This window comes from Streptopelia decaocto (assembly GCF_964273445.1).
Source record: "Streptopelia decaocto genome assembly, chromosome: 6".
NCBI classification, from domain to species: domain Eukaryota; kingdom Metazoa; phylum Chordata; class Aves; order Columbiformes; family Columbidae; genus Streptopelia; species Streptopelia decaocto.
Genome location: NC_138660.1, coordinates 33,892,338 through 34,018,931, shown reverse-complemented (window position 1 = coordinate 34,018,931; position 126,594 = coordinate 33,892,338). Strand labels below are relative to the sequence as shown.

At 44.7% G+C, this 126,594-nt stretch overlaps 1 protein-coding gene across 4 annotated transcripts; it reads left to right on the top strand.

Moving 5' to 3' along the window:
• Positions 1–7,670: 7,670 nt before the first annotated feature.
• On the top strand, positions 7,671–93,629 carry SPP2 (secreted phosphoprotein 2). Of its 4 annotated transcripts, none has more exons than XM_082055682.1 (7): positions 7,671–7,742; positions 15,555–15,679; positions 17,031–17,153; positions 18,717–18,827; positions 20,493–20,547; positions 20,916–21,026; positions 27,027–27,376. In XM_082055682.1, the coding sequence occupies exons 3-6, from the start codon at positions 17,037–17,039 to the stop codon at positions 21,014–21,016; spliced, it is 384 nt and encodes a 127-aa protein (XP_081911808.1). In that variant the 5' UTR covers positions 7,671–7,742; positions 15,555–15,679; positions 17,031–17,036; the 3' UTR covers positions 21,017–21,026; positions 27,027–27,376. The 4 variants fall into 4 exon arrangements, with proteins under 4 accessions (XP_081911808.1, XP_081911807.1, XP_081911805.1 ...); XM_082055681.1 differs by lacking the exons at positions 7,671–7,742; positions 27,027–27,376 and adding exons at positions 15,356–15,450; positions 93,543–93,629; XM_082055679.1 differs by lacking the exon at positions 7,671–7,742 and adding an exon at positions 15,356–15,450.
• The last annotated feature ends 32,965 nt before the right edge of the window (positions 93,630–126,594 follow it).

The window sequence follows — 126,594 nt, the reverse complement described above, 5'->3', positions numbered from 1 at the left end:
TTTTCTTGGATGCGGTAAACTCCAGGTCACCTAAAAAGTAGGCTGGAGAATAATGGAACTCTGGAGGCCATCTAGTCTCATCTTGCTCAGATCAAAGGTAGCTGCAGTTTGGCTGAAAAATAGGTTGCAGTTCAATAAGAACAGATGCAAATTTTACAGTTACCTGGGAATTACTGGCTACACAGGCACAAAATACAGGAAAATCTGATGAGACAGCAGCTCTGCAGAAAAGTAAATAGCTGGTGTTTTGTTGTCTGTGAGATTTGTGAATCCTTCTGCTGCTTATAGTGCAGTGAATCCTCTGTAGGGTACAACATTCAGTGTAGTATTGACCTTTGAGGAAGATGGAGTGTCTGGAACTGTAACAAGGGGAACTGAAAGTCTTAACAAAAAAGGAGTGAATGACTTACAGTTAGCTAACCTGGGAAGGAAGATACATGCTTATGATGGAGGTCATGGAAATGACTTCTTGTATATATAATTGGTGTACTGAAAGGATGGAGTCCCGTTCCAGTTTATGCCTGGTAAACTATCTAGATGGCATCTCAGTTGTGATCAAACTGGTCTGCGAGTGAGCTGTCCTGATTCTGAAGCTGAGCCTTGGCAGTCCACGCTACTAACGTCATGGTGTGAACAGAGAGGTTAATGTCTCACAGGAAGCAGATGTGTATATTATGCTGCCTCATCTGAAAGGGAGTACTTGTATTTCTGCTGACCTTCTTCAATAGGAGATGTTTGACTGGCCATTCCAGGTACTTTGCATGCAGGTTTTGCTTTTGCTTCCTGATGAGTATCTCTGCTACTCTGCTAAGACACCATGTTCTGGACGGGTGCTGCAAAGAGTTCCTGGGTCCCAAGTGTTGCACGAAACATCCAGTTTGCTGAGCTGATGTCATGAGGATGAAAGAAAAATGTTGAGGTCGGCTGGGATCTCTAAATTTTTTTCTTTTGCTCACACAGGTGTTGATTCATCAAGAATAATTTCTCTGAGCTGGCAGTAACCACCAAGCACATGGTAACTGATCCACCAGAGTCTGTGTCTCAGCAGGAATTTCTAGGATTTTTTATTTTTTTTTTTTTTAAAAACAGCTCTTTTTCCTTGTTGCAAGATGATGGTAAAACATGAAGATGACTGTTTATCTCCTGGCAGGACTCCCATATTACCCAAGCTCTCCTTTTTCCTTGTCTCTCCTGATGTTCAATGGCAGCAATTAGTCCTTGTCAGCTGCTGTTAAATAGCACTCTTAATTCCAGGAGTTCTGCTACTGCTGCCAAAATCACTTTGCTTTCCAATTTCACTCAAAGGGACCTGTTCATGAGTTTCCTTTAGCCACTAATTGCTTGTCTTAATGAATCAATCTCCCTTCCCTCTCCTTCGTGTAGCAGCTAGGTCTAGCTTATTACTTGTATGGTCTGTTTGTCAGACCTGTTGAGGTCTGTAATGCTGGTGTGCCAGAATGCAACATATTGCAGCATCATCCCCAGGAAGGACGACAGCCTTTGGTCCTACTGTGCACCCATATTTTGGACTCTACATGGACAGCGTGGACTTCTTTCCACCCTACCTGGAACTGTGCAGCAGTGCGGATGCTTCAGCTGTTACAGCCCTGCATGGGAGAGACTGAATTCATCCAGAAAGTGTTTCCAAAGGCCTTTTGTGCAGTCCTTGCTTGTTTCTTTAGTGGTAATTTGTATACTTGGAACGTTGCAATTTAACTTTTTCAAACATCTGTTTGCAGATGTTTGCATTTTGAAATGAAGAGATTGTTGGTCACCTTTCAACATTGTGATGCTACAGTGAGGTTGTTGCTTTTTCTGCTTTCTGTCCCAAATAGCAGCTGAATTTTGTGGCAATTTGTGTGATATAACTGGATGCATTACCAGCTGAAGAGAATGTCCACATAAATGACTACAAATGTCATTTATTTATCTTGCAAAGCATTGTATACATCTTCATCCCCAGTGTCTAGGAACAAGCTTCCAAGATGTTTGATTTTGAAAGTTTAGGTATTTTCCTTTTGCTGGCAGTGGTTGTCAAATCCATACACTTTGCTATGACTTGCAGCTGGTCTGAGAGCTGTCAGGCAGAATATATGGGTGCCACATGATGTCCCCAGGTGAGCAGTTAGGTGTAAAGGGAATTTCTGCTGAAGCAGAACACTCCCCAGGTGAATCACCTTCACCAGTGCAAATACAGCCATCTGCTGCCTGGCTGCAAACTAAAGCTGGTGTGTAGGCCTGCCTGTGTGCACAAGAGCGTGTTCCAGTCCACATCTGCTGTGAAACATTTGTTGGTCCAAGATAATGAAGACAAGGCCATTCTGTGCATTTTGGTGTTTGCTGCAGTACAAGGATATGAAGCACTGTTGTATGTGGGGAATGTTTCTACTTTGGGGTGCAACTGATTGAGGTGTAGCTTACTGACTGAGGAGGCCAGCACATGCATGTGTTGTTTACTGGAGGTGCTGCTGCTCTTGTCTTTGTAGCTGAAAATTGAACAGTTTCACAAGGAAAACTGTGATTGAGGGCTTATCAAAGGGTCACTTCTCTTTTTTGCTGCTTTGCATGACGTGACTTTAGTGTATGCCATGCTTTTACAGAATCTTGGGTGATACAGTGTGTGGAAATATGTTTTTTCCCATTAAAAAGTTTATAAAGGACTCAGACTTTCATTGACTTCTGTGGCAGCTTGCATCATCAATTATTGAGACAAGTTTCCTTTCTAGAAGTTATTTCTTCCTGTGTCGTTGATGTTGTATCTGCCAATGCCACCAAACTGGATGGTGAAGTGAACATGTCAGAAGGGAGAGCATGAGCAGGCTGGAAGAGCTGGGCTAGCAAGAGTAGTACGAACTTGAACAAAGACAAGTGCAAAATCCTGTACCTGGAATGACATAACCAAAGAGCCCAGTACAGGCTGGGATCTGTGTGGCTGGGGAGCAGCCTTGCTGAGAGTGATATGGGATTGTATTTTTCTCTCTTGCCTGGAGGCAAGAGTTCAGAGCTGTGAAGAAAATGGCAGCTTGCATTTGCAGAGGACCTGGGGCTTTAAGTCTGAACCTACACCTGGAAATACACTCGGAGAAGAACTCAAATGCCTGTTCTGAAAGGACCATAAGTAATTCACTCTTGCCAAGGTTTAAGTTTGTGTTTATTTTCCCAAGCAAACTACTCATTTGGGTAAATTCCTTTGGAGGAAAGGGAGTGTTTCCCCAAGGGAAGTGCATCCTAAAAAGTTTCCAGTGGGTTAGGTATAGATGTCTCTTTTGGATCTCACTATGGCTTTTCCACTCCTCCTGGTCCATTGCCGTTCAAAGGGGCAGGGGAAGGGAGAAGGCTTTTCACAGTTGTTGCTGTGAAAAGCAGACTGGGGTTCTCCCTGCAGCTACACAGACAAACTCTGAACATGCTCCATCCCAAGCACCTGCCACCAAGTCTGATGCCCACGTTTCAGCTGAGGTCTGAGCAGGAGCATCTCTCTCCAGCTGAGAGCCCCAAACAAAGGGGAGAACACAAACCCTGTCACCACAGAAGGAATCTTGCTGGGTGAAATGACTGCTTTGTTCTCAGTGAATTATTCAACATGAAATATACTGTCATGGTGGCTGGCTAACACTGAACTGACCATGTCCCAGGAGCAGCAGTGAGAGCTGTGAATTAAAAGGCCTTTACCCACCTGCCCACACACACATCTTGTCAGTAGGCTTTTTTTAATCCACAGCACTATGCATTTACCTGTTTTTTGTTGCTGTGTCCCAAGAGGTGATGGATCTATCCCGCCTTTTATTTCCTTTACATGCTAATATAAGCTGGGGATGCATTTATTTTGTCATGATAGTATAGTGCCTCATCTCTCTAGGCCTGGTGCTGCCTGTTCTGTGCAGATGGAGATGGTTGCAAACAGATGGAGAGCTAGTTGCAGTGTCTTGGTGGAAGCTACTCTGGCCCAGAGCTGGCACAGAACTGAGCTAATGGGCCATGCACTTCGGAAAGTCCTTCTCCTTATGGCACCGTCTGATCTTGATGTGTCCCTGGCTGCCGGGAAGGGTTGAGAGGTTTGGCTCCCAAAGCTTCTTGCTAACTGACCTTTTTTGTGCATCTTGGTGAGAATTAGGCAGGCATTGGTTTATTCAGCTTGGAGAAGAGGAAACTGAGAAGAGACCTAATCGTGGTTTACAGGTTTAGATTGGATGTTAGGGAAAGGTTCTTCACCCAGAGGGTTCTGGAGCACTGGAACAGGCTCCCCAGGGAGGTGTCACAGTCCTAGACTGAAGAGGGTTCAAGGAGCGACTGGCCAACGCACTCAGACACATGGTGTGAACTGTGGGGTTGTCATATGCAGGGACAGGAGTTGGACTCGATGATCCTTGTGGGTCCCTTCCAACTCAGGACATTCTATGATTTTAGGCAGCTGTTGCTGCTGCTGCGTATTAGCAGACTTGAAAATTGGGGCATCTTGAATGAGCACATCTTGGACATCCTGAAAGGAGCTGTTTGCTCTTCTCTGTTGATCTGTGAGGGTTTGTCCGGTTTCAGAATGACAGGAGGCTGCTGTGGGAATGGGAGAGGGGGTACTATGTGTACACAAGTTGGCCTTCAGACAGCCAGTCCTGTCACTCTGGGTCCCAGCAAAACCTCCTGTATGCACATGGGGTGCTGGTCAAGCCTGGGCTGTCCTGGAAACTGCGGCAGCTGAGTTTAAACTTGTATGGATGTCTACATGTCAAGTACAATGACATTCCTTTAGATACTTTTCAGGATATACTTGTCCTGCCAGGTCTCCCCAGCCTTACATATCTTGTGGTACAAGCTGTTTTCCTGTGGAAATGTCTTACATCTGTCCCCAGGGGTGGGGACCCTGATATGGGATGGAGAACCGCAGGGCAATGGATCAGACTGTACTTCTTGGTCAGGAGGGACACGTGTGCTGCTGGAGTCTGCTGCAGAAATCCCGGCATGAAAGCAGTGCCTGGATGTTGTAAATAAGCCCATCTGTGCTTCCTTATGAAGGAGGTGGCTAACATGTTTTGCCCCTGGCTGTCTCCTTTTCCATTATTAATTTGCTTTTAAACATTGGTATGATACTGTCTCAAGGCAACTTTATGTCAAGTTGTTTTCCTGTATCCCAAATATAAGTGGGTAGTAGCTCTTGCTTTATGCCATTCCTGTTATTTGTTTTATGTAGGATGTTAATGTACTTCCAATAACAATGTTGTAAAACTGTCATCTAAGAAACATGCAAATCTAATAATCTCCCTGTTGATTTATGATGTGAGTTTTTTGCTATCAGGAAATCTTTCTTGTGGAAAGGAATATTAATGAGATCATATAAAATGCCTTTTTTTTTTTTTAACAAGAATTTACTTTGCTTAAAAGATGTAATTTGCTGTTCATGGTAAATAGCTGAGGAACATTGTGTTTTATCTGCCATGTGGGCTTGGTCTGGGAGACACTAAAATGACATACAGTACAAAAATAATTGGCTCAAGAAATGAGGTATGAGTAAGAGGAGGTTGAAAGCATTCTGCTTGCCTAGGCTGGTGCCTGGTATGCAGGTATTGTGAAAAAGGATTTATGTCATTTAGAAATAAATCATGGACCATAATTAAACCTTGATTGCAATAAATTTGCTTGCTGTGAAATTTTGGATTCGTAAATACAGGATGATTTCAGCAGGAGCAAAAATGCAGAAAGAGGTTGTAAGCACGTTTGACATTTACACGTTTGACAGCTTACACATTTTTGTAGGCGCAGTATTGACTGCAGCGGAACTGCTAGAGGCGAAATGTTTCTTGGTTTCTACAGCGTGCCTCATTTGTCTGGAGTGCACCCAGTTGCTAAAATAAAGGGCTGATTTAAAATGAATAGTTTATTCATAAACTTCATCAATCTTTCCTGTTCTGCTCACAAAATAGTGAGCAAATAGTTGCTATTTCTAAGAGTTTTTGTTTGGATATTAGAAATATTTTTTTCTTTGTGTCTGGTATCGGTGTAGAATTTGAACTATTAAGCATTTGGGATGTTTAAGTGCTTGTACTTGGCTTGTGTTTGTGTGCTAGTGGGGTCCTAGTGCTTGTACTGGAGCATAAGGGTAAAACTTCATCTCTGTAAATATTTTCTGGTGGGCAAATATATATCCCATCTAAGATTGGGAACACTTGATAGGTGACCCCCACAAATGCCTTCTTCAAGGAAACGAAGTGTTCCTGCCTAGCTGGAACTGTACTTGTATAGAAGTAGCTGCTTAGGATAACTTCTGTTTTGAGAGCTGTGGCAGCATTATTACCTGAAAGGCCTTGCTTCGTACCTTTCAGAAATCTTCATCTAAAAGCAAGAAAAAACCCAAAAGCTTGCTTCAAGCCCTTAAAATGGTCAGTGAGATATCAACTGTAAAATCCACAAAACCAAAGACAACAATCCTTACCCATTATATACTTTTCTACACTCCTTTGGCTTTCTGGGGTTTGATGCACAGATACTTGAATGCCAAAACCTGCTGCTGATGACTTTGGCCAAAACCTGTTGGTGATGACTTTGCTCTTCCAGGCACTGAACCCTCAAGAGGCAGAGGAACTCCAATGCTACTAGACTGTTGAATCAGGGAGTACTTAATGCTTCAGGACCACTGCTCGTGTCACTTTTAGAGTTGGCTTATCCATGTTAATGTACATTTTTGCACTTTGTGCCAGTGCTATGTGATTGCATTTTGTTAGCATGAATGCCCTCAGGATATTTGCTCTTGTGCTTAGTACATCAGGAAAGTAATTGTATTTTTTTATATAGAGCTGACCATTGCAATCAGGTTTTTCTGCTAAATGTAGCCACTCAGGAAACAGAGGTGATATTACACAGCTGGTGGTGGATTAGAATGAATGCCAGTGTGGCCAGTTCACCCCAGCTGGCAGCTGAGCCCTTATCCAGTTACTTGATTACACTGTGCCTGGTGGGATGGGAGAGGGAATGGGAAAGGGCAAAAGCCAGAAACATATCCTAAAGAAAGAAAAATAGTGATGCAAAAGCAGTCACAACCAGCCTGGCCAGTCCCTGAGCAATGGCTACTTTGGAAAAACTCCTTCATTTTTATTGTGGAGCATGGTATCAGATGGCATGGAACAACATCCCTTTGGTCACTTCGGGTCAGCTGTCCTGGTTGTGTCCGCAGTCTCTTTTGCACTCCCAGCCCACTTGCTGTGGGGGTCAGGATGAAAAGCAGATAAGTCCTTGATGGTGTACAAGCACTGCTCAGCAATAGCTGGAACACCTGTGTGTTCCCAACACTCTGTTAGCTCCTAATCTGAAACAGAGTACTGTGCCAGCTGCTGTGAAGAATACCAACTCCATCCCAGTCAGACCCAGTGCAGCAAGTTATGATTTGGAACAGCAAGCTGTGCATTTAAATAAACTTGGCAAAATAGTTAAATACCTAGGAAGAGGCTGAAGGTGGTGAAGAATTCATTTGGAAGTGGTTGCTCAGTTTGTCTGGAAGCAGAGTTGGAGGAGGTGGTGAATGATGCTTGAAGATGCTGACAGTTGCTTGCAGGTTAACTTTTGCAAGGTTGTTGCGAAATCAAATAAAGGATTTCACAGGCTTGCTGCAAGTGTACATGGAGGAAGTAGTATTGCAGTAGCTCTATGAACCAGTCAGGATCAGTTAGCCTTGCTTTGCAGACTGGGTGCAAAAGCTGTGGTGCATGATAGGGAACCCAGATTCAGTCCCTGTTTGTGTGGTGCTGTGCCAGGAGGTGGGTTTTTAAGCTTTATGTTTGTGCATGTATGAGGGGGGTTGATGAAAAAAGTAAAACTACAAGAAGTTAAGATAGTGCTGCAAAGTCTGTCTCAGAAGAGAGGTGATTGAGCAAAGTGCCTGCTGACAAAGATCAACCGGGATCTCTTCTGGGTCCCCAGGTGGGCTAGGGGGTACAGGTGTTTATCAGCAGTGGTCCCCTTTGCTGTGAACTTGCTGTCTAGGTTTATGGTGAGCCTGTTCTGTGGCCCCTCCCTAGGACATGAGCCTGTGGCTGGCTTGGATGGTTTTTGCTTGTGCTATACTGACAGATAATGTGGAGGGCTGTGGCAGGTGCTTGGTGGCTTCACTGATAAGGTCTTTTCTGCTGTGGTTCAATCCTGGAGCTGACTTGCTCTACAAACCTACGATGAGATGCACATAAGAGGTGCAGCAGCAATTCTTCATGCCGTTTCTTTCTTTTATGTGGGTGTAGGTAGCTGCCACTGGACTGAGAAGCAGGGTTATCCTTGTTGCAGGAAGGACCAACACCCACTGGGGCCAAGTGGTCCAGGGAGTCTGTCAAAAAGGAAGATCTGAGCTGTGGGGAGCAGCTGTCCAGCACCGTCGTCTGTCTGCATCACACCACACTCTATATCTTGTCACTTTTACACAGGATTAGCACTCTGTGCTTCAGTTGGCAGCCAGGACACTTGCTCCTTGCTGGGGATAACCATCTCAGTAATGGGTGGGCAGGAGCAGGTGGCAGTGCAGGTAGAAGATGGCAGCTGGAACTGGAGTATATTCCTGCCAATAGGGAATCCCTTATTGAGCAAGACTTCTCAAAACTGAGACGTGGTCCCATGGGGAATACTTAATGTAAAAATGAACAGTACACTTTAGGCTGCTTGGGGTTCACTTTTGTAAGGAGAACATGACTAGCTGTGGATGGTCCCCTGAATAGTCTGGGTTTGGGGTGTGTCAGAGAGGAGGGAGGCTTTATCCTAGCTTTAGGCTTTAATTCATTTGGTTGTCAAGTGTGAGATTAGGTAGACTGGATTTAATGTTAAAATTGGGCTGATAATACTTTTTCTGAGAGCAGTGTGCATGGGGTCAGAGTTGATTCACCTGTGTGACCATCAGCAATTCACAGTGAAAACTGTCAGCAGATGTGTGAGACAAGTCCCTTTTGGGCTGTTTCATTTAAGCATTTGTCAGATGCCCAAGCACAGCCCTTGAATGAACTGATAAAACTAATTGCTCAAACTAATTAAATGAGTCTCACTTAATAAAAATACACCACTTTTCATCTTTTCAACAGAGAGGACACAGGTGCTCGTGCCATCTCTAATATGGGAGAGCAGGGTCTGTGTTGTTCTCAGTGCTGGGGAAAGGAGTGATTAGGACAATGCTCCAACATGAGACAAAACAGTGCCTGGAATTGCCTGTTTTGCTGCTCCTGACTAAAGTAATTATCTAAAATATATGCTGATTTAAAACTTGAGCTCATCACTGGTGGATTTATATCTAATGTCTAAAACCTTGTGTAACTGCTCAGAGACAGATAAAAATGACAGCTTTAGTATTTAAGAATCCTTGAAATTCAGTTGGACTTCTCATTTTTCTGGTTATGGATCTTAATGCCTATGGGAAATTATAAAAATGTTATAATTTTTTAATTGAAAGATTGTAACTTCAAGGAATAACTTTTTTTTATTCATGCTAAAAATTCATGTCTCTCGTTTTTCTGAACACGCTGAACCTTCTTGTGGCTTGAGCCAGAACAACCCTTTGTGTGTTCAATTACAGGGATGCTGAGTGGTGAGGTTGAAATAGCATTAAAAGGAAATGCTGGTATTGTGACTGAGTGCCAGAAAGGCTGAGCCTATTTTAGCAGTGCAAGCCACTTCCAATAAATGGCAGCATAAGGCTCACAAAGGACAGAGTGTGACACTGGTGGCTGTACTTGGCAGGTGATGGATTCAGAAGTGGGAGATGAATGTTTTGCCTGGTTTCACTGAAGATTTCAAGTTCTACCAGGGTTTGGTTTGACCGGTAGTTGAAAGCAACTTTCTCTAAGAATGCAAAAGGATATAACAGCAAAACTGAGAACATGCCCTAGGGACAGGGAGAAAATCTTTAAAATTATTAGTATGGTCAGCAAACTTAGTATATATATGTGCGTATATATACTCATAGTCCTTTCGTTTTTCAGGTAACAATATTTTGGTCTGGAGGTAATGTTTGCCTTGCATCAGCTAGAAAGTTGTGCCAGTGACCCTGTAAGAGCTATTACTGCTGACCTGGCAGGCACAGGAAATATAAATATTTAAAGATTCAAAGGCTCAAAGTAGTGAAGTGAGACCTCTGAGATTCTGCAGCAGCCTGTGATGTTTGAGAACAGTCTGTGTTATTGAGGTTTTGTTTGCTGTAATGTGTGCTTTCTGTTGCGTCACTCCCAAAGTCCACTTCCAGCAGCAGGAACTCGGTAGGTTTAGGCTGCGTTCAGTAGAGCAACATGTCCAGTGCACCTTAGAAATGTGGTGCAAAAGGGGTCAGGCATTGTCTCTGTGCTTCCCAAAACAGTTCCTTTAATCCTTGTAAAATGACGGTTAAGACATCAGTTCAAGTGTTTTTTTAGTCTTGACATAGAACAACTTGGTGAGTTGATGGCAAACCTTGCAAAGCATGGAACTTCCATGGTATGAACTGCAGACATAAGAAATGCATCTGGTTTCAAACATACTACTGTGTGTGTGGGAAGCAGAGTTGTCACTATATTCACTTTGCTTTGCTTTACCCTCCTTTTGACTACGAGATCTTCAAGTGCTTTACAGCAGAAGGCTCTGTGCAGGGTACCATCTTGTGAGAGCGGAGAAGTGGGAAAAACAAAGACTTATTTGCATCCCAGGTGGTCGAGGACTGGAGAATGTTCAGCAGCCCATGGGCAGTGTTTGCACTGGCTGTACAATTGTCTGCTGTTTCTTCAAAGGACATTTAGACAAGATCTGAAGGCATCAGAGCTGAGTGGTGTATATGAACTGTAGATCAGGTCTCAAAGCCTCTGTTAGTCTGAGCAAAATCTAGAAGTTGTTCTCCTACCTCTCTCAGCTGATGTCAAGACAAGAGTTAGTCTTCTGCCTGTGTGATGAAGTTACCCATGGAGAACTTTTAGGGAGCATTTTGGCTTTGCCAATGCCATGCGGTGAGATCAAGGAGGAAGAAACAAAAAAACTATGCACACACACACACACACACACACAAATTCAAAACAACATGGGTATTTTTGGGGTTGAGTTGGGTTTTCTTTTATCTGAAGGGACATAATTAACTTTCATCTGTCATCTGAATGTCCGGAAAACAAGGGACCAGGAATAGCTCCTCGGTGCCTGGGATGCTGTTCAGGCTGTTTTCAGAGTGCAGACATGTGATGATGCTGGATGATTTACATTTGCAATGAAAACGCATCTTGTAATTATCGAAATTTCACTCACAAAGAGAAATTATTGTTCCCTTAGTTGTCTGGGAACAGACCTGACTTGATTGCTGGAAGTGAAAGTGGCCTGAAAATAGTCATCTAACAGAAGCTTTTTAATTTCCTCTTTTCTTAAATAGCACGTATCTGTTTGCTGTGTAGGTTAAATTGGATACAACCCCTTCCCTCTGCTCCAAGGTGCTTGCCATCTGGAACTTGATTATAGTGTAGTCAAAGTTTAGTCCTTAAATTCCTTAAATCAAAAGAGTCTTTCTGTATCTCCCTGCCTCAAGTTTCAAGGAGTTTTGTGTTTTGGGGGATTTAACTATAACATTTGTCCATTCTAAAGTGATGCATTTGTATGTGTGTCCTTTTGCTTTTTCTGTCTGCTCTGCAAGCCCACTCTAAAAGCTTTCTCAGCTTCTTCAGTTTAGTTAATGAGTGTTATCCTGATCAGAGACATTGTGAGCTTCATTGCTGCCACTGCAGCCAGAAGCCTTCATAAAGCTGCAGATGAAATTTGTGACTTCTCCCTAGTGCTGCCTGGTGTGTTGGTTGTGTTCCCCTGAAAGCCCATATAATTCCCTGGGATGTGCAAGGCAGCAACACTAGGGCATCTGGCAATGGGTCAGAAACATTTATTGTCTCATTTTTCACACCTTCTGCATTTTGTTCTGCCCTGTTTTTTTGTTGGAGGCAAAGGTTTCACCTTTTGTCACTTCTCCAGGTGCTGTGGCACGGTTAACTAAAAGGGCTTGTAGCACCAAGTAATTCATGGCAGGGTCCTTATTAGCAAATGCCAGGAGCTGGTCTCTAGAGGAGGGCAAGGAGTCTTTGCTCATTCAAGAGCATGTTGTCCTCGGTTTGTGCGGCCATGCCTGTTCTTCCCTCAGCACAGATGAAACAACAACTTTCCATTGTGAATGTTTCAGTGACTGAACAGTCTCTTGGGTTCAGGAATTTGACCTCAAAAGTCTTCTGCAAACTACTGAATTTCAGGTTGAATTACAGTTACTCTTTACAAATTTAGTGGTGTTTCCTAACCTGACACTGATGAAAACCTCAACATTCCTTAGAAACCCAGAATTCAGGACACTTTGAGTCTGAAAATGTAGTGTTGGTTCCACTTGCTTAAATCTACTGAAAGCAGAGATTTCCAAAGAGTGCTTTTTTCAACCCCCTGCCCCAAAGAGAAGTAAACTGTCCTTCTCTTGTTGGTTACACCTGGACTGTTAGCACTAGGCAGGTGGTACCTGTGGAGGTGCGTTACCTGCGAGTGGGGACAATGCTGCACCCTGCTCAGACCTGCATTTTCTCTCAACAGCACATGCCTGAGGCTGTTTTCTCCACAAACTCTCACTTCTCTCCATTCCCATCCTGTCCACCCCCAGTTTCCACCTCTTCCCCAGCTCCTGTATCTGTTTGGATTGAGCATCCTCAACCCAAACACGCCTTTGACACGGTCAGCGAATGAAACCAATTTTGCTGTAACATGACTCTACTGGAGCATATAATATATCTGTGGAGAGACAGAATAAATATTTACCAAGTTAATTACAGACTTAATGAGCCAGGATTCAGAGAGGTGAAATAGCAAACATTGCCATTCTCTGGATGCTGCAAAGCAAAGCCAGATCTCCAGAGAGGAACCTTCATTTCATTAATTTATTTTATTCATTTCATAAATTTATTTTTGAGCCCCTCTCAGCATTACTATTAATACAATCCTGCTGGCAGACTTTCCTAGTAGCTACTGTAAGACTGAAGTCTTTAAATGCTGCAATTGGTTCAATAGTTAAAGTTACTGTTGGACTGGACACAGTGCTGTGGCTTGGCAGTTAGGAAGCACTTTTACAAATTTAGGTTCCAGTGGAATATTAACAGGTCCCGGCATACAGGAGGCAGATGGTTCCTTTTCTAGGAATGAAGTCAAAAGCTAAATGTTGTCCAGACTACTGCAGCAAGTTGGTGGTGAAGTGTACTGGAAAACAGTAAGGACCTTGGAGCTCCAAATGCCAAGTTCTTTCCATTCAAGTGGTTTGAGTGGTCTTGTTTTTTGTGCTTCATTACCGCAGCAGCAGCATGATTGATTGCAGAGAAACCACAGTGTGTTGGGAGACTTCCTTCTTCATCTGAGGCAGCATGGTCCTGTCTCTGCTTGCAGAAAAGTTGGTGGTAGTGCAACAGATGCTGTTCTTGAGAATCTCTAGCTCAGTTTAAATCCCATGCATTGTGGTGCTCTGGTGTGGTAGCAGGCACAGAAGAATATTAGCAACCTTCCTATGGTGCGGACAGTAGTTAAGGAGAAATAGGAAGAAAGAATGGCAGACCCTGCTGCAGATGAGTGTGTCCAAGAGCCAGGAGAGAGTGTCTTCAGCTGCGGTGAACAAGCAGAATGGACGTACAGAAGAAGCTCTGGCTTTTGACTGGGCAAAGCTTCAACTGGTGTTTTGGATCATGTTCCCAATGCTGGAATCTAAGTTGGCTGGTAAAAAATGCCCACCCCTTTCTGGAATATGCACCCACATCCACCTCTCTGAGCAGCTGTTGGGTGGGATGGCACACACGTGGTGCGGCACTAGCCAGTAATGTGGCCCTGGCAAGATTCCTCCTTGGTGCTGTCTCTGCTTGTCCTCACCAGGCACGGGTTGTTCCTGGCACAGTCTCTCTCTGCTCATGTGCAGTTCTACCAACTGGCACACAAACTCTTTCCTGGGGAGTACTGTGGCTCCAGAGGTTCCTGTTGTTGGATCTTGCAGTAACAACAGGGAATTAATCCAGTGACCATTAAGGTCCAGACTTGGGCCGTTGCTTCTGTTGTGTCTTAGAATTGCATTGCCTTGATGGGGTTTTGCCCTGAAGTCCTTTCAGTGTGAGTGATACTTACCCAGCTCCATCTGTCAGCCAAGGGCTCAGATACCCCTGGTGTGTGATCAGCTGCTGTTCTGCAGTCTGACAACCTAACAACCAAAAGCAACTTTATCCTCTTCCTTATCAAATATAAGCCCTGGTATTTTACATGCTCCCCTGTCTTTCTTTGAGTGCTTGTCACTTGAGAAGTTTTAAAAATGACCCCGTGCCACATAATTCAAGTGGAGCTGTGATTTGAAGGTTAACGGAGGAATTTCACACATGGAATCTTAAAAATGAATATGGTCAGACACACCTCTGCTTTGTGAACAGTCAGCAACGGGTGAACTTGTTTGAAGGCAGCAGTTTATTTCCCAACTCTCATAGACATCCTTTATGCCCTTAAAACCCAGGTGCTTCTCTGAATGTTACTAGAAGTGTTTCAGTGGTTCTGTTGTGGGGTAGTTGTGTGTTCTACCACATTGTGTGTTGGAGAGGGTATGGGGAACACCCAGCCCTGTTGCAACCTGGCTCCAGTTAGTTGAGTGCTGAGGTGTCGGATCTAGCTCATCCTTGTAATTGCTTATGGTGTTTTCCATACTGAAGTCAGGCTGTACTTTTTCAAAAAGCCCATTACTTTCTGTGCTGAAACTGGAGCCTGAGTTTCAAGGGGATCTGACAGGGCAAATCAAATGTCCACAGATGCTTTTTTGTTTGGGTAACTGGGCTCAGGCTTGGTAAGAGTCAAAGCAATGTGGGATCTCCCAGGAGCGTGCAAGACCAACAGACTTGGGGTGTCCTAAGGGTCTGCTGTGTGTCTTCTGCCTGGGAGGCTTCTCTTGGGTGCTTTGGCTTCTGGAGTGGTGGTGTCAGACAGTTCTGTGTGGGTGGGCTCCCATTTTGTGCTGAGGAATTCTCCAGTTGTTGAAGAACATCAGCTTGTAAATGCTTCCACTTGCTGCCGAGACACAAAGGCATTGGGTCTGGTGTTATGGAAAGAGTTGTCTCAGCAGCTTTAAATGGGTAACTAATGGCTGAAAGTGAACAAAGTAACTAGATTCTGCCTTTGGCTATGGAGGTATCAGGAATTCGATGCTTCCTTGTAGATGCAGTCCTGGGAAAACGGCACTGTGTTCCATTTCTTATCAGAACACTACTGCTAAATGGAGAAGAGCTGACAGCAAATATTTACTATCAGATCAATTATGTTTAAAGTGCAGTGTCTGTAGCAGAGCTTGGGCACAGAAAGGTCAGGTGTAGGATCAAGGCTGTATTTATATAAAGACAGAGGAATATGTACTGGAAAACCTTGCTTAGAAAGGGAAAAGACCAGAGGAATTTGAAAGTCACACTATGAGGATCTTAATTTTTGTCCTCACACTGAGCGTTTTCTCGTGTTCAGGTAAGTTGCTCAGGATGGAACCACATCTTCTTCCTTACAGTGGTTGAGGGAGGGAAAGTCCAACACTGCAATGAACTTCTAATGGAACTATGCGTCTGTCTCAGGGTTTCCAGTGTATGACTATGAACTACCTGTCACAGAAGAGGCTCTCAATGCTTCCATTGCAAAGATCAATTCTCAGTCCTGGGGGACAAACCTGTATGGTGTCGTCAGGAGCCATGTCACAAGAGTAAGTGTGCAGATAATGGAGATCCTTTAGCTGAAATGTGCTTTGCTGTGGTGGAAAACTCTGTCCTCCCAACCCTGGACACCCATATTTAGTTGGAGTTTTCTGAACTGTTTGGAAGAGGGTGGGTTTGAGGTATTATCTGAAGCTATGGCTTTAGGAACCCAGATATTCTTTGTATGTTGTTTTGTAGCTAAAAATACTTCAGGAGTTTAAATTTTCCACCCTTAGAGTGGAAAGCTTTCAGGGATGTCTTGTAAGATTTTGGTTAAAACTGGTGGTTTTAAATACTTCTAGCTAACTGCTTTGCTTTTGGCATAAAGTAACCTGGTTCCTTTGAAGGTCTCAGCTGAATATTTGTACTGCAAATTAAATGCCACCACACACAAATTTCTCCAATCTGTTTTTACATCATCTGTCTCTACACAGCAATTCTGATATAAATCTGCTACTGTCTAAATTCAGGCAGGAACCCCTTATCTGGCTTTAAATTGTGCTGCTAAGAATTAGGTTGGATACCCAGAGTTAAGGAGCTGAAGCTTCCAAATTTGAAGTTAGCATGTTCCTGAACATCCTCAGAGCCATTGTGTTTCTATAGATAGCATGTATTGAATCTTCTGCAAGAAGACATGACAGTATGACTTTTGGATTAATCTAGTTTAGAAAAAAAAGGTTAAAAGCACTGGGCGTTTTGTTTGGGTTTTTTCTTGTTTATTTTACTTGTTTTGGGGTTTTTTTTGAGTCTCCTATCTCAAGATAAAACATTGATTGGACTGTTAGAATGAGAAAAGAAAATCATAATGTGTCAACAAAAGCCACTGAACTCTCTGAAGCCTGAAGTGATGTGTGCATGCTGCCTATTGAAGCACCTGAGCTGACAAAGAACAACTCTATAAACTGCATTAATGCAATTGCTTGCAGTTGTGTGATTTCCTTGCCAAGTCATGTATTTGCAATAGACTTCCCAGCAGTCTATATATCCAAAGCTGAGCAGTTAGCACCATGGTTCCCACAGAAGGGATGGTAGCATGCAGGGGTAATGCAATGCTTATCTATCTTTGACAGCCGCTGCCCCCCAGTTGGCTCTGAGCAGTAGCAGGATCCCACAATGGCTGTGGGGTGTCAAGTGAAACCCCTGTGGAAAACTGTGCTGCTGTTACCAAACTGGCCTAAGAGTAACTCCTGAGCACAATAAAATAGCCTTTCTCACATGAAGTAATTCACTCAAAATTGGGCACTGACCCATAATGCCCTTATGTCATCTTTCTTCTTGACAAAGCATCAAGGTTGTTATGTAGCAGGTGCAGAAGTGACAGAGACTAATTACCTGTTGGGTTGACTTTCCTTTTACCAGGTTGACATGTGGAACAGCAATGTTTATAAACTAGAGCTGCAGTTCAGCGTTCGTGAAACTGTGTGCACAAAAGCTTCAGGAAGAGACCCGTTCACTTGTGACTTTAAAATTGGGCCTTTTGTGGTAAGTGTGTGAGTGTGATCCCCTTGCTCCATGCAGGATGTTTTCAGGATATATCGAAACAGTACTGTTACTGAAGAATGACTGGCTTTCTAAAAACAAAAACAAACATAAGCTGCAGCATGGGGTGGTTGTTGGGTGGGAAGGTTCAGTGCTGGGAAACTCTTCTGCCTGGTCAGTGGGGGATACAGGAGCTGCTCTGAGCTGAAAAGGAGACGTGTGTCTTGGAGCAACGTGCAGTGAAAGTGTCTACGTGCTTTAGGGCCAAATCCTGGGAGGAAAGTATACCTTCTTTTCTAAGCGGAAAGGGTAGAAAAATGGACCTTTTATATGCTTTTGCCTATTATGTATCTAGGCCCTATATAGAGGCTATACGTAGTGCAGAGTCCCACTCTGTGCTGAGTGCTGATCTTCAGATTTCTCAGGTCTCTTTTCAGCCTGAGATAACACAGATCGGGCTCTTGATACAGCTCTTGCTGCACTCTGATGACCAGGCTTGGTGAAAATACATGAACTTTTAATCTGGACTTTTCTGTTCACACTTATTTTTGCCAAAACCTGGCTCCCATTGCAAGCTGCTGAGCGGTTGTGTCCTGTTTGCATGAATCTTACGAAGCGTTTGGAGGAACTCTTTGAATCCCTGTGTGCAATGACGCCATACTATGTGTCATACTTCTGCAGAGATTATCGCTGCATCTTTTTGCTGCTCCAAGCTGAGCTCTTCTCACATCTTTTTTTCCTATGTGAATGGCTGCCGAACTTATCTGTCCTTCCCAGACATAGTCTTTAGGGATGAGGAGGGCTTCTGGGAAGGCACTGGACAGAAGGGGCAAAGGCTTTCCTCATAGCTTGCTAGTGATGCTACTACCTCAGGAGGTAGTTTACCCCATGAAGAGGGGGGTTAAATGTATCTTTGGGTATCACTACTCTTGAGCTAAGCAGCTTGTGTGTGTGTGCGTGTGTGTGTGTAGATGGGACAACATAGGATAGATGGTGGTTGCTCTTTTTTTCTTCAAAGACACATGGGTTGGCTACTGTGAAGTTATCACTGGGTCCTAAACACACACCATCTCTCCTCTTTTGTTCTTGGGACAATATGGTATGAAAGATAGTGTGGGGATGTCTGTTTTCTAAACTTGGGTGGCAGGTTTTGCTGGAGCTTCTGTCGAATTGTGGACACAACTTTTTTAAAGGTAGTTTAACTTTTAGAGCTGGAGATGCCATCAGCATAGCCTTGCACAGCTCTTCTGTTTGTGATTGTTAATGCCAGAGCCGTGAGAAGGATTCAGAGATTTTCTTCTGCCTCAAGCAAGCTTGAGACTTCATACAGCTCATTTGCAATTGTGGAGCAATAACTTCTGTGTAGTTGTATGCTGCCAGAATATATTGGTCTGGCTTTAGCCTGCTCCAATAATTTGTTGGATGATAGTCTTGCTTAAGTTGCTTCCTTTTGTAATTGATTTTTAAAATCCCTGTACAGATTCCCTTCCCCTGGTGAAACTCCCATGAGATGGTTTGCACTGTAGCTTTGTTCTATAAGATTTGCTCTATTTTGATCTGTTACAGACAACTGCTTTCTGCAGAAGTGTTGTGGATGTTTCTGGTGAGCTGATCTCGAACGTTATTGTGCAATGCCATCGTGGCACATTCAGCTCTGAATCAATGAGCAGTGAAGAGGTAAGGAAGGGGAAAACTGACTTCTGCTGCCTGGAGGAGTGAAAATTCTGCTCATGCTCTTGTAAGGAGAAGTCAGGTGTATATGTGTGCACTACAACTCCTGTTGCAGTTGGAGGTTTTCATCAAAAAACTGAATGTGGTTTAAAATCCAGCTGTCTCCTGTAATGCCTCTGCTTTCCATCAGCTGAGAGGTTTGACTTTGCTCAATGGATGCCTGGGGAGAGTGTGAGTCTCTGCGGCAGTCTGGCACATTCACCAGCTCCAACAGTCTGTCTTTATTAATGTATAGACTATGTGCCTGGAGAACAGTGACTAGCACATATATAGACAGAAACAAATAGTGATGGTTTTCTCTCTGTTACCAAACCCAGCCCTCAGCTGAGCATGTCATCACAGGATAGCTGAAGAACATTTGCTTTACTGAGATTTGTGTTCCCTTTTTGAACTCTTACTTGGTTATTAAGGTGTAATTAAACACTGACCCAACCTGTGAATTCCTGCTGTTTTTAAATCATGCCAGTGTCCACTTTTTCCATTAACTGACACTTGAACCTGAGTGCCTACATTTACAGCACAGATCTATGGTAGGTGTTGTGCTTGAGGATTTTATGTAGGGAACAAAGATAATTTCACAAGCAAAGTGCCAGAGGATACGGACAGCTTTTATTTTTGGAAGATGCAAGGGAATAAATTAATAGCTTGAAGCAAATATGATTCTGTGTCACCTTCTCTTGATTTGAATTGCCAAATTAGCTTGTAATTATTATTATTTTGCTGTTGTTCAGAATCTCTATTCAGAGCTAGCTAGTGAATGCACCACAGGAATTCTTGATTTGCAGAGCAGAAAGTCTCCATGTGAAGTACTGAAATATGTAAGGTAGCCTTGGACATTCAGTCTGTCCTCTGTGGGTGAAGCATAACTCTTGTTTAATAGGGTACTCAGTATAAACACTTGCTTTTACAAGCAGAGATCTTCCTGCAAGTTGTCTTTAACCATCACTTAAAATTCAGTACTGCTGCCAATATTCCTGCTGGGGAATGTATTTCCTGCAATGTTAAGAAGGAATAAATGCCAAAGGGAATTTTATGTGCCATAATTGCACATGGAAAGGGAAGTATTTCTTTCTGCAGAGGGCTGCAGCAAGTGCACTGCAGGTCTTGCTCTAGAGCTGTAACTCAGTTCAAGGCACCCCAGCCTGGCTGAGATGGTGTGGTGGACCTGTGATGGATGGTGTTGGTGTAGCTCCTGTCATGCTGGTGGCATTTGGATAGGAGAAGGAACTGTGATTGAATAAGGCTGGGATAATCTTACTGGGATAGACACCAACAAAGGAAGAGTATAGAGAGCTTTTACAATAGTAATTTGGGATAGATGAGTCTAAGAGGTACCCTGTGTGACAGCAACAGGCTCTGTTCTCCTGACTGTATCTGTACTACAGGGAGGTCAGATAAGGTAGGAAGTACAAAGGATGTTGACCTACCTGCAACTGCAGACTTTCTTTAGCAACGTCACTGCTTTGCAATAGTATCAGCAGTAATCTTGTTTTCAGATAAATTAAAAATGAAGCTTGGAATTACTTCAATGATCACATAGTACCTGAGGAAATGAAGGAGCAGCTGGCTTCTTGACAGATGAGCTTTTTAAAGAAACATTTTTAATTACAGATGATGCGTATGCCGATAATGAACCCCAACAGAAGAGGCAGCAGTCACAGGGAAGGTAAGACATTTCTGCCATGCTGACTGTCCTGTCACATGTTGGTTTGCCTTTTGGATCATCTGTTTGGGCCATCTGAAGATCATCTCTTGGAGGGAGACCAGCAGTTTGCTCAGGTCATGGCGAGCTGCTTTTTCCTGTGCAGAGGGGTGTCCCATTGAGGAAGCGGTGAGGGCATTGGGCTGCTAAGTTAGGGCCGTGCTGAGGTTTGAGTACTATATGTATGCATTTTCTGGATTGACAGATTTTTGCTTTCATAACCAGTACTTATGTGTATCCTTGAGATTGTCCTGATGATGTGCAGGATGCCGAATGAACACGTGTTTGAAAGCCTATAAGACTTGTGTATGTCTCCGTGTTCTTTTTTTTAGATGATGTATTTGCTCCTGAAGCCTTCCCTTCAAGTGGAAGAGGTGGCAGCCGTGGAGGCTGGCATAAACCCAACTATTTCAGGTCTGACAAGATAGAATAATATGGTTTGGGTGAGTACAATTAGAAGTGTGGCTTTTATGCATCCTAGGTCTGCAGGTTTTGTGGCAGAGTGGGAAAGTGACTGATCAGGATGAAGGAACTTTTGGGAATGTACTTCTTGGCTGTGAGTGTGTTAAAAACCATTTTATTCCAGACATTTGTAGGACTTGCTTATGGTGAGTTTCAGTGACCCAGAATACAAACAGCACTATCAGCACCTGTGACAAAAGTTGATGGGGGAGTGGCAGTCTCTGGTGCCTACAGGATGGCCCACAGAACAAGGGTCTGACCAGTTGTCAGGGCAGCAGAAGACATTTTTGATTTTCCTCTTGTTGCTTCACTCCTAGGAAGACACCCCAGCTATAGAGCTCACAGCTTTCACTCACTCTCAGGTGGTCTGTCCCATATGCTCAGGCAAACACCAGTGTCCTGGTGTGCAGGTAGTATGAACAGTGTGCAAGAAAATCAATTTGCTGTGCTGAGTTTGGCAAACAGCTCAAGCCTTTAGGTACAGTTCTGTGTTTTTGCCTCCATCTCTTTTGGCTAGGAGACTCAAGTTTCTGTCTTAAGGTTTCATGGGTCCTCTGGACCTTACCCAAACTGGTTGCCCTTAGCAGGGATGTCTCACTTGACTGTGGGATATGGAACCTGCCCTGGCTGTGTATGGGCAGAGACGCAGATGAGTTGTTTGGTACCTAGTTCTGCCCCAGTCCTTCAGCAACTTACCTGCTATTTTTGCACCGGTGCTCTCCTTGCACCCACAGTTTGTTGTATCTATTTATACTGCAAACTCTTGGAGGAATGGTCATGTCTTTGTGCTGAATCTAATGCAACTAAGGCTGCACAGTTTATCAAACAAAAAAATGAATGTGGTAGAAAAGTATCTGGGAAAACCAAGATGCAGTACTTAGGGCAAGTGTTTTTTGCAGAGAAGCTATGAAAGAGGTGTTTGGAGCTCAGTTAATGGGAATGATAATGAAAGGTGCTCAAGATTCATTGGAGCTGGTAAGGCCTATCCTATAGACACCAACTTTGCTCACCTACTTCTGAGGCTCCATGTGGCGGCAGCTGTAACTGCTGTTGATATTTTACCTGCTATCTCACGGAGTTAATCTAAAGGGAAGTGTTTTTGTAAGAGTTGTAGCAATGCAGAACAGCGATCACTCTTTGGCATGCTTAACATTTTTAAAGTAGTTGGGAAAGGAAGAGGAAATGACTTTCAATGTGATTGTAAAGGTTTCGTGCGATCACTTGGGTGCATATTGTTAGCAGGTCTCAGTCCCCGTAGAGGGTGCCAGAACTGAATGCTCCATGTGTGGAGCTCAGAGTAGGCCTGCTGCATTGGAAACAGGACAGTTTTAGATGTAATTTAGCACTGATGACTCACCAGAAACTAACACATGTTACTCATAAGTGGATCTGTGGTAAACCTGCCTGTGCTGAGGGAGACATATCCCCTACTCGCCTAGAAACTAGATATGAAAGGAAAAGCCAGTTGTTCTGCTAGGTCAGGTCTGTCATTGTAAAAGTGATTTCATTAAATTCATATGTTATTTTAGTTTATCCGTGAACCAGCCTTTCCTATTACAGGACTCTCTAACTTTTCTACATGTCTTTGAACTTCCTTGAGCGTGTTGCAGTGGCGTTCTGGTGCGCGCTCTGTGTCATTCTGGGTAGCTTTAATCCAGTCTGGAAAGGCTGAGGCTTACGGAAGAGTAGCATAAGGTTGACTTTCTGTTCCACAGAACATAGGAACAAATTTTGTAAGTGCCTAACTGTGGTCTGCTTCTGAAAAATCAGTCTTTGGCTGGGTAAATATGAGCTGAACCTTCTTCAGCCTGTCTTCCAGAAGAGTTGTGGAGAAGGAGGTTTATGAGCTTGAAATGAGCAGACATCCTTTTCTTTGCATTTGGAAAATACCAAGTATATGAAATTAATTATTAGACTCTCAAGAGGAGCTGTCCTCATTAAGAAGCAATCAAACGTTTTGTGTTCCTGGATCTAATGCCTAACAAATCTCAATCTGCAAGCTGAAAATCATCTTGAATGAGAATATGAAACAAATGGAAATAAATTTATGGTTCTTGAAATCCTGTGCAGTTTGAATTTTAATACTTTGTGCTTGCTATTGAAGTTAGGTTGTGTCATTTGCAGAACTGTGTTTCATACCAGTGTCCTAGGTTTTGGACATCTCAGAGGCAGATACATCAGGAGATTAAGGGATATTTTTCAAAACTCCTTGTTTTTCCTGATTTTATTGATTTGACTTATTAGCTGCAAAGTCTGGAGAGAAGTCGTCTTAATTTCATTTGTATCTAGAATTAGAGGGTTTCATCAGTTGGTTTAATTTGGAGCCACATGTATCCAAATTATTTCATGTATTTGAGGCCAGCGAAGGTTATTCATGACTCTTTTTTCCTGGTGTTTTGGGACCTGTGTGATCATGGCTGGCACTATTACAAGCCATATTGTGATGCAGTGTTTAGGTCATGAGAAATATCTGCTGTGTTTTGAGATGGCAGTAGCTCAGATGGCTTGGCTTAGCTTAGCTGAGAATATATTGGGGGAGTCTGGGGCAATAGCAATTTAATAACAGAAGATTTTCATCTCTTACTCAAAGATCCTGCTGTTGACAGACAAAGCTAGACAAGTTCAGGTGAGAAATGAAATGTGCTGTTGTGTGTTGTGGTTTGAGGTTGGTTGTGTTTATTTTTTTTACGCAACAGTATGGGTAACTGACTGCAAAAATTACTAAGACACATGGCTGATGGGTTTTTTATGCTGGATTTCGTGTTTTCTGAATTAGATCTTATCTTTTGGGCTGGAGGAATAATTTCAGGGAAATTCTGTGCCTGACTCCATGTAAGAAGCTAGGTTAAATTATATCACTGGTGCTTTCTGGCTGTTCTTATTTGTTAAACAAGCTAAATATTCAGGAGGGGGGGAAAAAAAAAATCAGTGCAATTGTTATATAAGGAAGAACTTTTTCAAGGCTGCAGTCTTCAGACCCACCTGTCTGCTGATGCCTGCAGGAGTTGGCAAACTGCATATGAAAGAACCACATCAATGATTAATGAGCTTACTTCAGTGACAAGTCCTAATCAGATCTACTGGATTTATTTCCTAGTGCATCTCTGGAACTGGAGAGACTGTAAAATTCACATGGCATGCTGTGGACCAGCCTTTCCAACAAATAGGTCACGCACAGGAGTGAGTGACAGCAAGAGAGCCAGCTGCTGTACAACAGCTGATCACTGGTTAACAACCTTACTATGTGACAAGTGTTAAGGTCACTAGTTAGCTTGGCCTCCCAGGGATGTGCAGAGCTTGTTGGAGCTCCATCAGTTCACCACAGTGTTGGCAAAGGGCATATCAGTGATGCAGTCAGTCCCCTGTTTGGAAGTCTTGGGGAGGAGGGACTCCTGCACTGAATGGATGCAGTTTGGCACACACACACACAATAGGAAAGGCTTTTTGAGCATTCACAGGTATGTAGAATTATGGGTTCCCTTAAACTGGAATCTGCTTAATGGTCTTCGTGGCTCTGAATTGCAAAGAGAAGACTAAAATTGTCTTCAACTCACCTAACACCTCGAATCCCAGACAGCAAAAGAAAAGGGCCCCAGCGCTCTCTTCTTCCAAAATCAACTGCCTAAGGCAGTTGTCTTTTGTGCAGGGTGGAGTCCGACCTATGACTTATGTCTGGAGTCTCACCAGCAGTGCTTCATTTCCTTGAACAGGAAAATTAGGAAGAAAGTTCCTGTCTTTGCTTGCAATATACATGTAGATTGTGAATACTGATTTTCCTCTTACTGTCATTAATCACACGAGGAAAGTGTTTTTTTTAACAGACGATCAGATTCCTTCTGCCTCAAGCCAATGGGGCTATAATTTCCTCCTTGAGTTTTCTGCATTTTATTAAATTGGTTCGCTGGCGGAGCTCTCACCTGGTATAACTCACTGCTGGCAGGAATGCGGTGATAGCAGCTGATTAGCAGCCTTGCAGAAGCAGAAATTAATAGACTAGCATCATTGAATATTAGGGTTTGGTGTGGGTGGTGTGGGTGTTTTTTTTTTTTTGTTTTGTTTTTTTTTTTTTTTTTTGTTGGTTTTTTTTTTCAGTAAAGGAATAACTGGCAACATTTGGCCTCTCCTCATGCCCAAGAAATCCAGGATCCAACCTTCAGAGTGAAATGGATGCTTGTTTGTCTGTTTTCTAGAAAAATAATAATGGATCTGGGTGCGTATAGCCCTCCTGGGGCATGGAAAGAAGAGCTTTTAATCCCCAGTGACCTCATTAAGAAGCTGTTTGATTTTAGTTCCAGTTTTGTATTCTTATGGCTTCATGTATTCTGCCTTTGTGGGTTTTTTTTTTATTCCTCTCTATTCACCCACTCTGTTTTCTCTGGTTCTCAGAAAGCAGCTTATTGCTTCCTGGGGGAAAAGAGAAAAAAAAAATGAAGCATCAGAGGGAAGGAAAATCCCTGCAGAATGGGATCTGTTGCATAGTGCATGAGCTCTGCATTGGATCAGCTTTGAGAGCAAGAGCAATTTATCGCTTAGGCAACGTGGGGGAAATGACAGGCTACACTTACATTCCTCCTGCCTTGGAGTCTGTCTGTGATGTAAGTCCTTGGTGTCACCTGGCACCTGTGATGCTGTAGCATAAAAGACAGCAGCATGCTTTCATCTGTTCAGAGGTGAAGGACTGAAATGGAGGCAGACCCAGGCAGAACCATTCTTGATGCTCAGGTCAGATCGGGGTGCAGGGATGAAGCAAAGGTGTTACAGCAGAGAGGAGAATCACTGTGACAGTCTCTTGTTGCTATTTTGAACAGCAGTGATTTTTGCCTTACCCTTTGTCCACCTATTTTAGTTCTGTTCTGAAGGATTAGACCGACTGCTGCACTGAGGAAATTGTTCCTGCTTCTGAAGGATGCAGAGTTAGGATGATTCCTTAGGCTTCGCTAGGTCTTCAAGGCCTGATTGCAAACCCCTTAATCTAATTGCTGGAGAAAAATAACAGGACTTGGCTGGAGGAACAGAAAGGTCTCTCAACTGTCTCTTCCAGCTTACTGCACCAAGTTGCATTTTGCAAACACTGGAAAAGAACTTGTCAGAACATGCAGGTTGGGAGGGACCTCTGGAAGCCCAGCCCCCGCTCAGAATGGGACCGTGTTCATGAGGCTCTATAGCTGAGGTTTGAATATCCCAGGATATTGAACCCTCATCCTCTCTGGACTCCAGGTTCAGTGTTGAAGCACCCTTGGGGGAAGAGTTTTCCTTAAACTGAACTGGAATTTCCCATGTTCCCACTTGCTCCTGTTTTGTTTCTTGTCACTTGGACCCCAGTGCAAGGCTGGGCAGGGCAAGACCCAAGTGCTCCAGGACAAGCCCCTCTCGGGGGGTCTCTGTGTCTATCACTACCACATGTGTGGACACTCCTTTCTGGCATGAGTCTATCCCTGTAATTTTACTAAGAAAATTGTCTTACAGAAAAATGTCAGGTTGCCATGGTGACAAACTTGCTGAGGATACAGTGTAGGCTACAGACTGCTGTAGAAGCAGTCACATGTCCTTTAGAAAAAACATATCTCATATTTCCTCTGCATATTTTAGCTCTTAATTCAGATACATTTCTCTGAAGACCATACAACAGCTAATAGTCTCAATCATCTCTGCTTTTGAGACTTTATAGTATGCATGGTTTTGTGGCCAGTGTTACTTACTTCACTGTTAATTTTCCTAGCAGTCTGATTCTCTTCCTTTTTTCCTTTGTTTTACATGAATTAGTAATTGACATGACATTTGTGCACGTGTGAAGTGTTTTGCATAGGCAGGTTTCTTTTCACAGATTCCTCACGGTGAAATTCTGACACTAAATAAATGAATAAGCAACTCAGTCAAAATCAATACTTTTTTTTCCAAGGTCACGGATGTTTGGTTCTGTGAAGCATGGGACGAATTTTGAGCTATGATATTTCTCCCCCCTCCCTTTTCTTTTGAAGTAGACTGGAGAATGAGAAGAATCAAGAATCAGAGATCCAGCATGCAAAGAGAGAACCTGATGCCATTTCCTTTTATTTTCTATGAAAAACTATTCTGTATTGAAGTGACAGTCTTTCTCTAAACTTTCTGAAGTAACATCAAATGGCCATTGGATGAGCTCGTGAGATGTCAACTGCATGCACTTGTCAGTGGATAGCTGCCTTCTGATGGGTTAGAGCTCACTGGGAGGGCTGTCTCAGACATCCAGCCTTAACTGTGTCCAGTACATGTTGTACCATCACATCATGATGCTATTAAAGGATCATTATTCCATCTGTTTGTTCTGCAGTTGCTTGTAACTTTCTGTAACGCTTGTAGCTAATTATTGATTCATTCAAAGTAATAAAGGCACTTAATTTCTTTTTCTCTGGGGTGCAGCAGCTGTGGGCAAGATGTCTTGCTACAAACCCAAGGGTGTGAATTTTAGCCCATGGGCAATCTGGCTTTAAGGGGTACTTGACCACTAATGTGGGGCGCTGAGGGAAGCTAATGACAGTGGTTGTCAGGTACTGACAGCTTATGCAATAAGTCCCACTTGGAAAACACCTTTGTGTTCTCCTGGGAAAGAAGTCTTTCCACAACTCGTGGACTGCAATGGAAAGAAAACAAGTGAGGAGTTCGCACTTTTGGGACCAAATGTGTTTTCTTGCCATCTTTGTCTTTCCTTCCCTGTTTCAAGCTCCATTTTTCTGGGATGGGAGGGAAGAGGCTTGGAGGGGAGGTGCCTGTTGCCTGAGCAGTTGCAATCCAGATAGGTGTTTTCTATCATGCTCGGGATGGATTTGTGTCAAACTGGATCAAAATAACAGGTTAGTTTTCTGAGATAGAAACAGTCAAATTAGTTAGATATCTGGTGGAACACAGTGCCATTTGGTGCTGAAGAAATCCTTAAAACTTGCAGACTTGTCTCCTTTAGGAAGAATCATCAACTGGGTTTTAAGATCTACTTCCATCCCGGTTCACTCTCATCACACAGTACACTGGCTTGGTTTGCAGTTCTGCTGCTGCGCTCCCTGGTACTGAATTGTTTTTCTCAGTAAGTGGCAGTCATGGGAGCTTCAGAATTGTTGGCGCTCTATCAGTTATGCTACTGTCCCTCCTTTCAAAAGCAACTGATTTTTCTTTCTAAAGCAACTCCCCAGTTCCCTTGATGACTACCCATAGGAGCAGCAGGGAGTAGAAATGAGCAGAAGGTGCTGGTAAGGTATAGAGGTCCAGCTCAGGAAGAGCTGCTTTACCTTCTCATGATCATTTTTCTCTGCCTATGCCAACAGGATTGGGAACATCACACTTTCCTTTGTTGTGTATGTACAGCTCTTGGAACCCAGCGTACTTGCAGAATGTTTCTCTGCTGCTGTAGGGGAATTTTTACTGAGCAACTTCTTTGTAAAAGAGGTGATCTCACACCTTTGTGCTCATTTTAGCCTGAACCATGACTCTGGTGGAAAGAAACAGTTCAGCTGCTTCCTGAAAATCCTGAGCTCAAGTGATTGTGGACTTTGTCTTCCCATGTAGATACATATGTTTTCCTGTCCTAGATAAAGACAAGAGTGAGCAGAAGAGCTTCCTGAGCTGTTCCTCCAAGATTATACTTTGTCTCCTGGAAGGGATGAGGTGGACTGACACTTGAGCCAGCTCCAGTTGTGCTTGTACTCTTACTATGACACTCTTGCTTTTCCCAGTTCCCAACAGCCAGTTTTGTTGGCCTACAAGTGTATTTTGCTGGTTGAGAATAGTGGCAGGCCTCTGCATTGGTGGAATTGGAAGAGAACGTGTTTGCTACAAAATCCTTGTATTGTGGCTCTGTATGTCCAGCAAAAGAGACAGAAGAATCAAATGAGTTTGACACTGGATCTTTCAAGACCTGGAGTTAGAAAACTTGTCTTTGAGCTAAGGGAGGGCCAACTGCAGCTGGAAAGATGAACAGTGCCTGTCCCTTGCTCTGTCAGGTGCCATGTGTTTGAGGAAATAACCATTTGTAAGCAAATGAGAGCAGAACACTACTTCACGAAGCTACTTTCAGCGTCATTACTTCATCTGCCCTCTGTGGACAGAAGCTCAGTGGCAAGGATCTGTCCCTGCAGAGATTTCCATCACTTATGGGATATACTGTCAGTACATTGTCACTGGCAATATGTGGACATTTAGATTATTATATATTCACTGTTATTGTCTGAGCTAAAAAAAAAAAAACAAACAAAAAAAAAAAAAAACAAAACCAAAAAAAACTTACTACTGTTAAAGAATGAAAACTGGGGTTGCTTTTGATCTCCAGATATGCCCCTTGTGTAGAAAATGTCTTCTTTTATCTTAGTATTGCTGACACAGATATCTGAAGAGAAGGAACTTCTCAGAAGGTTGGACTTTGCAGTGATGTCCCTTGGGAAAGAGGGCAGGAGCTTGTTCAAGCACCATTGTAACGTGTGCATGGGCTGTAATATCTCCTTTTGATAGGCATAATAAAAGGAATGAAAGGCCATCCTTTTCCAGCATATGTGGGACACCTATATGCTAATCATATCTGCATTTCTCTACAAGAAAACAAAGCAAATGCTTTCCTTCCCACTTTCCTCCCAGCAAAATGGATTACAGGTCCTTTAAGCTCCTTGCTTCACGTATGGAAATGCCTTCACACCTAGAAGCTGATGTGGCATCTGCTGTGCAGATGTTTATCTGGCACCAGGGAGTAATATTTTCTTTGTCCACATTACTCAAATCTTTCGTGGTCTCAAACCGCTGACTAAAGCACTTGTTGCTCCAACATACCAATGATAGTTGCTACGGATGTTCCCTTCCAACTCTCATGTCTGAGAGTTTGGCTTGAAATTCTACAACCATATCCAACAGCAAAGCTCTCCTCGTTGGAACTGAAGCCTGAAATCCTACCATGGTCCTGAGTCTGTTTGTATTCAGCCACGTCCTCACACTTCTGGACTCCCAGCCCCCAAGAACACTGGAAGGTTCCAGAACTGCCTCCCTCAGAGGGAGCAAGCTGAAATGGAGAACATCAGCCCCTTTTTGCACTCCTACAACAAGAAGTATTTTGACTCATTGTCCATTTATGTGCTCTGTTCTCCATGGCCATCCTCCCCAAGCCATGAGTTACAGTAGCTTTGCTAAGTGAGAATCACAGGTTAGGTAAGGTGAGATAGCAGCTTTCTTCTTTGTTCTGGGAGACTGGTATTCTGTGTTTAGCACAGAAAGGAGGAAGGTTCCAAATAGCAAGATGCAAAGTACACCAAGGAGGCGGGCTCTATGTAAGTGGACCACTAGTTTTTTTTGTTGGATTTTGCTTGGAGAGTGAGGATTTATGCAGCAGCTGGGGTGGGGAGAGCTTTCCATGTACTGCTTAAAGACACTATTTGCAGTGAAAGCAATATGCAGAGCAGAAATTATCTTCTTGTAGACTTTGAGATTGTTCAGAATCTCTGAGATGGCAGAAAAATGTCTGAAGGGAAAGAGCAAAACCATGAGATATTACACTGGGATTTGCTGCATAATGGGAATTTGTGGCAGTTTGTTTGAGCCTTGCCTCACCAGAAGGTAAAAATGTAGTCACTCCTTCAGCACAGAGCATCTGCAGTAGTTGTAGGATGGGGAAAGAAGTGAGGACTTACATTGACTTGAGCTTTTCTCCCCTCCCAAATACATTTGAAGTAGCTTTGCTTAATTTGCTTGGAATGCTAAACTTGAAGTCACAAGAAATCTTACCTTTTGGTCTGAGAATCACAGAATAATTTGGGGAATGAGTAGGAGCATTTCATTTCCCAGACCCTCTCTGCTCAGAGATAATTGCTGCATATAGTGACTGATACGGGTGTGGTTTGTGCCTCTGTGGGAAGTGTGTTGGTAGCCCCAGAGCTCACAGGGGCTAGCTAGAAAGGGGTGGAATTACTAGATACAAAGAGAGGCTCAGTGCTATGTGAAATTTGTGTGAGAAATTTCTCAAAGGGCAGAGATCATCTCGAGTGAAAGTGGGATGGAGCCTCACCCGTGTTAGAAAGGAGGTTATTGCTCATCCTGAAGGAATGTGGAGATTTCTTGGCATACACTGTACTGTCAGCAACCTAATCTCAGGTGGGTGACAAACCGGACTGACCCCTGGATGATCTCTCTGAAATGAAGGATAGACCTTAATTGCCAAACCTATGTCCTGATTCAGAGCAGTGAGATGCTGGGATCAGGACCTGAGCGTTTTCCAGTCTTTACTGTAGAAAATGCAGTTGTCAGTATATCTGCAAGTGTGAGTTCAGCACGGAGGCTTGGGATGGTTTAAGGAGATGCAGCTGTGCTACGGATGGAGGACATCCCTCATGGTAGAAATTGGTCTGCAGCTAATGCTGAGCATCAGCATTACTGCTAAGAGTGTTTGTGAGCGTGTCTACCTGCTTCTGCTCTTGCCTCCCACTGGTGGTGATGCCCACTAGGTGTCAGAATTGAATAAATGCAAAGGCTGCCAAAGGGGAGACAGGATCCCAGTTTTCAAATAGTTCTGGGTTGGTGGTTTCTGTTTTGTTTTGTTTTTTTCTGTTCTGATATCTGGCCTGCTGTGAGATAAAATGACTTTTGGGGAAAGAGGATCTGTTTAAATGGTGAAGAGAACAGGGGAGGACGAGGAGAAATGACTGAGACAAAAAGTCTTGGCACAGTTGGAGTGCTTGTTTTGCATGTGGGAGCCCAGAGCCTAAATTCTGCTCTGGGCACAAAAATGCTTTTGCTTTTTATTTCTGAGGACAGTAGATTTTGCTCTGTCTTGCATGACAAACTTATTCTTTTTGATAAAATGGCTTTTAATCAAATTTCCCAGCCATCCTTTGCCTTGGAGTACAGGCTGTAAGGTGCCTTTGGTAAGAGGAAAGCTGGAGAAATGCTGCTTGCACAGAGGGTTTGATTTTTATAGTTGAAGTTTTCTACCTATTCCCCTCACCCCTGCTTCTAGCTTCTGTCTTGCCTCTTATTCAAGAGATCAGCTTATCCACTGCAGCTGATTAATGCTGGGAAGGGTATCTTAATGGCTCCAAAGATTAAGTGCACTAATTAATGCCTGCACAGCCAGCAAGAAATTTGCTGCTCTGACACCTCACAGCTGCCACTGCATTTTCTTCTTTCAGATTTTCTGGTGGCTTTAAAATTCTCTTATTTTCCTTTTCCCAGGGCAAATTGTTGCCTCAGTCTCAGGGTGTAGTGGGGACTCTGTAGGAAACAGTACCAGCAAGTTGTGGGAACCTCAGACCAGTTTTCTTGAGTGAGTGTCTGTGCATACTGCTGGTGGGATTTGGTGGTTCATGTGAAGACCCAAGAAGGTCTCCCAGCTGGCTCTTAGCCAAGGAGACGTGTTCTTGTAGTTTTCTTCCAGTAGCATTGGTGGGAAAAGCTTATTCTCCTTTATGATGTTATTACATGCCTAGCTTTGTCAAGGGTGGCTCAAAACATCTCCCAGGGAAGGAAGAACTACATCGAGTGACTTGTTGAATGTGCTTGTCCCTACCTTAGCTGGTTCTTCTTTTCCCAGAATATATTTCCTTCCCACTTACCTTTGGGTTTTCTTCATGCTGTCTGTGTCTTCCGTTCTTGGTGAAACAACAACTTAAGACTCTAGTCTTGGCTTTGTTACTACTTCTGACTGAGCTGTATGTTGGAATCTTTAGCAGCTGCAGCCAAATGAAATGCTTTTCCTAGCATGAGGAAGAAGCAAAACAGGAGTCAGTCCTTTACGGAGAAGCTGTGATGCTAACAGTGTTGGGAGAACGCTTTTATTTTTTTTCCTCAGGTTGTTGGTCTAGTCCTGTTTGATTCCTCAAGCACTAAAATGCTTGGGGGGCTATCAGATCCATTGATCATGGAGTACCTAGACACGTGTCCCTCTCCATCTTCCAAATACTGCTTGTTTTTCAGAGTTTGGTACTGAAGCCAGATCTATCTGTGCATATCTGCCTTGATTGTCAACATATGTGGCACTTGTGGCAAAGACCAGCAAGAGATTTCTTCTGCAGCTTCGATCCAGGTAGCATTGGATGCCTGGTAGCTCTCTTGGCAATCTTCCACTTGGCACATGCTTCCGACAAGGTGGTGATGAACGTGTCTATGGGCACTGCTTGTTGTCTGTGAGCAGTAGGGAGTCTGTGCTAGAAAACCACTGTTAGACCAGTGCTAGGAAGGGAAGATTCAAACATGGGTTTTAACTCTTTCGAGGAAGTCAGGCTACTGGAAGTGGATGTTCATTGCAGATTAAGTTGGAGGAAGGTGAAACTGGAACAAATAGGGAGTAAGAAGGAAACTGGGATTTCTCATTGGCCTCCAGAGACTAAATTGGTTTAGGGCTTTAGCTATCTGCGAGACTTGGATTTGAAGATGGAGACCACCAGGAAAACCACAGGGCCTGGCGGGATCCCAGGGATTACAGGCTGTGATTAATGAGAACTTAAAAAGAATCTTATGTGCTTTTGAAGGCTGAATCTTTTTCTGAGCAGTAGGGATATGCTGCTTCTGGCTGAGCCTCCTGATCTGGAATGAATAATGAAGAAAAAAATAACAGCTTCTGAAATTGAAGGCTATTGATTTAAATGGCGGGGGGGGGGGAAGCCCATAATCTCATCAAAAATAGGTACTATGTAGAGGATTGGGGGACAGAAATCTGGAAATTAAAGCAGTAAGCCTTGTGTCCATACCAAGCATGTAAATTGAAATGATCTTGAAAGTATCTCTGGAGTATAGCGATGTAGTGGAGTCCTGCCAGTACTGTTTCTGCAGAACAAAGCTCAGAAGTGTTTGGGATGCATGAGGAAGGTAAGGCCTGATCTAGACTTCCAAATATCTTCCGACACGTCATCTTAAAGAGAATAATGAAGTAATGAAATAGGTATGATAGAAGGGGAAGAAGTGTCACAGCTCTGAAACAAAACTACAGAGTAAGTGGGTGACACTTGGCAAGTGCAGCTGGAGCAGGGCTTGTTGTAGTAGACAACCCCTGAGACTGCAGTGAATAGTATTGTTCATACCCTTACAAACATTGTGCTTCTAGAAAAAAGCTATGTGACACCTGTGGGTTACTGGGATGGGACAGCAAAAGCCCAACCATTTCTTTCTGTGTGTGTTTTAAAGATATTTGATTCTCTTTCATATAATATTTAAGTACTGAAGGCAGTCTTGTTCAACAGTGAGGCATGGTTTGACAGGTACTTTGTACAATCTAGAGGGGAGGAAAATCAAAACAAAAAACCCCACACCAGACAAAACCGAACCACAGAAAACCCTGGGACAGTCTCTGATATTTGGGCTACTAAGGAATATCTTTTTATACCATTTCTGCTTAGTGGAATGGTCTTGCAGAGTATTTTGAGGGGATGAAGCACTGACTATAGGAAATGCTAAAAATGAGTGCAAGAGCCTTTGACTTGTTGGTTTTCTAAGCTAGTTAAAAACTGTTTTTTTTTTCTTAAAATTTCATGCAAACATTTTATCATCTTGGAAGGAACTAGAGTAAATACTTGTCCATGGAATTGTTTCAGCTTCTTGACCTCCTGAATGGTTTTGAAGGATTTGTGGGTCCTGGTGTTGAATTTTCTTGGACAGGCAGTATCAAAAGATAACCCAGGCCCCACACCATCTTTCCTACCAGAAAGAAAATATTCCATATAGATGAGGTTATTGCGTCAAGAACAACTGTCACAAGAACAGGAGCAGCAATCAAAACCTGCCTCTTTCAAAGGGATGGAGTAGCGGATCTGTGCATCTGCAGCATGTTCAGTGAACCAAAACACAGCTTTTTCTCTGGAAAACTTACGTGCCAAAGCCTGCACGTATACCTACTGAAGTGAGGGTGTCTGGAGAAAGACAAGAAGTGAATGGTTAGGTGCTGTTGCTGGTCTCCCTTGGTTTAAAGAGTAACACAGATTTAGTTCTTTTACTGAAAGTGGATGGAACTGAAGTCTGAAAGTGAAATATTAAGCCTTGGCTTTCTGCCCCAAGTACATGACTGCATCTTCTTTAAAATGAGTATTCATTATGACTATTTCATAATTAAATGACTTTCATTGCTATCTGCTGTTGCACAACAGGCTACGTTTTGATGCTTCTGAATTTCTCGTCCCTCTCTGGCTGATACAACTCTGCAAAAAGTTGCCAATAATATATAGATTTGCTAAAAATCCTATTTTTAGGAGAACTTACTATTTATTGAAAACGTTGCATGGTCCCACTGTGAACAAAAGCACAGATACTCACCATGGTGCTCATGCCTGTCATCGACATTTGTGGTGTTGGCTTGGCTGGAGAAGAGCAACTTGGAGCAGGGGGTTGTAGTTCCACAGGGACACACTGGTAGGCTGGAGTCTGACAGGGTTTGAATGTGAATGCTGCTGGTGATGCAGGAGACTCCATCTGTTTTGTATTTGTACCCATGCTCTGATGATGCTTTGCCCTTGCAGGGTCTTCAAACGCCAATGTGCCCAACAGCCTGGCTTGTAGTATCGGAGTGTGATCTGAGCAGAAAAAGGCACTGCAAGACTCAAGTCTAGGGTAGACTGGAGTCTGGCCTAGGAATTGCAAGACTTAGGCCTAGACTCTTTGTCTAGGGTATTTGGTGCCAGTGGGTCAAGTTCTACTACTAATTTAAGGATAAGGCATCTGTGAGACCTGCGTTAGTGTTTTTCTTCCAACCTTGAGCACTCTTGGATCTGTGACCATTTATGCAGCTCTGGTATGTGCAGCGGTGGAGAGAAATGGGCTTGTTCCATCCAGGAGCTGTCAGAGCCAAGAGTCTATTTGGCACAGGAGCAGGTTCCTTGTGCTTGTACCTCCTCTCTCCTTCCAGAGAGAATGAGAAACAGAAATGATCCATGTTTACATAGAAGAGCTGCTTTTCTGTTCACAACTAATGGGAGGCATGAGGGCTTTCTTTGTCTAAATGTATGATTTGCCAAGAGTGGGAAATTTTAGCAGCCCATGGCATATGGCAGAGCTCAGTAAATGCAAAGCTGGAAGTCTTGTAAGCACTTTCTTATGTCCTTCTCCTAATGTCTTATCTTTTACCTGCTGTTCCTGTGAGTGCATGAAGTGACTGCTGTGCTGCTGGTTTCTTGAAAATGCACCTCCCCAGCTCCTAATGTATTAAAAAAGTATTGCAGCTACTCATTATAGAGTTGGTAAATGATGTTGCGAATGGCTGAGCCCAGTGTGGGGCAATACTCTTTGCCGGTTTCCTTTGCACTCATCCCATATAACGTAACCAAGAGGACACACTGGTGCATGAAAATACAGTGAACAAATGCTTTGCAATTGTTAGAGACCTGTAGATACTTGCTAGCATGGAGCACTGCCCAGTTTGAGGTTACTACTCCTTTGAGTCCGCTTTAAGAGTAGAATTAAACAAACCAACCACCATCTGGTTCCAAGACACTGAGTTTAGCAAAACTAACAATAAAAGTTTGACTCCCCCCTCTCCCCCCCCCTCTCATCCTGCTCTTCACTGATCAGGAACAGTTCAACTGTGCAAGAAAAATGAGAGTCAAAAACATGAAAGGAGGGGAGACAAGGCAGCTCTGAAACTAGGTTAGAGATGAAACGAGCCTGAAATTTGACAGCTGCAGGCAAGGCTGGGTGGCCCCAGGGAAATGGTTCGAAATGATTGATGAAATAAATGATTAATGAGATGGTGTGATTAGCCTATCTCGGGATTGCATTACTGTTTGGATCCCAAAGACAGAAACTGAGAGGAGCCATGTGGATGTGAATGATGTAGAGGAAAGAGTGCAAGAGCAGCATCTTCCAGAAGGCAAGCAGATCCCTCAAAGTAAACTCACGTTTGCTTTATTCCACCCCATAGGGTCTAACATATGCACCCTGCTACTACCTTGTTCAGGTAGTACTCATCATTTGGTGTCAGGATTTACCATCACAGCTATTCTTTCTCTGTTCAGGCAGCTCAGAAAGAAGGTATTTCCATTTTATGCATTGGTGTTTGCTCTTACCTTTGCTGCCACTCACTGAACACCTGAGCAGAGCGGGGTTTTTGGTGTATATTTTGTCTCCTGGGCTTCCAAACCCCTTCTGGATAGGGACAATAGTAACCTTGGGGGTTCAGATCTTGTTCTGATCTTTCCTGGCAGATACTTATTTCAGGAAAGCAGAATGTTGGTGTGAGTTGTTCAAATAACAGCTAATCTGTCATGCTGATAGTAGTGTCAGTGTAGTCTAAATAAGAGATTGATCTGTGTTTACACTCCCTGCCAACTTCTTAGAGAGGAAAGATTTTAGAGCTTGGAGACTGGCTTGTGGGAACCCGTTGCATCTGCCATTAGATTAAGAGATTCAGACTTTAGAATGATGTAACTATGCCCTCAAGGGTTTTTGTTTGTTTTGTTGGGGGTTTTTGTTTTGTTTTGCTGGAGTTTTGTTGGTTTGGCTTGTTGTTGTTGTTGTTTCAAGGTGGTTGTTATTTATTTATTCCAGCTAAAAACAAGAATTACATCATTGTTGCTCAGGTCCAAATGTTTACAGTGCAAAATACTGCCAAACTCTTGGTCATTGGGAGCTAGCTTGAAGAACCAGTCTCTTTGGGCCCATCAGGTGACTTCTTTATTTCCAGAACTGCAGACATATGCATGGCTAGCAAGTTCTAACAAGTGGCTACCTCCTGCTGTACAAGCTTATAGGAAAAGCAGCACCAGGAAGACGCCATTTCTCCCAGAAACTGCAGCACCTTCTGGCTATTTAACGCTGACTGGCTGGGATGGCTGGAGACTAAACATGCATGTGCCTGGACACACATGCATATATGTAGATATAGATATAAATGTGATTATCTTTAATGTCTAGAAGATCTTCTTTGCCCCCCTTTGCTCTGCAGTTCTTCAGCTGCTGTTGATTAGGAGGGCACTGTATGGAAACCATACAGTATAGAAATGCCAGATTTCTTCAACTTTTCTGACATGAGTGACTTTTCAGCACAGCCTGGTACTTGAGGTGGTGTTCTGGTTAATGCAGGTCTGGGCTATATTCCTGCTTTTGCTGCTAAATAAAGAGGCAGCTGCCTTTGCAGCCCTCTATTGTGTCTAAGAGCTTCACAGTGAAAAACAGCTCTGTATGAAGGTAATTTAGTTCCCCAAGGGCAATAAAATTACATGGGCTGGATTGTCAAAGGACTGAAAGTTAGATTTTTAAGAAGTCTCAAATGTAGTCCTGGGTATCTGTGCTGTAGAAATGGGGTATGCTCAGTCTTTGATAACTGTGTGGGTAAAGAGCTCATAGTCTTGGTTACTTGCTAGGATGGATGTAAGCTCTGGTCTGACTTGGAGAAAGGTTAAGGAAAAATCCCTCTATTCCTGTGTGTCTGTCCTTTGCTAATTCTTTTCTTCTTAACAGCAAGAATGTGTTTTGGGGAGTGCATGCTTTTTCAAAGGCTTGGATGGGACTCTTGGTCTGGGTGACATCACTGTTTAAGTGCTGAGGTGGATTTCTGGTGCTTGTTCATTTGGTGAGCACAAAGTCATGAGCCAGTGAATTTGGCTGACCTTCTGCAAGGCGTTGACGTCAGGAGATAAGGACCTCTTATGAAACCGCTGAGGGGTTACACAAGAGCCGTCGCCTTTTCTTCTCCTGCTGATAACAAGACTGTTTGGGTGGCTCCTTTACAAAACTTTGTGGGACTTTTGTGAACAATTACCCATAATGGTTTGTCTCTGAGGAAACTTGCTCTGACTCCTGCCATGAGCCTGGTTTGTGTTATGGTTAAACACCAGTGGGGCACTGCGGCTATGCCTCTTTTTGGCAGAACATCAAGAGGCACACATCCAAATTTCAAGTTTTTTTCCATGTACACAATCTAAATCTTTTTTTAAAGGAAGGGATTAAAACAAGGAAGCAGAAATGAGACCTCCATGTGATTACTCCATGTACTCTGTGCTGTCCTTGATGACATAGAGGAGTTGTGTGACTTCTCTTGGTCCTCAGGAAAGGCAGACCTTGCAGCCTGTCCTCTGCTGCAATAGTGTCCCTTGCTGAATTAACCAGGTAATTGCCTTTAACTGAAAACTCCAGGGCATGGAAAGCTACCAAGTGACATGTCATCAAGACCAACCATCTAATTTTGGATTGCTGCTGAGTAGGCTGGAAAGCCCTTGATACCAAAGATCTCTAAGATGTGTTATTGTCATGAGAGATAGAGAAAAAAGAGCTGTACAGATGCCAAGTGCACTGGTGTCTTCTTGCATGGTACTGGTAGAGATTTTGTGACACAAGGAAACCATTGTGTCTTCTTACAGGACTGCTTTCCTGTAAGGTCTTGGGACCTGAGAAGCCTTAGGAAAAATATCATAGCCCAGTTTCTTCTGCAACCATTCCCTGGCTTCTGCAAGGTCACATATTGCAGGATCACTGGGGATGCTGGGAATACAGAGGGCAACACTCAGCCGCTCTTTGTGCCCTGTCCTCCTTTCCTTTGACTGGATATGACATGCCCATCTTGGAGCACTGGGAATCCTGACAGTTGCTGAATTCAGTTTCAGAAGCCAGACTGTATTTGCAATTTGAGGTTTCTTTGAGTAAAGTGAAGGATGAAAGAAAATATATATTTTCTAAAAGCTAGGATATAAGAAGAAAATGGTGCAGAACAACATAAAATGGCATGTTGAAAAAGACTAAGAGAGTGGTTTCATCAGCTGCTTGTTCTCACAATAACCATACACCTTTTTTATCCAAAAAAAATAAAAGCTTTTCCAAGTGAAAGGTGTCTTCAGAGCAGCATGCTGCACCTTGTTTTCTCTTGGTTTAAGTGAAAGACAGTGATGACTGCTCCCCTCAAAGTGGCAGTGAACAAGCCAGTTCTGCTGTCTGCAGATTCCCAGGTAAAAGGCATTGTGCAAATGTCAGGAGAGTATCTTAAGACTTGAAAAATCAGCTGTCATTCCTTTCACCTTAAAGTGAAATAATGTGCAGGTGGTAGGGAGAGGATAGGACAGACAAACACTGAACTCCAAGCCAAAAATAGGTCCACCTCTGAAAGCATTGTTCTGATCAAGAGGTCCCTTTCTCTCCACATGTGATGAGTTGACCTTGGCCAACTGCCAGACCCTCTCCTGGATGTTCTTGCACTGCTTCTCCTTGTCAGAACAGAGGGAGAAAATAAGATGGAAAAGCTCATGGGTCAAGATAAAGACAGGCAGATCATTTACCAGTTACTGTCATGAGCAGAATAGACTTGCCTTGGGAGAAATGAATTTAATTTTTTGCCAATTAAAATAGATTTGGTTAGTGAGAAACAAAGGCAAAAATGAAAACAACACCTTCTCCCCACCTGCCTTTCCCCAAGCTCAACTTCACTCCTTCATTCCTGACTCCTCTACCTGCCCTGTTCCCCTAGGGATTGGGGATGGTTGTGGTCAACCCATAACAGCTCCTTTCTGCCACTCCTTCCTCCTCACACTCTTTTACTGCTCCAGTGTCAGTCCTTCCCATGGGCTGCCATTCTTCACGATAAGCTTCTCTCTATGTGAGCTTTCCACGGGCTTCAATTCTTTCAGGAAATATCCAGCTGCTCCAGCATGGGGTCCTCCGTGGGCTGCAGTGGACATCATCTCCACCATGGTCCTCTCCATGGTCTGCAGAGAAATACCTGCTCCTCTGTGGTTTCTCCATGGGCTGTACCTCTTCTGCCTCCTTATTCTCTGGCCCTGGTGTTCACATACCTTTTTTCCCTCACTCGTCACTGCTTTCTGATGCTTTTTGCCCATTCTTAAATATGTTATCCCAGAAGCACCACCAGCTTTGCCGATGGGCTCAGCTGTGTCTAGCAGTGGGTAAAGTGCCTTGCAACGTACACCCAGTGCACCATATCTGCAATAATAGCTTTGATGCAAGATTCCCCCTTGCACTAGCATCAGTGGTGGCCTTACTGCAATGTTTTTGCACATCAGCCTCTGTTGCTTTGTTGATCAAGGCAATGTGCTTCTGTGATTTCATTCTCTGCACCCAGTGCCTGCTGGGTAGTGGGCAGGGGCTGTAGAGCAGCTATGATGGTAGAGAATAATGGTCTGAGACATGAGAAATCTAGACTGTGGGCAAATTAATTTGTCCTTGGGACTTTCATTTCTAAGTCTAATGCAGGCAACAACATTGATCTTCTCTTGTAAAATATTTGGGGTTCAGTTGATAGCTGTCCTAATTGAAAGTGTAGTCAGACTGCCAAGTTATTTAAAATTCCTACTTCTCTGCTCATTCAGGCCTTGTAATGTAGTGTTCAATAAATCCTTTACAACACTGAGAAGTAAAGACAGTTTAATAGGTTGTCACTTCAGGTTTATGTTGTTTTAGCATTTGCATAACCGCATTCATGATTTTGGCACTTAACCCAAAGCCACAGCAGAAGTTGTAGCTTCTTGGCTCACCCAGTGACAGAAAGCAGGGTTGGGGGTAGATTGCAAGGGTTGATTTTCCTGTGGGGTGGGCAGGAATGTTCTCCATGCTGGTAAAAATAGGCTGCTTTTCGTTCAGCCAGGCTAGTGCAGCTGAAGGAAACTCAAGCCTGCGGTCCTCCCACTTCTCTTCTTTCCTGGCAGCTACTATGGGAGTAACAGATGCTTATGGGCCTTAGCTGTATGAGCTGCTGCTTCAGTCCGGGGAGCTGAGATCTTCTTCCAGAACAGAAAAATCTGGGCCAAATTCATCATCTGTGTCAAAAACCCCCATGTCACATCATACCAAGTTGAGCTGGATGGCTCATTGAACAAAACCTCTAAGCCTCTGGAACTTGCCAGTACTTCAGCTGGATATCTGGTATAAAGAACCTTTTTACTCTCCTCCCACTTTTTTTTTCCTTGATGAACCATCAGCCATGTTTTCTCAGGAAAATGTGTTTTAAGAGCACAGTCTGCAATATCTTGGATACGGACCTAGCTTTTTGTTTGGAAGGACTTTTTGGATATGTCAGTCAGAACTGGCAGAGATTCCTTTTCCAAAAGATTTGTAAACATCTAGAGTAACCACAGTGCCCGATTTAAAATCGGAAAATGCACAGAGTAAAAACCAGATGTGTGCAATACAAGATGCACACTCCAAGCATCTCATATTGCACAAAGGCTTCAAAAGCATATTAGTTAGCAGAAAAAAAATGATTTGTAATTACTTTTTGATGGTGTCTGGGTGAGACAGTAGAGTGCTCAGTTTGACTGCTGAAATAACAGGGAGTAGAATACCAGGAAAATGCTGGAGGCAAGATGAATGGAGTTTTCAAAGCCAGAGTCCAAAAGATGCTGAACTCCAAACAGTGATGCAAGTTTGGTTCTGTCTCACAGAACTTGAGATGGTTTCTGCCTGCCAGAAGATGATGAAAAATAATCTTTGTTATGGAATGGATGTTAAGCTCCTGTTTATGCAGATTTTCTCACCTGTAGTTGTCCTAATATCACCTTTATAATCTAGTTTCTAAATCTTAGCTAAGAAACTTCTTCCCTAAACCCCTGACTTACCTGGCTGTGAGGTTTAGAAGTATATAGTGCTGTTTCCCCTGTCTCTGTTTGGCTGCATTGCTATTGATGTATCTGGCTTTATCTACATTGTTCTAAAATCCACAGCAAGCATTTTAATTTGGTCTGTCAATGTGAATGTATAGGTACTTTTCTTACTGTAAGGCAGATTCCTTAAACTCTTCTAGTTCCTAGCTTGTTTCTAGGAAACAGCAGGTGTCCAGTTAGAAAACCACCACCACTAGAGCCCATTTGCAATCTTGTTTTCTTCACAATTTTCCCACCTTTGAAAAATCTTTTGGAGAGCTCTTTTAAAATCAGTTCTATTTTTGGAGACACTTTAGCTTCATCTTGACCTCAAAATATCTGACTGAGTCAATATCAGATTCGATATTCTTCAGGTTTCTTTTTTTTTTTCCCATACAGAAACTTGACACTTCTACTTTGTACCAGTTGTGATGAAGGAGATTTCTTAGGATTCCTGTAGGAACATGCTCCCTTGTTAATGTGTTAGGAGGGTGGTAACAGCTGCTGTGAACTGGCAGTGCCCTTGGTGGCCCCTGGAGTTCAGACAGCAAGGGCAGAGCGAGACAAGAGAAGGTGAAGGTAGCAGCTGGAGGAATGTGGAGAATTAAAACAAATGGAAGATACCTTTCAGTCTTGCCAAATGTAAATGAATGCTCTGTATCACTGGCATCCAGCTGAAAAAGAAGAAATGAATGAGCTAATGAGATGCTGAAATTAATGTGGCATGCAAGGATGGCACTGAGCAGGGTTGGGAAGCAGGTGAAAGTTGAAGTGAGGTGACAGTTTCAGAAACAGCTCCCACCTTATCTTCTGAGCATGCTTGCAAAGTGTTTGCTGAATTAGAGAGGGTTGAAGTCTGTATCCTGTCTTGCATGTGTGTGTTTGCTGCTGTTTGTGTTCTCCAATTTTAAATTATTCAGGCTGAATGGAGCAGCAGTTTGTCAAACAAGGAGCCTGTTAGAGAGCAAGACCTGTGCTTGAAAGGAGGCAGAGGGACAGGACTGGTGGAGCTGTGGTGGGTCCTTAAAACTGCTTTGATCTGAACCTTGATAAAGAGACATGGGGTGGAAATGTGAAGGTCCAAGGCTGTCCACATCCTTGCCTCAGTCTTTCCCCATTCTTTCCCCTGCAGCAGTCAATGTTCCACAGCAGGAACAACTGCTGCTGCAGTGCTGTCACTCCTGCCTATCCAAAAATGATTCCTGTTTCATTACCCTGAGAATGACTTACATAGATGTTAAAATTTAACCCATGGCTCAGAAACTTGAGAAGTAGACAAGCCTAAATGTGTATTTTTCACTTTCTCTGCGTTCATCAGTGTTAAAAGCTGAACATTCACTGCTTCAAAGCAGAAGTTTTGTTGATTGCTTGAGTCAGAAGTGGAGAAAAAGAACCTCTCTTGCCCTCATGCTTCCTTAACTATCAATGACAGGCTGTAATTGTGACAGCGCGAACATCGGTGTCTGCTACTGCACTGTCAACCAGAGCTGCTAGGAGTCACTTTCTCCAATATTTAGTTATTTCCAGGCTGTAGCATGAGAAAGGGTTTGATGTGCTTACAGGAGCTGGGCCATGCATAGGGTGTCTCTAGCCTTCAGCAGGACCGGCTGACCTTGGTTGCATGTGGGTGTGGGATGTGGCTTTGGGGATGCTGTGGAAGCCCTGTGTGTGGAAAACTGGCACTTACCATCTCAGTGAGGGTTGGTGGCAGAGGGCAGTAAGCTTCAGTTGCTGGTCTCCAACTGCGCAGTGATAGCTTCTCTTATTTCTAGCCTTTTCACACCAAATGTATGGTCTTGGATCTGACCTTCTGCCCTCAGAAGTTTCCTGCAGTAGTTAACTTTCTCCAAAACCTTCATAGCATTACCAGTCTGTTTAAACAGTCATTACATCTTAGACTTTTGGGGGTAGATGACAGAGGCTGCTGTAAATGGTGTGACTTCAGTAAACAGCTGGGACAGAGTTGGACTCAATGCAGACATACCACTAGAGCTATCAAGTATACAGGTTGTCTGTTTTCAGCAACCTTCAGGATTTTTCTGCCCCAAGATAAATTTTTTATATTGTAGTATGAATCAATTGTGTCTTTAAAAAAGCAAGCAAACCCACAAAATCTGAGTCATTGCTCTTTGACTTCAGTCATCCCTTGCTGAGGCCAATACGAGTGGCTGTCTAATGGGGCAAAACGTCTCTTGCATCTACCCACTGCCCTAATAGGAGTGGTAGGGGAAATTACTCAGCCAGGGCTCCATATGCTTATGGCAGGAGCCTTTCTGTAAAGTGTTGAGATCATATGGAGAGTGACCATGCATACATAAGTTTCTGGTAATTCCTGTTTCACCCTTTAATTAGCTCTGTTTCCGGAAGTGTTTTCATCAGTTAGTTATGTACCAGTTAAAATTTACCTCTGCAAAACGAAACTTGTTTCCCTGTATATCAGCCAAGAAATGCTAGGACTTCTGCATGCAAGTCAGTAATGCCATTGTGATGGTAGAGATGCTGGTTCCCATGGACAAACAAACCAAACACCATCCTGTGCTGACATTGTTGGTTTGTGTCTGACTGTGAAAAATGAGTCAAGCCAAGCTCCAGCAAGCTGTAATACCTATCATTACTGTTATCTGGAAATGGTGTTGAGGAGTGACTGTCAAATATCCTGTTACACTTGCAGTCCCAGTCCACTTCAGCCTTCTGAAAGCAAATTACTTCGTGTCCCACGTAAACTCTCTATTTTGGGTTATGTCACCGCAGGCTGGTTTTCCAGTAAGTCACAGAAAAGTAGAGAAAAAGCTGCCCTGAAGTTTTACACTTCAAGCTTGATGGGTAGTTCCAAAATCAGGGTCAGCTTTACTGCCTGTCACTTTTCAGCCAAGGTGATGAAATGCACTTGGACAGGGATTTTGAAAGCTTTCTTTGCAGCAGTGATTGTGGGAACTTGGATTGTGCGGCACCCAAATGCCAAGCAACCTACAAGGAATTTTGAAATCATCTTTGATATGCATGGGTTCCTTCTACATGAAAGGTTGTAAAATCTGCCAGAGACATCAGCTCTTTTTTAGATTAAGCTTGCTTTGCGAAGCTGCTGTGCCTTTCTTCAAGGCAGTGGAGTTTTTGCAAGAACTTGGCAAGCAGGCAGGATGCTGTATGCTCTTGTCACCTCATGTAGGCTCTAACAAATGTCAGTGGGAGTCTCGTGCTTAGAGGCACAGATCCCTGAAGAGCATTATACAAAGTCAACTCATGGTCCATGATCCTTTCCTATCTAGGAAAAGCACTCACTGAGTAGAAACCTCTGGACTACATGCCTAACTTCAGATTTCACCACAGCTTTTGGCAAGATTTCTGAACAGCCTTATTCTTCATTTCATTCAATATTGAGACCTTTGTCACCTGCAGTTGCCTTCTAGTGTGGTATCTTGCAAATGGTTGGAAGATGTTTTGTATGTCTTGATGTTTTGCCAGACAGCAAACAGGGTTTTTATACAGTTTGCAGCAGGTTCCTGAGGGACATCACTAAGGAAGGAGCACAATTCGGCATCCCTGGCACTCTTTGTGTCCTTTCAATTTAATTTAGCACCAAAATGATATTGTTTCCTGAGGACCTAGGTAGGATGAGACTAATCTGGCCACCTACCTGTGTACCTGGAGAATGGCCCCTCTGTAATGCAGGTAGCTGGAGATGTTTTTCCACTTACCAAATGATTGTTTTATGTTCTGACTTGCTACTCAAATTATAGATTTATATTAAGTACACTACTTTTTAAGTATTAGCAGCAATATCTAATTGTATTGTAAGATAATTATTTTACCCAATAACAAAATACTTTCCAGGAACTCTTAACTTTTAAATCAGCGCTAGCTTGCCCCTGGTTTTCCTGCTGCTTTCTTTCAAACTTGACAGCTATCAGTGGCTTTGTAGAGGCTTTTTCTCATGAATGTTTGTTGTCACGCTTCTGTGGTGATTGCTTCTCTGAGCTAATACAACTGAGAGTGTTCCCCAAAGGTCTTACCCAGACGGTTCATGCAGCTTAGACCCCATGGCTATTTCAAATTTACATAAGCTATTGCTGTACTCCTGGACTATTTATTTCCCACTCAACTGTCTGTTTTGTGGTGGATTTTTTTTTTATTTGTTCTCTTTTTATTTATTTTGGGAGTTATGAAATTTTCACTGGAAAAGTGCAAGTGGAGAGCATAGCTAAATCTTAATTCTGCCCTTCACTGTCTTGATATATGGGCTTGAACAAGTAATCTAACCTGTCTCGGTTTGAAGCTGTGTCAACAAATTGAAAAACCCTAATAGCAAGCACTGTAATTAAAAAAATGTGTTCTGGGAGATTTTCAGGATGCTTCCTAAATTTTAACAGCAATGCCAGTGGGATGTATGGTACCTTGTAGGAATAACTGCAACAAATCCTAGATGGGAAATTAGAGGCATGACCTTTGTAATGCTACCAAAATAGCAATAGGGAGCATTGCTGAGAGCTGCCTGTGAGAGAGGATCCAACGCATGTCAGCTCCTTGCTGCAAGCTGACAGCTCAGCTCCATCCATGTCCCCCTTTCTGTGCTGCTTTCTTCAGTGTCCCACCTGATGGTAACTCTGCTGAGCTTTCTTTCCTCCAGCATAGAGAAGCTGCCATAAGGACATATTTAGCTTATTTTTTAAAACACTAGGAAGAAGATTTTTTTTTTTTGAGGCACCTTTCCTATATCTTCCAGTGATGCAGCTTACACCATGGAAATTGAAATGCAAACGTGGAGCTTCATCAAGCTTCTGAAGTGTGAGGGACATCTGTTGTTAGTGCCATGGGCAGGCTCAGGAATAGACAGTGCTGCTGACAGCAGACAGGAGAAGATCTGTCTGGACAGCGTTAATCACAGGCTTTGGCAGGCTGGGTATTTGAAGCCAAGCACAGATGGCTGCCCGTTCTGCAGCCGCTCCCTTCAAGAACAAACTTGCCATTATTTGTAGCGTGGTGGTATTTTGTGAATTTATCTCATTTTAGCACATTTTATGTCTTGTGCTTTCGCCAGGTAGGGATGCTGTAGTTCTCCTCTACAGTGACACTGAGCTGGCAGCTCAAATTTGATTCCCCACTGTGCTTCTCTCCTATGTTGATGCAGGATGTGTGTCCTTGTGTCTGGTATCTCATGCTATTTTAATGTCTTTTATTTGAAAGGGCTCTGCTTAAGAAGAGAAATAGATCTCTCTCAAGTTGAGTAATACTACTTTATCTCCTTTCATCCCAATCAAAATATCACTGTGAGGAAATATAATGTAGATTGTCAATGAAAATATTCTTTAACAGCTTTGCATCTGGAAATTATCCTAGGAATACCATTGTTCATTGATAATTGATTAACAGAAACTCTTTACATAGTCATTAACATACCTGACTGAGGTCTTGCTAATAATCAGCTCTGTTAATGCTTTCATCAGGGTAACAAAGGAAGGAAGTCAAATCTCGCAGCACATTTTCAGTGTCTTTGTGGAACAGAAATGTAACCGTGAAGGTCATCATCTCAGTTGCTTAATCCAGATGGTGCTATCACATCAGCAAGGCACCTAGAGCTCTGCTGGTGTTAAAACCCTCAGTGGACAATGAAGATCTCAGCCAGCTCCTCCAGGACTCCCACATCATTGTCATCCCGGACAGTTCTAATTCACCAGCACTAGTTGGGATAACAATATCCTTTATTACTTCCAAGTTGGAAGTAGTTTGTTTTAGTCCAACAGCTGCTATTTGAATATAGAGACATAATTTATTGATCTCTCTGTGATAAGCAATTTATACTGGGTGCAGGTGCCCAGGATCTGGTGGGGGCTGCAATGGGGGCTCTGTGGAGGTCCCAGCTGTCTCCAATGGACCCAGCAGGGGCACAGCTGAGCCCATCAGCCACAGGTGAGGCACTTCTGGGAAAATGCTATTTAAGCAAGTGCGAACACACCAGAGAGCAGTAAGGAACAAAAAGCAGAGAGTTACTGGTCTGGAAAGTTGGTATTATTAACAGCACTGTCTGTGTAAGGAGCTAGCTATTAGTGGGATAGTTTTAGTGGAGGATTTCAAAGTGCTGGCTAAACTAGACGACAGCTTGTTCAAATAAAATTACCCAAGAACTATGGGTGTTCGTAAGCTCAGTGCTTGGATGTTCACAAAGTACCTGATGTAAAGATCCTGTTCTGTTGAGGACAATCCTTTTTTTCGCTATCAAAATGCTGATCTACTGTAAAGGTAAATCTGTGTGTGTGTGCATGTAAAATGTAATTAAGCAGAGAGTGTTTGATTGCTGATTAAAATCAGTGACTATGAATAACTCTAATGTTAAATACTGCCTGAGCCTGGCAGAGTTGGTGGTTGATGTTCTCTGTTAGTTCAGTGCTTAAACAAGAGCCTTAAGAGTGAGAATAATGTTGTGTTTGAATGGTGGCTAACTCACTATCCATAGCACGGCACTGAGGATAGGGTGCTATTACATATAATCCTTATGTCAAAGCTGAGTTGTGGCAGAATAACAGAAACTATTCCTCCTGCTTCCAGTCTGGGAAGGCATGCACTTTTCACCAAATTATGCCCTTCGGTGCTTGTTGCAGTGATTACTCCAACAGGATGGTTAAGGAATCTCAAGGATTCCCCCAGCATTGTGGTGGTTCAAATAGGTGGCATCTACTGGAAAACTAAGGTTATTTTGTAGCATGATATTTTTTTTTCATTCAAAAGCATAACTTTTGCAGGTAATTATACTGTGCTAGCAGAACAAATTTTCAGTGAGCAGCTGATAAACTTCATAATTAATGAACTTTGGCTACCACAATGCTGATTCTGTTCAAAACAAGCTTGTGTTCCCCACTTGCTTTTCTAAATACTAATGGATCTGCCATTAGTGGAATCAAATGTCATTTAGATGTATATAGCCTAGGGGAAAAGCACGTTCTTCAGCTGTTCAGTACCTATACCAGTCTGTTTTCGGGGATATGTTGATTTTGGCCTTCTGGGCATAAAGTAGTAAGAAGAAAAACTTTCTCTTCTGTTTAAAATGCTATCTGTAGAGCAAGACAAATTTATGTCAGGTGAATACCTAAAGCATGAAATGGACAGAAATGCCTATGTGAGCTGGCTGTCTTCTTCAATATCAGCATCTCCTTCCCATTGCGTTCCTCTCTCTTGGGGGAAATATCTACAGACCTTGCTGTAGCTTGCCTGGAGGCATCTCCTTCCCAGTCAGACAGCAGTGCAAGTGGTGGGCTGGGAGGGTTAGAAAGGCTTTGAACTCCCTATGGAAAAGGGTGAGTGTAGTTCTGAGGAACCTTCACCATAAGAGCCTTGGCGGAGATACCCACAGAAATAGCGGGCTCTTGACCTGAAGAGGGAAAGCCAAGTGGTGCAACAAACAGCACAGAGTAGGAAACACTTTTTTTTTTTTTTTTTTTTTTTTAATGTGGAATCAGCAGCAGAGGACATCACTCATCCTTCTTCAGCTGGTGTCTTGCATTGAGTGCCTTGGTAACTGAAGCTGATAACTCAAGGACAGAATCTTCCCTGGTTTCATGGGCTTTCTTTGGCATTTCTAGCTCAGGAACTTCTCCTGTTTGAGGTTGACCAAATAATCAGACCATAATACAGAAAAACCGACAAGTTTCAGACAGTGGTAGCAATGAGCCCTGTTTTGTTTTGTCAGTGACAACAATCAAAGAAGTGGCTGGAGGTGGTGGTTGTGTTGCTTTTAAGCAGTAGTAGCTAGTCCTGCAAAGTACCTGGGAGACGATTTGTATTTGTATTAATGTACATTCCCTGTTGCCATGATGCTGTGTTGCCACCACCTTACTTTGTCCACACCAACAGCCATGAAAAAACTTCTGAACAGGGAAAGAGGGATTTTAAATTGAATCTGTGAACGCTCTGCTGTTCAAGTCTCTTTACAGGCAGACTGACATTCTGGAATGGCATTCTCTCAGCTAGCAGACACTTGCCAGAAACTTGGGTAAACTCCTTGTACTGTCTTTTCTGAGGAGATACCCATTCAGCATCTTGCAAAAGGCAAACTTGGACATTGGTGTGAAGCTCATGAGTCTATGGAGAGCTCTGTGTTACTGATTCACCCTGTCAATTTTGGCTTTCCCTTGTCTGGCTCATACTTGTAGAGCAAATAAAAAAATGTCTGGACTTTGAAATGACAACAAGGAAGGCTTGGGGTGTATGTTGGCAGAGCAGACAGGACCATATGAGGTTGCACAGACATCGGGCAGTTCTGTGCAAACTTGGAGGGTGACACTAACAGTAACTTGAGCCATTAAGGTAATTAATGTGAAATTATTTTTGATAGGACTTTCTTCCTCCTGTCTTCACTCAAAGATTAAGGATGAACTCTGTCTACAGGTGCTTGCTTTTCACGAACCAAGAGGTATCTGCAAGTTGAAGTCACCTGCCCTATTTCTTACAGTACAGAAGGAGTATTGTTCTGACCAGTGGGAGAATGGGAGGCTGTGTTCATGGGACACTGGGAGAAGAAAACAAAAGATGCTTTCTGAGTCTGGAGTCTGTTGTTTTGGGGTGCTTAGTTGGGTTTGTTTTTCTTTTGCTAGTACTAGTGGCACAGCTCACTGAAATGACAGGGCTAGCAAGGAAAACCTTGAGCCTTATCAAACTTAAGGCTGCCAGAAGAACTGATGTGACAAGTGAGTCCCCCTTGCAGACAGTGCCTTGGTAGAGGGTTGTTTCTTTGCAGGCAGGTTCAGAGATCTGAGTGCATTTGGAGGATGAGCAGTGGAGCTGATTTTTTGCTGCTGGGAACTCTGTAAGTCTATAACAAAAGGGCTGTCCAGGCTTTGGCTCTCTGGATTGTTCAGGTTGGCATCAGTGGATAAATTGTTTGCAGAAATCTGCAGAACATTGTAAATTAGCCCTGGATGCTCAGGTGACCATGAGAATATCCATGAAACCACCAAAGCTGAGGAAACGTAAGCTGGGAATGTTTAATTCGTAAAAATGAAGGAGACCTCTACAGCCAGCTCAAGTAGGGTCAAGAATCGCAGTGTGATCAGATGCTCACATCGGTCAAACCAGAGCAGGATTTTTAATCTTCAAACCAACCTTCAGATTAGCTCTGCCCTGGCAGAGATGCTGTAATTTATTATTTTTCATCTAGTTGAGTGAGATGGTTGCCTTAAGTGTGACAAGAACATATCACCCAGGGACCTATCAGGGAGGGCAAGAGCATTTTCCCTGCTTTCGGATCTTGGAGACTGTGTCTAGTAGGAAATTAATGTGTGTCTAAGGTGGCTCAATTTTTTCTACTAAAAACTACTTCACTTCTTCCTTACTATATCTGCTGCAAATGTTTAACTTCGGCCTGCTGCCGATCCTGTTGGTAAGAGAAGCTGCCTATGCAATATTGTGGAACTGTGTTAGGAGACAAATTCAGGTGCTGGGACATGTCCTGTGTGGGTGTACATGCCAACCTATGTCATAAGATATACATGGTCACTTAAATGCTCTAACTTCTATTTATCAGTGGGTCAAGATGGGGTCAGGACAGAGACCCATCTCATGGGTTGTGGGGGGTCCTGGGGGCTTCTGAGGTGCCATAGGAAAGGGGCGACAGACCAGAAGCTGCCCGTTGAAAATAGGAAATCCAGCTCTGGATGGGAACAGAAGTAGAAAAGTAACACTGATTCATGATTCAGTGAGATTTTTAGCGGGGGGGGGGGGGCGGTGTCTGTTTGTTTTTTTGAGACTTTCCCATCCTTTTTGGGATGAGAAAACCCATGGGTCTGAAGCTCTCAAGAAGCATTATTCCTATCCAACTGCTTTATTATTATATATATCTATATATTTAAAACCCCTATTCACCTGCTTTTTTAGCTTTAAACAATCTTTTGGGTGGAGTGTGCAGTGTGGGTATGAGCGCCTGGTGCCTCCCACAGATTTTCACATGTTGGCAAAGGATTTAATATTTCTTTAGTATCCCAGTCCCTTTATAGTCTAATACAGTTTGCAGAGCATGAAAGAAAACCTAGCTCCATAGCAGGATTCAAAGGGAAAATAATTAATCCTGGTATGTTTCAAATAATTAAAATACGCGGTTATTTAGTGATCTATCAAGGGGTATGAGAGAATAATATGACACTGTCCTATTTGTTTTAAAGCTCGAGTTTGAGCTCTCTAGTAGAAAATGATAACCTATGAATTAATCACAAGAAAGTTAACTGTATCTAGGTCAAATCCACACGTGAACATCCACAAAACTTTTGCTTCATTCATTCATTCAGCTTTTTCATTATTATCTTTAATTTCTGGTGCCTTGAGGGAAGAAAAAACCTTTGATTTTTTTTTTTTTTTTTTTTTTTAAAAGGAGAGCTTTTCCAGTTTCCCTTTAACTTCTCCTCCCTGCCTCATTTTTAAAGTAGAAAGCTTTTTCCTTTAAAAGGGGGAAAAAAAAAAAGAGGTTTGTTTTATGTGTGTGTTTTTCACTGAAGGTTGCTCAAATTCAACCAGTCCTATTGTGGCTGTAAAGGAGCCGTAAAATTTCATTACTGCTTTTCCACAGAAACCAATTCAAGTGTCCAAGGCTTAGTCTTGTGGTTTAAAGACCTCTCTCTAGAACTGCTGTGTGCCTCTTTTGTATCCCTGTGCGGCTGCCAGGACCAGTTCACATTTACTGAGTATTTCTTCTGGGACTGAAACCAATTAAAACTCTGACAAATTAGAGTTTCTGCTTTTTGGGTTAGCTCTAAATCTTGGCTTGATGTTTGTGAGCATCCTACTTTGCAGGTTACCATGAGCTTGGATGGACTCTTATATTGATTTTTACAGAGGCTGAAGAAGAGGGAGCTCTGTTGCCATCTCATATTCTGTTTCTAGCTGAAGATCTGAAATCTAAAGGGCGGTTGTGTTTTTGGTTTCTTTTGTGTGTTTTTTTGTGTGCTGTGGGTTGGTTTTTTTTGGCTGTGTTCTTGCCTTTTTTTGTCTTCCTATGGTAGATACTGCTAAAGCATCATCTTTTGCCCATGCTTCCCTGGTGAGGACCAGCCTCAGGGCTCTGTTCCAGAGACTGAAATACTGGGCTACAATTAGTCTTACGTTTTCTCCAGAGAGATTTTTGTTTTTAAACTGGATTCCTATGTCAGTAAATGAAACTGTTATTTGCACGAAAAAATGTAATTTGTTTTGTTGAGTATTTGCACTTTTTTCCTCTCTGAACTCCTTTCCTCTTTCTCTGACATCTGCAGCTGGTTTCTAGTCAGCCCTTGGTGATCGGGGGTCTGTAAATGCATTTTAATTCCTGCCTTCCCTTCACCAGCTACAATGCCGGCACAGCAATTCTCCGAGCCTGTCTGCACCAGGGAGCAGAGTACTGAGGTACAAATGAAAAGAGCAGGATTGAAGGCACAGAACAGGTACAAAGAAATCATATTCCACTCGTATACTAGTGATCGCTCTTGTTAATAGCCCTTCAAAGAGCTTTAAAGCGACCATAAAAATAAGAAACAAAGCATCCAGTTTTAGGTCCTCTTCTTCCTTTTTATGTTAAAGCTCTTAACATCATATTCCTTTGAAAAATGTAACATCTCTTTAAGTTTGAGGCACTGGGAATACAATAGTTTCCATAAATCTTTTACCTTTAGAGGACATGCAGACAGAAAACTGGAGTTTGAGAGAGTGTGAGAATATTTTAAGGCATTCTCTTGGCAAATGATGTCTGGGATGTGCCAAGGCAGGGCAGTGAATTCTCGGACTCATGAAGCTGGGGCAAGACTCAGCACACACCACTTCTTTGTTATATCCACTACTGTGAGAAGAAAACCAGAGTGCCTTGGTTTTGGCAGCACTACAGCAGAGCGAGTTGCAATGCAGCTTACATATTGCTAACCCCAAAATTGTGGAAGGGCACACAGTCCAAGGCTGAAGCCTGTTTATGGCAGCTTTTTTTCCTGAACCATACACAAAGCCTCGTGCTGCATCGTGAATTTCTGCCATGTGCCAATCAAATGTATTTGTAGTTGTACAGCTGGGCTGGCTCTCAGAGCATCCATCTTATTTCCAAGGCTATTCCAGATTGGGCAGGCAATGTATGAGAGCTCATGGCAGGGTTGCCTTGGTTCTGTCAAACCCCAGCTACTTCCGCAGCTGTTTTTAGTTTGGTCCCAGCCTGCATCTTTCAAACTCCTGCTTCCAGCTGGGCAGGAGGAGACACTGAAGAACAACCCCACCATCCTCTGAAAAGCTTTCATCAATGTTGCAGGAGTCACCAGCAGTGGATTGACTGATCCTCCTCCTCCTACCCTGTTGTCCTGAGATTTGCCTTTTGACTTGAATGTGCAGCTGAGCTTGAAAAGATGACATTGATTTTTTTATTTTCTTTTCCTTCATAAAGCTGCTACAGCCTTGCAGAAAAGAAATACTTCTGCTCCATTGGCCTCCACTGGCCACATATTCATCTCCTGCACGCTGCTGCAGTGAGCTGAAAAGCACAGTATAGACTGTTCTGTGCCTTCAATCCTGCTGTTTGCTAGGAATAATTAAGCTCCTGCTTTCCTTCTGTCTCTTATGGGTCACTCTTTTGTCTCCATCTTGGAAAAAAAAAAAAAAAGGAAAAAATTCCAAAACCAAACCTTGGGCAGGCGAGTGGGATATAATTATGTATACTCTAATGATACAACTAATACTCTAATGATACGACTGTTACCATACAACTGGTCCAGTAAAACACGTGTTTAAAATACCTCTTTACTCTTTACAGAGACTGCAATTTGAGTCAGCCTATACATTCACCCTGCCCATTCTGCCTTGTCTTAAACTTGATCTCTGCACCAGGGATTGCTTCAGCTGCTGACCAGTGCACTGAGAGCTGATCCCCCCCACCCACTTCGAAACATCCTCCTGTCATGTCCCTGAGTGATTAATTGTCTCCTCCGTGATGTTTTCCTCAAGAGCAGCAATGTGGCAAGGCAGTTGCGACCACTTCATTTATCTACTGAAGTCTTGATTAAACTTGAGAGGACTCCAGTGAAATTGCTGCTTGTTCCCTCATGTAATTACACAGCGAAGTGCTCATCGGGAGCCAGGACTCAGCCCTTGCCCTTTGCTGAGGCTGTGGGCAAGTGCTGCTCTTCTGACAGCCATAGTCTGAATAAACACCTCTTCCTCACCACCAGCTTTCCATTCTGATTTTCTTTCCTTGGTGACTTGCGCACTCTCAGCACCACCAAGAAAACAGATTTATTTTTGAATGTGTAGCTAAGCTGGCAGCGATGTAACACCTTTTCAGCTCTCGCTTGATGTAGCTGTAGGAATAAATAACTGCTTTCTCTTTCTAGTCCCAGGAATATTTCAGCTTCCCGTGACTTTCCAGTAGAATTTGAAGTAGTTGTAGCCATGTGTTGTTTACATCTGACCCGAGGAGATTTTTATTGCTCTGGAGTAATAACATACCGAGAGCAACTGGAACCCCCAGTGTATAAGTGCCATTTGATCTCTTATCTTGGGCACAAGGGCAAGGCTGGAAGGTTTGCTTCTGCAGAGAAACCAAGGACTAAGGAAACCTCGATGGGCACAAGGAGGCCAGTGGCTTCAAAAAGCTGCAGCCAGACCTTTCAGTTTCCACAGCCCCAATCCTTGCCTTGAAGGTACCTAATCCTGAAACAGCTGTTTACTGGTTTAGATATGCTCATTTTCTCTGCCCGTGGTGGGTGCATGGCAGCCTGCACTTGAATTCATCCTGCCCCTGCTTAAAATGTCCTTAAAAAGCCATGCTCCCACTTAGCCCCACACAGCCCACCGAACACGGAATTAATGGTAAAAGGCTGGAAAACCAGCGCTTCCCTCTGCCAGGCCCATTCTGTGCCGACCACTTCTGCTTGCTGAAACAGGAGCCAACCTGCCCTTTTGACTGCATTTGCTAGAAGGTTTCTGAGATACTATTTTTTTCTTTCTCTGGCCTCCCACATGGAAAACAACCCTTCCAATATGCAGATGGCAGCTCCCTTTGCGGAGGGGCAGGCGTTTGCAGAAGTCTGTATTTTTACTTTATTCATAGAACATGTGTACGTGTCACTTGCAGGGTGTTACTCTCAGTATTATATTAAAAATAGCTACTGTGTTAAGCTTCTAATTCTCACCTTTTTGCTTGCACTACTGATTTCAGAATAATTTGTGATTTACAGCGTAAAACTTCTCTGTAGTTAGAGAGCTAGTGTAGCTTTCTATGAAATGTCTTTCTTCTAAAGCCAGGTTCTGTGTTTTCAGGAGCAGATTTTTAAAAACATGGAAAGACTTGGCTTATTCAAAAACTGTCAGAGCAGACACTGGACACCTATATCCAGGGTTGAATGCTGGTACCTAAGAGCACAGAGTTAGACTGAAGCAAACGGCAGCGCTGTTGCTGCACAATTGGACACTCAGGTCACAAGAGGTAGAAGTGGCAAAATCCCCCAGTAGACTGTCAAACTGCTGAAAGTTGGTATTAGAGGAAAAAAGAGTATATTTTTGATGTTCTAGCCTTTCTCCCAGTATTTTTTGTGACATGAGTGGTTTTCTGCCCAGAATTCTGCAGCATTTGGATGTGCTGTATTTCTGGGCTGCTGCTCTGTGGGGAGAAAAGATGAGGTGGGAGGAAGAACTGAGAGAAAAATGAGTTGCTTTTTTAGGGTTTTTTTTTTCTGAAGCAACATAACTCCCCTTTCTCCTGCATCTTGCCCCACTTGATATCCTGACTATTAGAAGCCTCCTGCCCCAGCTTTCCTTTCAGCAGAAAATTGCCTTATTCCCTTGAAGAAAAAATTAACCTCCAAAGAGCAAATGCCTCAGACTGAACTCATCATGTGCGGGATGCTGCTCCTGTGCTGGACCAGCAGCATGGTGCTAGCCCTTAGTCCAGCAGACTACAGACCAGTTTGCACATCCTTGAGGCTGAGTGTGAGTGGCAACCATGTGGGCAAGGAGCAAGCAAGCAGCCAGTACTTGGTCCATGGCTGTCCTTATCCCATAGCTTGGCATCTGCAGCAAGAACCCCTGGTAACAGCATCTTGTGTCTCCTGGCACACTGGTTGGCTTGGGTAGTGACTTCTGGATCCAAGAGCTAACCAGATTCTCTGGAGCTGTGGCTATCATATCAATGCATGTGTTAATTCTAGCATCATCTTTACCATGAAGTTATTAATGGAAATCATCACCCTCATTTAGTAGCTACTGTCACTTAGAAGATTAACCTTTATCAAGCAACTTTGCTATGCCAGCTGCATGGCAAAGTAATTACTTTTAATAGAATCTGCCCTTGATTTAAAGCCACAGGGGAAGCAATTAAATTTAACAAAAGGCAAAAGCCGTGACTTATAAATGAAGATGGATGGCTTTTGTTATCTGTTTCATAAATTTTATTGTGTACAAGTATTAGAAAATATTCTGTCATCTCATGTTTTAGGGGTTTTGAAATGTGACATTAGACTCTAAGGATGAATCGAATGTCATCAGTACTAGCTCTGGGACTTGGCTCGGAAATAGAGCTTAGTATCATTTACACTCAAGTCACAAATGATTTGCAGGGGGCTTTGAACTTGGGCTGCCACTTGCTTATCAAAGCTTGATGGTTGTGTTCAGTATGAAGAGTATACTTACATTTTCTCAGATCACCTGATCTCTTCCCTACATCTAGCTAATCAAGTACCATTTTTTTTTTTTTACAGGAAGATGCACCTTATACTGCTCCGTGTCTCTATAGACTTTTGCAATTGAGATAGTACCCGTGAAAAAGAGTTGGTTGGTGTGTATTTGTATGATGGCCCTGAGTGTGTTACTTTGCAGTTAATGAGCAATAGCTGCTGGATGCACTCCTGTTCTGAAATTATGATGGTGTCTGAGCTCTTTGGGAGAAAGATCTGTCCTAGTTGCTCCTTTAAACAACTACTGTGTTTGCTTGGAAAGTCTGGCATGTGTATGGATTGTCTTTGTGGATGTTGAGAGATGGGCAAGAGAAAACTGATGCCTAGCCAGCAGCACCTTTCTGCCAGAAAGAATTCTTACCCTCAGCCTAACAGAAATGGTGTCCCTTGGATGTCGTCCTTGCTGACAGCTGTTTCCAGAGGACTGGGGCTAAAAAAAAGGCTTCTCAGCAGCTCCTTTGAGCAATTGTGTACCAGGATCCTTCAAGAGACCTATGGAGACACAGGGTTGCTTATAAAAAATGGGGAGACAACTGCTAAGCTGTAGTGCTGAGTGCCCTATCTGCTGTGGATGACGCAGCTGAACAAGGGTCTCTTTGCTTCAACAGTGCATTTCCAGGTGACAGACCGAGTCTCGCTTCTGGTTTGAGTACAAACCACGCAGCCAGCCTTCCAATGTTAGCCCAGGATATATTCTCCTTTTGTTTTGTTTCTTGCACCCATCTTGGGGAGCAGCTGAGTCCCTTGGTTGCTTTCTGTCCCCAATCAGTGCTCCCATTGCTCTGCTCTTTACTGCAGAGTCTCCAGCCTGCGGTGCCTTGGCGATGAATGCTCACTTACCAGGAATGCTGACTCTCCAGAGCGTTACTGGAAATGCTTTGGCTAGATGAACGGTGTGATGTGCTTAGTAAATGGAGACAGAAAAACAGTGCACTGCAGCCCAGCCTTCTTCATAGCTGTTATCTGAAGAGAAATCCTCTTTGTTCTGCTTAGTCTGTCAGAGCAGTTTCTCTTCACTTTGCAATACGTTGTAGAAGGGCTGCTTGGGCTCAGAGCCCTGACTTGGCTTTCTCCTTTCAGTTCAGCTAATATCTGCTTTGCAATCAAATATTTTTGCCTGAGACTTTGAAGTTTCTATTTCTTTTGAAAAGTGAAAGAAGTCAGTGGTTTCTGACAGGTGTAGATTAGCTTGAAGTGTTCCTGCTCTGCCATAAATCTCTCTGCTGATATGAGTCTCATACTTCTCAGGGCTTGTTAAAGTTTAGTTGCAAGGTGACAATAAACCATAGCAGATGCTCTCTGTTACCCCCTCACTCACCCTTCCCTCAGATAGGAAAAAGCGATAAGGAGGAAGGGAGGGAGACTTCAAGTTGGAAAGGTTTTGAAAGGCTTTACTAATGCTACTAGGGAATAGAGAAAATGATACCAAATATACAAACCCAATTTTGAATGTCCCAGGGTAGAGCAGTGTTTAATGCCTCCCGTGTGGAGCAGGCGTGCCTCTGGCGGTGACAATGACCGTGACAGAGCTGGGAGTTGGCGTGACTCCAGCAGCTGTAGGGCAGGCACCCAAAAGTCCTGTGTGGGACTTCACAGTAAACCAGAAACTGGATTCAGGGATGCAGAGTCTCAGGCCTTGGATCACAGGCATGGGTGGCAGGATCCTCTTCAGATGCCGGCCACGGTCAAAGAGAGCGAGACCCTCCTGTATGATGCGTATGGGATGGAATACTCAGTTGGTCAGTTTTAGTCACCTGTTCTGTCCACCTCTCCTTGCAAATACACCCCTCTTGCCATGGAACATGTGAAATCTTATCAGTCTTTTTGGTTGTTATAGCATTAAATCTAAACGTGAGCTGCTTCTGCATTCCATTGGTCATCTTATCAGTCCTGGAGTGAACAGCATCTCAAAAAACATGTAGCTAAATTCAGAAAAGTGCAGTTACTTAGAAGAACTTAGCCAACAGGAAAATTCACTAAAAGAGAGCTAGTCTTGTTTTTAACAAAACCAGGACAGGGCTTCTTGAGGTCACACCCTCAGTGCTTTCACCCTTTGTGAAGCTCTGGGGTGATTTCTACATCCCAAACGCTGCCCTTAAATGGCTTGTGCATGGATGTACCCATGCAGCATTGCAGCCTCTGCATTAACAAATTGCCTTCTGCCACCCTGTGTGCTGGGGAAAGCACGGACACCCTTGCATGAACCACAGAGCAGAAAAAGCCTTTGGAAATCACTCATGTCTCTTTGAATTTCCACTTTTGCAGTGGTCTTGTAAGTCACTGCTGGGGTACAAGTAGCCCCTGCTGTCCTGGGAAGCCTGGAGTGTGAAGGCTGAGTTTGCACAGGGCAGGATGATTCTTGCAGGGTACAATGCAGGTTAGTGGCCTGTCCAAGCTCCTCTGCAGCACCTGTGCTTTGGAAAGACCTTGGTTTCTTCTGGGAGCTGATTTTTAGTTAGTGAAGCTAATGCGGGAGAAAAAAAAAAAATAGTGTGTCAGCTCTTGGGAATGGAGCAGCTCATTAAAGAGGAAACAGGTTTAATCCTGTGCTATGCAGCTTTGATTACTCTCCTGGGAGCTTTGTACCACCTCTCCTCTGCCACTGCTGGCAGACCAAAACCAGGGTCTTCAATAATTGCATTTTTTTCACTTCACACTGACTCTCATCTGGGAGATGCAGCATCACTGTCTCTTGGATTGAGTACAGAACACATGGCTATAACATTTTTTTCTAAGACTGGCAAAGGTATCCCGTTGGTTATGAGTCTTCTGGAGGGAGAGAACAAGGACCAGGCTTTGTGTTATTCATACTTCAGTGTTTTGTCTCTGCCACAAAGCTGCCAGTGCTTTCGTATCTGTCCTTATTTTTGATCCAGTGGCTTTAATCTCCTTTAGGGAGATTGATTGCAATGGAGAGGATGTTCTTTGACTGGTGGAGTTGGTTGTTTCAAATGAAAAAAATAAAAAAGGCATTTAAGGCTGCTTTTACAATCTTTTGTAGAAAAGGGTAGATACATGCTTCTGAGCAGCTCCCCAAAGCAGCTATAGTCTGGCAGCGAGCAGCTGCCTGTGCACGTGCGAGGTCCATTAAGATTCAGTGCTGCTTCAAAGCTTTCATTTAGGCTCAAAACAGCCTTCTGAAAAGCAAGAGAAAAACCAACTGTATTAAAAAGGAGCTTCCAAATTAGAATCATTTGTCTCTCTCAGAAGGATCAGGAGCTGACTTGGCCTGTTTTCCTGCAGCCCTCAGGAGCATCACTAATCCTGCCACAAGTCTGTCCTGCCCTGGAGCCAGCCTTGTAGGTGGCTGCAAGGTGGCTTGTTCTGCTGCTAAACTTCTGTTACATATTGGGTTAAATGGATTTATTTATATTTTTTTTTTTCTTGCACGTCTACTTGGGGTAGAGCTTGAGGTGAACTTCACACAAGGTGGTCAGCTAGCCTGACAGCAGACACTCCTGCTCATTTCGCAGTGTGCATGTGTTTTTAAAGGCTAAACAAGCAGAGTCCCCTGCAAGAGACAGGTGGAACACTGGGTGAGCTTATATGATTTGAAAATAAAAAGCAAGTGGTTGTGCAGAGGAAGGAGCCAGTGTCTCTGTGAGCCGGGTGGATGTTTGGTATGGAGGGGGTTGGAGTCCAGTTACAGCCTGTCTGCAAGTTCCTGACACCTGGGAAAGGCTTAAACAGTTATGTAGATGAGAGAAAAGAAAGAGCTCTACCATGAACATGTTAATGAAGATATTTTTGCTAGCTGGGGCAATATATTGACGTAAGGATACTGTATCTTATGTATGCAGTGGAAATTAATCTGGATTAATTTGAGAAACTAAACATGATTAATGTCACTCCTTTAGAATCAGAGTAGCTTTTTATTCAATTTAGTTTAATTGGCTTAGAGTTAAGTGGCTGTTCTCAAAAGGATGTTCATATCTATGCTGTCTGTGGAAGCATGTGCTCTGAACAAACCCTTCTCTATCTGTCCCCTGGACTTGCCAGTGAACAGAGTAGTTATGTTGACAACATTATACCGTGTAAGTAAAGACAACTGCCCTCCAGGTTTGCTTTCACCTGGGGTGCTGCAAGAGGCTAATGCTGCAGTAACACCTTCCTCTGCAGCAGGTGATGGAAGTGCAGGAGTTGTTTTCAGCACCCCAACTCAGAGAGGTCACCTCCTCTACACTTCAGTTTAATGAGTAGGGGAAAAGCACTACGGCACTGTCAATAGCATAGAGAGAAGGAAAAGAGAATCTCTTGTTGGTATTCTCTTCTGCCAGGAATACAAAGAGGCAAAACCCACCATTGCACGCTGGTGTTTGCCCCATGACCAAAAGTGATTCTGCATTTTAGAACCAGCCGCAGGAATTTATTACTATAAGTGTCTCTGACAAGCTAGGGCTCCAGAATTCCCAAGGGAATTATGTGCACAAATGACAATATCCCTGAGAGTAAATATTAAAGTGAACTGGGGTTTTGAAAAGGATATAAACTTTCATGACTGGGGCTCTGTCACCTTTAACTACTCATGCTTAAGCCAACTGATGGGAAATCTCCACCCACAGACACCAGCTTCTTCCGGTGAGAAAGGCTGGGACAAACTGTGGCTGCTGGTGGGACTGAGGATCACATGGGCTGCTTTTCCAAGCCCAGAGGGCAGCATTTGTGAGCTGACACAGCCTGTGCTGGATCTCACCCCAGTCATATCCAGCCTGAAGGGATGGGGGGCCCTGCAGGTCACGGTTTGTGGTCAGAAGGGAATCAGGGGCATCCCAGCTTTGCAGTGTATCAGCTATGGGGTAGTCTCTCTTTGTCTGAAATGTGAAGCTTGTCCTTCAGCATGTCAGAGCTGGCTTGATGCTTTTCAGCAGCAACACTGAATTTTGCTGGATGGACCAGGCTGATTCTGTCCCAAAAAGTGGAGGGCAGGGTTCTGGAGATCCAAACTTGTTGCTCTTGCTGCTGCCCAAGGAGAGAAAGGTGTTTGTGGTGGGTGAAAGGTGCTGCTCTGTGTTGCACATCTTCAGTCCTTCTGTGCATAGGCTGCATGTGCAGCAATGCCCTTGGCCATGCCACAGCTCTGAAAAAGTGCAGTAGTTCAAAGCAGGGACTAAGGCTTTCTGGCAATGTTTGCTGATAGCCTTCCTAACTTTTCTGCCAGCACTTTGCTGTCCTTTACCTATAACAACTGCTTGCAAGGGTGGTCCACAAGATTTATGGTCCCTCAGACTTCAATTCCAACAGGTAGGCAGTCAGCCCTTGGGAACTGCTGTGTTGCAGAGACCTTGGTAAGGGGTGCAGAAAGCCAGGAAACTCTTTTGTTCAAGGTGTAAGTCACCAAAGGCAGCGGAGCTTTGGAGATATAGCTCTCTACTGAAATCTTTTCCTCAAAGAGTGCATCCATGCAGATCTCGTGCATGTGGGGCCAAAGGTTTGCTTTTGAAAATCACTTTGTTGGAGTCTGTCTCTGCTGCCGTGGGTCTGTTTTCATGCTGTTCCTCATTCTAAGTTACTTCTTCGGGTTATTCTCCCCCCGCGTCCCGCCCCCCACCCCGTCTTTTTTTTGTTTTTTTTTTCCTGGAAAAGCTTTAAATGGTTCTATATTTAGAACAGGTTGCACGCTGCCTGAAGACTTTCTGACAGCAAATGATGATCTTAATAGGGCCCCCTGATACATACTAGGATTCTTCGATTTCTTATGCTCTGCAGTTTGAAGCTTGAAGAAGGTTTGTTGTTTGTTTTCTTCTTTTTTTTTTTTTTTTTTTCCTTTCTTCCCCCAAGTGATGATCACCTCTTGGCATAGGGTAATTGAATTTGAGTCAGACAGGATGTTCCTGAAGATAGGCTTGCTGCAAAAATAGAGATGACACTGAAAGCCATGTAGCAATGGGGGAGTTTTAACTCTTTTTTTCTCCCCAAGTCTTTATGAGGCAGAAACCATGTTATTTCTCAGTGGTGGAGATGGCTCTTTGCCATGAGCATGAGCACTCCTCAGATTGCTGACTAGGCTGAGATGGAAAGCTGGTATTTTGTGACATGTTATGGAGGAGCAGATTTCCTCCTCAGGGGATGAAGCTCCCCTCCTTAACCAGCAGCATGTGAGGTGATGCATCATGGAGCTGTGGGCTGCTGGCCCTTGGAGCTTGCTGTATGTGAGGGATAGGAGCTCATGGAGCTCCTGTCCTGTGCCTGGGAGCCTGCAGCCCCACCGGACAGTGTTGAAAGGGCTCTTCTCTCTTTAGTTTCTCTTCTGCTGTCCCAGGGAGTTCAGAAGAATAACTGAAGGGCCATGTCTGGCTGATTCCTGTTGCATATCAAAAGTAAGGGTTGGCCTTTGGTGCTCTGGGTTGACCTTTTATCTTTGCAGACACTGTCAGGGATGAGGGTTGCTGCCCTGAATGGCTGTCCTGTGAGCAGTCATGGGAGCCCAGTGGGGTCTGGTCTCCCTGGATGTGCAGAGTGTAATTATGGTCCTGTGTCCCCATGTCTGTTCTGCTCAGTCTACGTAGAAAGCTGTCTCCTTCCCCAGTTTTGACCTGCAGCCACATCCAGTGGAAGCTGAGCCAATGGTTTCTGGTTCTTAAAAGCTCCCAAATGACCTGGTTCTTCACTGAAACTTCTGTGGCAATGCAACTACTTTTCTTCTGTCTTTTGCAGTCAGCACACTGTGGCCAGACAGTTGCCAGTGCTCTCCGAGGACAGCTGGTTTGACGTATCATGCCAGCTCCTTATTTCCAGGGAAACCATATAGCTTAATTTCAGCTATGGAGAATCACAAGCTGAATCTATTAAGAGCTCTTTTCAGTGGCCTATTAGCTGTTCATTTTGCAAAGCATTGGCTTAAATAGTTGTTGTTAGGCTGACAGCAGGCACTTGCAAATGAAGGGAAGACAAAACTGATTCTTTAAAGATATGTTGTACTTGAGAAGCTTTCCTGTGTTGTGCTGTTTATCTGCTTGAGCGCGTTATTACAGCTGTTGTTGCTTTTTCAGCACATGTGAAAGGTTGCAAAATATATCTATTCTCTGTTGTATGCTTTACTTTGCATCTGGAATAGGGAGATGCCATGTTGGGTAGAATTAACAGCATTAGTTATTGAATATTGCATTTTTAACATTGCACAGATCATTGCATTTAAATAGGTAGGATAAATATTAATTAAAATACTTAATCTGATAGACTTGTAGAAGGACTGGAAAATCAATTCCATTGCTCTAAGGAGCTTTCTTGTTGAGAATCTTTTTTCTTAATTCTTTCTAAACTTTGGTGTCTTGCTGTGCTTACTGAACTTATTTCTTCTGCACTGCTGTATCTCAAAGCAATTGCTCCATAAAACACCACAGTGGTGAGGATAGAGAGCAGTGAATTTCAGTGGGAAACTTTAACATGCATTACATATAAAATGAAATAGTGAGCTTTTAAGATGCCTTGATGGAGAAATGAATATGCAGCCAAAAACCATCTTGGGGGGGAAAAGGTGCTGATGCAGAGATGAATTTGACTTACTGTATAAAGACTGTAATAAAAAAACTTGCCTTATCCTTGTGTCCTTTCTGCATTAATGGCAAAAGCATCAGAGTAACTGTGTTTTTACTTGACAGGATCTAAGAAGCCATGATGCTTTTGATAAACCGTAAGGCTTAACTGTCTGCAGGGATTGTAAATTATTCCCAGGACAAGCAGGGTAACAGGAACAGTAATTCAGGTTTCATTCTCTTTGCTGTCTTTTTGGTAAGATCTCCACAAAATGCTGCTGCTGCCTCTGAACTGCTATTCTTCTTTGTCTTGGGGAACTGTCAACAGCACGGATGGAGCTGAGTGTCTGTGAGCAGGAACTGTAAGAGTTGTGCAGTGAAGGGGGAGCCCATCAGCTCCCCAACAAAATGCTGAGGAGGTATGTGTGCCCAGGAAGACCCCCTCTTGCATCCTTTTCTCTATGTTGCACCACCCACTGGGCTTGGTCAAGGCTCTGCCATTCCCAGGGACCTTTCCAACCTCTGCCCCTTTCCCAAGGACCTACCTCGCCAGCCCCTAGCTGGGCAAAGACGGGTGGGCTTGTACTGCCTGAGGGCTTGAATGGAAATACTCTGTCTAATGTGGCTTCGATGTTGCTACTGAAGTCGTTTGGGATATTTTACAATTAGCTTGAAGTCGATTGCATCACATGGTGAATGTCATTATGATGAGATAATTAGGCCAAGTATCTCAAACTCATCAACAGAATCCTTCCTGACAGGTGCCTCACCTGAGGCATGTTGAATGTGCCCCTTGGTTTCAGGACATCTGTAACCTGCCTCCAGGTATGAGATGAGACTGCTTGCTCTACATAATGGTCAAAGAAAAGCCTGTTCTCTGTTTTTATTTTTACATCTGAACTCATGGGTCCAAAATAAAAATTGAGCTTGAGAGCACATGTTTATGTTCCTCCTGTTCCAGGTGCTTGCTTCTTCCCTGACCTTTTCCTCTGCAAAATGCTATTGAAAATATTTTGTTAGGGAAGGGGTCAGGTGTTTCCATGGAGAGAATGGAAGTGGATACAGCTGTGCACTTCTATGGTCTTCATTTTGTGTCTGGCAGACTGGCATTAGAAAATACTCAGTTCCCTTAACAGCCAGCCTGGCAGAGCAGCACCCAGGTAGGGTTATCTCTCTGTCATCTACCTGAAGCCACCCTGTGTCTTGAGTATTTCTGTTTTTCCTATTCCCTTCCACCCTTTTCCTGGCCTGCCTTTTTTTTTCTTTTTTTTTTTTTCTTTAAAAGCAAACAAAAAAAAATCTCCATGCATACTTGTTAGTAAACACATATCCTGAATTTAGAGATCATGACAAGTATATGTTTATCTTTTGCTCCTGGCTGCCCTGCTGTTTGTGCTCATGATACAAACCTTAGTGCTGCATTCCTGACATCTTCAATTATAGTTGTTATGTACTTGAAAAGCTCCGTGCACCAAATAAGCTGCCCTGGGCTTTTGGGTTTGTATGCCACAAGTCAGCTACTAGTGACTATGTATTTCCACTTGAAATAGTGTGTTGTCATCTTACTGTCCTGCAGCCTTCTGCCCAGGGATGATGGGTACTGTGTTGCTGAAAGGATGCACAACATGTGGCGCTGCTGTTTAATTCTTCTAGCACAGTCTCTAGCCTCAGTGCGATGTGAGGCTACCTTTCACATCACGGAGAAGTTCAGCCTGCAAGGAAAGACATTTTTGCAGTAGCAGATGATGTGAATGCAGTCTGAGAGTAACAGGTGATTGCAAGTGAGTCTCCTGAAGCCAAAAGAGAAGTTACTCCCCTCACCCCGGAGTCAGCACTCCTCTCTGACAGGCAGTGGCCAAAGTGTGACCATTCTTGTTTGTATGCAAAGAAAAGGTTGCATTTTGCTGAGGCATTTAAGTGAATTCTATTTCTTTTGCATTGTAACAAATTTATGGTAATTATACATATAATTACTTGGGACAAATATTTTAACATGTGCTGTCCTCTGTTAATGGAGAAGCTCTGTCTTTGTACGTAACAATATTCTAGACAATGTCCAGGAGTAACCACATTTGTGTTTCTTCTTCAAATGAATGAACATGGTTAAGAGGCTGAAGACCATGTGGCTTTGGAGAAATAACACTTGCTAAGTGTTCTGTAAATAGACATCTTTGGCAATGATATTGAAATAGAATTTAACAAAAAATCCAAAAAGACAAAAACTTGAGTGGAAGATATAAGAACATTTTGAACAAACAGATGAAAGAAATGATCAAGCTCGGGGACAGCTTGCATAATACAAATTGGGTAGTCTAGGGCACGTGCAGTAACCTTTTAAAGTAATAGACCTCCTTCATGTTGTCAGCTCTTTATGTGAAGAGACAGTAGGTAGTCTTTCTGGAGATGAACAATGAAGCACCAAACATACAGCTGCATTAACAGGGTAATGAGAGAGAACTGGAATGAAAAGTGTATTTGCTGTATTCTCTTCATTCTTTTTCTTGACTCTACAGTGAAGATTTTCAGGCCAGGAGGATGTTTAAGTTGAAGTTCTGAAGATCTTAAGGAATCTAGGTGGACATATAAGGTGCAGAGCTCCTGTGACTAAATAACTTTTGCAGCAAGACAGGGCATGATTGAAGTGAGGGTTTCTCATGAGTACAGAGGCTGTGAGTGATTTAAAGTAGACTCTAGCATCTCCTCTTCTTGGCAGCTGGGCAAATTAATTTTCTTCTGCTTGTGACAAGCCCTGTTGTAGGATGATGTGGACAATATGTTCATGCCTGCTGGAAATGCTTAAATGTGAGACGGGATATGTTGGGATGAATGTTTAATGTCACTGTATGATATGTGGAAGGCTTTGAGTTCATGTTTTTGGAACAAGCCTTTGACTGGGCAGCATTTCAGTTCTCTTCCAAAATAAAGAGACTGGAGTGACCAGCTCAGTGCATCCCTAAAATGCAGGTAGGTTTAAGGTATGCTCTCCGTGAACATGCTGCACAGCTCACAAGTATCTGGGCAAGCTTTGGAAACCAGTGCCTTCTGGAGACACAGCAGATATGTCTGAATTACTTGTGGATGTCACCCTGGTTATCAATTGGACATTTCATTCTAGTTGCTGCATGCTTCATGTCAGTTGTGCTAAGTCCAGCATGTGGGGCTGAATATGTTTTCAGCTGTTGCCTTGTCATCCCTGGTGCTTCTCCAGAGCATGTCTTCAATTACTCCTTTACAGCTGGGGGGACCCTGGTGGCCCAGCTACCAAGACCTGGGCTCAGTTTTCATGGGGATGCTCTTTTACAGTTGATTTTTTTGAGAACCTGTGGCAACCTGGTCTTCAAAAGTGATCTGCAAGACAGGAACTATGCATCCTGGGAGATCCAGGCGTGGACACCACTCTAAAACCTTAACCCATATTTCTCTGCTGCAGTATATGAGCTTGATGCATTTATGAGGCTTAGATAATTCTTTTTTTCTCTGACATCCAGGGGTTTTGCTTTCTTCTTAAAATGTTGATGCTTTGAGCTGAGTCTTTCATTCCTGCAGCTATTTCTGCTTGTGTTCTCTTCTATATCTTTAAATCAGCTGGTGAGTGTCTTTTTATAAAGTTGCAGTCTCTCTTCAGATCAGCATTATTTATAGATAAGATCTATATGTTTATCTGTTGACTATTAGTATATCGTGTGGGCTCTTCTTTTAGCTGAAGCCAGCATTTTTCTAAGAATATTCTTGGTTTAATGTAAGCATCAAAGGATTTCTGATCACTGTGGGATTATTTGACTACGACACAGTGTTATCTTGCTTGGATTGGTTTTAAACTTCAGACGAAGCAAACCAGAGTCACAGTGAAATCGGTTTGATGGTTAAGAAGATGTTACTGCACATGACAAGCTCACAAGCTGAAGTCTCATGGATGTGATGGGTTTCCCTGGTCTGTCACCCTGGCTCTGAATGAATGAAAGGCTGGGAAGCAGGAAAGGAGGCAGGTGCAGCCATCTGAGTGCAGCTTATTTGGGCTTTGTAGGATGTGCTTTACTGTGCAGAGCTGGTCCCTGTGTAGACACATTTTAAGCCAGATAGATTACATTCCGGGTAGTTTGTGATCAATGTACAAGTTCTTTCTTCAAGGGATTGTTTTTCTTGGTGGCTTTTTCCCCCCCGAAAGGTGGCTGAAATGTACAATTGTTTTCTCTCTGGTGAAGACTAGCTGCACACAGCAGGGAATCAGCTCTTGCAGCATGGAGTCCAGCTCAGGGTTTATGTCCAAGTTCTTTTTTATAATTCACACCCTGTATTCTGGGACTATCTGTAATTGCCATTTTCCAGCACAGGTGCCTCTTTTATGTAGCCTGGACAGCTCAGCCTGACTGGCTCTTGTCAAACTTGTGTCTTGAAGTTATGCTAGAGCATATTGTAGACACCAAGCAATGGGAAATTAAGTATAGCTTTGAGATTACTTGCTCTGATTTGGGTTTTCTTATCTCTATTGAGATGTCATCAATACATACTTTTCCTAGCCTTGCATTTTCCTCCATCAGGCTTCCCTCTAATGGCTTTTGCTTCTGGTTTATAATGAAAGAATCCTCTGTCTAATATTTTTGTCTCCCCATCAATGTGTGCTCTGATCACCAATGATGCACTTCAACATCGTTGCTCTCCAGCCCATTTTCCAGGTATCTCAATAACTTGTAGAGTTCTTGAAACCTCACTGGTCTTATGCATGGCTTCTTTGGGACAGTTATGCCTCAGCAATAAAAAAAAGAGGACTGTCTCTTAATTGTCCTGAGGTTATGTATGAAATGACTGAAAACTTCTTAAGCTAGGGAGTTTTATGTAGGACTTGATTTTGGCTGGCAATTTTACACCTACTTGTTCTTTTGTTATGGTGGCTCAGACAGTGTCATTTTGTGAGAATGGTCTGCTTTTCTAGTCCCTAGATATCACCTTGTTTGGCTTTATTTGAACATGCAGTCTAATCTCTTTGAAACTGTTTTCACTATTTAGCCTTCTCCAATGGTTGTTGTTACCTGCGGACTTAATCATAACTTGGCTTCAGTTATAACACAGGTTGATCACCTGAGATTCCTGGACATATCACCTCTAAATGCTGATTCCCTATTGATAATTAAACTTTGAGAGCTGTTGATTAACCAATTTAAGTTTGTTCTATGGCTTGTATTAGCATTAGTATTGTAACAACATAGTAACCAAAATGATGATGCCTGACTGTGTTATGCTTCCCAGACCTTTGGTGCTCAGAACATGACATCTCTCAATCAAATTAATTAACAAAAACTTATAAAAATAATGTTATTCTAATAAAAACAACATAATTGATGTCAATAAAAATTACAGTCCTTTAAATATTTTTACTTGGTTTCATCCTGACTACTGCAGTGTGTCCAGGATTGATTTGGAACATCTATAAAACATTGAACTGAAGACTGGATGAAAAGTGTGTCTCCCAGTTATCTTGGAACTACCTTTGTTCAAAGGCTTTTCATGAGCTAATCTGAACAGTCCAGAGGATTCTTTTTGAAAAGATTCTGAAGTTATCTGATATTAGTAGTTTCTATTCAGCATTACTGCTTGGTATAGAAAGGTTTTCAACGTGACTCGAATGCTTCCTTTAGCTTGTTTTTCTAAGGAAATAAGATATGTGGTTAAGCTGTCTCTTTTTCTATATGCCAATAGCTTTCAAAACCATTATCAAGTCGAGTAAAAATGAACTAGTAACCTCTTTTTCTCTAAGACATGAATGTCCTTCCAGTCTTGTGAATATAGGCTTCTGTGTTAGGAGAAAAACCTTATCAAATAATCCATAGAGGGAACTGTGGTGTGTGGCTCACCATTGACGTGCACTTCCCTGCTCAGAAAGGAACTGGCTTTGGGTATATTCCAAGCATGAGAGACATTAGGCAGACACCCTCTTTAGTCCGCTGGAGAGTTCAACCCTCAAAATGAAATCCATCACTACTAGTTTCTTAATAAGCCAAGGAGGGAGCAGAGGGAGATTTTGATCAGCAGATAAGAGATTACCAAAGAGCTGCAAGAGTTCCAGGGGAACGTGGGGCTGGAGCAGATTTGCCTGTTGACTTGACAGTGCAGGCGAAGAAGAGATGGCTTGCTGATTAGTAAGACACAACAAAGGCTAAGATGGGAGACTGGGAGAACCTACCAGCTATTTTTTTTCACCATGAAATAGATTAGAGAAAAGAAGTCCAAAGAAATTCAGAGGTCCTTAACTGGGAGATGCTGTGGCCAGAGAAAACACTTTTGTGGTGAAGACCTTTAGGAGTTTCTGATGGAGATAGCAGGGAACTGCTGGGAGATGTGGTTTGGACACAAAGGATTACTAAAGGCTTGAAACATGCCAGTCAGTGTTGGGGGGCGAAGGGGGGTTCATCTGTGGACTTGAAATGGCTGCCAGGGCGCAAGAACTGGGAGTGCTTGTATGTGGTGTGCCAGGCTTGGGACTGTGAGGCTGCAGGGCTGAAAGTGAGTTTGGTTCCTACCAAGTTATTGTGTGTTGTTGGCAACAAAAGCCCCCAAAATAAGTGGAAAACCCATGACTGTTCTTTGGAGGGAGCAAAAGAAATAGATCACAGTGGCTATTCCCAGGGATGTCAGTCACTAGAGGATAAGGTAGAAGGCAATGCCTGTGCCTGTTCCCAAATCCAGAATGAATAATTAATCTCTGCATTATTCTTGGCATACCAGAAATAGCATTGCTTTTGCCAGGATTCTTTAAGCTCTTGTGAAGTTGTCTGGATGTTGAATTATTTGAGTGCCCCTCCCTTCCCAATGAATATAAACTAGGAATTAAATAACTGATTTGCATCAAATCCCTCCTTACTCTTCCTTCCCTTAATGAAGATTACATGTCTCACATCACTTGTACTGGTCTTTCATCCTCAGGCTTTTTAAAACAGCAGTCTCCCTTGAATCATGATACTTGTGGCTGTCTAGCACTTTCTTATTTTTGAGGGAAAATATCCTTACTCTGACTTTTGTTAACTTCTCGCAACTTTTTTCCCTTAACTACTGTGCTCAGCCTGAAATTTTCCCCTTTGAACGCATAAGCCGGTATTTCATTAGTTTGGCATTTGCTTTGTCTGTGCATTAAGAGATTAGCGTGATTGCTTGTGCTGAAGCAATGGCTGACTTTCAGTTCAGCTGTCTTTCCGCATTTCTCTGCCCAGACAAAGGTCCGTGTCGGCACAGCACTGCAGGGGGCCCAGCTTCAGAGGCACTTTTAGTAAACTCTGAAAAAAAATTTAGATAAGACTGGTAGTCCTGGGGAGGCTTTGGAAATGTCAGGATGAATCACTCCTACTGCTGTCCTGGTAAGAGTTTACTTTGCGTTTTGCAGAGAAGGAGCTTAATGATCCTCCCATCAGTGCAGGAGCAGCCAGCGCTCCCTGCGTGCTGGTGGAGAATGGGCTGGAGATTATGTCACTCCAGTCACCCGAGACTTGCACGGATAATGCCATCACACAGCACTCCTCCTTTTCCCAAACAGGTTATGAGTAGTGGCTTCTTCTACATATTCCAATCATGCAAATGCCTCCCAGAAGGTTTCAGTGATACCAAATAGGTCAAATTTATGCTCTGTAAATGAGCAATTCCCATTTCTCTTGTATATTACCCAGGTTTCTCGCATTGGTGTAGAAGCAATTACAGAATTTTGTCTCATCCCTTGGTGATTCAATTAATGTTGTTCTTCACATCTTAGTTTCTTTGTGCTAAATGGTCATTTGTTGTCTCTTCTATTCCTTCTTACCCTCCCCATTTTTTCTTTTTATTCTTTGTTTCTCGCTATTTAAAAATCTTCCTTCCTCACACAGCTTGATAGTCTCCTAGAGGAGCCCACAAACCTATAATATCCTCCACAACCCCACACCCTCATGCCTTTGTGTAGAAGCTACCAGCAGATTACCTTGAACCTTCCTCCTTTTTTTCTCCTGTTCAAATTACTTTGCAGTGTGCTGTCACATGTGACGCGGTACCCCATGCTGATTTCAGCATTTTAAGCTGCTTTGAGAATTCCAACTAGGTTTTGGTATGCACTTATCATAGAATCGTAGGGTGGTTTGTGTTGCAAGGGACCTTTAAAGGTCATTTAGTCCAAACCCCTGCAATGAACAGGGACATCTTCAATTAGATTCTGGGACAACTTCAACTTGACCCGTACTAGAAGTGTTTCTATCACTCTTCACAACTTTCTCCTTTTTTAATTTTGCTGTTTGTAACTTAGTGGTTGAGGGTTTGTTTTGTTTTTTAATACCTAGGCTAGTTTCTAACCCAAGTGAACTACTGCTTTTAAAAGCTTCCTCTGGAGAAACCCTCTCTTTCTAAATTCATACAGGTAGTCAGAGCAGCCTTGATCTTAATGCACCACTGAATTATGACCAGAAACTAGGGCAAGCATAGAAATAGGAGCTCTTGCTTCAGCCAGGGGATGCAGAACCCAGCTGGAGGCTGCCTTGCTTTGAATGCTGGGCAGGTCTGAGTGCAGGGATGAGCAACCTGCTGACTGATGCTTGAAGGACATCTTTGGTCTCCCACTGTGATTACAGCTCAGTGATGGGCAGGGAGATGCAGATAGCTGGTTTCCATTTCAGGATGACATCCTGAAGTATGGACAGAGCAGTTCAGGGAAGGACAGACTCGTGAGAGAAGGAGGTGGAAGCATTTGTGAATCCAAGGTGAAAGAGCGCAAAATAGCTGCTTTTAATGAGTAGATTTGTCTGAACACTGCCTGGGAAATAAGAGAAAACACTGACAGCAATACCTCATTACGGAGGTCATGGGTCCAGAGCCCTCAGAAGTGGGATAAATATCTCAAGATCCATATGGGACAGCTTGCTTTTTTTCTTGTGGCAGTAATGCTTGTCAGGAGAGAAGGACCATTTTTGTTGCTACCTGACCTTTTCTTCCACTTGCTTTTCTCTCTGGGCCCACATAGCCTAGAGCTATATGTGCTGGAAGATGTCTAGTATTTAGTTATCTCTGGTAGAAAACTGGGGGGTAGTTACGTGTGTCCTATGGTCTGAAAGCCTTCCAGACATCCCTCTTTCTCCCTAAGGATGCAAGATCTCTTAGACTGTGTCTTGAGTTTCTAATTCCAGTCCTTCACTTCACTGGGGAGAGAGCTGTTAATCTACACCATGGAAAAGCCCGGTACATCTGCTCCTGTTCTTTCCAAGAACTTGAAGTCAGGTGTCTGTAAGCGCTGCTCCATGTCTGGGTGTCTGCTCAGCCAAATCGCTCCTCTGTTCCTTCCTTTCAAAGTAGCCATAAGTAAGAGATATGGGGCCTCTGAAGACCTCTCAAAGAATGGATTGGATTCTTCCTTGTGGGTGTCAAAAGTACTTATTGATTCAAGACCATGCCTTTCCTCAACCAAGCATAATTTTTACTTCTGCAAACCAATTCATCCAGACCAGTGGCAAGGCAGTCCAACCCAAACGCAGAAAATTTGCTCTTTTCCTCTCTGACTTTAACAGATGGTGCATATTAGTCCTGAGCTAATACAAGGCTTGTCAGCTGCCCTGGGATCTCAACATCTGGGTGTAAATTTCAGACACATATTTCCAGTGAATAAATATAGATACCTACTTAACTGATTTCTTTTGAACCAGAAACACAAATTCTAAGACTTCCTTCTCCAGAGGTTCCACAACCACCTGTCTCACCAGTGGGAAAGAGTAAAAATCTGCAATTCCCATTCCAGAGCCCTTCTTTTATGGTCCAATGTCCATTGCATGGCTGGAGTCAACATCCAGCTGCATTGCTGCTTCTATAGAGACCTCCTTGATCCTTTCCAAATCTTAGTGCCAGTACTGTCACAGCTTGAACAGGATGGAATTGGGGAAGAAGCAACCAGTCAAGTGCAACCCCTTCTGTATCCTTAAAGCCTATTTTTCCCAGCTTGTGCTCTGGCAATCGCTCAGATCCTTTCTGGTGCAGAGATCTGGGGACATAAATTCCAAGCGGGCACAATTACTTCCCTCAGACCGTGATAATAGAGAAATTATTCACATTTATAGCTTTGGGAAGAGACGTGCTCAGCATTGATTCTACAGCACTCCTGCCTTTCTCCTGTGAAGTCCTTGGGAAAACAAGGCTCCTTCCCTATGAGAACAGCAGCAGCTTGTGCTGTTTGGAAGTCCTGGGAGAATGACCAGCCTGCAGAGGCTGACAAAAGCAACCGCAGTACATCTCTTCTCCCTGGTTCAACTCTGGTTTGCTGCTTGGAGAAACTCACTTTTTTGCAAGCCTGGCAAATATCTGCTGAGCTGTGTTTTAGATTTGCGGTGGCTACTTTTGCGTTTTCCACTCTCATTATTGCTGTTGTGCGTTTGTGTTTGGTGTACGAGCAGTTCATTGTGCAGTGGGGAGAGCAGAGCAGATCATCTCCAGCTGGCTCCAGATCTGTTCCAGGAGTGTGGGGAGCTGGGAAGAGCAGCATCCTCTGGGCCAGGCAGCCAGGTACCTGTTGAATACCACCTTGTTTGTGCCCATCCTGGTGCTTGGCTGCAGGGGAGGATGGAGAAGTTCCTATCCAAGAACAGCACAAGGCTGCAGGGCTGACAAGGCTGTGCATCTCATCCCATCTGTGTTTATGCTGACCATTGAAAACCAGTACCATTCATGGAGCACTTCAGAGCTGAAGGAGTCTGACTGAACATGCGCAGCATAAATATGCTGCTTGTCTTATCTGTGCTTGAAAAAATCCTTCCCTGACTTCCTACTGACTTCACACCTTTTCCATGCCTGAAAATCCATACAGGGAAGAGACCAGAAGCACACCATCTGCAAGCAGCTGTCAGCTGTAATCAGCCATGAAAAACCATCCATCAGAGCCCAAGTTTCATTACGTCTCAGCTCACAAAGCTTTTACATGCCCTTACCTTGCTTGTGGTGCAGGTCTGTTCCCAACAGATATGGAGGACTTGGGGCACTGAAACTGGCTGTTGTGATACCATCCTGAAGGAGAGACTCAAAATAACTCCGTGGATTTATAGGAAGTCATTTGTTGCTCAAGCATCCTTTTTTTTTCCTCTTTTTTTCTTGTTTAGAATTTTTTTTTCTGTGGAGATGTTTAGAGATGTTACAGCAGTAACCTTCAGGGGCAGGAATGAAGCATCCTACTGCACAGCCATTTCCAGGGCTGGTGCTTCAGTGTATGTAGGTGAGTACATTCCTCCTAGGTAGGGAGGCACGGGAGGTGGGATACCCACCATGCCTTGGGCTCTGGCTTGGCATGACTAGGGAACCTGGACCTTGGATCTGAACTCTCTAGCCCTGTTCCTGTATTACAGGGACATTGTACAGTGCTTTGACAGCTGAAACAGCCCAGAAGTAACGAGCTTGAAGCAACATTCTCTCTCGTGTCCTCTTTCCATTTGGTGAACAAGATGTATCATTTAGCAGCTGAGGTCAGGTCTGTTTGCTCAGGGCTGCTGTTTGATGGGGGGGGTGTGAGTGGAGCTCTTCTCATGGGGTCTGCTCCTTAGTTTTTCATATTGGTGACAGCTGAATATTATTTTCCCGTTTGGCTTCAGATCAGCAAAGAGGACAAACACCTGGAAAACGTGGCTCAGATTTGACTGGTGCAATCATTTGGATCATTATACTTTTTTTTGATTGTATTGTATTTTTTTAATGTTTCCAGAGTCATTTTCAATGTTTCTAGAGCTTTCTGTAAGGTGATAAAATGTGCAGGTTTTCCTGCTCCACAATTGCAATTCTGCCATCTTTATTTGTGTTGTATCTAGTAGTCATTCAGCAGTATTTTCCATTTGAATGGCTGCAATTTTAAACTCATTCTCTTCTGCGAGTTCTGAGGTATCTTGTGGAAATCACTGCAAGAGAGAGCAGTGAGTTTCAGTCGCTCAGGTTACATCTATTCACACAGGGGTTTGCCTCAGGTCAATAGCAAGAGCTGGCAAGAACTGGAGTACAAAACTTTGTTGGCCATGGATGTATAGTAAATGCCTGGGACATAAGAATAATAGTAGGGAAAAATAGAGGAAGAAAGTGACAATGCTTATGGCTGGGGAAGTCAAAGCTGCATTAAGCTGCCTTGGTCTTAGCTGTGTTTGGTGCTATGTGCAGACCACAAGGGAACAGGTACCGCAGACAGTACCCCATACAGGTGTATTTCTAGAAAAAAAATGCATGAAGACAAATGTGAGGCAGACACAGAATGGAAAGGTGGAGAGAAGCACCTGATGTGTAACCTCACGGTGCAAGGACCACACTGCTCAGAAGGCAAGGACAATCCTTATCAATGCTCTCTCAGGTATCTGTGTCCTCATATTGCTCCTCTATGGCAAAAGTAGCCCTCTTGGGTGAACAGTCCCCGGGAAAAACAATGATGCTTAGCTTGTTCATAGGCAGTCCCCAGGGTATACACCTTACCTGGATGTATAAAAGGCAGAGGCTGGGGTTAAGTGCAGTGGGTATGGGGAATGAGGAACACAAAGGGCAGCAATCAACCAGGCACATTCAGAAAGTCATTTGGAAAAAAAAAGTGCAAATTGCAGTCCTGAAATATCCTAATTAGGAGTTCCGAATTATCTCAGTAGGATCATAATTAAAATATTCAAGATAACCAGGAAAGGAAGCATATCTCTCCTTCCTCCTTCAGCATGTCTGACTTTCTTTCTTTCTTTGTAACACTTCAAAGATGTTTTGTTCCTGAAACACAGGGTACTTGTTCCCAAAGGGAATATGCTTGTATTTTTGTGTTTTCCCTGGTTGCTTTGGTTAATTACAGAGAAGAGTTTCCCCAGCATTTCTGTGTGGTTCAGAGGCCCATATGTAATCATGCAGAGGGCTCTTCATCTGCACTGTACGCTTAATTCTGAGTGTCGCTCTCAAAGAAAATAAAAATAAATGCAGCTATACTTGGTGGAAAGCAGCAGTAGCTTTGGCTGTAACAGCAAAGCGCCAGGTTATGGTTTAACTCCAGGTGTTGTGCATATCAATGTGTGTATCAATGATAATTCTGCTTTGCTGCCAGGCTGAGCACAGGTTTTTTGCATCCCAGGGATCTCCTTTGCTCCTGCAGCCACCCAGCAGGCAAGGCAGGGAGCAGAGCTTCCATGAAGGAGCTCGATAAAGAAGTCACAGAGAGTTGAGATGTCTACATGCGATTTTTTTTTTATATGTATATATATATATTTTTTTTTAAATCTGCTAGGGTTCTCTCATGGCCCTGCTCCCATCTGCTTTTGTCACCACTGTCACTCTGCACCCTGAGGCTGTCCCAGCCCATGGGCTTCTGCAGAGACCTTAGCCTGGGGCTCTGTGACTGTCACGTCTGGATGTCTGGGCTGGTTCTGCATGGATCCACGGTGTGTTGTGCCTCAGCTCTGCCAGAAAGCAGATCGGCTGCGTTTGGAGTAGGACTTGCCTGTGAAATCATGGGGCTGTGCTTGTGCTGCGCCAGGGTTACTGCTCATGGCATGAGTTGTCCTCAGTCCAAATCCCCTGACCCTGGGTGATGGCCACCTGGGTCTGTGAAAAGCCAGTGCATGGAGAAGATGCCAGCAGATGGTGCTCAAGAACATGTGCTAGCCAGGAGGTGGAGGCTGTAGAGCAGCAGAAAAACGGCTTGTCCTGTCCCACCCGCAGCGCCTGTTTTCCTGGAAATCTTTCCCTTCCCATGACTGTGTTTCCAGGGGATGGTGCAGAGAGCAGTAGACTCTGTTGCAATTCTGTCCTTGCTAAACTGCCTGCAGGCCAAACCATGCTGGCCTTGCAATGATGGGATTGGAGTTGTGCTCTCTCTGTTTGGGGGCTGGTCCTCTGCACACCCTTCCTGGTGCAGGAGCTCTCTTGCAAAACCCCATGTATGATGCTGCCCAGCTCCTGGCAACTCCTTCTTTGTATAAGAACTCTTGCCCGGTGTGATAATCACCTGGAACTTGTTTGTTTGGGGTTGATTTGGTTTTCATTTTTTTTTCCTTTATGGTGTTTTGTTGTTGTTTTGATTCATGTTTGTTTTTAGAGGAGTGAAAAATAAGCTGCTCTTACACGAGTGTGAGTCAGCCTGGCATTGCAAACTAAACGGAGTTTTCAGAATTGCTTGCCTATCAGCAACTAGGATCTGCCCCAGTGCTGGGCTGTTTCCTGTTCTGACAAGTCTTTGAAGTCAGATCTTTGTCCTGCTGCAGACTTGTGCTCTGATAGTCACACAAAAGATTGAAACTTGCAAGAAGAGAAGCAACTATGAAAACAGCAGAGCTTTTCTTCAAAGAGAGAAGTATGTAGAGTAGCTCTGGTGTAACTGTGTCTATGTATATAGTGCTTGAGAATGTCAGGATATTTGTGTAATCAAGAATTTCCATGCAGTGATTTTTGTCTTATGATCATTTATTTCACAATATTATCCTTGCAGAGAATTATTTCATAGCAGATATTCTTCTCAGTTTTCTTGTGGGGAATATTAAGACTTTTTTTTTTCCCCCCCAATGGCTCTTTGCCCATGACAGACACTGAAAGAGTGGGATCTGCTGGTGGGATGCCTTGCACTGAGTCAGGTGCTGATTCGACCTGCCATCACATATTTGCTGTTTATCTGGATTTAAGGAAAAGTTACTAAAGTGTTTTGAAATGCTCGGCTTCCTGCAAACAAGCTCTCTGTCTCCAAAGTGAACAGAGGAGACCTTCTACCCTTATGTCAAGACTTTCCTTCTGCCCTGATTGGCAGTGTGACATTTGTCTAAGGGTGTGCAGCACCCCTTCTCTGCAGTCTTGCCCCTCTTCTGGCGGGACAACTTTTCCAGTTGCACAAATGATAAGTTGCATCTCTTTCCAAAGTGATCTACAGCCTTTGGAGGGACTGGAAACTTGTCATTAGGGAACTTATTGTAATTTCCCCCTTCTGGGGTGTTGCCGTTGTCTGTGGGCCAGGGAGAGATGTGTAAATAGAAGGGGCACAGTCTGTGCATTGGTGATTTTTGAAAGGTGAAAATGCAATTAATCCTTTGCAGGGCACTGCTGGATGGTAGCTTAATTTTCATTAACTGCCCACAGCTGAGGGAATTTGTGTTACACCGTGTTCTCCTTTATCACTATTACTTTTGTTGCACCAGCTATATTGTCTGCATTTCACAGCTGGTTTTGCAGGGCCAGGCTAATGCCTTAGCTCATATCTCCTTTCCTATCTATGGTGGATTTCTCCAGGTCATCTTACCTGTCCCAAAATACAGGGCATGGTTAACTTGACCACCATAATGGCTGATGGAACATGCCCAGTTCTTCCACCATCTGGAGTGGATTTGCCTTAGAGAGGGCCCTCTTCATTGGCCATGAAGGGTAATACAAAGCCCTTTGGGAGCCCCTGGATGAGGGAATTATTCTTTCCTTGGCACCAGTGGGGACTGGAGGGAGCTGCATGACTCACTAGGTGAATTCCAGGGGCTGAAGTTAATTCCTGATGTGAGATCTTCCCTCTTGCTTGGAAACTTGTGGTTGTCATGGAGTGTTTTGCCTGCAAAGGGCTGAATGCATCACATCAACTTGAATGTACTTGATTCCACAAAGCAGCACCTGTTCAACGAAGTCCCAGAATGAGCTCCTACATGTGTTTTATTTTTGGGTGCAGAATAAGGGAGATATTCCATTCAAGCTGATTTTTCAAGGATAAACCAAAGTGGGAGAATAACAGTGACTCAGCTCAGCACTTCTCAGATGAATTTACCACTAACCTCTAGTAATGATTTAGTACAACCATTGAAAACATGGTAAACCAGATGTTGAAGAAAATTCACCTCCAGGCATGAGGTATCACTTATGTCACAATTTGTGTTTTTATCAGTAGCAGGACTTAATAACTGGTGGATCGGCAAGTTAAATGCATGAAAATTGAAAAGCTCTAGTGCAAGCTTTCTCTTCTTAGGAAGAACCCCATTCAAGATACAGCAGAGCTGATTCCACTTTTTCCATCTCAGTAGTATGCCACTGCTGGGAATTGTGTGCTCACAGAATAGTTGAGACTAGAAAGGACCTTTGAAGGTCATCTGGTCCAGCCTCCCTGCTCATGCTAGGTGACCTGCAGCCAATTGCCCTGAGGACCATGTCCAGATGGCTTTTAAATACCTCCAAGGAGGGAGACTCCACAACCTCTCTGGGGAACTTCTTCCAGTGCTCAGTCACCCTCACAGTAAAAAAGTGTTTCCCAATATTCAGAGGAAACCTCTTATATTTCAGTTTGTATCCATCGTCTTGCTGGTGATATGTTGTCTAATGCAGCCCAGGATACAGTTAGCCATCTTTGCCACAATGACACACATTTGCCTCATGTTTAACTTGGTGTTCACCAGGACCCTCAGGTCTTTTTCTGCAAAGCTGCTTTCTGGATGATCAGGCCCCAGCATGTCTTATGGGAGGCAGTGTCAAAAGACTTACTCAAGTCCAGGTAGACAATATCCACTGGTCTCCCCTTGTCTACCAGGCCAGTCATTTCATCACTGAAGTTTAACGTGTTAGTCAAGCATAACTTCCTGTTGGTGAAGCCGTACTACATTTTCCTGATCATTTTCTTGTCCTTATGTACTTGGAAATGGTTTCCAGGATTAGCTGCCCCATCACCTTCCCAGGGGTTGAGATGAGGCTGTCTGGCCTGTATTCCCCAGATCTTCCTTCTAGCCCTTCTTGAAGATAGGAGTGACATTTGCTTTTCTGCAGTTTTCAGTTCTTCTCCCAGTCACCATGATCAAAGCTAATTGAGAACAGCTTTGCGATGATATCTCCCAGCTCCCACAGCACTCATGGGTGCATCCCATTGTGGCTCATGGACAAACCTCTGTCTAATTTGCTTAAGTATTCCCTGACCTGGTTCTCCTCCTCCAAGAGTGCATCTTCTTTGCTCCAACCTTTCTTCCTGGTCTCTTGGACCTTGTCAGACAAGATGGAAGGACAAATCCTAGTGTGGGTCTGGCATGGCTGTTTTTGCTTCTGGCAGGCACGGATGCCTTCAGAAATCTGGGTACTTGTTTTGCACCACTGGGAACTGGCGAAATTGCCCTATTTTATAGACTGGTTGTGTCCAATTTGTTTCTTAAGTGCATAGTTGAGAAGAGTGTACGTAGCAAAGTGGCACTGATTCCTGGGGAGGGGAGTGAGAGGGACACTGCTTCTGTCCTGGTGTGAGAGGGAATCCATGGGGCTCTTCAGGAATGTGTGCAGGTGCTGGGAGAAGGACAGCTGGCAGGGTGGCTGTGCAGTCTAGAGAAGGGCAGAGGTCTTGGATCCATAGCCAAGTCCTCAAGAGCTGGAAAGTTCGTTCCCCAGGAAAAGCTAGTCTGTGTTCCCCTTAGGGTAACCGATTTACGTATTTCAGATCCTCAGTGGGTTGCAGCACTTGGATGGTTGCACCAGTGTGCATTGTGCTAGCCAGTCACGAGCAGGGTGATGTTTTATTTTCTAAATTTCAAAGGAGGCTTATGCACTTGAGTATTCAAAATAAATAGTTCTGACTGCTTTAAAGCAATTATCTTCTTTCAGTGAGCAGTCTTCAAAGAAAATGTTATTGTAGACAAGCCATTAGGGAACAAGATTAAATGCTCTGGGGCTCAGATAGTTACAAAGAGACCAGTCTTTCAATTGCTGGTTTCTTGCTCCCCTTCTGTGTAGCTCCTTCCATAGGGAAATCCAGCTTTCCTATGAAATTAGCTGTGAGGTGTCAGAAAGTGGTATTTGTGCCTTTCTGGGGTTTCCAAGTTGGCTGGGATACATCAGGGGCTCTCTTTGGAGCAAGGATCCATAGCTTGTTGATACAAATGCACCCAGGTACTGTTACATCTGAGCTGAACTGGGCAATTGGAGCTGCTGAGTAGTTTCCCTCTTACAAATTTCTGATAGTAGCTAATACAAGGAGTGCCCAGCCTGGTCAAAGCAATGGAGTCCTAAAGGCTAATGCCAAGTAGCATTAGCGTTTCTGAAAGCAGCTCCGTGAATTTATATGCCTGCTGTTAGGTGTGAGATGTGCTCTGCAGGCATTATGGATATCATATCTGGAATATCTACTCCTTTAGGGAAGCAATGCTGAGTAAAGAGTTGTCTTTCTGTTTTCCGCGAGCAGTCATGATGCTCCACTTTCCTGCCCCCACCCCAAATTTTGGCCTGACCAAAAACCAAACCAAAACAAAAAAACCAAACCCCAAACTGTCGAAAACTTTGATGTGCCTTGCCTGTCCTTGCACCGAGCTTTGTACATATGCTTCACTGCAGGGCCCAGATCTGATGCACACTCAGGACATTCAGGATTTAGTTTCTTTAGATCCTGGCTCTAGCTCTGCTGAAAAATCTGACTGTACTTGGCTCATCTGGGCTGACATGATCTGTTAGAGTCAGGGTCACTGCTACTGTGGTGCCTCCAGCCTATGTGCTGGGGCAGTGGCAGCAGTGCCTGCCTGCTGCTCTGGTGGCTCAGGTGGCAGACACAGCTCTCCAGATATGGGGTCAGAGCCGGGAGCATTTGACACTGTGTATTAGCATGAAATATTCCATGTGTAAATGTGGTTTGTGTGGGCAACATCTTGTCTGGGCAAAAGGAGTTTGCTTTTGAGACCGTGTGAGACATGTAAAAAAAGCTGGTTGCCCACATCATGCAGAGCACCAGTGCCACTTCTGCTGAAGTGTAGTGCTCAAGGAGCTGGAAAACCTCAAGATCTCTCTCAGACTTGCAACAGCTGTTGGTGGCACAGGGTATGGTGGATTTGGAGATGGTTTACATGCTGTTAGCAGCCACAAAGAAGGGCCCAGAGTGACACCATCTAGTCCTTCTACTCCTGGAGGGAGCTGTCTGCTCTATCTAGTTTTACAGTCCTCCTTCTGTGGCCATGGCTCCCTGTATGGGCACAGTAGGGATGAAATGACATGAAAGTTGCCCATCTGGTCTGAGCCACAGAAAGGTGTTGCCAAGCCAGGAGCTGAGCTCTGGCCACTGGAGTTTTATTTCAGGTTCTTAAGCACAAGGCAATTTTCTTTCCCTGAGGAACTCTGAAGTCAGGTCAAATAGCGAGGATAAGCTCTCCAAAATGGACTGGAAAACAGAAGCCTATCAGATCAATATTTCTTCTTTTGCTCTCCTTTTTTTTTTTTTTTTTTTTTTAAAATTCTCTTGAATTACTGGCTGGAGTGAAATCTAAGTAGAAAAGGTGACTGGAGAGCCCCATGGGTGTGTTTCCACACATAGAACAGCTTGTTTAGCACTTTCCCAGGTGTTGGAAGAGCCCACAGAGTGGTTGCTTTGATGTTTTTGGGTGTTAGAGTGACATGTTCCATGATACCTCATGGTCCTTGTGTTATCTATTGAACTACAAATTTGTAGCCGTGTTCTGGAGCAGACCAGGGAAATGAGGAGCTGCTGATCACCCCGGCTCTCCTCTCCTGGGGTGCTGGCAGACTTCTGCTGTTACCTGCTTGTTGGTGGCTTTTTCTGCACACTTGCACATACCTGAAATGATGTGTGCCAGAGCAGTGGCCTTCTATGAACAAGTGCAGCAGAGGCAGCACCAATATCCCCTGCTACTGGTCCTAAGGCCGGTCTCATCCTTGCCCAGTGCTTTGCTCAGCAGTGCTGCATGCAAGACTGGAGAGCAAATGTAACATGCACTTCAGCTACTCCAGAGTGTTTTCTCTCCAGCAGTGGACCTTTGAGAAGTGTCTTCTCTAGTGACTGTGTCTGTTGACTCCCACTCTGATGTCCTGCATGACCAGACGCAGTTTCTGTGCTTTCTGGATATAACCAGTGACAAAACAATCCCTTCCCACATTTCTCTGCTTCTGGGAAATAGGGAGATGCAAACAGGTTTGGAAAGCCTGGATGTGCGTGTGTGTGTGCCTGGATTGGTGGTACGGGATCTGCAGAGACCCCATGCTGGCCTAAATGGGGAGAAAAGGATTTACTTGGAGTGAGGATTGTGTCTGTTGTGACTTTGGAAGGACTATGGTAAATATTTCTGTGATAGTTATGATTTGCTATGAATACATAGATTGAAAATAAGTCATGACTGGTACTAAGAGAAGAAATATAGCTCAAAACTTGCCATTAACTCTCAGCCTGACAGAGGTGAGATGCTTGGTCATGCAGTAAAACAGAAGTTTTTTGGCAGCAGGGTCGAGATGCTGCACTGTTGGTGGCTTGTCAGGGTGAGAGAGGATGCTTCAGTTGTGCAGGGTAATGTGCTGTGGAAAGAGGGTATGTGGACATTGAAGCGCTGCTTTCTAAGAGGTGCCTGAAGTGGCAGTGTCTGTTTGCTTCAGGCTGTGTTGCAGTTGGGTGAGTTGGAGAGAATTTAACCGTGGCTATATTCACAGCAATGGGTCACTTGGACTTTGTGAGACATGACTGGAATCTGCTCGCCATTAGCTGAACATCCTGATCTGCCACTTCTGAACTGTTTGTCCTTCCCCCAGAAAGCCTCCAAATATGCTGTTTATGTCCCCAGTCTTACACTCTTTAATGGGTTAGGACATTTTCCTAGATATAATTTTTTCTGTGTGCATACTGAGATGGAATGGGGTAGAATCTCAATTGCAGCAGGTGCTTGGAAACATTGCTGCCTGCAGCAGATGACAAAAGCAAAACTAGCCAGCAGGCAGACCGAAGATGAGAGAGATCAGCAGAAAGAGACCTGTAGCCCTCTTCGGAGATATGTCTACATAATAGGTTTGCATTGGCAATTACGAGCCACAGGATTTTTTAGCTATGTTTCTTGATAACCCTTTCCTTTGGGCTCTGTCAGTATCTCAAACAAGGCTTCAGGGAGCAGGGATTTCTAGCAAGGAGCTGTTTAGCACTCATGCAGCAGTTCTCTTCAAGCATCCTTGTGACATACCTCTCACAAAAAAGGCGATTCCCATGCTGAGGGCAGTGCACCCCTGTGTTCTTGTGTGTTTGCTTTTGTTTGAGAGAAAAACATCTCTGCTCTGAGAAAATGAGTCCCAGCCGCCTTTGAGCATTTCATACTCTGTAACAGAAGACAGGCCTTTCTAAGCTCAGCCTGTGTGTTAGCAGCTGGGGTGGGAGGAACCCATCTTGTTTCTTTGCAAAACACCTGCTTGTATATGCACAAACTGAGACCTATCAAGTCTTGATGACTGCTGTCCCTTCATTCTGGATAACAAACTTCTCTCCTCACAACCTCTTTGTGCATAAACATACACCAGGACTATCTATCGGGGAAAAAAAAAATGCTCTGGGTCACCAGAGCTTCTCTTCTTCACATGAGGACATACTGTATGCATTATACTTCTGAGGTTCTCAGCTGAGGTAGGTGAAAATAGCCTAGTTGAATATGGTCTTAACTACATTTCTGGGGACATCTCAAGAGCACTCCAGTGCTTCTGACATTCAACCTGTTCTATGCACTCACTCTCTTTGTCATATCAATATGGCACCCAGAAAGCCCCATGTACGCTGTGTTGTCCTTCATAAAATCTGTTTTCATTTGAAGTAAGAAGCAGAAAATAGTTGAATTTTTCAGGACACAGGCTCTGGGATGCAATAGGTGGCTTTGCCACAGACTCCACATTGGCAGTCATAGGTGCTGAGGCAGTAACCTGCCTATCAGGACCTTCAGGAGAATAAATCAAGATGCCCTACAGCAGACATGAAGATGTTTTTGCCAAGGGCCACCCAACTGTGTGCTTCCCTTACCTGGCTCATGAGGTACAACCTGGCTTGCAAAACCCTCCTGACAACAGATAGGAGCATCCATATGTGAGGTTTAACTTCTGTGCACATCAAATCCTCTCTGGGAGCAGGAGATGTCAGTTACGGTTTGACAACTAATAGCCTGGCTTCGTTAATGTGACATAGCATAGGGGAAATGCTGTGTTCAGATGCTGGCTCAAGTGTGTAATGCACATTTGGAAAATGAATTGTGATTTATGATGAAGCCTGTACAACCCAGCGTGACTACACTGTTTGGCTGCCTGTGTACCTACTCATCTCCTAGGGTTTCTTTATAACTTCTCAATGTTTTATTTCACATTCCATGTTCCCCTGCTGAGCCTGTCAACCTGGAAATTAGACTCTGAGAGTGCTTAACCAACCAGAGTCAATTGATGCTATTCCCAGCCCATTTCAAACAGTCTGCTGGTCACCACACACTTTTACTACAGCCATAATAAACTAGGTCTGAGCTTACACCAGCCTCTGAAGAAGGGGTGTTTCATCTGTTGTATAGATGATCCCTTCCTTGGGCTTGGAGTTAAGTGGATGAGTCTATTTCTGTGCATCTGACCTGGCTGTGACCAACACAAAGGCCAAGCTCCCAGGCTTCTTCAACTCATATTCTTCTGCCTCACTCTGTGCCATATCCTTGTTCTGGCAGGCTTGCTGTCCCATTTTGCAGCATGAGAACACCCATGGGCCAACCTCTCCTAAAGGAAACTGCAAATCTGGGTCATTACTTATGGGCTGAAGTGTGGAATTAAGTGGCACTTGTTTGATAAGCTTGCTCCCTGTAACGAGAAAATATCCTGGTGTGATGTAAAAGGTGCCTTTGAAACCTCAAGAGATTCTGGAGACAGGAAAAATAAGGGGGAAAAAAAAATCTAATCCTAAATTTAATTTGCATTAAGAGCTTGCCTTTTGTGTATTAAAATTCTGCGCCAGCGTGGTAGCCATGCTGGGCTTGTCAGAATTCCTGGGTGTTCAATTTGCCATTGGCCATGGACGACTGTGTCAGTTCCCTCTAATTGTACAGATCAGTAGTTTTCCTTAGGGATTGATCCTATTTCAACACAAAGGCACTCAAAGTGCAGTTATGACAATTTGCACATAAACAGACGTGGCCTTCTTTCACAGCAGAGGTATCCTCAGTTAAACTAAATTTCTGCGTGTCCTTGGGTCCAAGTGCACCCTCTGAGGACGCAGCCACAGCTCCAAGAGATCATGGGGACAGCTTTCTTCCAAAGAAAACCTGGCTGTCACTTTTCCTGGGAAGTCAAGCCTACAGCTGTAGCTCTTTGAACCTCTCCAATACTGTCCTTGCCAAAGCTCCATGTTTGGCCAGTAAGTAAGTGTAAGTGTTTAGAGTTCCAGGTAAGTTAAATGCACCTTTTCAGAAGTTTCAAGCAGCACTTTCTAGAGAGGCATGAATAAGAAATGTAGAGCATGGGTTCACCAGAGTTCATAAAATGTTTGCAATTTCCCAGTTGTCACTGGAGTTAATGCTAACTCAGGATCCTAAACTAGAGGCCAGGTTTTAAAAGCTTGTGTGTGCAAAAAATAGTACTCATCTTTGATCATCATATCTACCATCTGAAGCTGAATTATTTATCTAGCGAAAAAAAAAGCTGTCATTTTTATAGCCAGCTATAGCAAACATGAACTCTGACTATAGACAGGGCAGCCTTAAGGTATCAAATGTTTTATTTCTGTGTTGTAAGTCAAGAGGAATTATGGAGATGAGTGGGTTTTAAGACTGCACAATGTAGAAGCAGAAGGTATGGAGATACAAGAATATCGACAATTTGCAGTGATCTAGAATCTCAAAATAAAGCTGATACTTCCTTTACTCACAGGGATTTTTATTGCAAGTTTCTCTGATTTTCACGCAAGACCTCTACCACAATTTTCTTGATTTTCCTTGTGACATGTCCAGCTCCTGAAAAGCTTCAGAAATTAATTTGCTATGATTTGACATCCTTACCTTTAGAAGGGTGCCGTGAATCATGATGTCCTGTTTCATATGAACAGTTTGTTAACAGTGGAAATCTTTTCAGGGATAATTTGTTTTCCAGGTAGCAAAGTACTCTTCAGATTTTATCATCCAGCAAAAACTTGGCTCTTTCAGGCAATCCTATTGGTATGGAGATTACGTAGGAAGTATGAGACCCTCAGTCCTTGTTATTGCAGATTAGGGATGTCTACAGACACTAATAGATGAAGCTCTGCAGCCTGGGGCTTTACAGGCTTTTCCTGTATCAGATACAGATGATGATGTGCTTTGGAGTTGTGCAAATGTGTTTACTGGCTATCTTTGTGTTCTTTATGCTATAGAGTCTACAGGTTTGAACCCCACCTCCAACTCACTTCCTGTGCATAAGCTTTGATGAGTGGGATTACTCCAATTTCTGTTCATTTAGGTGCAGTTCTTGTGAGTGATACTCCTTCTTGTATTGGTTTTACTGTGTATTTTATCATGAAACACTGCAGGCTACACCCATCAAGCAGCATTCTCTAAAATACAGTATTTGAAGGTAGAGAGAGATGTGTACATCTTAACTGAACATCTGTACTAGAAGGAGCACTTGTCTGCTGGTAGTTCTCATGCTGTCAGCAAGCAGAGGGCTGGTCGTGGTGACCTGGACCTTGGCTAATTACACAACTAATACCACAGGGTGCTGTGAAGGACCCCTGTGTTCCCCTCTGCACACGCTTCCAGTATAATACCCTGTATCACTTTGTACCAGCCTTAGGTCTGCTGGACCTGAATCTAGAGCTCAGTGTACCATCGTGAGGTCCCTGAGATACCACTGCCCTGCTCTACAGCATCTCCTCTTGTCCATCACTGTAGGTACCCTGCTTGTTCATCCAGCGCCGCTGACTGACTCCCCATGGCACTATAACAGGCTGACTTTGGCTCCTGGGTACCCCTTGGCCAGGCATAAATCCCTCTTCCCTCCTGCTGTGAAAGCAGCCACCAAGAGCCAGGACCTCTGCAGAGTCTTGCCGCTGCCTGCCCCAGTGTTGCTGCCCAGCATGAAACACCCAGGGACCGCTATTGCGTTTCTGCTCCAGCGGCTTCAAACAAAAAGAGCTTTGTGTCTGTGTCTCATGTCTTAATTTTAATGAAGGCATGTTTTTGCCCATGCTGCAGTCGGGACACTAGCAAAGAGCAAGCACAATAAGAATAAATGGGCCGGGTCCTCCCTTCTGGATCGCATTTAAGTGCAATAAATAAACAGAGGCTGTTAAACGTTTAACGCACCAGAGAGCTTCTTGCCAGCTCGGCTCCAGAGGAGGGCTTCCCTCCTGCAGGTCTGCCGAGTCAGCTGAGGGGACAGGAAAGTTTCCCAGCAGTGCTCACAAGCCTTAAATGCTAACAGCAGGGCCACTGCTGTGCTTAAACGTGGCTCTTGCTAACGAGACAGAGCCTGTGCTTCCTCCAGACAGGTTTTTGTGACACAAACTCATGATGCTGTTTGAGATTAATGACAAGGTCTGATCGTGGCGGGGGGGGAACTCATGTCCTCACTGGCATGATGCATGTTCTAATCAAACCTGTTATTACCAAGATTGACTCCGGTAAGCAAACTCGTAACAGAGCACCGGCAAGTGTTTCTAGGAGGTTGAAGCAAAACCTGAACTGATTCTGGGATTTTGTGACTTCCGAGTCACTTGAAGCATGCTGAGACAATGAATAACAGGGTCATATTTTTCACTGAAACACATGTTTACTTTTGTGAGACTCTTCGGTTGGCTTAAAACCAATTCAGTTAAGCTGATTTTTAAAATCAGGCAGAATTGCAATGCAGGCTGCCTTTTGGAAGGCTTTAAGGTGGACCAGCCTTTCTGCATGGACCTGCTTTCAAAACATCTGAAACCAGTCTGGATCAGAGCATGTTTTAGCCTTTTCCTTGTCTTCACATAGCTTAGCACTGGGGAGGGGTGCATGTGTCAAGGTTTTGGTCTCTTATTGGTGCTTCAGTAGGATTAGCTAGTTTACTACTAGGTGGTCACTGGTCTAAACTTGTCAAGTAAGATGAAATGCAAAATCAAGTATTGAGCCGTGAAAAGGTGCTGCCCACTGTTATATCCCATCTTTGTGAACTCTGGTGTGAATGAGAAGGATGGTAGAATTGGGCCAATAGAAGGAAAAAGATCAGGAACTGAGGAGGGGGAGAATGCACATCAAGTAAAGTAAGAAGACTGTTTTCATCCTTATCTCGTGCCCATAGAAGGAGGGGAAGATGTCTGCGGGCTTCAGCAGGATCAGCAATGGGAAAGTAATGTTAGAAAAAGTTCTGCAGGTGAAATTCCTCATGGCTGGAGATATCGCCTGGCCAGGGGCTTTCTGTCAGCATTTGCAAGAATTGGGTGTGTTAACAAAACTAAGCAACTTCTGAGGACAGCTGAGGAGAATGCTCCAAACCATACACTTCTCACTCAAAGGAGGAGAAAATTCATCCATCATGGTAAATGTACCATGGAGGGGCTGGTGGGCACCAACTGCAACCTTTAGGTCCCTTTACAGCCAAAACAGGTAGCTTTGAAAAAGCATCATTGTAAGGGAATGATAAAACTGCTTAAATGTGTCTTGTACCTATTAAAAGGTAGCAAAGCGCTTAGCTTAGCTGGCCCTGCCCATCCCACTGAAAGGTGAGGGGTGCTTTGTATAAAAGTTAAAGCCCTGCAGTCCTGTACTTTGACTTGGTATCTGTCAGCGCTTGCTTTGTGCTGCCAATGGCTTAATTACTCCCTTTTATTTCTCCTGTGCCATACAATGCAGCCTGTTCGGTAATTGTGTAGCTGCTCTGCTTCTTTCAGATGGATGGGTACATGCCAGCAACGGTGTATAATCCTTCCCCAACACCAAGCACATTGTCCTAGGCCATCCCCATCTGCACTAGGGAGTTGCTGTGTGAAAAAGGGGCATGTGACTCTTCCTGAGAAAAGCAGAAGATTTATTTGCACACTGGAGATATTACTGGAACATGAAAGGGCTTCTTGGAGATGTGGCAGGGATCTCTGAGCTGCTGCAGGTTTTGTTTGCCTTGGGGATGAAGACAGAAATCCAGGCTGGTTCTGAGAAACCACATGTGGGCTCCTCTGCCTCCACATCTTCCTGCTCGGGAACCCAGGGACATAAGATGGGGAGAACAAGAGCACTTTGTGGCTGGGGAAACCCCTGCTCTGGTGTTTTCTGGTTCTACCTGAGGAACTAGTCTCATTTATGGGTAGGATGTATTGCTGGGGATTGGAGGAGTAGTGCAAAGCTTGAGAAATTTGACTTGGCTCTTCATATCCTCTGTAAAATAGGATACTCAGAAAGCTACTTCTGCATCAAGCTACATATTGGTGGTTCATGTTCAGCAGCATCTGGGAAACTATAGATAACCGGGCTGTGGAGGTGTAAAGCTTTCTGGGAAGCTCTGTCCTGCTAAGGTAGGTACAGGGGGAGCATGTATGCTCTTGCACATATATGATTAGTTACAGTAGGTCTGAATTTTAGGTGGTCCAAGGAGAGCTCAGACTCAGACATTTTCTTTTTTTCTTGAGATACAAAGTGGTCTGCTATCTTCAGAGTCTGGAACAGTAGCTTGGAGGCAATTTCTCAGGGACACATCAAAGCTTATATTGGAGAAAATAGTAGGCCATGTTCAGTGTGGGATTTTTAAGTAAAACCAGTTCAAATGTATCCATGTCTTTTGGTGCTAAAAAAACCCCAGATTCTCATCTCCTTGCCAGTTTGAAATTATGGACTTCGCAATGGGGACCAGACTGCCAGACCACCCTGTTCTATTTATTGCCCATAGCAATTTGTATAGCCTTTAGGAAGCAAGATGGGTAAGCTGGACATTGTAATTACGCTGAAGGTTACCGAGGCATTTTCTCCACTCCACTGAAAACTGTTATGAAGCCTGTGCTGTAACTGAAGCTTCTTGAAAAAGCAAGGCCAAATAATAGTTTTAGATGTGTCTACCATACTTATACATGAAGGTCAGCCATGTATTTTGTGCTTCAAAGAGAGCCAGGCTGTAGTTGAAGACTTTTATTCCCAGGATTGTTAGGCAGCTACTATTCCCATGTGATGGGAGCAATCATGCCAAAACATTTCTGTGTGATTAGAGCTGTAATCTCTTCCTCACCCAAGCATGCCATCCTGCAGGGGACACTCGTGCCAGACCACACCTGGGAGCATCCCATCCTCTACATGTCATGCAAGAAACCACCACTTTTCTAATGCAGCTCTACAACAGCAGTGCACATCTGGGTGCTGAGGTCAGGATGTCCTGCTTGGAGGGTCCCACAGCTGGGTCTGGTGTTGGAGGTCTCAGGTAAGCTGGCTTGGAGAACTGGCGGCCTGACTGGTAGAGGGAACGGTGGACTACAACCCACTGAAGGGGAAACTAGAATGGACCACTTATCAGAAATACTTTTGCAGAGCCAACTCCTGTTTCTTTTGAATCAATCCCCTGGGCAAGGGCTCTCATGGTGAGCTGAGCAGCCAGGACATAGGGAACAGGCTACTCTCGGGTGATATGATGGGCAAAAGGAGCCTTGCAGAGTTCTTTGTGAGACTTTTTTCTTAACTACTTCTGGTACACCTGCAGCTGAGTCTGTCTGCTTCTGCTCATCTATGTCTACAGTTCAGTGTATATGAAATCAAGGGAGGTTAACAGCAGGGAAATTGTGTGCACTTGAGACCTTATGCTGGTGTTAACTGAATCTTCTCCCTATGGAAAACGCATATTTTTAACCAAAACAGAAGACTCAAGGAATTGATTTTTTTGTTGATTTCTGTCCCACATACAGATACTGAAATAGTGAGTTAATAGTGTGGAGAAAGGAATGTCCCTTCTTGCAAAACTTTATACAGTTCTCTCCCCTCTAGTAGTTGAAAGGGAGGAGCAGAATTTGCCTTAGTTCAGAACCATGCAGTGAAATAATTTATTTAATCTTCCCATGGGGCTGTAGAGAAGCTATGATTGTAATGCCACGTCCATGGTCAGAATGTGTGTTCTGCTTTCTGTAGGTCATGCCACAGGCACCTGTAGCAAACACCAGGCTTGTGAACACACCAAAGGTTCTGAGAAGGGACCAAGTGTCCCAGGTGGAGATTTGGGAGTGCAGCTGTGTATGGAGGCATTGCCCCCAAATCCCAAATTTATACCTCATGACCACTGGGGAGTCAATGTGAGAGTCTCATTTCGGTGACCAGGGAGGAGGAACTTCTGTCACTGCTCAAATAGAGGCCAGACTCTGCCTGAGTCTAGAGAGGAGATGACAGAAAGACCAGGGTGGTTGCAGGGAACACGAGCTGGGTCCAGCTGTTGTTGTGCAAAGCAAAAAGGTGCCTTCATCCTCAGCCAAATGCAGCTCGCTTCCCTGCCTGCGGGCCTCATGGTGTTGATAACTTCCCGATGCTGTGGCTGCAGAACGTGCGGGGCACATCTGCTCTGCTTCCTTGGGCGGGCGCATCAAAGCATGTGCTGCGCTGTGATAAATTAGCGGTGAGCGTGTGCATGCAATTAGATGCCCAGCAGCTCCTAGAGGGAATGGTTCAGCTTTCTCCCTGCTGCAGGAGGATGGTTTTCTTTGCTGTGGTGATGCTCTGTGTGCGGCTGCCGTGGAGGTGGAGGGGTGAAGTGTGTTTGTCTGGGATGCCTTTGCTGCTACAGAGCAGCAGCTTCTGAGATATGTTTTGTGTGAGGAGTCATTCTGTCAGGCAGAGAACAGAGTTAACCTAAAGGGGAGCTTGGTGGGGAGGGGTGATATCACTAAAAGTCAGCTGGAAAAAAACTCTCCAGGATTAGACTCGTATTTTGCAGATCAGCTTAGTGTGTCACAGCCTGCTTGAAGCTAAAGTGCGGGCAAACACCTCTTTCGGCTATGGAGGAGAAGAATGATGATATAAAATACCCAGAGCCGGGGTCCACACCTCTGCTAACACCTTCAGCGACAGGCAGAGCTACCTGGAGGCTGTATCAGCTCTGCCGTCTCTGGCACTCGGTCCTCACTAGAAAAATATTTTGGATGGTAGAGAGGACAGGAGCCAGCATGAAGTCTGATTTAACAGCTTCCTTAAAAATGCTTCCAGGGAAGGGGTGAGGGAGGGCAGGCAGAGTCCATTTCTGTCCCACTGTGTCACGTTCCTGCAGAGCCGTGGTGGGAGCCAGCAGGACAAAGCTTCAGACAGCAGCTTGAGTGCAGAGGCAGCAGATCAAGCAGTGCAGGCTTCAAACAGAGAAGGGAATTTTAATTTTTTTCATTGTTTCAAAACCCTCTCTCCCACCTCCCTGCTGGGGATGTACTCATGCATCAGCATGAGAGATCTAAGAGAGATCCTTAGTGACACTTGTGGGCAGGAAATCTCATGGACCAGTTCCCTCTGCCTTCTTTTATAGAGAATAGGAGGCCAGAAAGGAGGGAAAAAAAACCCAAAGCCTAGGACTTCACAGCTCTGTAGTGAGGGTAACTTGCTTGCAGTCTCACTGGAGGCTGGTGTGGGGTGTGGATTCCTGGTGCTTATTACACTTCTAGTGTCTGTGCTGGCTGGTGACCATCAAGTGTGATGTCCCCATGCCCAGGAAAACAGCAACGCTTCACTCAAGCCCTTAAGCTCGGTTGGAAAGAGCCTCCTAGATTTCTAGGAGGTTACAGGTGGGAAGAAAGCATGTTTGACATCTAGATGGGACATCTTTTAGCTAGAGCTTGGCTTAGGAGGCCAATATCAGCAGGGTGAAGTTGATGAGAATTGCTGGGGTGTTAAACTGTTGCATTTGACAAATTGCAGGAGCGTTTTTTTTTTCCTGTGATTCTTCCAATGAGCCCACCTCCTAAAAAGCCTTAGGAGGATGTTGCTCCAGCTTCAGCAGCGAAATCTTAAGAGTTACCAGTCCTGGGGAGAGGAATGCAGATTGTTTCTGAGTCTTGGAACCCAGATCCATCACTGGTTTCCAAACTGACTTTGGTCTTGTTATGCTGCTGCTGTGGCTAATTTCTAGGGTGTAGGCTCAGCTTTGAGATCTCTGGGTAAAAAAAGTGTACTTCTGTTATTAATGTCAAGTCATGGGCAAGGACTAAGCTTGTGCTTATATAAAGACAGCACTTCCATGGAGAGCTGGAGTCATCTGCCCTACAGACTGGATTCGAAGGGTCCTCCCACGTTCCTCCTGTTCTTGGCTGAGGCAGCCCAAGCAGCAGAGAAGACCCCCCACTCAGTGCCCCTCTGCTGCCAGTCCCTGACCAGGAGAATAATGCCATAATAAGCACCTGACTGGGGAACCCTTTCCCTGCATTAATAACCTTTCATTTAACAGTACCTGTCATTTCATCTTCCAGCTATGCAGGGAAAGGGAAACTACATTAAAAGGTAAAGTTACTAAAGAATGACATTTATACTGAGGGAGGAAAAGAAAATGGCCCATTCACTAAAGCCTAAGGGCAAATTCAATAGCTTCTGCATCTCAGCCGGCTCCATTGGTTGACTTTAAAAGAATCCCCTTAAACTCCCATTACCTTTTTCAGTACAGTGTTTCTCCTATGCTGATCGACCTGGAAATCTGTGAGCAAATGCAGCCTTCCTGGTGTTGTGTATCCAGGACAATTTTTTGCTGGAAGTGTGTTTTACCTGCACTTGGTGGGGTGAAATGAGGCTGGAATAATGGGTGAAAATCCTGACACTTAAACCTGTCTATGTCCCCGCAAGGAGCACAGGCATTATTTCTGGTTCTCACCTCAGGTTTTTGTTTGTGATTTTTTTTTTTAATTCTTTAATAAAGCTCTCCTACAAACTTTGAGACTTGCTTAAGAGAGTAGGCAAGAGATGGGATTCCTCCATGCCCACTGCCCTGTTCTTGAGCTGTGGGGTGAGTTGTGTTGATGCACAGACTGGCTTTGAAGGAAGAGCTGGAATGACTCACATAGTTTGGAGATGCTGCCGATATCTCAGTAGCCACTGGCTTGGGACCTTCCAAGTAGTGTTGTTTGCAATGGGGCTGGATGGTGTAATTTTTTTCTAGATGCAAGGAACCATACTTACTTCCATGTAAGGAAAGAGCTAGGGGTAAGCTTGTCTTCTCTCAAGATGACTTGAGCCTCTATGCTCATGGAGCCCCTGCTTCATTTTCCTATTGAAACTCATTTACTTGATGTCCAGGCCTGCAGGGCACGTGACAGTAGCTGGTTCCCTATAAGTGGATTCAAAATTTAAGGTTAGTACATTGGAAGTTGTCAGCCACATTAGATATTGGTGGTAAATTCACAGCTTTGGGGAAAAGAAAAGCTTGGGATCCCTTCCGTTGTGCAGAGGAGGTGGAGGCTGATTGATCCCATGGGGAGAGGAGGCCTGTGGGAGCTCAAGAAGCAACAGTCTGAAAAAACTCTAACATTCTTTAATGTTAAAAATGGGCTCCTTGAAGGAGTAATTCTGTTTAATAGTGTATGTGGGATTATGTAGAGAAACAGAGGCATGGTTGAACTGGGAGTTTGGGCTGATGTATCACATCTGCATGATAGCCTGTTGATGGTTACTCCTTGCAGAACACAGCTGTTCCCCTTCTTGTACTGTCCTGGTTATAGATTGGCAGGAGGCAAGAGAGAGCTATATCACAGGGTTGAAAAGCAATTGTTTTCTAATGCAGGGAATAATACAGGATGTTTGGATTTGGGACGCAGATGATCCCTTGTGGTGCAAGATCACATTTTTAACTGTCATAGTAGCCACGTGGTGATGAAATATCTCCAGTTCAGAGACGGCTGCTCTCAGCTGGCATAAATCACTGTGGATTCCTCCAAGGCTGCAATGCCTGATAGCAGCATAGATCCTGGCTTACAGTTTGTGTGCTACTTGCATGTGTACAGCAAAAAAATGGGTAGCTTTTTTTTAAACAAACAAACAAACATGTTCTGTAGCTATGCAGAAATGCCTCTACCAGGGGTTTGTGTGCTGCTGATGACCAAGGGCAGGTGAGTTGTCTGGGTGAGGTGTGTTGCCCACCCAACCCATCTGATACTGGTGGCTGTGTCCCCTGCACAGTCCTGTTTGGTGTCTGCATCTTGGTCCATCCCCCTCCTCTAATCCACAGAGGTCTAGCCAAGTGGGTTGCCCTTTGGTGGGTGCTAAGCAAATGTGAATTGAAGACCTGTAGGAAGTGGTGCCTCTTTACATTGAAAAACTTTCATTTTATTGCCTGTTTGTAGAAAAAACAAACCTCCCAGCCTGTGCTGCCCTCCAAGCCTCCTCCTGCCTCTCCCCATCCCTGCCCTCATCTCCCTTCCTCTGCTGAGGTGAAATGACTGCACAGTAAATCTATTAAAATACTAATTCACAGGACCAAAGCCCTTCGCTAAAAAGTGTGGCCCAGATAAGAGGTCATTTGTCTGCAGATAGTTAAATCAATATGTTGCTGAATCACTCTGCAAATGGAATCGGTTGCTGGGAGAGGGAGCCCTGCGCAGCGTTAGCTGTTGTGCTCTCTCAGGCCTTGCTGAAGCCAATGGCTTGGAGCAGGCAGCACCGATCTGCAGCTGGTCAGCTGCTCAAAGGGGCACCACACAAGGATGAAATGCCAGGGGAGCCCCAAGGTCATGGTCTGTTCTGGAGCTGCGCAATAGCCAGTGCCCTGCTCCTCTCCAGCTCCTTGCTCTCCTGTAGAAAAGGCAATCCTCTCTCCCTGATGGCTTCATGCAACTGTGCAGCCCCTCTGGAACCATACAGGAGGTCCTCTCCATCTTGCCCATATTGCTTTGCCCCTTGGGTCATGCTCTGTCCTGTGAGTACTGCTGTGCATGTGTTCAGTTCTTAGTGGGGCTGAGCCTGGTGGAGGCTGCCCTGATACGTGGCATATTTCATTATCTCCAGGCTTTCTGGTTAACCTCTGGGCAACCCCACAAGGATGGGTCATCAGATTTCTAGCCCACAGGTATTTCCAGGCTGTTATCTCCTTTAATGAGAACTTGGCTGAGCAAGCCTTATTGAACTCTGTGAATCCCTCCACATAAATCAATTCCTCTAGACCCTGGTTGTGTGTTGTTAATCAGCTTTGAGCTTGCTCTGGTTTGTCAGCCTTTCTGGGAATGGCCTGCCACAAGCTCAATGCAATCCAGATGCAATTACCAGAGTCCTATAGAGAGGAAAGATAACTTCCCTGCTCCACAGGCTGGGGTCTGTCTCTGCACAACTGCGCTGGCCTTTTGTTTTTCTGCTGTATTGCCTTGCTGTGTGACAGATCTGGGCTAATCCATCAATGAGTCATGCTTCATGTGGAGCAGAAGTAATGTTCAGAGGTGGTTCAAAGGGAAGGAGTGCTCTGCCTTGTGCGGCTGAGCAGCAGAGGGCAGGCAGCAAGGGTGGCCCTGGCTGATATCGCTGCTCGAGTGTCCCTATGTACAAGGTTTGGGGCTGCATTTTTGCAGGTGGCTTGTGTGGCCACTTGGTATGGATCATACGGAGACTAAATTTTCTTTTGGATAAGTGCATTGAAGGTGTATGCTTTGGGGCAAAGTGTCAGGAATGAGGTTTAATGACTTGTGTGATATGCATGTTCTAGTAATCTGAGGGTTGACAGTGTCAAAGACTAGACAGAGACCTAAGCCTGTCTGTAGGGAGCTGCCTTGAACACCAGGCAGACACAACCCTCCTAGCAAGGCAGGGGTGCAGGAATATGCCTGTACACTGTACCCATATATTTTTTTTAAACAGTATTTGCAGTCCAGAGAAGCTGCAGAGCCAACAGGAGCCCAAACAAGGCTCATTGCTGTTTTTTTGTGAGGGGCTGATGCTGGCATGCCATCCTCCTGTGAACCCCCAGCACTGCTGTGTGTGTGCAGAACATACTCTCAGCTCTGCCCTTTCCCTTGTGATCCCCCCATGCACCTGAGCAAGAAGCATCTCTGCCAGTGAGAGTCAAGGTTTGACCCATGGAGCTGGTGGAAGAAGAGAAGCAGCAATTCCCCCCAGCAAGGTAGGACAAGGAGGGAGCACCTGGGAAAATGAATACCTTCCGGGGAGACCACAAAGGAGAAATCAAAGTGACTGGTGCTGGAGAAATGAGGGATCTTGATGAGAAAAGGATGAAGCCTGATCAGATACCAGGTGAGAAGGCCAGAGGGAGGAAAGAGGAGAGTTTAACAGGAGTTAAGAGTTTTTTAGGTAGCTTCTGAGGTATAAAAGGGGAAGCAGCCAAGTTGCTTCCAGCATCTCAAACCAGTGCTGTCTGTACCTGGGCAGTGTGATCTGCTCTTGAGAGCCGTTTGGCACCCTGATACACCTGGGTTCATGGTAAGTCTGTCTTGCTAAAAAAATAGCTTACTTGGGTGAGGGTGAATAGAAAGATAAGTCTGCTGGTGACACACCAGTCTCTCCAAAACCTCTCCATCAGCAGAGGTGTCTGAGAAAAAATACCCCAAAAAAGCAAGCAGTACAGCTGTTGAGATGATGAAAGAATATGGATATTGAAGAAATACAACAGTCCAAGTCAAAAGTTCTCAGAAATGACTGCTTGGAGTGGTTATTAGGAAAGCAGGTGGAGTGTAACAGCCTTTGTGACTCTGCTGTCACTTAGCTGTATAGACTGTGCTGGTTGAGCTTTAGCACAGCACTGTGCACACAAACTAGGGGCAAAAGTGTTGGCACTTGAAAAATAGTTCTGTCCTGATGGATTTAATGTAAGTGCTGGGCAGGAGGGAGCACACCTGCGGAGCGGAGCAGAGCTCCAGGTAATGGCAACGTGGCTGACCAGGCATCGCTTGTGCTTTGAACTCTGCTAAATTGAACTGGTAGCAATGAAAGACATGGGAGTCTCAAACTAGGCAGATGCTTTTCCTCTCTCTTGGAGAAAAACACTATAACGAAAGCTTTCTAGCATCTAATTAATTTTTATTGACTCCCCACAAACAATTATCAGTGGTGCAGACGGCTGTTAACTTAATCTCTGATCCAAGGCTTGTCAAAGTGCATATGAACCTCTCCATTCTTTTCAGCAAGCTGTGGGTCTGGCCATCCTGATCAGAGCATGAATTTAGCATCTGGAGCCATGCATCTCCTCAGCACGCAACTAGATTTTGTAAATATAACCATTCATCTCTCTCTGTCATGTTTCACCCAACTGTTTACACTCCAGCTGTCTAAGCTCCATTCCTGTTTCCTGATACTCTTTAAAAAGGGATAGATTATCTCCCCTGTTTTGTTGCATCAGGAGTTTTATTTCTCTAACTACTGAGTTTGCTTTTATCTACCCCCTGCAACAAGACTCGTTGCAGATTTGAAATCCCTTTCTGAAGTGCCCACAATAAAACCTTCCCTGCAGCCAGCCTGCATTTGCTGCACCCCTTCATTCAGGCAGCAAGCCAAAAACCTCAATGTATTGTTTTTCAGAAGAAGTTCAGCAGTTCTGTTGTCCAGCTCCTGAAGATGCAAGTAAACTCTGTACCTGAGGAAGGTGGGCTTGCACAGGGTAGGAGAGAGGCATCTTGCACGTTCCTGCTCATGTGTGCACACCAAAGGGCAAAGGATGGGGGCATGGGGCAGTTTGCAGTGCAGAGCTAATCCAGAGCAAGCAGCCTGCTAGGTGCCTCCCAAGCCATGGTTTCTTCACTTTTGACCCTGTATCAGGATTTCTTCCTCTCTTTCTACAAAACCAGGCTGGATATCCCTGAGAAATGGCTTTTGGGGGCTATTATTTCTTCATCAAAAGGGTTGTCAAGCATTGGAACAGGCTGCCCGGGGAAGTGATTGAGTCACCATCCCTGGAGATATTTAAAAGATGTGTAGACGTGGTGCTTAGGGATGTGGTTTAGTGGTGGACTTGGCAATGCTAGGTAACAGTTGGAATTAATGATTTTAAAGGTCTTTTCCAACCTATGCAATTCTGTGTTTAATATTTTCTAGCAGGTTAAAGATTTTAAACTGCCTTCTGCAGCCTGGCTCAATGTCTGTCCAGAGTCTGGAAGAGCAAAGCCAGGTGAGTTTATTTAAAGGTTATGGGTGGATTAAAGACCTGGAGCTCTGTGAATCCCTGAACTGAGCCCCACAGTCAGGGTGGGGAGGCACAGAGGATCTGAAGCCCTGCTGGCGACCATGATTTGCGCACTTCATAGAGAATTCCTTTAATCAACCCTAAAAATGTGTATGCATGCAGGGTGAGGCAGGATTTGAGGGTTATTGATTTTAAAGAAGAAACTAACTTGCATCACTGTCTTTCTAAACACAAGACAATCCTTTTCCAGCTATACGGGCCTTAAGAAGTACCTAGGCTCTTTTCTGTGCTTTTGTATGAACCCGAGATCCTTCCTGGGCTCAGATAATCTCAATAAGGAAACCACTTGCCTGCTGCAGGAGGTCACCCCGGGAAGATGATGTGTTACAGGCATAAGCTGCCTGCTTGCCTGGAGCTCAGAAGTGCTCAGACGATGCATTGCCCACTGTCAAGGTCCTTTGCAGGTATGGCCATGCTCTCGGGAGGGCACTTGTCAGCATGAGTCTCTTTGCTGTCTCCTCTGGTTGCACAGCTAAGGACAGGAGCTGGACAAAGACAGCAGGCTCTCAATGGAGAAGAGGCAAGCTGAGCTTGCTCACACCTGTGTTCAGGGCTGCAGCTCTCTGGGACAGTCCTGAACGCTGCATGTTTTGCAGCCCTGTCCCATGTGGGTGTCATCAATCTATATAACCTGTGAGTGTGCAAACCCATCCCCACTGTGGGGTGCCAAGGCAGCACAGGGGGCTATAGGTCACTACGGTGGGTCTGTTGCCTGGCAGGCTGGACCCATGTGGGTTAGGGAAAGAGGTAGCTGATATCAACAGGGAAAAGCCTCTTTGCCAGGATCTCACACCTCCCTTGTTGCCCTAACAAAGCCGTGTGCTCAGTGGAGCACAAACTCACCCCTTTCCTGGTGTTGCTTGTAGTTGCTTTCCTCAATTTTTTCTTTGTTTTTTGTTCCTGAGCTGTAACACAGGCAAGAAAGGAGTCCCACTAGGATCCCTGGAGGCAAGCAAGCTATTGTCCTTAAAACAAAGGAACTTCTCCTCAAATGTACCAGCAACAATGTGAAATGCCCAAGAGCCTTTACTTCTTCCTAGACCAGGCTTCCTGATGTTTTCCAGGATGACTGTCTGGTCTGACATCTCTGAAATTTAGGCTTCTAACTCTTGTTGATTCCCCCCTAACAAGGTTCTGAGTGGTTGTCTGAGAAAGTCCTCAGGATTAGAAAATGTTTAGGCAGTGTCCCCTGTCCCTAATCCTCAAAAGTGTTGCTACTGCATTTGTCAGGGCTCACGACGAGGATGGAGCAGGAAACCAGAGCTGGTGTAGTACATCTCCATTCAACGGGCGAGAAAGTCGTATTCAGAGTGCAGTCAACAGCACATATTGAGCTGAAATGGGGATCTCTGCTCATGTACTGCATGATTTAGAAACAGAAACACCAGATGGATTATGGAGAAATATTGCAGGACTTCCCCCTGCCTTTGTCAGCATCTTTCAAAGTCTCTGTATTTCATTTTTTTGGGAGGAGGGCAGAAGGAAAGGAATGCCTCAAGTCAGCAGACAGGTTAAAACCCCAGCAGAATGTTTTTTCCGTACACTGTCTCCTACTTAGCTTGTATCTTTGCTGTAACTACCAGCCCCCCTGTCCTCGGACTGGCCCATGGGGAAAATGGAGATGCTCAGATCCCAGATTCAGCCTCAGAGCAGCTTGAAGCTTCCTGGGATGGTCCAGAATCAGAACTGGAAATGAATGCAGGTGCTGCTGCTGCCTGCTCACATTATCCCAACAACCCCAAACTGAAGAGAGCTATTTTTTTTTTCCTAGGAGGTACTGGCGTTCCTCCAAGCGCAGGGGGACCAGATGGAGCAGTAACAAAGCTAAAATGGGGGGAGAGGAAGAGAGGGAAGTATCAGTTAAGGAGCTGGCTTGAAAGTAAGATCATGTAAAACAGCTGTTGCTTCAAGATACAGTTTTGTTGCTGATTCCAGAAAAGGTCAGTAAAGGGCCTGATGTAAAAAATCAGCCCTGAAGACCAGATGTGTTTAGACTGTATTTTGAAAGGTTAGCAGGTCAAATTTGGAGATACTGTGGGGTGTATGGGGGTGAAGTCTGTCTGCTGAACCAGCACAAGAGCTCCCTGCCTGGCTTTCTCACAGGCGCTCCTTTGGGCCAGTTTATGGGGGTTCAGAAAGGCAGCGCCTTCAACTCTGAAGCCTTCAGCTTTCAGGACTGCAAATTTCTCCTGACAAGCCTTCTACAACGTGTTACCAGAGCTAACTCTTCTGCGTATCAGTTCCCTGTGATGCAGATAGGGGAAGACACATCATTAGGTAACCATTTATATAAGTGACCTGCTATGGGTTTGCTCTGCGTTGAGATTTCAGAGCTGTGAAAGCCCCGATGGCCTCTTTGACCCATGGCCATTGGCCCATTTATCTACTGCATCGTCCCAGCTGAGTTTGACAGCCAGCAGTGGACGTTGCCTTGCCTGGTCCATATTGTTTTCTCACTGAGATGGGCAGCAGCTCTGCCTCAGATTTTCCAGTCAGGTATTTGCTTCTGTGGATTTGCTGTGGAGATGGCAGCCAGTGTGACAGGCGTCGCACAAACAGCATGAGACAGTCTGTGTCCTGGGGGACTCAGTGTAAACTCAGCGAGTGCGCACTTTGAAAGGCATCCCAGGCACAGAATTCCCATTAACATTGTCAAATGGTGCTGCTGTTTAGTGCTTTGAAAACTGATCTCACTCTTAGGAGTGGTGTTGAGAGGGGGAAGGGAAAAAAAAAATCAGGGGGAGAGCAGGATTAGTGTGCACAGAGAAACGGGAACCCCAGTGGTCTGGTTACAGCAGTACTTGGCTGAATTTGTGCCTCAGCTGCTGTTGCAGAAGTGCGCCAGAATTTATTTTCCTTTCTGTAACATGCTGCTGTGTTTTATGCAGGACTTTCTACATGGGTATGAAGAACATGCAGCAAGAAACTTCATGTTCAAGGCAACTCCTAACTGTGATGCTAGGGGAGAGACTGGGGCTTAGAGCAGACCTAAAGGACATTGTTTTCCCCTTTGGTCATAACAACCCAGCAGATCATGCATACAGGGAGCAAAGCTATAGCTCACAAGCACAGCATGTAGCTTATGTAATTATGCCTTGATGGCCATTGGCACAGAAACACTGATTTATGTTCTGGCAAATGTCTAAAACAGTGAGTGTAGGAATTTGGTCTCCTTGGTGACAAAACCAACCAATGTAAAACATTAAAAAAAAAAAAAAGAGAAACTGGAACCATCCACAGACCCTGCTTCTCTTTTCTGAGTAGGAAATGGTGAATTACCCTGTTTCTTATCTGCTTCTCTATCAGTGGCTGATGGCAGAGGATGCCTAGCTTAATTGTTTGGTTATTCATGATGGACAAGTATCATTAAAAAAAAGACCTCCAGTTTGCCATAGACAAAGATGAGCAAGAAATCTAGGCTAGGGGACAAGTATCAGGTTAATCCTTCGGCTCTTAGTCACCTGGTTTGTATCTGACAAACACAGTCAATATCAATGGGAAGCCGCTCAATGCCCTAAGTGGAGTGAGTTGCCTTTTCCCTTGCAAACAGATAACTGGTTTCATGAGAGATTGTGCTATGAGTTGACATTAATGGATAAACTCTCAGGGTTTTTCAGATTGGATGGCAGACTGAGTGAAAGGATTGATTCCTCCAGCTTGGGCTTGGAAAGGTGGCACCAGTCTCACCACCATCACAAGGGACATCCTCTGGTTATGGGCAGGAGGTAACATGCCTGGTACAGCTCTTGCCTTCTCTTTGTCTTTTAGTTCTGTGTAGGAGCAACCCAAGTCATCCCAAAACAGGATCACTTGACTCAGGAGCATCCCTGGAGAGGAGAATGAAAACAGGATTAAACCAGCTAGGTGTTGTGATAGACCTTCCTTCCCATGAGGGGAAAAGATGCTGGCACAGCCCCTATGCAAGCAAGGGGAACAAACTGTGAAATGTTCTGCACGCTCAGTTCCTATTGGTAGCTCTCTGAGTGACCCTGGGTCACTCCATACAGTCTCCATCTCTATCCTTACAATAGCCATGCTGAGCTTTGGTATGAAGTATAATTTGCCCTTCCTGCAGAGCCCTAGATTAAAACCAGCGTTAACAAAAATGTAGGTGGCCCATATTGACACACCAGGCAGGGGAAAATGGCTGCAGCTTAGGCAGGAGCATCCCCCTGCGACACATGAGTGATTATACCCCATGCTGATCAGCAAGGAAAGCTGCTCTCTTAGAAAGACTTCTGAGCCTCTCAGAGAATAGGCAGAACTTATGATAGCACAAGTGCTCACCCAGCTCTCCCAGCATGGTGTGGCCATCTGGGGCCAAGCCAGACCTGGCTTTGGGCAGTTCCAGCAGAGGGTGGTTGGCAGAACTGTGATTTTACTGGATGGTGGTGGCCTCTCTTACCAGCACAGACTTTCATGAATGGCAGTGAGGGATCTTTGACATTTGCAGGCTGGTTGGGAGCATCTTATGGTGAGTGTTTGGCTCGTGGCATTGCTGCTTGTACGGGGTTTGAGAGCAAGGAGCAGCTTTTACTGGCTGCTAGAGCAAAGCACACCAAAACTGGTATGTTTCTCACATCCTAGTCATGGGTTTTTCTTGGATCTGGTAGTCTCGGTTTAGAGGCTGTGAGAGTCAGGTCTACTCTGCTCAGTGCTTTCTGGAGGTGGCCACATCTTCAGATGATTGCTGGGCTGAAAGCTACCTGTGTGCCCAGGGTGCAGCACCATGTTCTCAGCACACTCTCCTGTGAAACAAATGCCTTGACAACACCAAATCAAAACATTTTTTGCTTCAGCTCAACAGGCTGGAAAGAAAGCTTAGGTTTCCCAGGTGGAAAAATTCCCACAGAAAATATTGGAGCCCTGTTTTCTTTCCGATTAATGAATGTTGTGACCCTTTCTCTCTAAGTTATTCTAGTAATGCCCCAGGATCCTAATTAAGACTGAGCCCAGCAGCTCTTGGTATTGTGCAAACACATGGGAAGACTCCAGCCCTTCTCCAGAAAGCTTCTCATCTAGTTTGGTTTAGGCAAATGAATCCATTGAAAGCTTTTTTTTTTTTTTTCCACTTTTTCAACAGTGCTACAATGGAGGCTTTCATCTCTACCTCTTGTGTGTATTCCAATGTCATGCCCTCTGCTTTCAAAGGCTTAGGTTTGCCTTTAATTGTGTTGAGAGCCTTTGTCTATAAGCCTTTAATAATGGATTTTTTTCTCCTCTGCCAAAAGAAGAATTTTGTTTCTTTGCTGGCTTTTCTTCTAAAGCTGAAGTGACAGTTCCCTCTTCTCCATGAGATTTATGAAGCTTATCTTTTAATTTTCAAGAACCAAACAGCAAGGGGGGAAAAGGAATGAAACGTCATAATGCCTTTTAAACACTGTCGCTAGGAGAAGGCTTAATGATCTAGAAATACATAAACTGCACACTCTCAGGGTTGCTTCAATTTAGTTACGCAAAACTGCTGCTCTGGGTGGAGACCTGCTGAAGGATGGAGTTGAGGGGGCCCAAATCAGCACTTTCTCATAAGCCTGGCCCTGCTGAAGCCCTAGTTTTGCCATTCACAGGGTAGGGGGATGCTTGAGAAGTGCACCCCCCACTGTCGTGCCATACCCCTGAACACCATGGCGGGTTCCTGGCTGCTGCACGCTGCCGAGACCATCTCTCCCGCCTGAGACAGGGCACAAAGTCATGCATTGGCACTTTGGGGAAGGATTTAAAAGTGCTCGGTGCTGGCTGTAGGTCACAGTTCCCCTAGATATGAGACCATTCCTGGCTCCAAGCTCGGGTGTCTGCGCTGGGTTGATTGTGTGTGCTCGTTAGCAGAGTGGAACCCTTTCAGGGATCAGGGCTGTGCTTGCACTCAAGGAACTGTTCCTTAGCAGGGTGCAGTGGCAAGAGACCGACCAAGAGACTGTCAGGCACTTTGCTTCCATGGTAGAAAATAATCCGTGGTCAGCTTGACTGTGGTGTGTGACTTGAGCCTATCTTCAAGGATTAGAAACCAGAAAGCAAAGATGGATCACTTCTTCCTTCTGCTCTAAACTCACTGTTATCACGTTATGTCTCATTGCTTGGAGGATTTGCCTCGGTGACAGCTGTGGGAGGGCAATCCAGGCTCTGTGGGTGGAATGAGGTGCTCTTCTAAACTCCTGCCCCTGCCAGTGCACACCTATTGTGCAGGAAGCACAGGCTGGGAGAAAGCGTGTCTTTCTACTACACAATGCAATAAATGGATTCAAAGGATAGAACTCTGCTGGCTTACACTGGCTGAGGAGCTGGTGCTAGAGCGGGTCTTCCTTCTGTGCTGGTCAATACTAGAATTTGCTTGATGAGCTTTGCTTGGAGTACAACAACTCAGAGCAGGAGGGAGTCACTTTGGTGGCTAGTTCTTGGTCATTGCATTGAGAGAGTTACAGTTGAAATGAGTTACAGCAGGTGAAAATAGTGTTTTACAGATGGTAGGAAGAAATACAGTTCTGAAACTCGGGTTTGGGGCTGCCTTTGGCAGAAGCAGCATGTGCAGTGTTCCTGTAGAGCCTGTGGGATGTCCTTCCCTGCCTTAGCAAAAGTCCATCAAACCTGAGCTGCCATGCATGAAATGTTTCAGCCTTAACCATGCGGCATCCTCTAATGAAACCGTTCAATCTGAAACTGTGACTATCTCTGGAGCACACTGTGGCCTAAGGGCAGTGCACATCTTTATGCAGGGCACAGCAAGTACTGTTTTTAATTGAGCCCACCCAGTATGGCCAGCACTACATGCCCAGAAATCATATGGGAGGCTGAATCTTCAAAACCATGCTGTTCCCTGTCCCTCTCCCTGCTTCTAATTTGAAAGAGGTACACGAGTACTTCTCCCTTAAGCTTCCTTCTGTAATGAAAATGAAAGCATTAAGACATTTCACAGTAGGAGTTGTGCTGTCAGGGGTTGTGTACTTTATTCCTCCAGATTGCTGGTGGTCAGCCCCAGCAACGAAGGATGGATGGAGAAGAAAGCCCCAGCTCCCTCTTGAGAGTATTAACCCAGGAAAGGAGTCTTGGTCTGAAGGCAGGATCATGGAGGCTTCATGCTATGTGCTGCTGGGAGCAGCAGAAGGGAAACTGCTGCCTTCCTACTTGCAGCTTGTTTTAACATCATGCATAAGTGGTGAATGTATGTCTCATTTCCTTGAGCAAGACCTTCCATCCACTCCCAACTCCATCTAGGCTCTGGTACTGCAGTGAGCAGCATGGTGTAAATCTTTAGGCAAACAGCTGAATATTGTAACCTCATTTGGTAAATGAGAAAAATAGGCCTCCCAGAAGGTGCCTTTCACTTTAATTATTAAATAAGTAGGAAAACAGTTGTCTGTTTAGTGGAGCTGGCAGCTTATGAAGAAATCCAAGCAAAGCCAATGCAATCAGCTAGTTGTCAAGGTTTCCAGTCTGTTTGCTCTTCCTCTGGAATATCCTGGTGTGAGTCTGGGAGCTCTGCTCTGTGCTGAGGGCAGCAGGAACCGGAGGGACAGACACTACTGCTGCGGGTCTTGCTTGTCCTTGGATGGGCAAAATACGGTCTAGATCCCCAGAGTGGGGTCTGCTGCCCATCGTCAGGACCTGGGGCTTCCTGCTGTCCAGAAGACAGCAGGCACAAGTCACTTTGACTCAGAGTTAATGGAAAAGTTAACAAAAGACTCACCTCTACATTCTCCAGTGAGAAGCTTCTTATGTCAGGAGCAAACAGGAGGAGGGCTGTCTGTAGGCAGAGAAGGCCAGAGCTGGGGTGTTTGAGGCACGAGCTGTTGCCTTCGCAGGAGACAGCGTGTCCCTGGGAGGTGGCTTTGGGTTGGAAGGGGAGCCAGTGATGACAGACCAGCTGGGGGTGCTAGCAAGCCACAGGATGCCCGATATTCCTGCCAAATCCTTAATAGCTTTATTTGGATGAGTTCAGCTCTTCATTCTGCTTCTTCCTTTTTCAAGTTAGAAGCATGGAGGAGCTCTATGTCAAACCCGGTGCTGGCTCCGTGGTGCTGTATCCACAGGGGTGTTCTTGCTGAGCTTGGTGTGTTCACACTAACTGGGATAACAAACTATGCCCATGCCCCTAGGGGAGCAGAGGTGAGAGCCTGGTCTCTCACCCTCCCAGCCAGTGCCTTGTGTGGTACAATGTCCTCTCTGTCCTGAAAAGGTTTCAGATTTTAATCCCAAAATAGACATTTCAACAGAATTATTTTTAAATCTTTTTTTATGTCTGAAAGATGCTGCTTTCATTTCAGGCAGAGGGAACTCAATTAGAAACCTCAAGAACTGTGGTGGAATGGGATCATCATCAGCCAGGGAGCTCCAGTGCCTACGTGCCTTACAGCAGTTGTGATGAACCCTTATCCCAGCCTGGCACATGAGTTATGTGGTGCCACTCGTGAGCACTGGGAAGTTCATTGAAATCCTCATTTAGCAGCGCGGGCTGTGTTTGTGACTACATGATGACTCTGTGGTGGTTTTAGTGCTCAGGCTTGTGACTCTAAAATCAGACAGCAACGTCTAGCAAATAACACACACTCCCACCAGGGCTTAGTTTATTTTTTCTCATCTTGTTGTGCACAAGTACATTTTCTTCTTCTTTTTTTTTTAAATTTCCTTCTCCTCATACTTTGTCTCGTTTAGCGTTTTGCTTCCCTTCCCATGCAAACAAAGGCCAGTACAAGACTAGCCAAACCTCCAGTCTTCTCCAGCAGCTGTTCCAGATCCAGGCATTAAGGTTATCTGAGCAAATGAATAAGGATAATTCCTCTCCACAGCCTCTTTTCATACTTTTGGTGGGCTCTGGTGAGCTTGAAGCACCCCCTTTCCACTTGCCTGACCTCCAGAACCCCTTCTAGGTCAAGTAAGGAGGAAAAGCAAGCTCTTGTCAGCAGCTGGAGCAGGGTTTGCTGCAGGGCTGGGGCAGGCAGGCAGCACAGCATATCCCAAAACCAGCACCCTACCTCCTCCTGCCAAGCAGCTGACCAGACAAAACGTTGTATCTGAGCCAAGCAGCTTGTACTCATGCCGGCTTCCAGCTTTTGAAACTATAAAAATCTCACAGAGAGCGAGAGGATCAGAAACTTACAGCTGCTCTAATTCATATGCTCTTTGATATGGTTGGCTTCCCAGTGTATTTGCTCTCTGGGCCCCAGCAGAGACCAAAGCAGCCTGACAGGCCAGTCCCAGGTAGGGAACCAGGTGATTTTAGGGTAACTGAAGGCTGCAGATCTTTTCCCCTTTGCCCTGCCCTGGCTGCTGGCAGTAGTCAGCAGAGAAGAGCTTAGAATAAGACCAGTCAGTCTTCAGGCATGGAGCATGTGTGTTTTTCACAGGAGGGCACAAGCTCAAATCAATGCATAAAGAGTTAGGTGACACTATTTGGAGCAGGCATCCTGAAATGCTGGTCTTTTCAGGAGGTGCATTTACCTACTGCTGAGCTGTTTCAGCATCCCCTGTCTCTGGGAGCAGCACAGCCTGTTCAAAGAGGGAGGTGTGTGACTGCTAGAAAATGCTTGTCGTGCTGGGAATTGACATAATGCCACAGATTTAATGAAGCAGCATCAGTTGGTGAAAGGACAAAAGAAATAGAAGCAAATTGGAAAGGGGTTACTTTCTCTCTCTCTCTCTCTCTCTCTCTTTTTTTTTTTTTTTTTTTTTTTAAGGGGAAAGAATTATTTCAGCGTTTTAATAGTTATTGACACTCAGCTTGGTAGAAAAGCAACATCTTTGCAATAGGCTGTAAGCTATTCTACCAAATAGGATTCTATTTCCTGTGGCCTCCCTTTCTTCCACCTTTGCAGAGCAGTGAGCTATTCTGACTCCTAGTCCTGCTCTTTTGTCACCATATGTGAGGCTGATGTGGGCAAGGACACTGCAGTTTCATCCTCTGGTTGAATCCTGCACATACCAGCATCTGACCATCATTCAGGGATGGACTGTGATGCTCCCTGTGCTGGACATCAAGGCAGACCCTCATCTTCTAGTTTTGTCATAGGCTTTTCACCCCAAAATGCAAGGTATGTAATCGTCTTTTAGATAGGGCTCAGAGATCTGAATCTGAGTCTTGTTTGAACGTCAGCCTGTATCGCATCAAGACAGATCAGAAAGCATCAGGCTGGCTTATGAGGGCAGCACCCCCCCTTGGTATAATCCATCCCCCTAGCTGTGCGTATGAATGCGAAGAGGAAATGTTATTTGTATGGTGACACATCCTTGAGAGCACCTAATCTGGATTTATTGAGGTCGTAAAACTGACTTAGCACGGCGGTACCTAGACTGTAGGATAAATAGAAGTCTTCTATTTATAATACTGCCAATCTGGCACCACTCGACAAGCACTAAAAATAAAACTTTTTGTAAAGCGAGTTGAATTAATGGGTGGTCTTTTAGCATTGTCTGTGAAACAGCCCCTGACCCTGTGTCGTGCTGCATACTGTCAGCGTTTGGCAGAAATTCTGCACAATGTTGCTCAAACATCGCCTCTTTGGAGAGCTGGGCAGTAGCATCCCTGCAACAGTGTCTTCTCTTTTCCCTTCGCATCATCCGACTGTGTGCCTGCTTGTGGCCCCTCTGCAAGTCTGGGGCAGGAATTCTTAGCCCTGATGATCGAACTATACAAGTGAAACCAAGGAAAAGGGGCATTTGCTGTGCTGGAGCTGCCTAATGCATGCTTCTGGTCCCCCTGCATGGGGCTGGATCAGTTCAAGCTGGCAGAAGTCACAGCCTCCTCTCCAGCTAAGCTTGCCTGAGCTTGCAGCTGGAGTATTTTGTAGAGTGAACACGGCTGGAGGCAATTTGTTAGCAGCTGAGCTGGTGTTAAAGCTGCTCTTCTCCTCTCCCTTCTCTGCCAGGTCCAGCCTGGTCCGTGTTATCACCACGGGCACTGGGGCCGTTTGCTCCGCTGCCAGCACCGAAGCAGAGGGGCATGGGGCATGCATGGGGCACCAAGGCAGAGCCTGAACTGACATGGTGGCACATCAGAGCCAAACAACCCTGGTCTCGTCAGGATCGTGCAGTCCACCATGTAATAAATTCAGGGCTGAATACCCTAGGAGAATGAACCTGGATTAACTTGTAAAGTGATCTGTTTAAGCTGCAGATAAACCCACCACGGATCTTTTCTTCCAGGACTGACATGAGCCTCACCTTCCAACTATATTGGATTTAATACCAAACATCTTTTTTTTTTCCCTATGAAATCTCAGTACCGTTTAACTTACTTATGTAAAATCTGTATTTCTAGTGGATACCTGTAGCTTTTTCCTGCTGTCCCACCCAGCACAGGGCTGCAGAACCTGCTCCCTGCTTGGGTTGTAATGTTGAATCATTTCTTAGCTTTCTCCTCTTCGATAGGAAAGCAGGATCCTGGATTTTATCGTTAACGCTGGTGTGGACAAGATCATAAGGCAGATACTTGCTGTTGTGATTTAACACCTGCCTGGCTTCCCTTACAATGTTTTCTGGTTTTGCATTTATTTTCAAAGCAGATAGGGCTCTCTTCTCCTGCAGTTTCCAGCTACTGAAGTCTGTGAACATCACCTCATTGGATCTGGCTACCCGTGGCTCTGCTGGAGAGGCAGGATGCCCAAGCTGGTCATCCACCAGCTCTCAACATGCCTGGCTTCAAGAAGTGACCTAAATGAGAAGAGCAGCTTCTCGCTGACCAGCTGCTGACCAGGGCTGCCAGGAACCCTGTGGTCACTTTGATGTCCTCCTGGTGCAGATGAGATCATGGTGTTCAGCACACACCAAAGCGCTGTATTGCTAATCAGGCTGGCAGAGCTGTGCAGGAATGTCACTGTCACACAGGGATGGGGATGAGGAGCACTCGGTGGGGAGCTCTGCTGGGGTCCTGGCACACAGGACAAGCCCTGAGCACCAAAGCCTCATGTCTAGCATCAATGTGTGTTCAAAGGAGTGTTTGCTCCAAGAAGGGATGTTTTCTCAAGTTTTTATTTCTTCCCACAAGAAGCCTTTGTATGGCAGAGCTGGCACAGTTTGAGTCCGGGTGTGGGCATCAGGTGTAACGCGATATGATGTGGAAGCAACAGACGTTAGTGTTCCCTTAAACTCATGGTTGGGTTTGTTGGCTTTTTGTTTTGGCTTTTTCTGATTGTGACTTCACCCAGTTTGGAGAGATTTTTGGGAAAAACCGTTTTCAAGCCTCCTGTCCTAAATGATACACACTAAGAGTATCATTAAACCTGATGGGGTCTGAGAAGGATGAGAAGCAGCTGGACCAAAATGCTGCTTTACAGAACAGCTTATGGGAGGGCTGGGAGCTTGGAGGGTACCAGCAGCAACATGCCTGCCTACCTAATAGCCCTGTGAAGGTCGCACAAGGCTGGGCCACCCTAAATCTGAGGTGTAGAAGGCTGAAAAGGTGTTTCACCCCTGTAAAATATTCCTGGGCTTTCCAGTGATTGTCACTGCCTGCTTGTGACACTGTGTGGCTTCTGCCACAGGAGCTGCCTGAGCTCTGAGCCAGCAGCCTGACCCCTTAGCAATGAGGTACTGAGCCCTGGTTTGCTCTGAGCTGCTCTTCAGTGCACACCTGAGATGTTTCACTGGCAGAGCTGCCCAAATAGCCTCTATTTTCACATCTTAAAGCAAACAGAGAGCAGGCATTGCAGAACTTGCAAGCTGCGCAGCAGCAAGCACATGCAAAGGGGGTTTTAAGTGTTTTTTGTAGGGTTATGTGGCCAGATTTCTTTGACTCTGGGTCTAGGATCCTTAGGGACACCAAATGAGTCTAAATGTTGATGGGCTCAACGCAGACAGGGGTGAGCTTGATAAAACTTGGGGTGAGATGAAGGCAGGGCCCTCAGGGTGCAGCCACCCAGCAATGGAGCTGCCTGCAGAAGGCTGGAGCCCAGGGAGCAGGACAGCATTTGCCAGGCAGACAGGTGGCAGCTTGGTGGCAATTGCACAGTTGGGCAGTCTTGGAGAAGAAACCCAGAAGGCCGTGTAATTCCAGCACAGTAAGTGCAGTTAAGAGCTGCCATATGGCTTCTTTTTGCAGGGGAAGAAGCACACAGGGAGTGAGCCATCCCACTGCTTTTCCTTTAAAACAAACTTTCTAACTCTTCTTTTGCAAGTACTGGAAAAATCTGATGGCCTGTGTGGATCACACGAGTTGGCAAGCTAATCTCAGAGCGCCCTTCGAAAGGAGGCACAGGGAGTGCAAGGATTCCCCATAGATATTTTCTGGTCTTTTGTTCTGCCCTAGTTTACATCTGGGAGGAGGCTGATGGCAAGAGGGCAAAGCATTTCTGATGGTGGGAATCCTGAGGTGAATCAGAGAAGAGGGAGACAAAAACTTTATCAGTAATGGCTGGTAAAACACTGCCATGCAAGATTTGGAGGGGGAAAGAAGAAGTGACTGCTGCTGTCCAGTATTTTGACCTGTTAGAAAATATTGCAGCCAGAAAAAATAATTTTGAACAGGTTTATTTCCTGCAAGGTTTTTGATACAAGTCAAGAAGAGAGTAGGTAAATATTTTCTAGCAAGGGCAGGAAAAAAAATAGTAGGATTTTCTGCTTAATTTAATAAATCCATTGCTTTTGTTTGCGGTGTTCCCATTAGTTAGCCTGTCTTAACCCTTGCACTTCCACTAACCTTACTGGCATGGGGTTACCCATGCCAGCTGAAGTTTGCTCAAGTACATCTCTCTTTGCAGATGGAGAATGAAAGGCAGCCTGTCAGGGACTGAGTGAAAATAAGAACCTGGAGAGCAAGAGGTTGGAGAAACAGCAACTTTCATAAGTGATTGATCCTCAGAAACCATTTCTTAGCAGAGGGGAGGAAAGTGTTTGGAGGAAGGTCTTTTGGAGGAAGAGCATCCTTTGCTGAAGCAGGCTCAGAAGAAAGGAAGGGAGATGTACCAGAGAGGCAGCCGGTGGGTGGGAGGAGGGAAGATATGGAACTTCTCAGAAGGGCAGCAAGTAACGCGCATGTTTGCAGGCTGGGAATTTTTGGGGCTGCATGATGGAATTTGCTTATTTGTTGCAACTGAGATTTCACTGGCAGAGGAAGATTTCTTCTCCTCCATACCACGCCCCTTCCACATCCAAACCCCCGTGTTGCTAATGGTCCACTGCACTATAAAACCACTGCTGATATCTTTTTCTCCTTCTGGGCTTTGCTTTTCTCCTGGCATTTTGTCACACCTGTGTCAGGGTTTCATGGCAGCACACCACTTAGCTGTGGCTTGGGCACAGAAGCCACACAAATGTTCATCTCTCCAGCTTCCCATCCCCAAAATTCAGCAAATGCACCTTGTTTCTTGTGGTCTTTTCAGGCAGACTGTGGTTCTAGGGCTATAGTTTTCTTGCTGTAGGTTCCGCTGTCACCTTTCCTAGCCTGGCCAGGGTCTCAGCTCTGCCATTGCCACCTCCCAGCATCTCTGCTGTCCACACTGTCCCCTGACAGGTGCTTTTGCCTTGCTGCTGCCCTCAAAGCACGAGTGGCCCGCGCGCAGTTTTTCCTATGCAATCATCCCCACATCAAGCTCTCCCGCAGCATCACTTTGCATCACGCTTGTGTGCAGTTTCTCAAATGTGTGGCTCTTCTCTGACTGATTCTGTCTTTTCCCTGTGATACAAACATTTCTGAACACCTCAGAGGTGGAGCATCCCCTCTCACAGCACGTGCGGGTGAGCAGTTTTGTGAAGGAGCTGCAGGAGGGGAACGGGGGAAGCACGGCCTCTCACCACTGGCTGCCGGCAGAGACTGCAGCCAGACAGATAACAGGGGCCTCAGCTGAGAGTGACAAGAATGATGATTAATATGTGGGCAAAGGCTGTGCAAGATGCCAGCTTCATGCCCAGAGGAAATACTTTTGAGAAATTACTTACTGGATACTGTGATGGATGGGGGAAAAAAAAAAAAAAAAAAAGGCAAACCTAGCAGGTTTCAAACCAATATTTGCACTGCTAATTGTTTTTAAATTCCAACAGCATAATGAACACGTACCTTTCCCTCACGCAGCACTCAGCTGAGAATCACTTACTCAAACATGCACGGGTTGAATACAAACAGCTTTGCTTGTCCATGTTCCAATCCATGCGAACTCCGGCGTGGTGCTGGCTGCAGGATGCTGCTGGCACAGCTGCCTCTGCCTGCCCCACAGCCCACGTCTGACCCCGCCAGTCCCTCTCTGATGCTCAGTGATGCTCCTGACCCTGGCAGCTGTTTTGTTGTCTGTTACCCCAGCCTGGGAGCGTGCCAGGGAATGGTTCCCCTTCTGCTTTCCTGCTTGTGCTGCAGACAGGGCATAGCTCAGGCCTGTCTGGATGTACTTTTTATTGTAGGTTATTTCCAGTGGATGTGTATGTGCTCTTTTCTTTAACCTGATGCCTGGCCTCTGCAGCTGTCGTTGCAGATCTGTAGTGCCTTGGGTTTGCTGCAGATGTTTCTTAAACACCAGTGACCACTTGAGATGATTTCTCCTCATCCCCAGCAGCCCCAGTCTCTTCATGGCCAGGATTTTCTTTGGCATCTTTTCCTGGGTTTGCTGGCTTTCAAATCAAGCTGAGTTGGTGCAGAGACATTCTGTGAAACCATACCCTGAGCACATGGACTGTTATGGTCCTGCCAAGGACTCAGTTGCTTTCTGTGCTCCTAGCAGAGTCATCAGCAGCTATAATAATTGAAGAGGAGCACTTGTACTTCAGGGGAGGCGTAAATGGATCTAAATTTGTGGGACTGGGCAGATTTCTTCCTGTTTTAAGTTGTCCTTAGCGGCATTTGGTTAAAGCCATTGGGAGAGTTGCAATGAGTGGTTTGGTAGCTAGAGCAGGAGATATCATGATGTCTGTGGGTGTATGTCCTCTCTGCTATGGATCGATCACCTCTGGACGGACTCTTGTCAGACCCCAGTGAGCGTAAATGGTGCTCTTGCTAAATTGTTTGCCTGCTGGTATATGGTGAAAAAAAAAGACCAGATGGTGGAAGATACCTGTGACTTTCCTGGAAGTGTGTGTAACCTGCGTTTGTTGGCTTGGTCACTTCAGGCTGGAGTGAAAGGCAGAGCTGTTGAGCCAAGCCAGAGAGAAGCTGGGTGGCTATGGGTCCCAGGCTGCTCTAGTGACAGCAGAAGGGCTACCTTTGGTTTTAGCACAGTGATTTGACAGGTGTCAGGGGTTGTTTATTTTTCCTCACACCCTGGCACCAGGCAGTTTTGATGCAGGCAGCTGCTAAGCAAACAGACGGGAGGAGCAAAGAATGCCAGACCAGTCTGGCTGCAGGATCACAGTGGCTCAGCCATGCTGGTGGCATGCAGTGAAAGTTCTGGGGTGATAGTCCCAGAGGGATCACAGTGACTGTCCAAGCAACAACTAAGGGAGTCCCTGGCAAGGGAAGGGGCACTTAAGTTTTTCTCTGGGCTACATATAGGACACGGAGTCCCAGCCCTTGCTTACACAAGGTGCGGGGGTTCAGTACCTCTCTGAGCTCCCCATGCCACTGGAGCATGCATTTCACAGAGCTGAGTCCTCCAATACCACCTTTTTCCCCTGCGTTTTCCACCCTTTGCTTAGGGAGAGCTTTGCTGCTATCTCTTGCAAAGATGACAGAGTGAGTTTTGTTTTTTAGGAGGGAAGATTGGGTTGCAGTCATCCCAAACACATCCTTTTCTCCCCAAAACAGATGGTGAGGTGGAGGGCCCCACTCTGGGAGTGCTCCCTCCTGCCCCTGTCCCCATTCTGCCATCTGTCATTAAGAACCTGTAATGCAATTCCTACACAGCTGCTTTGGATGGGGACAGATGATGCCAAGCCAAAGGCTGGGCAGGTAATTTCCCTTGATGTTGTAATAAGGACATGCTAGTGCCTGTGCTTTGCAGGCATGCTATTAATATTCATAGCCTTCAAAAAAATCACTGCCCTGTCCCAGTTGCTTTTTTCTAGTAGGAACCATGTGAAATCCACGTTGCCTGTCTTCACAGCCTCTAGCCAGGCATCTTCTGTGAACTGGATCCTCCCCTACTCGAGGCACAGAGCCAGCAAAACCTTCTTGAAAACTCAAACACTGGAAGCCCATGGCAATGGTTTCATTTTTCTGTCCTGCTGGGTAGAGGGTAGCAGGGTCTAGTCCTGAAGCCACCTTCCCAGACCACTTCAGGTGTCCCCAGTTGACTTCAATCTTCTTTTACCAGGAGGTTTCCACGTGCTGTTGCGTGTGTGCTGCTCTCAACCTGCAGGTAGGATGGGGAAACTGAAGCAGAGGTGGGGACAGGAGCAGGTAACTTCTCCAGGTCACCATCCAAGCAGCAGCTGAGTCCTTTCCCTGCAGATGATGTGCTGGACTTAGGAGCTCTCCCTTTCCTGGTGGTGGCCGTGTATCCAAATACACGCTTGTGAGTAACTCTGTAATGAGCTGTGCAATCACGAGAACAGATCTCGCAAATAATTTTCTTCCATGGCGGAAATATTCCACTTATTTTTATCCTCATTTCCTGTCTCTTAGCCAGTTAATTATCCCTCAGAGGACTTTCTCTAAGTCTCTTTTGGAGAAGGAAACTTGGCGAATGCTGCCTGAATGTCCTTGTTCATTTAAATGAGAACAGAGGATTCAATTTTAGTACCTTCTGGAGAAAAAGTCTTTCTTTTTTGGCTGAGATTGTGTGGTTGTTTTTTCCTGCGACTGTGACAAAATGCCAGTAACAGAGTTTTCCTCTCTGGATCTTCTCTGCTGTGGTGCACGTGCAAGCAGCTGTCTCTGTGGAGGGAGCAGGAAGATGAGGCTCTTGTACTCCAGCATGTCCATGCATTAAATGATGGACACCTGGGCTTGCTCCAAAGCTACTGGTTCCATGTTTGAGCCACCATGCTGTGCCACATCCCTCTGTTCTCTCGATCATCAGCCTCTTCAATGGATGTCCTTGAGGAAGCATTTAGAAATGCAAGCCATTTTCATTGCTATAGCAACTACTCTTCTGGAAATGGGAATAAACCACACATCCCCAGGAGGTCAGAGCCGCTTTGTGAGATGCTGTGGGTTTGCGTTGGGTGCTGGTCACAGGACCGCAGGTCACAGCCCCAGGCTCCTCACTGCTGCTGTAGGGCTGTTTTGGGAGTCCCCCTGCCAGATATCTGTGCCTCCCGAGTGGAACAGCTTGGGTTTAACTTGCAGATATTGACTTTTTGGGTTCTGTTCTCCATCCCGACTCTTTTGTATTGCTTCTTGAGAAGACATGGTCTTTTCTAGTGCAAGTTGGTGGAACTTCCCATAAAGCTAAGAATGACATCAACCCTTGACTTCTAATTGATTTGGCTTTTGACTCTCATGTGGCTTCACCAGACATTTAATGCACCAAAGTTCGCCTAGGGCACCTGCTTCCCTGTCTCCAGAAATTATTTCCAGTGTTGTCTGACACCAAGGCATAGTTAGGCAGAACTTGGAAACCAACCAAGTTATTGCGCTTTCGCAGGTGACTGAGTGTAAGTGAATCACAGCAGTAGGATGTGCACACGCTGTTAGTCTGTGGGACGTGTGAGGCAGAAAGTGCTCTTAGTCCTTCATCTGCATTGCCTTACGTGGAGCACAGCGGTCATGTGTGTCCTAGAAAGCTCATGCAAAGTGGTGTATGCATTTTTAAAGGGTCATCGTCACTTTTTTGCCTCCAATATGCTGAGTTAGCATCTCTCCATGTAGCAGGATTTCCTGCTGATGGCTGTGGGTGAGCAGTGAAGAGTAGTAAGTGATGCCTGAGGCAGGACCCAGCAGTGACCCTCTTGAGATACATAGATGCTGTTAGGGTGATGGTGCTGTGACAGCATCCATTTCCCATGATGCATTCCTGGGAAATTATCTCTTAGCGAGAATGCAGAGGTCTTGCATTTGCTTGCTCTTGTGTGAAACCTCCAGTTCTGCCATGTCCGGTCGTGCTTCTTTCCCTCCCTGCTTTCCAAGAGATGTCTGCAGTGGCCCTGTGTGCCGATGCAGTTTGGGGAAAGGACTTGCACCCAGCAAGTCCAGCAGCCATATGCTGTCAATGGGAGGATGATGTGAACTCTCAAGCCTCTATTATATGTCACTGTTTTAATCTTGGAGGGTTTGGGGTGAGGAATTCTGGTTCTGTGGAAATCAGTGGTGGTGTTGACTTCCAAGCAGTCAAGATCTTGCTGTTTTGCTCCCTGACACACATGGTTCTCTTGTCCTTTAAGAATAGGGCTAGTTTTGCTGGAAACAGTAATCCATGTTATTGCTTATCACTGATACCATGAGCCTGAGATAGATTTGTCTTGATTTTTAGCTGAGCTTTGGACCTGTTCTAATTTGGACTAAGTGACATTGGCTCTGCCAGAGACATTCTTCGTGCAAGAGTGTGTCACTGGGCATTTGTGCCAAAGGAATGGGACCCATTACTTTCCATTTATAGACCCAGCTGCATGTTAGTCTTTTAAAAGCAAAATTGTTCATTAACGTAGAATTTTCTTTCTCAAATGTAGAAGCATCACTGACTCCTACACATCCATATACACAGAGGTACTTCCACCCACCTCCACAATCTGAGCCATGGACAGACGTCCTGTTTGAAACCCAGCCCCTTGCGTTTAGTTTCTCTGACCTACTGTCAAGAATGCTTAGATCGAAAGGCTGATTTTAGTCAAGGTAAGCTATGACACTGTTTTCAACTCATGTGAACAGCTCAGCTGAACATCTAAGTGATATCGCAAGCTTAAAGAGATGAAGCCAAAGTAATTTATCACCTTTTATTGATATGTGTTTTTTTTCTTTCTAATTAAGTGAGCAAGCTTGAGCATTGCTACAGAAATTTCAAGTAGGTGGGAGACAGGATGAAAGAAAGTCAACAGGATGTGTTCAGAAGTGAACAGAACTGCTCAGGGATTCATTTTGGAACCTGTCTTCATTAGTATGGTTTTGTAATGAGTTGGGCACACATGGAAGAGTGTATGGATCACTTCTGCAGATGAGACAGTTGAGAGTATTGCCAATGTGGAAGAGGATCTGAATGTCACACAGGAAGGATGGAGTGACCTTGGGGACTGTTGCAAGAAGTGGTGTGAGATATCACAACTCAGGTAGCGTGTTTGGATCTATTAATAAAACTTCTCCCATTTGCTAGACTGTCATTCATGTGAATTACCAGAGGAAGAGGAAGTGAGGTAGCAACTAATTGCAGGATGACTATAGGCACGGGCGGATGTTGCTAGTGCAATCCTAGGAGATGCATTTAGCAGAGAGGGAAGTATTGCTGCCTCTGTACAAGGCTTTGATTAGACCTTGTCCAGCACGTTGCTTATAGCTCAGGAAGAGCTCAGTAGAAGTGGTGTGGAGGAACAGGCAGTAGAGAGCCTGTCCTAGGGAAGGATGTTAAATAGTAGGCTTGTGGAAGTAGCAAACTGAATGCAGGTACAGTTCTGCCTCTCATTTGCCCCTCTTGTGGATATTGGGAAGAGGTCAGTACATGAGGACACTGTGTCACGGGACAGGTTAACATGGGCTTCACATGGAGCAGGCATGGGCTGGGAACTCAGCAGTCTCTTTCCTGTCCTAGTGATTAATGATGCCACGAAAGCACTGTACCAACATACAGCTACTCCCACCCAGAAAAACTAGTGTCTTGGTGTGAAGGCATGCCTAAGGCAAACTGAAGGCTGGCAAGAAAGAGAAGACTGCACCCTGATGGTTTCATTTTACCACTGTGACATCTATGCGTGTATGCGCTTGTCTGCATGCACATATATCTCCTCTAACAATCTTAGCTGGCTTCATTTCCAGTCTCTCTCAACCTGTAAACTCTCTGGTAGCTGCCTTCCCAGCTTGCCACACAGAAGCATCATTAAGGCTATCTAGGCAAGCAAATGATCCTACATCGTTTTTGTGGAGTAGTGTAATACTGGCATAATTAACTTGCTTGACTCTTAATGTGAGTGCTTCCAGTGCCAGAAGTAAGCACCTCCATGGTCTGATGCCCCACCATCACTGCATTGGTTGCATTGCTCTCTGTAGGAGGTTTAGGTTTGGGGCTGCTCAGCAGCAGTTCTCTTTGGGGTGGAGTGGATAGGAACGGGGTAAGAAGTGCACTCTCAGCAGGCTGCCTGCTTGGGAACGGTGTCCTTGCAGCTTCACAAGTCCCTCTGCCCTGTGGGGTTTCCTGAACCCAGCCTGGGACATGCCCTGGCATAGGGCTTGCTATTGATGCCAAGCTCTGAGCACAGATGAATTTCCGCAGCAAAGCAATGAGCTCTTTGGACCTAACAGAACATGCAGAGCACATCTTGGCTTTCCAAGGAGACTGCTCTGCCCTGTAACAAGACATCCTAACTGGTGTTATCCTTTGGCACATCTTCAGAGCTCTTTGTGTTTAGCCCCCATGCTTCACCTGCAGCAGCTGACACTAACACTGGCAAGCAAAGGCATCCTTGATGTGTTTGGGAAACCCCTATGGGAAGGCACTAGCTAATGAATCTTTAAGGTCTTTTCTTGGTAAAACTAAACCAACCCTTGCTGAGGGCCCACAAAGCAGAATCGTGGTTCCTGTTGTTTCTGAGCGTTTGGAGGGAGGATCTGTTTTTTTTGCAACATGCAGGCACCAGATATTGTATTCAGTTCAAAGGCAGTAACAAATCTCTTTTTTCCACTAGGGTTGTTAACATAATCGAATATTCATTTACAGCACACAGCACACGTTGGCAAATATAGGCTTGATATAAAGTAATTCACCCCCATTGTGTACCATTTCATGCAATTATTCTTTTAAGTAATCGAGCCTCCTTTGCTCAAACTGAACAGAGGCTTCAGGAACGCACCAAGCAGGCAGTTAGTTTGGGTGGCTGATGGATGGTGGGAGCATGACAGCCTCCAATGGACATTTGGGGTGCCTGGGAGCAGTGGCCCTGGCTGGCTGCATGGTGGTGCCTGCACAGGCAATAGCAACAGGCAGAGCTGGGAGCTTTTCACTCCTATGGCTCTGGGAGGGTTAGGGAGAAGAGAAACTTTGCACACCAGAACCTGCCTCTGCTTTGTTGCAGATCTTAGGAAGAGGTTTATTAGCAGCTTCTTCTGGAAGCAAGTGTGTGATCTCTGGCCTTCAAAATACGTGGCTAAATGATGCACTGCTCCAAGCCACATGTTGATTGCTTCGTTCCTCTGTCAAGTGAAGGCATGGAGAACAGTGGTGTAATGTGCCCAGTATGGATAGAATGTTTGTACTGTCAACAAGTCATGCATTTTGTGAGATCTCATGTTTAGTCCTTCAGGTCCTAGCATCCAGAAACATAGGACTAGAAAGAAACCTCCTGGCAATGAAAGTGTTTGGATTCTGTGTTTGGGATGACACAGCTGTACAGATGTGGTCACACTGCACCCGAAGGCACAGGCATAAGGGGAAAGCCGAGTTTCCTGTGGTCTTCCTCAAGCATGCTTGCTTTTAGGCCCATCCCCCAGCTATGGATGTCTTTCTCCTTGCCACAGAATCATGGGGAGATAACATCAGTGCCTCTTCTGTGTACAGTTGTGTCCTGGAGTTCAGGCTCTCACACCCTACAAACTGCCTCAATGGCTCTTTTAAGCAGCTTTAGGATGAGTATGTGGATCCTTGCTCTCTTCCAGCTGTATGTCCTGGAATGAGTGGTGTGTTCCTTCAGCAGCTCCACTCCAGGTGACGTGATTACTCAGAAATAAAATGGGTTTTATTGTAAAGTGACATTTCCCTGCAGAGAAGCTGACCAGCATCCCCATGCATCCCCAGCTGAGCTGTGTGGGTGTTCTGTGGCTTCCCTGTTGTCTGGAATTGCACTGGTCTCCCCCAGTTTCTGTGCCAAAAATGGTCTCCATCCACTTTTCTGCCCACTGCCTGCCTCGTCCTTTCACAGGAGGGCTCCTCTCCTTAGCACCATGAGCAACAGTAGGCATGTCCCATGCCCTGCAGTGCCCTGAGCCTTCAATAAGTTGCCACCCTCAGCAGACACTAGCTGGTCCAGCACATGGTAGAGCCGTGGGCAGCACCGGGGTTGAGAAGAGACCGCAAGGTCACAGAGGAATAAAGCTGCTGTTTCTGCTTCTCCCCCGTTTCCCTGCTGTAGGGGAAGTGCCACAGCGGTGACGGATGCAAAGAAGCAGGCTTGTGACTATGACATGTCTCATTAGTCAGCACCGATCTTCTCGGGTTTTAAACTGGCCTAGGCATTGAGCCCATGCCTCTAAATATTTGCTGGGGAGGCAGGAAAGGAACTGAGATCCAACCGGATGGGCAGGCTGGAGCTGACCCTTCTCCCAGGTGTGTAGGTTTCCAGGGAGATTTTAGACATGGGCAGGGGTGCTCATGGGAGCTGGGAGCCAGATGGAGTCTGTGGAAGAGCGGGAATTAGGAGGGGGAGGCCCGATCCCATGGTGGGTGCTGGCTGCATGTCCTCTGCATGGTGGTAATTAATGTGTTGCAAAGGACCCAGCAAGAATCCTGTCCACAGTGCGCACTTCTCTGTGGCCTTCCAGCCTTGTAGGCACAACTAAATGTGGAGGGGTAAGCGATGCCCTCAGTGTCCCAAGGACCTGGTGATTACATTTGCAGCCTTGTTTTCTTGGTCTCCATGGTGAACATGCTGGACTGTTTCCCTCCTTGAGGTTTCTCAGCAGCTGCAGGATCAATGCTATGGGTATTTCTGAGACCTATAGCTCATTTCTGGCTTCCCACAGTGCAAAACTCCTCTGGTTGGTAGTGCTTTCTGGTGACAATGTCCCAAATCAAGTGGCTGTAGCAGGTGCTGGAGCAGGTGAGCAAAGCTTCAAGTGATGTATGGACAGAGCAAAAGAATCACTGCAGGTCTGTGCTCTGATGCACCCAAGGAGCTATGTGGTACTTTTGGAGAGCCCATTGCTTCCACCCTATGTGTCATTCACACCAGATGAAAGTGCCTTTGTTGCACTAGTCCTTGGGCTTGCTGTCTCCTGGCTTTTGGCTCCCAGATCAGCACGAGTTTTCTCCTGAGCAGACCTTATGTCTCTGCCTTGAGTTTATCCAGCTGTTATCAACATATGTGCTTCCTTGGTGACTCACACCCTGTTCCCTAACCACATCCCCTTCTCTCTCATTGCCCTCACCCACAACAACTGAGTCACTTGGCCTCCTGTCACAAGCCAGGAGCCTCTTCCTTCAGTCACGCATGTAGACACTTCTAGCTGAGTCTGACGTAAGCTCCTCCTGACCT

What these genes read in the sequence shown, in the direction of transcription:
- SPP2 (XM_082055681.1), top strand. Translation starts at nt 15,402, where the DNA reads ATGAGGATCTTAATTTTTGTCCTCACACTGAGCGTTTTCTCGTGTTCA. An exon ending in TCAGGAGCCATGTCACAAGA is followed by an intron (nt 15,680 to 17,030) that starts GTAAGTGTGCAG and finishes TCCTTTTACCAG; the next exon opens with GTTGACATGTGGAACAGCAA. An exon ending in TTAAAATTGGGCCTTTTGTG is followed by an intron (nt 17,154 to 18,716) that starts GTAAGTGTGTGA and finishes GATCTGTTACAG; the next exon opens with ACAACTGCTTTCTGCAGAAG.